At 35.3% G+C, this 144,179-nt stretch overlaps 1 pseudogene across 1 annotated transcript; it reads right to left on the bottom strand.

Moving 5' to 3' along the window:
• Positions 1 to 52,519: 52,519 nt before the first annotated feature.
• LOC143237368 (protein kinase C, brain isozyme-like) lies at positions 52,520 to 140,025 on the bottom strand (annotated as a pseudogene). Its single transcript, XR_013020039.1, has 16 exons — positions 139,741 to 140,025; positions 106,454 to 106,485; positions 104,727 to 104,809; positions 92,416 to 92,527; positions 85,472 to 85,600; positions 84,013 to 84,169; positions 82,155 to 82,383; positions 78,186 to 78,326; positions 71,297 to 71,469; positions 69,791 to 69,882; positions 67,512 to 67,574; positions 67,199 to 67,337; positions 66,155 to 66,235; positions 65,568 to 65,675; positions 65,209 to 65,349; positions 52,520 to 52,767 (listed from the first exon to the last, which is right to left on the bottom strand). The product of XR_013020039.1 is annotated as a protein kinase C, brain isozyme-like (transcript).
• Positions 140,026 to 144,179: the final 4,154 nt, after the last annotated feature.

Raw genomic sequence — 144,179 nt, 5'->3', positions numbered from 1 at the left:
ATATTATAATAGCTGATTGTTACTTCTAGCTAAACATAAATATTATAATAGCTGATTGTTACTTCTAGAAAAACATAAATATTATAATAGCTGATTGTTACTTCTAGCTAAACATAAATATTATAATAGCTGATTGTTACTTCTAGAAAAACATAAATATTATAATAGCTGATTGTTACTTCTAGAAAAACATAAATATTACAATAGCTGATTGTTACTTCTAGCTAAACATAAATATTATAATAGCTGATTGTTACTTCTAGCTAAACATAAATATTATAATAGCCGATTGTTACTTCTAGAAAAACATGAATATTATAATAGCTGATTGTTACTTCTAGCTAAACATAAATATTATAATAGCTGATTGTTACTTCTAGCTAAACATAAATATTATAATAGCTGATTGTTACTTCTAGAAAAACATAAATAAATCACAGCTTTGTCTCTGTGGTAGAGGTTTAGATTTTTGGAGTTGGAAGCCAGGTTTTAATCTGTGCGATACACCAAAATATTCCTCGCGCTTTAAGCTGTAAAAGCGTTATAGGAGAGACAATCAATCCGTTAGCGTGGATGGTGTGTGGTCGGGTGCTACAGACTGTCTGTCTTCTCTTGGACATTGTTAAAAAATTAGGGAGGGCAGCAGATAACATAGTAGCCTTGCTGTAAATGGAAAATTTCTCTATAAACTTTGAGAGACTTCATTAGAATGCTTTGACCTTTGAACCACAAGAAAAGAGGTGAAAGCAACAACATTTTAAGCTTTAAAAAAGAATGTTTGTATTACTTTTAGAAATGAGTAAGAGAACCGTTCATGTACGTTATTGGCTGAACGATTAATTGACCGATTCATGTGACATACTATTTTCAAGGAAATGTAATATATAATGTTACAGATACGGTCCTTTGTCTTTATTTTATCACATCTGTATCGTATTATTTTACCTTATCGTCAATCCGTGAACAATACCTTTTACCTTTACCTTTACCACTATGTAGACGCGAATAGTAGGTTTTCTCCATATAGAGTGTGTGTGGGTAAATAACCGGAAAAAATTCTAAAGCATCTCCATTTTTACAGATCAGTGACAAGTAATATTAAATTTACCTAAAGATTTGAATGTTAGTGGAACGTTTCACGTATTCCATGGCATTGCGACAAGTACTATAATTTATTCGAAAATCGAACTGTTCAAAATAATCACCTGTCTTGAAAACTCCAAGCTGTACAGTTTTATTCATTTAAGCCGAAATACGTTTCGTAAAAGTAAATTAACTTGATAACGATATCCTAATAAAGCTCCGACCCTTCAGTTAAATGAACTGTGAATCTGAGGGTCCATGGCTCGCGCCCCGTTGCCACAAATTCACCCTCCCTATATTTTAGACGGGTACGTTACAGGAGTTACAGTAAAATATCACTATTATTAGATTATAGTACCCCTGGAGTTGGCGGTGGGTGCTGTTGACTAGCTTCTTTCATTCTAGTCTAACAGACCAAATTGAAGGGCGAACAGTGTAGGTTACCCTAATGTAGTTTTGCTCAATTATCCGAAATAAAAAAAATAAATCTTCATCTACCAAGAAAGATATAAGCATTATGAACGACCGTTGCTAACCCCACTGTGGCGTTAAGCCTTTAGTATTCAACGTAATAGCAGGACACGTTTCAGACACACTGTGGATATGCACACACACACACACACACTCACTATTTTAGCACCTTATTACACCCCTATCTGGATAATGTATCTCATCATTTTAATCTATTCGGTGTTCGGGTGTAGATAGAATAAATTAATTTGCATTCTAATAGCGCGAGCTTTCGTCGGCGTTTTTATTATTGTTTCTATAACAGTCTCTCTCTTACACGGCTGTTTTAAGTAAAACAGTTCAGCAAGCAGGTGAAATCCAGTGGTGTTTCGTTCACGTGGACAAGATGCACAATAGGATACACTTGAAGCATACAATTATACACAACGAAAGGTAAGGTTAATTCAGTATACTAAACAATAGGAAGATACAGTAACACTCTACGGCACGAGGTTAAAAAAGTGAGATTACATTTACACGTGAAAAACCATACCCTACAGACTGCAGAAGGTTAATAACCATATTCTAACTAATAACCATGGTAATGTCTTCTACAGATTTGGCTTGTCAGTTACCAGGAGTGTGGAAGACAATAATGTATTGCGTGATTTAAATTTACTGAACAACAAGTAAACAAAGATGAAATATTGAATAATGTATACATATATACATATACGTATCCTAACAGTAACACTCAACATTTATAGAACAGTTATATATATACATATCCGTATCCTAACAGTAACAGTTGACATTTATAGAACAGTGTTGTATATATATATATCCGTATCCTAACAGTAACAGTTAACATTTATAGAATAGTGTTATATATATATATACATATCCGTATCCTAACAGTAACAGTTAACATTTATAGAAAAGTGTTATATATACATATCCGTATTTTCACAGTAACAGTCAACATTTATAAAAGAGTGTTATGTATATATATATACATATCCGTATCTTAACAGTAACAGTTAACATTTATAGAACAGTGTTATATATATATATGTATCCGTATCCTAACAGTAACAGTCAACATTTATAGAACAGTGTTGTATATATACATATACATATCCTAACAGTAATAGTCAACATTTATAGAACAGTGTTATATATATATACATATCCGTATCCTAACAGTAACACTCAACATTTATAGAACAGTGTTATATATATACATATCCGTATCCTAACAGTAACAGTTAACATTAATAGAACAGTGTTATATATATATATATATATATATATATATATATTCGTTACCTGACAGTAACAGTTAACATTTACAGAACAGTGTTATATATATATATACATATCCGTATCTTAACAGTAACAGTTAACATTAATAGAACAGTGTTTTATATATATATATATATATATTCGTTACCTGACAGCAACAGTTAACATTTATAGAACAGTGTTATATATACATATACATATCCGTATCCTAACAGTAACAGTTAACATTTATAGTACAGTGTTGTATATATACATATCCGTATCCTAATAGTAACAGTCAACATTTATAGAACAGTGTTATATATATATACATATCCGTATCCTAACAGTAACAGTTAACATTTATAGTACAGTGTTGTATATATACATATCCGTATCCTAACAGTAACAGTTAACATTAATAGAACAGTGTTATATATATACATATCCGTATCCTAACAGTAACAGTCAACATTTATAGAACAGTGTTATACATATATACATATCCGTATCCTAACAGTAACACTCAACATTTATAGAACAGTGTTATATATATACATATTCGTATCCTAACAGTAACAGTCAATATTTATAGAACAGTGTTATATATATCAGTATCCTAACAGTAACAGTCAATATTTATAGAACAGTGTTCTATATATATATATATATATCCGTTACCTGACAGTAACAGTTAATATTTATAGAAGTGTTATATATATATATATATTCGTAACCTGACAGTAACAGTCTATATTTATAGAACAGTGTTCTATATATATATACATATATATATTCGTAACCTGACAGTAACAGTCTATATTTATTGAACAATATATATATTTCTTTCCTAACAGCAACATTCAACATCTATACCAGAGTGTTACCTTCAGAGTCAAAGTGCATAAGTTAGCTAAACTAAAGCTAAATTTAATTCGTGTCCAAGGCTTGACAGGTCATCACCTTGTCAAACTTTTCATGTCACCAATTTTCCTTTTCCAACATTTCAGTCTGTTTCTTGTTGTTGTTAAACATTTGTTTTAATGAGGGCACAAAATGCTTGTGAACATAGTTGTATGAATTTTGTGTTCTCAGCCGTCACAGGTCACGACGTATTTAGAATAACAAGTAACAAAGAACCAGTTAAATCAAAGTTGTTTCAAATAAAGAGCATTCTTGTCCTGCATTCCATGCTACAGCTTGTCCAAACAAAACAAACTTTTAATTTTAACTATTTACTTAGCCCACGTAACAACGACAAGATGACGTAACTAATATAGACACTAGTAATAAGCATGGAAATAGGATTTCCTTGTGAGCAGCTTTACACAGTTTGTTTGTACTGAATTTCGCGCAAAGCTACATGAGAGCTATCTGCATTAACCGTCCCTAATGTAGCAGGGTAAGACTAGAGGGAAGGCAGCTAGTCGTCACCACCCACCGCCAACTCTCGAGCTATTCTTTTACCAACGAATAGTGAGACTGGTCGTCGCATTATAACGCCCCCACGGCTAAAAGGGCGAGTATGTTTGGTGTGACGGGGATGCGAACCCGCGACCCTCTGATTACCTGTGGAATGCCTTACCACCTGGCCATGCCGAGACTCTTTTGCATACAAACGATTCAGTTTACTCTGGTATAAGATAAAGTCGAACTCTATCAATGCGTTGAAATCGTTAGAAAGGCAGAAAAAGTTTCTAATGAAGAATAAAGAGTTATTGCACGTGATATTGCGTTGAATATACGTTTAATGTCAAAATATATTGTTGTACAGTTTTAGTAAATTTTCTCTGCGTTTTTGGAAGTCGCATTTTGTGATGCGAAAGATTGAAGGCAAGCGAATGTTTTTGATAAAAGTGATAGACATGTATTTCTTGAAAACTTGAAATGCTTGTTTTACAAAAGGAGAAAAAAGGCTTAGATTTCCATTAGTCAGTGTGTGTTTATGTGTTTTCGTATAGCAAAGAACCAATGAGCTATCTGCTGACTCCACCAATGGTAATCGAACCCCTGACGTTAGCGTTGTAAATCCATAGACTTACCGCTGTACTGTCTATTAATCAGAAAAACGAAATATTACTTGTATAAAATATGTTTTATGCTAAGCCTATTTTTTATTTACTTACGCAGCGAACGCGTTTTTACATCTCAATCTTACTGAACTTATGGATAAATATTATCATTTATATAATTATTAAACTACTAACTTGTTAGGCCCGGCATGACCAGGTGGTTAAGACACTCGACTCGTAATCCGAGAGTCGTGGGTTCGAATTCCCGTCGCACCAAACATGCTCGCCCTTTCAACCGTGAAGGCATTATAATGTTACGGTCAATCCCATTATTCGTTGGTAAAAAGAGTAGCCCAAGAGTTGGCGGTGGGTGGTGATGACTAGCTGCCTTCTCTCTAGTCTTACACCGCAAAATTAGGGACGGCTAGCGCAGATAGCCCTCGTATAGCTCTGCGCGAAATTCCAAACAGACCAAACCTAACTTGCTGTCTTCTGGCTTCTCGAGAAGCTTAAATTAATTTTAGAAAAATTCGCTGAAAATAAATCAGAAGAATAGCGGTTTTAGAAACTAGTAAAATAACATGTAATTTACGTGTTTATGAAAGACAGTGTTACAGATTATCATTGAAAGAAATACAAGCATGATAAAAGGTAAAAAAAATAAAACTCTGCGCATGCGTAGTGATTTTCGTTGTAAGTTTGTGTGTGTGTGTTTTAGAGCAAAGCCACACTGGACTATCTGCTGTGTCCACCACGGGAAATCGAACGCCGGATTCTAGCATTGTTAATTCGTAAAGTATCCGACCGTGAGACTGTTACAACTGATTGAATATTAACATATGAAAAGTTCTATTTTATGTAAAGTAATATGTAACAGGCCATTGTATTATTTCTTGAATAAATAATATTTCTCAATACGAGAGGGGAAGAACTGCCTGTATGAACAAAGTTAGGATAGATGTCTTGTTTTCAATTAAACCCATATCCTACTCTCCATCAAATTTACTTTAATTGTTAAACACATATGTACTTAGAACGCCAGGATAGTCTTTTGTTGTAGTGATAAAATTCACTCTAAAACTGCGTTTATTCATGTACCGTCTGGCGTAGCTATGATACACTTCCAAGTTTACAATTATTCATCACTCCAGCTTGTTTAGTTCTACTAATTACTTCACCAAGAAAACTAATTATTAGTTCATCGCTTCTTAGCTCATGTTTAAGTCACTGACCACAGTAAATAAGGTTATTTGTATATAAGTCGTAAGCAACTAATTAGCTCACACATAATCTATTATTTGTTCAGGCTTAATTTATTAACCTTAATTAATTAATATTATGACCAACGCACGCTACAATATAAATAGTATCGTAACCACAGATACTTTTGAAACTTCACTATTTCTTCCGCCATATTTAAGTTTATCATAAGAGTAATTTTTTTTAGGCTTATCAAATTATTTAGTGCACTATTTTAGTTCTTATATAAAGACGATTACTTTACAACGTGATTTCCACGCGCAGGAATAAACCGTGTATTACCTTTGAAGTTAAAAATTCTAGCATAACTTAAGCCTATTTTTTCAACTTACAATAATTATGGGCATCAGATGTAAATCTTTGTGACCAAAAGGGATATTAACTTCAGAAGATGAGTCGGAATAATTGACCTCGTAGATAACTATATTAATTGAAATTAAACATGAATTTAAGACGATTAGGTTAAAACAACATGCCAAAAGACGTAATTTATGCCGTCCTGAGAAATATTTTTAAATGTCAACAAGTGAAAATGCTACGCGTAAGAGACTTGTGTTGCGCGTGCATATATATTAGACACAGAAGAAGAAAGAAAAGCTTGAACACCTCAGGATACGACTAATATTTAGTTAACTTCATATTTAAGTCAACGCACGCTGGGTATTCACTAGAAGGTTTATGAGCTTGATAATTACTGGAGGCCTTTCCCTTATTTCAAAATATGCCGCATGCTCCGCCACAGAGACTTCAAAATTTATGGGAAGACAGATACAGTATTTAATCATTCATGTTATGTTATTTTTAAGGGAAGTCTGTTGGTCTTCTCTCTCTCTCTCTCTTGTATGAACTCCCAATATCTTCTACTAACAACATGCGTTCCCTTTGTAGACTCAATAAATTACAAGCACACATATCACCTTGTCAGACTGTACGAGTTTTTTATTAAGTTCAAACGGAAATATCTATGATATTTTAATATATTATAAACAGTTGTTCCTAGATTTTTTGGCATTTTATACTTAAAATATTATTCTAAAGATTAAACATGACAACTGTGTTTTCAACTTGACTGCTGCTTTAAACGATACAAGAGCTGAAAAACCACCAGCATTTTAGAGCTGGTAATGAGAAGGAAATCAATCAACAGCGCCCTCTCAGTTAAAGCAACAAATAAAATGAAATGTGATTTCTTAGATAATTTTTCCCGGCATGGGAAGTTCTCATTGGCCCTGCATGGCCAAGCGTGTTAAGGCGTTCGACTACTAATCCGAGGGTCGCGGGTTCAATTCTCGTTCGCACCAACCATGCTCGCTTTTTCACCCGTATGGGCGTTATAACGTGACGTGTCAATCTCACTATTCGTTGGTAAAAGAGTAGCCCAAAAGTTGGCGGTGGATGGTGATGACTAGCTGCCTTCCCTCTAGTCTTACACCGCTAAATTAGAAACGGCTAGCGGAGATAGCCCTCGAGTTGCTTTGCGCGAAATTCGAAAACAAACAAGATAATATTCAGACAAAATATTACGAGTACACAAAAGCTGAAAAATCTAGTACCCTCAATATTTTCTTATCTCCATTTAACACTAATTTTAATGTGTTATTAACTCCGAAATATTTTGTAACATGTTTTAAGACCATTTCAGTTGTTTTTTTTTTCAAAACGTTTCTACCGAACCGCTTAAAAACGTGTTTGACATCTAAAAGTCTTCGCTATTCAAATTTCTCGTAAACTTCTTTGTTTGTTTCTTTTGAATTTTGCGCAAAGCAACACATACGGGCTATCTGCACTATCCGATGATTATGTTGCTGGGTTCAGATTTTCACACAGAACTAAACAAAGGCTACCTGTGTATAGTTTGGTTTGGTTTGAATTTCGCGCAAAGCTACAAGAAGGCTGTCTGCTCTAGCCGTCCCCAGTTTAGCAGTGTAAGACTAGAGGGAAGGCAGCTAGTCATCACCACCCACCGCCAACTCTTGGGCTACTCTTTTACCAACGAATAGTGGGATTGACACGTCACGTTATAACGCTCACACAGCTGAAAGGGCGAGCATGTTTGCTGTGACGGGGATTCGAACCGCGACCCTCAGATTACGAATCCAGTATCTTAACCACCTGGACCTGCCGGGCCTTGTAAAAGTGTCAATTTAAGTTGAGAAATTTTTATATTGATCGGTTTTTTACGCGCACATGAGCAAGGTATATTTCACCGTAGTATTGTTGTACACAGTTTCAAGTTCTTTGTTTGGAAAGGTTTAAATTTAAGGTTTGTTTGAAGTCATGCACAAAGCAGCACAAGTGCTATCTGTGCTCTGCCCACCAGAATTCTAGGGTTGTAAGCCCGCATACATACCGCTGTGTCACTGTGGGGGCGCGAATTTTAAGGCAAAAATAAAAAAGAATACTTTTAGAGAAGTAAAGTAAGCATATAAAAGTTTGTGGTTTTTTTAAGTTCAAAGCAATATAATAGGCTATTTACATACTATCCACAGAGATTGAACCCTGGATTTTAGCATTGTGAAACCTTTAACTTAACGCTGCCCAACTAGCAGTTCTGGTATATACCATATTGAAATAGTTACAGATTGGTTCACCGTTTACTGAAGACTTATTGAAAGTGCGTGTGTGTGCTTATATGTGTGTTTTCTTTGTGCAAAATTACATCAGGCTATCTGTTGAGCCCACCGAGGGGACTCGAACCCTTGATTTTGGCGTTGTAAATCCAGATACATACCGCTGTATTAGCGGGGGGCTTACTAAAATGAACTATATTCTTGGACATCCATTAAAACTACCCGTATTTCATTTGCATTTTGCACGGGATTAAGTATTTGGTCATTCAAGTTATTTCTCTCTATGCGTCTACAGTGACATTGAAATTGATTTGTGAATGAAACATCTAACAAAAATTACTTATGTAAATCGTGAATCAAAAATTTTCTGGACCTTTGAAATATGGAAGTGAAATTTGAGAACAGAAGAAAGGGTGGATATTGTTTTGTATTAAGCATAAAGCTACAAAATGGGCTGTCTGTGCCCTGCCCATCATGGGTATCGAAACCGGGATTTTAGCGTTGTAAGTACGCAGACATGCCGCTTAGCTACTGGGGGGGGGGGCGAAAGGGTGAATATAACTCTAAAAGAAATATAAATATACCCTTAAAGTTATGGAAAAAGGACGCGAAGACGGACGTCTGTTGTTTTTGTTTTTCCGAAACGTTAAGAAGTTAATTATTTAGACCTCATGGTGATTCTCACCTACACCTGTATCTTCTAAATGTTTTCATCAAAATGTATTCTAAAGATAACTAATACGGGTATTAAAACTTTAATTAAAATAGAGTAAAATAGAGTTAAGAAATGCTTAACCTGAAGATGACCTAAGAAGGTCGAAACGTTGTTCTCTACTTCATTTTAATTAAAGTTTTAATACCCATACCAGCCGTCTTGAGACACATTTTTACTTCAAGTGGGTTTCTCATCATCGCGAATTTTCGTTAAAGATTTTCCGTTCGAAAATTGCGTAGCGGTTTGTAATGTGATAGAAAATGCGGTTTGTGTTTCTTACAATACAATAATCATTTTCAGCTTTCAGAAAGCCAATTGCCTAAAATATACGCTCTCCTCAGAACACCTAGAAAATACGTAAACCAGGCTGTTCGTCAGTAGTGGTACTTTCATTAATATTCGCAGCACGCCTTGGTTTAAGCACCTAATATTCAACGGGAGGGCACTGACTGGTCTTTATAACATGGGTAGGGCAAAAGTACTAGTTCTTCGTGGCGCCAAAAGGTGACCTCTTTACACCTTAACCCTACTTTCTCCCAGATATTTCGGCACTCAATAAGAATTATTTTTGTTGCGCATTTCTGTGGAAGAAGTGTAACAATAATTATAATTCATGCACTTTATGTGTTTTATTGTTTGTTTTTACAATTCTTTTATTGCTTCCAGATTAAATATTTTCTTAGGTACATCATTTAAGTTATTAAAAAAAATATATAAAATCGAAAACGATTTGTTCGTTCAAACTTACCACAAGACTAAACGAGAGCTACCTGCCCTCGAAGTGATAAACTATCGGGAAGGCAGCTAGTCAACATCACCAATCGCCAACACTCGTGCTAATTTGTACTAACAAAAAGTGGAATTTATCGTGACATTATGTCGACGCCATTACTGAAAGGGTGAGCATCTTTGGCGATAGAATTCGAACCCTCGACTCGCACATCACGTATCAGAACAACAAATAAACTGCAGTAAAGATTAATGTTTTGCCAGTACAAATGAAAAGATTGTTAAAAATCAGTAAAATGTTTCTAAATGTTAGAAAATCATAACCAATGCTTTCCTTAGTTTTTTGAAATGTATTTTTTCTTGTTAACTGTATAATTGTATTTATATTGGTTAAAATAAAGTTTTGGGATAATAAACTTTCTGGAAAACAAAAAGAAGCGTTTTGGAAAATAAAAGTATTGTTATAACTTAACTTCTGTTCCTTTTAATTAAGACATAAGGTCCCTCGCCCCCCTCCCAGTGGCAAAGCGGTATGTCTATAGACTTACAACGCTAGAATCCGGGTTTCGATACCCGTGGTGGGCAGAGCACATATAACCCATTGTGCTTAACCTGAAACAAACAAAGGCCCCTCAGTGGCACAATGGTATGTATGTCTGCGGACTTACACCGAGAGAAAACAGGCTTCGTTACCCTTGGTGGCCAGATAACAGATAACTAACTCTCTATTTAACTTCATATAAAACAAAGTTAGACAAATGTTGTATATATATATATATATATATAGTAAATGTTTCGTTAAGTAATTGTACTCTAGATTGTTCAATATATACGATTGTTTGTTGTTTTCAATTTTGCGCAAAGCTTCACGAGAGCTGTCTGCGCTAGCGGTCCCTAATTTAGCAGTGTAAGACTAGAGGGAAGACAGCTAGTCGTCACCACCCACCGCCAACTCTTGGCGTACTATTTTACCAACGAATAGTGGGATTGACTGTAACTTTATAACGGCTCCACGACTGAAAGGGTGAGAGCACAACGTAAGTAGCCCATTGCATAACTTTGTGCTTAACAACAAACAAACGACTAGAAATAATATTATTACATGACGTTATGTAAAATTAGATTGTTACGTTTCCGGAGAGAGACATATTGTTCTTCTTTTAATTTCTCGCTCTACCACGTATCGGTATTTATGTCTAGTTAAGGAGGGGGGGAGGAGGTCAGGTTCAAAAGACCCCTTCCTTCCTCGTGCACTTGATTAATATTTATGTAATTACTACAAGAGTTTAGTTAGTCCACGTGTTACCTCTGATCCCTTTCAGGACCATGTCCATGTATGAAGTTATATTAATGTTGCCTTGTTAAATATACTTTCACTTTATTCGATTGTGTTAAAGTCCACACTACACGAATAATTCCCAGTTTAATTTTTCATTTTTTTCAGTAATTCTATATTTCGGTAAGAGTGTTTACATATAAAGCTCTTTATGATGCTTTAATAGTAAAGTAATATTTTCGCTTCTTGATTTTAGAAACGCTTTTCAATCGACGACTATTATTTTACTTCTTGATGGTGGCCCGGCATGGCCAAGCGCGAAAGGCGTGCGACTCGTAATCCGAAGGTCGCGGGTTCGCGCCCGAGTCGCGCCAAACATGCTCGCCCTCCCAGCCGTGGGGGCGTTATAATGTACGGTCAATCCCACTACTCGTTGGTAAAAGAGTAGCCCAAGAGTTGGCGGTGGGTGGTGATGACTAGCTGCCTTTCTTCTAGTCTTACACTGCTAAATTAGGGACGGCTAGCACAGATAGCCCTCGAGTAGCTTTGTGCGAAATTCCAAAACAAACAAACTTTTTGATGGATTGATTTGAAATTCGATTTGGTTATACCTTGGTCCATTACGATTTGGTTATACTTTGGTCCATTATGGTTTGGTTATACCTTGGTCCATTACGATTTGGTTATACCTTGGTCCATTATAACTTGGTTATACATTGGTCCATTACAATTTGGTTATTCCTTCGTCCATTATGATTTGCTTATACCTTGGCCCATTACGATTTGGTTATACCTTGGTCCGTTACGATTTGATTTTTCTTGGTCCATTATAATTTGGTTATACATTGGTCCATTACAATTTGGTTATACATTGGTCCATTACGATTTGGTTTTCCTTTGTCCATTACGATTTGCTTATACCTTGGCCCATTACGATTTGGTTATACCTTGGTCCGTTACGATTTGGTTTTCCTTGGTCCGTTATGATTTGGTTATACCTTGGTCCATTACGATTTGGTTATACCTTGGTTCATTAGGATTTGGTTATACCTTGGTTCATTACGATTTGTTTTTCCTTGGTCCGGTTCATTACGATTTGTTTTTCCTTGGTCCATTACGATTTGGTTATACCTTGGTCCATTACGTCTAGATACTTTTTTAATTATTTTATTTTGGGCTTTCAAAATAATTTTATAAAGCGAAAAGTCAACTAACCCTAACCCTAACTAACTCTCCTGTGCAGTTATATTTACAACAATTAAAAAGGAAACGAGCACAGATATAAATTGTCAACACATTGAGTTAAAAAAAGTCGGATTTGCCACTTTTGAGTCTTTGTACAAGGGCAAAATTCACACACAAAAAACACACATACTTTTAGTGGTTTTCGTCAGTTACTTGGTTATATTATAACATAGGAACTGGCATAAAATCCCGAATAATGATATGGACAGTTTTGCAAGTGTCAAAATTGACCGTGTTGGGATTGCATAACGGGGTCATGTTGCATTCGCTCGCGCATGTTGGCCTTTTTAACTTTATTTAAAACTTTAAACAAGGAGTACCCAGTTTAACACCAAACTGGATAACACATTAACAACCAGAAGAGCGGGGAGGGTTCAACATAATTTTATTATCCCCCCCAAAAATAAAAAATAAAAGAAAAAAACAAGGCATATATGTTATAACGTTACGAATACTAATTATGATTTATTATCAAAATAAGAAAACACTGTTGTGTGTCTCACTTATAAAACTGGTTGACTGAACAAAGATTCAAATGTTCACTTTCTAATATTTTAATGTTAGTGTGAATTTTACATGAAGCAGAGAAACGGGTAACACATAAAATTTGTCTGTTCAAGACGTAACTTAAAAATATCAGTTTATTTACGTACGAAATTTTGAAGTCTTTAAAGATTGATGGAAACGATCTTATCTGACATTAATTTGTTTGTTTTGAATTTCGCGCAAAGCTACATAAAGGCTATCTACATTAGCTGTTTGTATCGTAATAATGTAAGACTAGTCATCACCATCCACCGCCAACCCTTGGGACACTCTTTTACCAACTAATAGTGTGATTGACTGTCACATTGTAACGCTCCCACGGCTGAAAGGGTGAGCATGTTTGGTTTGACAAGGATTCGAACCCAGGATCCTTAGATTGCGAGTCGAGAGCCATAACTACTCGGCCCACCAAGAGATTAAACATATTTCTTAATGGCAGTGTGTTAGAAAACATAAAACACATCTCTTATCAGAACCAATTTCTCGATGGAGAAATCAATAGGTCAAATAATTTAAATTTAAATGATTAATATTATAATGATCTAACCTGAATTAAGAACTAAACCCATTTTATTACGTCTCATTAGATTTGTATAACAAGCTCTTGCCGACAGGAAAACACAAATATCGAACATTTAGTTTGTTTCTTTTAGCGCAAAGCAACACCATAGGTTATTTGCTCTTTGTTCACCACCGGAAGTCGAACCACGAATGTTTGCGTTGTACATCCATAAATGTACAGCTGACCCACTAGAAGACAAAATCAAACAATTTAGTTTGGCTAAAACAATATCCTAACTGTTAAAAGTTTGATCGGGCAAATATACGTAGCTTTTAACATGTTTTCGCTTTTGTAATTACATAATGAAGTCAATTTTTGGCTGTTACATGTTTATACGTATATATCTTGTAACTTTTTAAATGTTTTCAATGTTTTTGTTCAAGTAGAATATAGTAAAAATTAACACATTCGCCATCATCCAATGCCCGAATTCACCTATTTTTTGCCCAAGACACTACATTGAATTCAATATTCCGTTAAACCTAACCTTAATCTTTTGGTCGCTAGTTCTTGTGAGAACCAAACAATTTCTTAACAAGTTGTAACATCATTTTAACAAAACCATACTTTGAAACCGCATAGCCAGTTTTGAAATCAAATGATGAAAATCCTCATAAGTAAGATAATGTGAATATCTGTTTTTAAAATGAACCGTAGATAACATTGAAGTATTAAAAAAATCACCTGTTCTTCATAGGTGACAGCACAGTATCTTACGTAATCGTTACAGAATGCTTGTAAACTCAGAAGGTGGAAATAAAGTTGTTAGATAGATAACATCGCTGGAGTAACATAATAATTACGGATACGATTCGTCTCCTGCACGAGTCAACATCAAATACGTTTATTCTTTGTTTGTTTTATTATTGTTTTTTTCTACTTAAATTAAAGAGACCCTCTAGATTTGAAACTAAATTACTAGAGGCAGGCACAGCAATTTTTCAAACTTTATTTTCCTATTCAGACAAAAGGATGTCAAATAACTCAGAATAACTCAGAAGTGATTTGCACACGTCACGCAACCATATCGTGAGGAAACGTTCCGGTGAAGAAGAAATTCAGTAAAAATGTCAGAATTTGATTAATAGCTTTAGCAGTAAGAACCGAAGTAACATTTAAACTTATGTTTAATTTGTCACGAAATCAGAGGCCAGAATACTTACCAGATTGCTTAACATGTTATCCAAAGCCAGTGGATGTTTTTTTTTTTTTTAAAGACCCGGAGTTTATTTTGCACAATTATTTTTTTATCGATTTATCTTGTTGGTTAGGGCTAAGTTTTGAATTCGTAATTCTATCAACCTAGATCTTAGAATAAGAAGGTTGAAAGGTCTTTCTAGACTTATATAATATATTATAATAAATATATACATCGGAATAATCTAAAACCTGTGTAACGTAAGATTGATTTGGAGTTTCTCCAACAAAACTTTGTTTAGCTTTCGCTGTTGTTATGTGCTGCAGACGACATGAGCGCCATCTACATTTTTGATAGAAAGGACACTTCGAATCATTTCACATGGATAAATATCAACTGTACTTCCAAATGATATTTCTATGAATATTTTGTCTTTTATAAACAGATTCGTGAACGAAATAGTTGTAATTATAAATTTGTAATTATCAAAATAACTTATATATGTCAATGAATAATAACAAGTTAACAACGAATAGCAATTCGCTAACTGTGTAAACCATGGTTATATTTATCTATCAATACTTTTCTTTGATTTAGCTTGTATGTCGAGCAAAACTACACGAGAGCTATCTGCGCTAGCTGTTCCTAATTTAACAGTGTAAGACTAGATGGAGGCAGCTAGTCATCTCCACCTTTCACCAACGCTTGGGCTACTCTTTTGCCAACGAATAATGAGATTGACAGTCATATTATAAAGCCCCACGGCTTATTAAGCGAGCACGTTTGGGAGAGGAAGATTCGAATCTGCGTCCCTCATATTGTGAGTCAAGCATCCTAACCACCTGGTGGCTAAAGCAGGCCCTATCGCTATTGGTCTTAATTCAAATTTGAAAAAAAAAAAGCATCGTATGTCATATTTTATGAACAAAATCTGCTTTCATCTGGAACTGTATGTTCGTAGGCTTTATATAAGACTTTATTCAGAATTTTAAACTCCTGACTAGAGGTATGGCAGTGAATCAGAAGCAACCACTGTCGCAAGAGTTTTAAGCGAAATAACGAGATTGGTTGTGAGTTTAATAGTGTGTTCGAACTCCGTACCGTTTGATCCTCAGCCTGACACGTTAACCACTAATCCACTTTCAACAAACTTTACGTTCTACTCTTTACACATACGACATTCGTTGAATGTTTTATTCACTAGTTTAGTTGTGTTGATTTTTTATCGTAAACCTTTAACTCTGAGTATAATGTCTCACCCTAACAAACTTGTTGCTGGTATCTTTATACAGTTTGCTTGAAATTTTGCTGTTGCAAACAATGCATATAAGCTATGTTAGGCAGGACCTAATAGAAACAATGTAAATAAGCACTGTTAGGCAGGACCTAATATAAACAATGTATATAAGCAATGTTAGGCAGGACCTAATATAAACAATGTATATAAGCAATGTTAGGCAGGACCTAATAGAAACAAATCTTTCATTATTTATTTTGTTAAACAAAGCATACTTTATATTATTCCAAACCGTCAGTCTTGTTTGTAGCAAGTTCGATGCAAACCTTGGTATCAACCTTTCTTTGAATCAGGTTTGATGTGAACCTTGATACCAAACTTTGTTTAGAGCAGGTTTGATATGAACCTTGATATCAACCTTTCTTTGGAGCAGGTTTGATGTGAACCTTAATATCAAACTTTGTTTAGAGCAGGTTTGATGTGAACCTTCATATGAACCTTTGTTTGGAGCAGGTTTGATATGAACCTTGATATTAAATATTGTTTGAAGCAACTTTGATGTGAATCTTGGTATCAACCTTTGTTTTAAGCAAGTTTGATTGAACTTCCACAAGTATACTTTAAAATGTATTTCACAACATCACAACCATGTAATAATATAGTGTATGTATATATAAAACCTAGCAGCACTTTCTACATTGTTCATTTCAAAATGTTCACGTAAAATTACACAAAATTATTCTTGTTTGATTCGGGCGTCACTTTCATTGCTGAGCACATTTACAAGGGAACAAGCCATGTAATCTGAGGGTCATTACACACAGTTACTCTTGTCTGATTCGGGCGTCACTTTCATTGCTGAGCACATTTACAAGGGAACATGTAATCTGAGGGTCATTACACAAAGTTACTCTTGTCTGATTCGGGCGTCACTTTCATTGCTGAGCACATTTACAAGGAAACAAGCCATGTAAACTGAGGGTCACGGTTTGAATCTCGGTCGCACCGAACATGCTCGCCCTTTCAGCCGTGGAAACGTTATAACGTTACGGTCACTCCCACTGTTCGTTGGTAAAAAAGTAATCCAAGAGTTGGCGGTGGGTGGTGATGAATAGTTGTCTTCCTTCTAGTATATCATTTTTAACATTATAGACGGCTAGCATGGACAGCTATCGAACAGCATTGCGCGAAACTGAACAAAGAAACATTTAACATGTCGTTCTTATTTAAAATGATTAGGATGTATAGATTAATCGGTTGGGTACCCTTGCTGGTACAGCTATATTTTGGACCACAATTTCTATAATATCTCACCAGATTCAACTAACTTTAAACATTTAGAGATCAAAGTTCAAATCTATTCTATGTCAAGATGGCACATAGGATCCAGTGCTGAATTCCGGATTAATTAGCACAAGCAGATGAGAACGCTGAGTTAGCTTAGTCTGATACTAAACTTACAGCTGCCTTCCTTCTAGTATGTCATTCTAAAACTTAGGATGGCTAACACGGACAGCCCTTCTGTAGCATTGTACGAAACTGAATAAACAAACAAAACTATTCATATAATCACAATATATAATGTTAAAAAGTTAAAACTATGATATTGTATACATAAGTATTCTAGCCCATGGGGTAAAGATGTAATACCTTTCAGAGGTTTGGGACAAGGTTTACACCATGGTTAAGTTTTTTGTTTTTTGTTCTTGTTTTTTCGTGCGTGATTGCGTTACTTGTAAAACATTAGCTTACTAAACTGCTTTATGCAAGTACCAAGGATGTGCTAACGTAATGATGTACGTATTGACAAGATATATTCAACTACTGCAAACACGAAATGGATGTGTGGCTCTCAATGTAAACATGAAATGGATGTGTGGCTCTCATTGTAAACATGAAATGGATGTGTGGCTCTCAATGTAAACATGAAATAGATGTGTGGCTCTCATTGTAAACATGAAATTGATGTGTGGCTCTCAATGTAAACATGAAATTGATGCGTGGCTCTCAATGTAAACACGAAATAGATGTGTGGCTCTCAATGTAAACATGAAATAGATGTGTGACTCTCAAGGTAAACATGAAATAGATGTCTGAATTCAGATTTCGATATAAACAACGCAGGATTTTCAATGATGTAATAAATTTGAATCAGAAAATTCACACTTAAGTCTCAACGTAGATGAATATTTATTTGCATTGTTCAATGACGTTACGTGTCTTCTTACGTTTATTTCCATTGTTCAATGACGTTACGTGTCTTCTTACGTTTATTTACATTGTTCAATGATGTTACGTGTCTTCTGACTTTGTTTACATTGTTCAATGATGTTATGTGTCTGCTGACTTTGTTTACATTGTTCAATGATGTTACGTGTCTTCTGACTTTGTTTACATTGTTCAATGATGTTACGTGTCTTCTGACTTTGTTTACATTGTTCAATGATGTTATGTGTCTTCTGACTTTGTTTACATTGTTCAATGATGTTACGTGTCTTCTTACGTTTATTTACATTGTTCAATGATGTTATGTGTCTTCTGACTTTGTTTACATTGTTCAATGATGTTATGTGTCTGCTGACTTTGTTTACATTGTTCAATGATGTTACGTGTCTTCTGACTTTGTTTACATTGTTCAATGATGTTACGTGTTTTCTGACGTTTATTTACATTGTTCAATGATGTTACGCGATCTATATTTTAATCGGCCACACGAATTAAAGAATAGGCTCAAGGTACTACTGAGGAAGAAAATACATATAATAGTATTACACGAATTTCTACAGCACAAAAAAACAAAACTCCAAATATTACAAACTTAGTTAAATTAATAGCAAATTCTACAGCTCATGAAAAACTCGCACGTTTGAAAGCTTATTTTTGGCTAGTTTCAAGATTTGAAATTTTATTGAAACAAGTACAATTTACGAATACTCTCAGTTAAAATGGTGGATAGTTATTACGCGAGTGTAGTGGAGGTAATAATTTATGACATATTTCTTTCACTATGTATGTATCAACTGAAAACATCAGCATGTCTGAGACGTGGTAATGTGACTGCATTGAAAATAAGAGTCTAGAATTTGAAGATAACAAATATTAATCTGTACTTTTATTGTGTGAACGCCTTTTCCTAGCTGCCGAAGCATGAATATAAATAATTATATGGTCGTATGACATTAGTTTTAGGCCTATTATATTTTTTACCACTACATTATTTATCTAGATTTTATACGGGTCATATGACATTAGTATTAGGCCTATTATACTCTTCAAAAAAAGAAACGCAAAAGGCAAAATTTGAGACATATTGTTAACAAGTTTATTCCGGGTAGTTCTGTATGACATGTGTGAAACTTTGCACATTCACTGCTGAACATCCAAAGTCTGCAAAGGCGAAGTCCACGCTCACTAGTTGAAGTTTAACGTCACTCAACGTCAATAACGAGTATGCCCCTCGTGAACATCAATAACTGCTTGGCATCTCCTGCCCATGGAAGCGATGAGATGACGAATCACATCTTGTGAAATGGCTGTCCACTCAGCCTGCAAAGCTGCTGCAAGCTGAGGTAGAGTCTGCGGTTGAGGTTGTCGCCGTCGCAGACGTCGGTCCAACTCGTCCCAAAGATGTTCGATGGGGTTTAAATCTGGTGATCTGGAGGGCCAGGGAAGAACGTTGATGTTGTGGTGTCTCAAGAAGACAGTGGTGAGTCGGGCTGTGTGAGGACGGGCGTTGTCATGTTGAAAAACGTCGTTGACGTTCACCATGATGGATTGCACATGGGGCCTAAGAATCTCGTCGACGGTTGCGTACGGTCTGATCGGAAATCCTACGCAGCCCTGGTATGGTTGAGGCAGTAAACGTCGCAGTGGTGGTCCTATCCCGAAGGTGACGTAACCGGATGTTGCAATCTTGTGCGGGCGTGGTCACACGAGGTCTGCCAGATCGTGGACGGTCACGAGTTGATCCATGTTGTTGGTGACGATTCCATAGCCTTGTGATGGTGCTTGGGTGGACATTCACAGCTCTGGCAACATCTGATCGAGATTCGCCTGCTTCCAAGCGACCAATGGCGTTGTTGCGTTATGCTTCAGTCAGTTTTGGTGTAACTGTATTGCGTGTCGGTGGCTTAACACTGAGCTATGGAAATCGAGAACCCCTCACTCTCATAGGGATTTTGCACATGTTGCACTTGCAGAACATGCAGATCTCTCAAACAAATTTATTGGACATGAATGCGTTTTGGCGAAAATTCCGATGTTTTCCTCCGTTTTCAAAGTGCACAACTTTTATTGTCATTTTTGTCTGACAATCAGTGCCTTAACACGTGTAACATCACATACTCTGAGCTTGTAACGTTATTTCATAAATTTCTCTTTAAAATAACAAAAATATCCCTTTTGCGTTTCTTTTTTTGAAGAGTATATATTTTTTTTAATACTACATTATTTATCTAGATTTTATACGGATCATATGACATTAGTATTAGGCCTATTATTTTTCTTTTAACACTACATTGTTTATCTAGTTTTTATACGGGTCATATGACATTAGTATTCGGTCTATTATATTTTTTAACACTACATTATTTATCTAGTTTTTATACGGGTCGTATGATATTAGTATTAGTCCTATTATATTTTTTAATACTACATTATTTATCTAGTTTTTATACGGGTCATATGACATTAGTGTTAGGCCTATTATATTTTTTAACACTACATTATTCATCTAGTTTTCATACGAGTCGTATGATCTTAGTTTTAAGCCTATTATATTTTTAATACTACATTATTTATCTAGTTTTTATACAGGTCATATGACATTAGTATTAGGCCTATTATATTTTTAACACTACATTATTTATGTAATTTAATAGGGATTTTGAAGTATTATAAGAATACATGTGCTTCGTAGGATATTTTGTGCGTGACGCTCCAGTCGCTGTGGTGTATCCGAAGTCATTCATATACATTTATATCGTTTAAATTTCAAGAACACAAAACACACGCTACCGAAAGTATAATACCTTAAATCTAATGCACATTTAGGGTACTTACTAATGATAATCAACCAATAACAACGCCCTCTGTGAAAATCTACATCAAAACAGGTGTGGTTTGGTTTCGTTTGAATTTCGAGCAGAGCTACACGAGAGTTATCTGTATTAGACGCTCCTAACTTAGAAGTGATAGAATAGAGGGAAAGACGCTCCTAACTTAGAAGTGATAGAATAGAGGGAAGGTAACTAGTTAACACCACCTGCAGTCAATTCTTGAGTTACACTTTTCCAACAAATAGTGGAATTGACCATTACATTATAACGCTTACATTCATAAAAAGACGAGATTCAAACCAGTGACACTCAGTTTCCGAGTCGAGCACCCAAATCACCAGGCCATGTCAGACATATATTGAAATAGAAGGAATAGATTTTTGCTCACATTCAGAAGAATGTTTATAAAGTGTAGGTCAGCTGTATTTTATTGTTAATAAAATGATTTTTCATCTGCTGATCTTTATTAGCATTGTTATATCTCATCTGGTGGTCTTTATTAGCATTGTTATATCTCATCTGGTGGACTTTATTAGTATTGTTATATCTCATCTGGTGGACTTTATTAGTATTGTTATATCTCATCTGGTTTTCTTTATTAGCATTGTTATATCTCATCTAGTGGTCTTTATTAGCATTGTTATTTCCCATATTGTGGTCTATATTAGCATTGTTATATCTCATCTGGTTTTCTTTATTAGCACTGTTATATCTCATCTGGTGGTCTATATTAGCATTGTTATATCTCATCTGGTTTTCTTTATTAGTATTGTTATATCTCCTCTGGTAATCTTTATTAGCATTGTTATATCTCATCTGGTGGTCTATATTAGCATTGTTATATTGTTAAACTAGTTTTATTGTTATCCCCCTACTTTTACGAATAATTCAACTCAAAAATAATTCTCAGGATGGCTGGTATGGGTATTTAAACTTTTACTAATACTGATATCAGTCATCCTGAGATTTGTTTTACTTCAAGTAGATTTCTCGTCATCACGAATTCAACTGAAAGTTTATAATTTAGGAGTAGCTTCACGACACATCAATAATTAGATTTCACCGAAATTCAATACGTATGTTTAGACTCAATAGTCCGATATTCAAACATATAACTTTGAAATGTCAGTTTTGAAATGAGAACCTCACTAATGTACACAACCCTAAATGACAGGTTTAGAAATTCGTTCGCTTTCATTGTCCACACTTAATCATAGCCTTTCGATTTTAACATTTCAAAAACAATAACATATGGCAATTACGTTTTAATTGCCTACTCCCCGTACAGCCGTCTCACCTATGAAAAGTAATATTCGCAGTCACCTGGTTACCCAGGAAACTTCCAACAAGTCAGTGACACCGACTTCCGGTCCACATCTGGCTTCCAACAGCATAGAAGCAGTAGTCCTCAATCTGGCGACTAGACTTGTCGAACATTAGATCAGTTGACGTGAATCAAACTATAAATCTTTTATTATTATTTGCTTCAACCAATCACCGGACTTTCTACACCGTGGAAAGGTAAATTTCAACGTGATAGCGGGATCATGAAATTTAATTTTATTAAGTATGTTTTTTTATACATATATTAGAGGGAGCCACCATACTATAAACCTAACGCCTATTACGTGAAGCAACGGGCGTGACAGCCTTTATTTATATTTACATTTTTATATCTTCAAGCTAGAATAAATTGGTATGCTCAGAATGCAAAGTAATTAGCTCCATAGGGTAAAGAGATGTTTTATTAATTATTTCGAAGAAGTAGAGACAATTTGACGAAACTAGATTTACAGTTAACACTGCCGAAGAGACCTTTCTTTCTTTTTTTTTCTAGTGGCCAAACCTTTTCCCCAGCTGAACAATGTTATGCGCGGCATGTGAAAAGCACACTACCGCCATATGTGGGGGGAATCTGGAAGCATTCCCCATTAGAAAATATTTGAGAATTTGATGTTACAAAGTAGAATCTTGACTCCTTTTAACTACAAATTCTGCATACACACGACGTAATGTATTGAAATAAAAGAAACAAATTTTAATACATAAGTTGCAGCTAAATATGCCATGGAAAATATTGTTAGGTCATGACCTGACTGACCTTACCGATTCTTACGCCCGTGGTTAACATCTTACTGTTGCTTTATCTTTTAACTGTCTGACGTGGCCTAGCAATTATCTTTGATAAAATGAAATAAGAGACGTAACTGTAAATATCCCTCAAAATAATATTGGTATTTCCAGTCTGGTTGGTGTCTGGACAATGATCTCCAGGGCTCAGAAATAGTTGTCCTTAATTTTGAATTAGTGACCAAAGGTAAGACATCTATTTACCAACACTTGAACTACAAGAGCTTTGAACCAAATAGTGGTATCGACTTTAACTCTTATAAAGCGCTATCGGGCCATAAACCTCGGATCTTTCTATCCTCAGCCCAATACACTAACTGCTAGACCAAGAAAAATAAAATGTTTCTGTTTTGAATTTCGCGCAAAGCTACTCGAGGGGTATCTGCGCTAGCCGTCCCTAATTTAGCAGTGTAATACTAGAGGGAAGGCAGCTAGCCATCACCATCCACTGCCAACTCTTGGGCTACTATTTTACCAACGAATAGTGGGATTGACCGAAACATTATGACGCCCCCACCGCTGAAAGGGTGAGTATGTTTGGTGTGACGGGGATTCGAACCCGAGACCCTCGAATTATGAGTCGAGTGCTTTAACAACCTGGCCATGCTGAGCCGAAAAATAAAATAACAGATAGCTTGGCCACAATAAGAGAGATTTCTATTGAAAATAAATAACGTGTGTAATTTAAATAATTAAATAGTATGAAACATGAAATAGTTTAAATGATAAGAAGGTAAAAAATCATGGTAATTTTTAGATAGTGACAGGAAAAAAATATAAAATGTTTGAAACATCAGAAGACATTGAAATAAAGAAATATGAATCCATAAATAAAGTGAACAACATGAAAACACACACAAAACAGAAAACGATTTCAGCCAAATAGCAGACTAATAAAATTAAAGTACAAAACTCGTTTTAAAGAGTAAAACTAACCTCAATATGTGAGCTGCCAACAAGAATAAAACTCGGAGATAGTTACAGCAGATAGGCTTAGAAATTAACTCCCAGTAAGTTCTCGCTTTATAAGCCCAAAGTCTATAAAGCTGTTGATATAATACTTACATAGTGTTGCGTCATTCACGAAATACATTTGCACCTACATGGATTAGAGACTTAAAAGATACAACGATACCTAATAAAGAGTCACAGAGCTGGATGATACGATAAATGTTTTCACCACGGTACATTTAGAGTGGATATAATCACTTTTTCCCATAAAATCACTTGCAATGATTTCTTTATATTTTAACGTCATTTGGAACGAGTAGTGTTTGTGTGTATGCCTTGTTTCTTACTGTGGCACAGCCGAATGTCTGCGGACTTACAACGCTATAAACTGGATTTCGATACCTGTAGGGGGCAGAGCACAAATAGCCTATTGTGCTTGATAACAAACAATAATTGTAAGTTACTGTCAATCCCTAAAGCTTAACTATAACAATTATGTTATCGTTCTGATGAAATACGAAAGAAAACCACTGGCGGCAAATGGGTGTGGGCGGGTTTCCTTATAGTAAAGCCTCATCTAGCTATCTGTTGAGTCTACCGAGGGGATTCGAACCCCTCATTTTGGCGTTTTAAATCCGTAGCCTAACCGCTATACCAGCGTGGGTCCCCTGGTGGTAAACGTAATTGTTGAATCTAAATGACGAATATAGCAGAGCTAAGATATCTGATTTCGATATGGCTCACTAGGATTGTCATTATGGAATGTAAATCAACAGTTTACTAGTTTTCCTACAGTGCAGTATTCACCATATGTTAACTGCTGTTCCAAATAACAATGTTGTTTTCAAGCCGTTATCAACAGTAGCAATATAAATATCTAAATATGTTTGTTTTACTATAATTATATTCAAACCAGCTTTTAAGTAGTTGAGACAACTGAATGAAGATTTTCACAGAGATCTTCAAGTTACCTCATTCTTAACTGATCTGGATTATGACGATTTCATCGTACTAATCTATCCACAAATACTGATCTGACTGTATTGTTATTTTACCGTTTACATATTAATGTTGAATTGTGATATTTTTATCGTGTCGTTAATAAGATTATCTTGCAACCTTCATATTATGTAACCAGCTAGTTTGGTAAGGCTGATCTGTAATATAAACATTATCACATCATTTGAAACACCGATTTATGACGTTCAGTTCTGCCCTCTTTTGTAGCACATAATTGTTATTGCTCATTTATGAGGTCAAATCCATTAAAATCACTTATGCTGATTAAGAGCTTTCTCTACCCAACAGATGAACAAAACGAATATTACATATACTTATAACATAGAAGTAATGCTTCAAAAATTACAACTAATTGTTTAATAACTAAATGTATCTACACGTGAAGATTTATCGTTTTCAACCTTCTTCCGATGACGTTTCTAAACTGAACATCAAACCATTTTTGACCTCATTGGTATTCAAGTGTTGTTTTCACCCTGTATCATCACATATAATATATGGCGCCATCTAGATTATAATACCTGTAGGAAAGTAAAAAGAAACAAATGCAAATTATATGTCAGAATAGGCTCAGACATTATTTTGAATCACACGTCCAAGAAGGATGGTTTAGATAAACAGAAAAGGATTTAATGAATAAGTCATATAAAACATTTTTCTATAGACTGACTAAGTTTGTGTTATGTGTTATATATATATAAATCAACAGTGCTCGTTAATTAGTTCAAAACAGAATCTTATAGCTCGCTGGTTGTGGTTGTTAGAGGGCTACAAAAAACAGAACAGCTGCTAACATTAATGCATAGTTGTAGTGAAAATGAAATAGGATACTGTAGCTCTGTATCTTGTGGTTTTAAACGATAACAATTACGTTGAAACTACGTTTAACGACCGAATTTGACCTATCGGCTATTTCACTTAGTTGTTTTTATGTGTTTAGACAAGATGTTGACAGTGGCTACGAAAAACAAGTTGTAACAATATAAAAAGCTTTCAATATTTCGAAATGAATGAATGCCGTTGACAGCCCGGTGACAGATAGGCCTCATACAGGGTAGTATTGTCTATTACCAGACTTATTTCTTAGTTAATAAAAATAATTCTACTTCGTAAGCACATAATAGCAGCAGTTTATTTTGCAATCAGCAAGATCCTAGCCAAGCCCTAACCGGGAATCCCCACCGTCGTCGCCACTGGATATTTCATGAAGTTCGGGTTATTAAGAGCACCAGTCACTAGTTGGAAGTTTCTATATAATTATCTCTTTTTCAACAGCGATTTCTTCCTGGTAATTATCAACCTGGGATATTCGAGTAATTTTAATGAGTCTTTTTGTCTTATTACTTGAAAGTATCTCTTAAAAGGAGGTTTAATATTCTCTTAATAGAGTTGGTTACTCAGAAGCTGTTGAAAACTCCCTTTATAGATAGAAATCTTCATAACGAAGAACCAGTCAGCCACGGGCTGATAGAAACTGTAAATTGTAGCGTGACAGTCAATGAGTATAAGGAAAAACACGGCTGAGAGCGTGTAGAAAGTGTAATCCATAATGTGACAGTCAAAGGAGAAAACACTCGGTTAAGAATTTGTATTAGGCTGTCCAGAAATAAATGTCAGTATTCTCACGATGACGCTTAGAAGCTGAATATTGAGTAACTTGTCGTTGGTTGGTTGGTGTAATCCAACGTGTGTCGCTAAAAAGGTGTCTTAATTGTCTGTTGTTTCAACTCTACTCAGAGTAAGTTTCACAGACCCCAAGGCAGCATGGACAAGAAGGACTTTCTGAGAATTGCAGGTTCGAATCTCCCACAACAAAGATGCTCGCCCTTTCAGCCGTGGGGGCGTTATAAAGTGACGGTCTATCCTACTATTCGTTGGTAAACAAATAGCCCAAGGTGGGTTGTGATGACTAGCTGCCTTCCCTCTAGTCTTACACTGCTAACTTAGAGATGGCTAACGCACATAGCCCTTCTGTAGATTTGAGCGAAAAAATTCAAAACAAACAAACAAGACAAGTGATAGATGTTTTAGAACGTGATTGTTCTAACCACTAAAAATAGGTCTATTTGATTTGAAATAACTATGAGATCGCACTTACATCTAGTTTTGACAGACTTATTTTCTACTTGATTAATACCTGAAACGATGTGGCGGCGGGTGTTTCCACGCTCCATCTCCTTATATTCCGTTCCATGGAATATTCAGAAGGCCTATATCTGTAATTTTTCTATCTGTACTTTGCAGTTTGCAGTAACGTGAACGACTGACGAGGGTTAGCAGTCATTATTAATCGTCGATGAGTTTCTAGTTTGTCTTATACCCTTATGTTTATGTTGTTTTTTGAACAGTAAATTTCATAAAATAAACCAAAGAAAGCGAATAATGTATGATGACAAAATAAAAGTTCACCCCTCCTAGATATATAAAATATCGGTTAGTATCCCTCTCACAACTCTGAATTAAAAAAAACAAAAACGATCTGCTAAGCCTAAGGGTGTATTAACTATATTAAAAGTTAACCAGAAGCCTCGCCGCGGTTAATAATAGGTTCCTCTTTACGTAGACTGTTATCTACTTGTAACCTTCATTCCTTTTTTTTCCCCCGCCACATTAACAAATAAAAGTTAACCCGAAGGGCTTAGTTTAAAATTAGTGTAAAAATGGCCAATTATCAGGTTTTACATCTGAATTTCTCTTTTATGAAATGCAATTCCTTTACTCAAGTTAAGTATTCATATCCAAAACTGAAAAAAAAATAAAAAAAATCGTAAATCTTCTTGCCGAGATAATTGTGAGAAATAATTATTATCTTTAATTTAAAAGTTTATCTTAATGATTTACCTTTTTTTCATACTCAAATTAAATACATATATGGTAAAAACACCCATTTTTTTTGTTTTCCTCAAAATGCACATGCGCATAAACTTCAACACGGGTAAACAAAACATCGATATAAATGTATTGTTGTAGACAGTTTATACAACATAATAAAAGATCATCAAAGGTTTTATAAATATCTAATGTTATGTCGTAGAATAACACCGTAAGTTTATCTATTGATAATACGGTAAAAATTTAGTCCCAACTAAACTATATAAAAAAAACGGACACAAGTTATAGTGTTAATTTATCTCGTTATCAAATTGGACTTAACACATTTCGATGTCTCCGATCAAAATTATTTTGTATTATTCTAGACATCTTATATTTAAAGAAGTAATGTTGCATCAGCCCTTCAGTAGCACAGTGACATGTATGCAAGCTTGTACTGCTAGAAACCGGGTTTCAATAGCTATGTGTGGTTTTATGTCATACCCACACCTAATATATCATCATATAAAGACGTACAACATTCATAGAATTTTTTTCTGTCTTATTCAACACTTTTGTTATTTGTCCATTCGAGATTCACAGATTATCACTGATTGGTGTATTCTTATTACACATTCCTAAGTGTAAACTATTTTACATACGAGATTCACAGATTATCACTGATTGGTGTATTCTTATTACACATTCCTAAGTGTAAACTATTTTACTATTTAATTCTAACTACCTCTTAGCCATCTAGCTAAAACCTTCATTTCGTATTTTCTGAGCTGTTTCTAACATGAATATCTGATACAAAACACAAAGTAATCAGTTACTTTTGTTTGTTTTCGGTGCCCTAAACCTCTCCCATTGTACCGTCTTTTTATCTCATTTACTTTGAAACTATAAGAAAGTATTTTTTACTAAATTTCTGAATTCATTTTATATTAATTCATTTACTAAATATTTTTTTACTTTCTTTACGACGTATTTAACTGAGTAACAACAGTGTTATTTTGATGTTACCTTAATTACTGGATTTTATAAACTAGGTTATTTTTACTGTTTTTGTAAAACTTTATTTCGGCTCGTCTTGTTTATGCCAATGATTTAACGTCATATCACGTTATTATTGCAATGTTTTATTTGGAATCTAGGTGTCAGTAGCCTATTGGTTAGCGCACGGGACTTGGAATAATAACAAAAAAGGTTTAAGGTTCAAAATTTTGCTGAACATTTTTCCACCTTCGAATGTGGGCGAGTTATAAGCAACAACAATAATATTCTAATGTTGCGCTGATGTTATAAACATGACAACAAAAATAATAACATTCTAATACAGCGCTGATGTTATAACCATGACAGCAACAATAACATTCTAATGTCGCGCTGATGTCGTAAACATGACAGCAACAACCATATTTTAATACAGCCTTAATGTTACAAACATGACACCGTATTCCGTACAAAATTCAACTTTCTAATATAATGCTGTTGTTATAAACATGACACCTTAATTTGTAACAACTTAAACTTCTTAATGTAACGCTGTTGTTATAAAAATAACACTTTATTTTGTAACAACTTTGAGTTCTTAATATAATGCTGTTGTTATAAACAACAACTTGAACCTTCTAATATATGACACTCTATTTTGTAACAACTTGAACTTTAACATATCCTGATAGTTCAGTCAACTAAACACGAATTACATCACAACGTTTGATTCATTCTAACGTTGGGCGGACAGTACGACAAGCTAACCACGGAAGACATCACAGCGCGTGATTTTTCTAATATATCAAAAAACCTACGGAGGAATCATAATTATGAGAATTGTATGAACCAGTAACGCAAGTATGCCCCTGTAATTGCGGGAAGACTGGGGCCAAAACGTGGCTGAAATTAGACATTGCCGACAGGGGGAGAGAGACATACAATATATTTTGTTTGATCTAAAAAAGGGCGGTTTCACTACTCTGTCAAGTTAATGGTTTCAATCAACCATAACAGTAACTATAATTATGAAGAAATAAACAGTGAGCCAATTTACATTTTATGCGAGGGGTGGCGCTATCTTTTGTACTTATGCCACTTACGTGGACTTCTATTTAATTATTACATTCCAGTTGTTGTAGTATAATAATTATCTTAACAAAACGATCCTCTCCCAATCTGTCTTTGGCCACAGAAGAAATAAAGTGACAGTACTCATTAAGACTGTATCCACGTCACGTCAATTATCAGTTTTTGTTTGTTTATTTTGAAAGCAAACACACACTTGGCTGTCTGTTGACTCACAATTAGAGCAGCTACTCGGTAGGCACAGCGACGAATTTGGACCTCGTGCACATTTTTATCACGTGAACACTTAGCTTCAAGTGTCAGTAATAACCTGGTGATATCGGTTCGTTTAACAGTAACACGAAACCTGTAAAATACGAAGAGGCCGGTTCATTAAAGAAACGTTGTCAATTTCATACGAAGTTTCCTAACACGTGTAGTTCACAAAATGAGCGAGGTGACAATTCAGTGTGTTATGTAAGCTGAAGAACGCGCGCACGAGAGGAAGAAACGAAGAGGGATTATTGTAGCTCGTCTTTTATTACCATCACTTACTAAACTAATAATAACATTTATATTACTAGCACAGTTAGCGATTCACAACTTACGTACTTGGACAATTTAACTATCTCTTAAGTTGTTGCTCATTTAAAATGTTGGGTTTAAGAAAAGTTTTAATTTATTTTCGTCTTTGATCAATGTTTCATTTCTTTCTCATTAATGTTATTTACTCACATTTCACTTTTTTCTTTATTTGATGTTAACATCCGGGTTCTGAATATTTAATACGTTGTAATAAGTTTTATTATTGCCCAGGTACTTCTGGCATGCTCAACAAAATTTTATTCCTATTTTAATTTCCTTTGTTCATGTAATGAACATTCGTTGACAGACCTAATTTCACAAATAATCTACTTCTATAACAAACGTTCCAGTTGTATAGTTCCATAAGTATATATTTATTTTATACCACAGATAACTATTGTTTTGGTGTTTGAGCCTTTTACAGGCTGGCCAAGAATAATTATAATTAACTTTGTGACAAGACATTATTATTAATGTTACGTTTTTATATTCTTTATCTCGTTTCTTAGAGATTTTCAAGAATTAGAGCATTGACAAACGATGTTTCACTCACACAACATTCGACAGTTGACGACGCATTTCGCTCAAGTCGACAAAGATGTTCAGGTTGACACGGATACAACGAACACAGTAGTGGGCGAAACAATAACGTATATAGCGTTCATACACTTTTATAATTCTTGAAAGATCCTGAGCGGCAAAATATAGAACGTATGTTTAAAAATGTAATAGGTCTAATACTAATAATATCTTATGACAAGTATAATTATTTCCCTATCAAAACCCAAACACCAATCTTGTGATGGATTATTCTGTTTGGCGGATTGTTTTAGATTAATTTACTTGTTTGTTTGTTGTAGTTTTTTTTTTTAATTTTGCGCATAGCTACACAAGGGCTATCTGCGCTAGCCGTCCTTAATTTAGCAGTGTAAGACTAGAGGGAAGGCAGCTAGTCATTACCACCCACTATTAACTCTTGGACTACTCTTTTATCAACGAATAGTGGGATTGACCGTCACATTATAATGCCCACATGGCTGAAAGGGTGAGCATGTTTGGTGCGACAACAGATGTCGTTCAGATTAAGAGTCGAGCGCCTTAACCACCTGGCCATGCCGGGCGGATTAATCTGCAAAAAGATTAAAAAATTGAAAAACTAGAATGGGACTTGTTTAATAATCTTCATAAATAGAAACACCACAGTTACTGAAACATGGAAAAGCTAGAGTGGGACTTGTTTAATAATCTTCATAAATAAAAACACCACAGTTACTGAAACATGGGAAAGCTAGAGTGGGACTTGTTTAATAATCTTCATAAATAAAAACACCACAGTTACTGAAACATGGGAAAGCTAGAGTGGGACTTGTTTAATAATCTTCATAAATAAAAACACCACAGTTACTGAAACATGGGAAAGCTAGAGTGGGACTTGTTTAATAATCTTCATAAATAGAAACACCACAGTTACTGAAACATGGGAAAGCTAGAGTAGGACTTGTTTAATAATCTTCATAAATAGAAACACCACAGTTACTGAAATATGGGAAAACTAGAGTAGGACTTGTTTAATAATCTTCATAAATAGAAACACCACAGTTACTGAAATATGGGAAAACTAGAGTGGGACTTGTTTAATAATCTTCATAAATAGAAACACCACAGTTACTGAAACATGGGAAAGCTAGAGTGGGACTTGTTTAATAATCTTCATAAATAGAAACACCACAGTTACTGAAATATGGGAAAACTAGAGTGGGACTTGTTTAATAATCTTCATAAATAGAAACACCACAGTTACTGAAACATGGGAAAGCTAGAGTGGGACTTGTTTAATAATCTTCATAAATAGAAACACCACAGTTACTGAAACATGGGAAAACTAGAGTGGGACTTGTTTAATAATCTTCATAAATAAAACCACCACAGTTACTGAAACATGGGAAAGCTACAGTGGGACTTGTTTAATAATCTTCATAAATAGAAACACCACAGTTACTGAAACATGGGAAAGCTAGAGTGGGACTTGTTTAATAATCTTCATAAATAGAAACACCACAGTTACTGAAACATGGGAAAACTACAGTGGGACTTGTTTAATAATCTTCATAAATAGAAACATCACAGTTACTGAAACATGGGAAAACTACAGTGGGACTTGTTTACTGCTCCATATCGTCTATTCGTCAAATCTGTTTGGAGATTTTTTATGGCGCGAAGATAAAATCATTTATTTTCCTTTATTATTTTGTTACAAGGCGGGGGAAGGTTTTTCAGAGAGGTGGTCGAGCGTGTCCATTTGTGATTTCACTCAATGTGTTACATACAGAAGTCTCCAACTTTCTAGAAGTGTTCTACGCTAAAGAGTTGGTCGGTCATTCTTGCGCCGTATTTAATCCAAAGACTATTGTAATAGATAACTTTTTGCCCGAGCTGTTTGTCCTTTTGGACTCTATAAACCACACAACATTGTTTATATAACATATATGGTCCTTCACAAATATGCTTAATTTTGGATATAGTCCACTTTTACGATGTGGACTGCATACAGCTACAACATGTCGTCACAGTCAGATTCATTGTTATAACCATTAACATTACAGCAACTATTGAGCACTGGTATCTATCAACTGGATTCGTCGGCAGCGGTGTGCGGTATACCATGTGCGTAGTCGATGAACACTTATATTTATTTTAATAGAAACCCGTAGAGTCAGTATACGAAGGAAGGTTTGTTTTTAAATGGTGAGACAGCGGTAGTTTTACAACACTTGAAATCTAGGGTTAGCTTTCCCGCAGCGTGTCATCACATAGCTCTGTGTGGTTTGGATACAAAACAACTAAACAAACAATATTATTGTAATGAAATGTCACATGTTCAGTCGATCTATATATATCTCTCACCGTTTTCTTTAAAAATGTCAAGGCCCGGTATGGCCAGGTGGTTAGGGCGCCCAACTAGTAATCTGAGGGTCGCGAGTTCGAATTCCCGTCGCACTAAACATATCCTTTCAGCCGTGGGGGTGTTATAATGTCACGCTCAATCTCACTATTCGTTAGTGAAAGAATAGCCCAAAAGTTGGCGGTGGGTGGTGATAACTAGCTGCCTTCCCTCTGGTCTTACACTGTTAAATTAGAGACGGCTAGCGCAGATAACTCTAGTGTTGCTTTGCGCGAAATTAAAAAAAAAACAAAACAAAAAAGGTGTCAATCCGAAACTGATATATATATATTTTAATTTGTCAGAAGATAAGATAACAATATGTTATTTACAAATAATTCGTTTCTAGTGACACAATTGTAATGGGAACAGCGGTGAATTGGGTCGTGATGACAGCAACGAATTCTGGTTATTAATTATTACACATTTCGTCAAGAACCGCCCCCCAGTGGCTCAGCGGTATGTCTGCGGACTTACAACGCTAAAAACCGGGTTTCGATACCCGTGGTGGGCAGAGCACAGATAGCCCATTGTGTAGCTTTGTTATTTCAAAACAACAACAACAACACCGTCAAGAACCAGTATCAGTCAAACATCGTCGACTAAGAATCGCAAATTCGAACGTTTTGTTTGTTTGTTTGTTTTGGAATTTCGCACAAAGCTACTCGAGGGCTATCTGTGCTAGCCGTCACTAATTTAGCAGTGTAAGACTAGAGGGAAGGCAGCTAGTCATCACCACCCACCGCCAACTCTTGGGCTACTCTTTTACCAACGAATAGTGGGATTGACCGTCACATTATACACCCCCACGGCTGAGAGGGCGAGCATGTTTAGCGCGACGCGGGCGCGAACCCGCGACCCTCGTATCACGAGTCGCACGCCTTACGCGCTTGGCCATGCCGGGCACGAATTCGAACGAAATGCGAAAGGAAGTCCACGAGATACATTACATTTCATATTACTGTGCAGTTAAATCATGTTTTCCAGTTTCAATAACGTTATTGTTTTTAATCGAATTACTTGAGGTATACAATATGCACGAGGAACTATTAAGATGTTTGAAAAAAACAACTATCCAATAACTGAATGTAAATCGACACAATATTGTTTTTTAACTCTGATCTTCTATTTATAGGGACAAAACAAGGTGAACACGTACATTATTAGTATTACTAAACCCAACTTTCAGTATCTAAGCCTAAAATAAAGAGGTTTTATTTTAAGCAGTTGATAAAAAGCACTGAAGGTGAGATAGAAAATGAAGTTTTATAAAAAGGACCCTTTAACATTGGCTGCTATGTAAACTTACTATATGATTTAATATGATACTAAAACTTTAATATCGAATCATAAATAAAAGAAAGGAGTCGTTAATTTTAAAGATCGTCCACGTATTGTAACAAAATATATCATTTTCTACAGTTATTATTACTCGTTTATGGCCTCATGAATAAAGATTATGAGAGCTAATTTAAAGCGAGTGTCAGTTTGAAAAATACTAATTGACTTATAAAACCACGTGAGTAATAATAAAAAAAAAATACTTGTCGGGATGAAAAATGCATACCAGTTTATATAAATTTGTGATTTAATAAAATTACGCTAGGGTGCGTGTAGTATATATATTTTATTGTGTGTGTACACACACAAACAAATAAAAATATTTAAGTACATATTATACATTTCAAATATTTTTGTAACACTAATTTTGAAACCTTTTTTTATGTCTTAAAACTTTATAATTCTACCCTGGTGGCTCAGCGATAAGTCTGAGTAATTATAATGCAAGAAATTGGGTTACGATACAGCACAGAGAGTCCATTGTGCAATTTTGTGCTTTAAAAACAAGCACACAAAATACATTCAGAACTGGTTGTAAGGAATGTGTGTGTGTGTGTGCTTTTTCTTATAGCAAAGCCACATCAGGTTATATATATATCTGCTGAGTCCACCGAAGGGAATCTAACCCCTGATCTTAACGTTGTAAATTCGTAGACTTACCGCTGTACCAGTGGGGGACGGATTGTAAGGAATTTTCAGTGTTGTGTTAAATAAGCTGCATAATTGTACAATTTACTCATGCGTATGATTCAACTGAGTTTTGAGATAAGAAAAGAAATCCAGAAATGTATTAGTTCTCTGAAGGGGGCCCAAGACCGCCTGGACGAATCACCTGTTTAAACCACTCCCACTAACGTACAGCAGGGTGTTGTTTGTCAGTAGACACGAAAATGACGTCACATAATGGATTCTTAACGTTGCAATTTATACTGTTGCGACGTCACTAAAACATGCGCATGCTATGAATTATGAGAAAAATATGCACTATAATGCCTACAACACAGTATGACGTATGAACTTCAAAAGTAAGAAATAAAAATATTTGTTACTCTTATTTTGGCAGGCCCCGGCATGGCCAGGTGGTTAGGAACGCTTGATTCGTAATTTGGGAGTTGCAATTTTGAATTTCCATATCACCAAACATGCTGGCCTCTTCAGGCAGGGAGGAGCATTATAAACTTACGGTCAATCTCACTATTCATTGGTAACAGAGTAGTCCAAGAGTCGGCGGTGGGTAGTGGCCACCAGTTGCCTTTCCCCTAGACTTACATTGCTAACTTAGGGACGGCTAGAGCAGATAGCCTTCGTGTAGCTTTGCGTGAAATTCAAACAAACAACAAATTTATTTTTGGTTTCATTTACTACGGAAAGAGAACACTTCCGAGAATCCTATGTAAGTATGTCCAGTTTGTGCTACTGAGTGGCGCATCTAGTTTGTAAATTTTGATATACGCAAAATATTAAATAAATATTTCTAGCGTCGTACGTACGTCACTACAGTGAAGTCCTTATTTAACTAATCACATGTAAAGCATATTTACTCTATAAAACAAAATGAGTTTTCCTCCTAAAGCTTAGGGTTAAATATTACTATACCAATGTACACAAATATGAAAGTACATTATACTAATATAATAGTAAGTTGTCACACAACGTATAATTCAATGATTTTATTTTGGGGAACATATTACTTGTTTTGACAGAACATTAAAACCACTTCGTTCCTCAGTTACAAACTGGTTAATCTCACCCACCGATCATGACATTATAACGTCCCAATGTTGGAAAGGCATGAATGATTGGCAACGGAGATTTGAACCCTCTGTTCGCAGATTACATGTCGTGTTCCTTAACCGCTAGTCCTGAAGTACATGCAGTTTAATTGAAATAAAAAAAAATTTATTTGTGATACATTTAACTGTAGATCTTGTCGGACGGTGTTTTAATATAAATATATTTACTCAACAGATCCCGTTTTAATATAAATATATTTACTCAACAGATCTCGTTTTAATATAAATGTATTTACTCAACAGATCCCGTTTTAATATAAATATATTTACTCAACAGATCCCGTTTTAATATAAGTATATTTACTCAACAGATCCCGTTTTAATATAAATGTATTTACTCAACAGATCCCGTTTTAATATAAATGTATTTACTCAACAGATCCCGTTTTAATATAAATATATTTACTCAACAGATCCCGTTTTAATAAAAATGTATTTACTCAACAAATCCCGTTTTAATATAAATGTATTTACTCAACAGATCCCGTTTTAATATAAATGTATTTACTCAACAGATCCCGTTTTAATATAAATATATTTACTCAACAGACTGTGTTTTAATACAAATGTATTTGGCCCGGCATGGCAAGGTGGATAAGGTACTCGACTCGTAATCTGAGGGTCGCGGGTTCGAATCCCCGTCGCACCAAACATGCTCGCCCTTTCAGCCGTTTGGGCGTTATAATGTGACAGTCAATCCCACTACTCGTTGGTAGAAGAGTAGCCCAAGATTTGGCGGTAGGTGGTGATGACTAGCTGCCTTCCCTCTCGTCTTACGCTGCTAAATTAGGGACGGCTGGCACAGATAGCCCTCGTGTAGCTTTGCGCAAAATTAAAACGAAACAAAACAAACCATCCGTTCTTCTATCACTTTCATCCGTACGTCAAAGTGTATATGTATACGTCTATTAATTCGTCCACCTGGATGCTTCTATTTCCAAGTCTCAGATCTTCATTTATTTACCAATCAATCAATCGATTCAAGTAAACACTTAATGATATAACCCTAACTCTGACATCGCTTATTCGATAATCATGCGGATGAAATATTAACGTGACGGCATAAACTTTGCATGTCCTTGTCGTGTTCATTGACATGATTAAAGGCCATTTGTGTTTATTATCACAATGAATCCCAAAACATGTTACCTTTCACTAACGTAGAGTTGTCGTCTCGTGATGAAGTACAACAGAATTAACCTTTTAATATAACGAGTTAACCCGAAGCTAGCAGAAACTATAAATTTGTGTTTAGTCAAGCGACGAAGTTAGATATCGGTGTTAGTTTCTATAGAAAACCTTTGTTTAACTTAAATGGAAATGCTATAGATTTATTTACATTTCTTAGTTACATAAGGCTACAGGTGACAGCTTGCAATATTCATTTATCGTCTTCTTTTAAACAAAAGATAGCGTAGCTATTAGTCTATTACAAACAAATGGTTGATTCATTTGAGATTGGACACAACAATATTCACCTAGTTTCATGTCACGGCAGAACTTAAATAATATTGACTGATTTTAATGGCTTTACTTCCAAAAACCCCCTTCTTTGTCCTCAAACAGCTAGCTACACAATGAGCTATCTCTGTTCTCCATGGGTACCAAAATACTATTTTTAGCGTAAGTCTTTGAAGATGCTTGCATTTAAAATATTGAATCATGGGGGACATCCTCGTAGAACAGAAAGAAAAAAAAACAGATTCTGAATCTGAATTATGAGAACATTATTCTGTAAGTAGATTTCAAGAGGTTCCCTTGCTAATGTTTTACGTATAAAGAGTTGCTTTTAATAGCACTTGTTGTGAAAACAGACAGCCCATCTATGACACCATAAGAACTATATTCTTCCCCGAATGAAACGATTTTATAATAATCTTGTTAATTTCCTTAATAGCCATACGTCTTGGATTAAGAAAGTGACAGTTTTGACAAGTAAAGGAGACTAAAATGTCAAACTCAATAATATGAAAAGTTAGGATACCTCGTGACTCGAATACTGATTAGCTGTATACTTAGTAGAGCTCACGAAATTATTTTCAGTTCCTAGGTAGTCGAGTTAGTTTGTTATTAGTTTAAACATCATTAGTTTGCTATCAGTTTAAGCATCATTAGTTTGCTATTAGTTTAAGCATCATTAGTTTGCTACCAGTTAAGCATCATAAGTTTACTTGTCAGAAAAACCCACAGACAATTAGGCTTGTTGTGTCAAAAAACAGACGACTAGGCTAATAATAGCGTAAAAACACAGAGACGATTAGGCCTAAGCTGTAACAACTGCATTTTATTGTTATTTTTACGCTAACGTGACAAACTTAAACGGATTTTTGAAATAATTAGACGTTAAATACGTGTTAGCGACACTGCGCAAAGATCTTTATCAATATGAAAAAATAATTTTTATATTTTAAAACCAGAAAACATCATTGATTCAAAGGTGCATATCTTTGATCGGCCTATCTTACTCATACGATTAACACTATAGAAACCAGTTCAACTCAGGGAACATTTTTAACTTTATCAGTGATTTAAACAGTTGTTCTGTTGACGTTTTTGTAACAGAAGCGCCCTCGGCACAGAGGAAACGTGTAAGTATTCGAGAAACGACTGTGGTTAAGAGAACAGATCTTCATCTCGACTGAGCTCTAGTTTGAACTCATAATACACAAGCCTAACTTTGGTGACCATTTCAGATAAGGACAACATTTCGTCAAAACCCGAAACCAAACCCGCACGGGAGCTACAAAGATTCTGGTGTATTCTTCTTTGAAAAGTTGTACTATTAGAGTCGTAATTTGGACCAATTCTGTTGTAGTGGGGCCAAGCAATCACGGAAATCAGGGGGGAAGGACATTGTTTTGTTGTTGTTTTTGGAATTTCGCACAAAGCTACTCGAGGGCTATCTGTGCTAGCCGTCCCTAATTTAGCAGTGTAAGACTAGAGGGAAGGCAGCTAGTCATCACCACCCACCGCCAACTCTTGGGCTACTCTTTTACCAACGAATAGTGGGATTGACCGTCACATTATAACGCCCCCACGGCTGGGAGGGCGAGCATGTTTGGCACGACTCGGGCGCGAACCCGCGACCCTCAGGTTACGAAGCGCACGCCTTAACGCGCTAGGCCATGCCAGGCCCTGGGGGAAAACAACAGCAAAAAAAACAACAACAAGCAAACTGCTCGATCTTCCATTATTTGTTCCCCTAACATTTTATTCCCCCGTCTCGTCTCTCTTTATTTTTAACTACTAGTGCTTAAAACAGGAAAGAAAATTACCGGTGGTCGACGTTTGTGTGCAGGGTGTGTGTGGTGTGGACAACGGTGCGTTAGTTAATCTATGTTCACAGTATTCTAATCGTTTCTGGAAAATACAGTAAAGATGTATTGCATTAACAGAGATGTTAAAACATTTATAACTACATCCTGAAAATAATTACATCATTTATAAATACATCCTGTAAATAATTACATCATTTATAAATACACCCTGAAAACAATTAAAACATTAGCAAGTACATCCTTTAGCTCCTCGCTAGTACAGCGGTATGTCTACGGATTTAAAACGCTAAAATCAGGGATTCGATTCTCCTTCGTGGGCTCATCAGATAGTCCGATGTGGCTTTGCTATAGGAAAAACACACACACAGTACATCCTTTAAATAATTACATCATTTATAAATACTGGTTATTTAATATCAGTGTTGGTTAACGTGTATCCAATGGACTGGTTGTTTAATATCAGTGTTGGTTAACGTGTATCCAAGAGACTGGTTGTTTAATATCAATGTTAGTTAACGTGTACTTAAATTATATTTTATTGATCTGGAAATAGATATTTATTTAAGATATGTCGGTGTGTGGTCAGTAGTTCATCACACTTTTATTGGCTAGTGTGTTAATTATTTAAGATATGTCAGTGTGTGGTCAGTAGTTCATCACATTTTTATTGGTTAGTGTGTTAATTATTTAAGATATGTCGGTGTGTGGTCAGTAGTTCATCACACTTTTATTGGTTTGTGTGTTAATTATTTAAGATATGTCAGTGTGTGGTCAGTAGTTCATCACACTTTTATTGGTTAGTGTGTTAATTATTTAAGATATGTCGGTGTGTGGTCAGTAGTTCATCACACTTTTATTGGTTAGTGTGTTAATTATTTAAGATATGTCGGTGTGTGGTCAGTAGTTCATCACACTTTTATTTGTTTGTGTGTTAATTATTTAAGATATGTCAGTGTGTGGTCAGTAGTTCATCACACTTTTATTGGTTAGTGTGTTAATTATTTAAGATATGTCGGTGTGTGGTCAGTAGTTCATCACACTTTTATTGGTTAGTATGTTAATTATTTAAGATATGTCGGTGTGTGGTCAGTAGTTCATCACACTTTTATTGGTTTGTGTGTTAATTATTTAAGATATGTCAGTGTGTGGTCAGTAGTTCATCACACTTTTATTGGTTAGTGTGTTAATTATTTAAGATATGTCGGTGTGTGGTCAGTAGTTCATCACACTTTTATTTGTTTGTGTGTTAATTATTTAAGATATGTCAGTGTGTGGTTAGTAGTTCATCACACTTTTATTGGTTAGTGTGTTAATTATTTAAGATATGTCGGTGTGTGGTCAGTAGTTCATCACACTTTTATTTGTTTGTGTGTTAATTATTTAAGATATGTCAGTGTGTGGTCAGTAGTTCATCACACTTTTATTGGTTAGTGTGTTAATTATTTAAGATATGTCGGTGTGTGGTCAGTAGTTCATCACACTTTTATTGGTTAGTATGTTAATTATTTAAGATATGTCGGTGTGTGGTCAGTAGTTCATCACACTTTTATTGGTTTGTGTGTTAATTATTTAAGATATGTCAGTGTGTGGTCAGTAGTTCATCACACTTTTATTGGTTAGTGTGTTAATTATTTAAGATATGTCGGTGTGTGGTCAGTAGTTCATCACACTTTTATTGGTTTGTGTGTTAATTATTTAAGATATGTCAGTGTGTGGTTAGTAGTTCATCACACTTTTATTGGTTAGTGTGTCAATTATTTAAGATATGTCGGTGTGTGGTCAGTAGTCTATCACACTTATATTGGTTAGTGTGTTAATTATTTAAGATATGTCGGTGTGTGGTCAGTAGTTCATCACACTTTTATTGGTTTGTGTGTTAATTATTTAAGATATGTCAGTGTGTGGTCAGTAGTTCATCACACTTTTATTGGTTAGTGTGTTAATTATTTAAGATATGTCAGTGTGTGGTCAGTAGTTCATCACACTTTTATTGGTTTGTGTGTTAATTATTTAAGATATGTCAGTGTGTGGTTAGTAGTTCATCACACTTTTATTGGTTAGTATGTTAATTATTTAAGATATGTCGGTGTGTGGTCAGTAGTTCATCACACTTTTATTGGTTAGTATGTTAATTATTTAAGATATGTCGGTGTGTGGTCAGTAGTCTATCACACTTATATTGGTTAGTGTGTTAATTATTTAAGATATGTCGGTGTGTGGTCAGTAGTTCATCACACTTTTATTGGTTTGTGTGTTAATTATTTAAGATATGTCAGTGTGTGGTCAGTAGTTCATCACACTTTTATTGGTTAGTGTGTTAATTATTTAAGATATGTCGGTGTGTGGTCAGTAGTTCATCACACTTTTATTGGTTAGTGTGTTAATTATTTAAGATATGTCAGTGTGTGGTTAGTAGTTCATCACACTTTTATTGGTTAGTGTGTTAATTATTTAAGATATGTCGGTGTGTGGTCAGTAGTTCATCACACTTTTATTTGTTTGTGTGTTAATTATTTAAGATATGTCAGTGTGTGGTCAGTAGTTCATCACACTTTTATTGGTTAGTGTGTTAATTATTTAAGATATGTCGGTGTGTGGTCAGTAGTTCATCACACTTTTATTGGTTAGTATGTTAATTATTTAAGATATGTCGGTGTGTGGTCAGTAGTTCATCACACTTTTATTGGTTTGTGTGTTAATTATTTAAGATATGTCAGTGTGTGGTCAGTAGTTCATCACACTTTTATTGGTTAGTGTGTTAATTATTTAAGATATGTCGGTGTGTGGTCAGTAGTTCATCACACTTTTATTGGTTTGTGTGTTAATTATTTAAGATATGTCAGTGTGTGGTTAGTAGTTCATCACACTTTTATTGGTTAGTGTGTCAATTATTTAAGATATGTCGGTGTGTGGTCAGTAGTCTATCACACTTATATTGGTTAGTGTGTTAATTATTTAAGATATGTCGGTGTGTGGTCAGTAGTTCATCACACTTTTATTGGTTTGTGTGTTAATTATTTAAGATATGTCAGTGTGTGGTCAGTAGTTCATCACACTTTTATTGGTTAGTGTGTTAATTATTTAAGATATGTCAGTGTGTGGTCAGTAGTTCATCACACTTTTATTGGTTTGTGTGTTAATTATTTAAGATATGTCAGTGTGTGGTTAGTAGTTCATCACACTTTTATTGGTTAGTGTGTTAATTATTTAAGATATGTCGGTGTGTGGTCAGTAGTCTATCACACTTATATTGGTTAGTGTGTTAATTATTTAAGATATGTCGGTGTGTGGTCAGTAGTTCATCACACTTTTATTGGTTTGTGTGTTAATTATTTAAGATATGTCAGTGTGTGGTCAGTAGTTCATCACACTTTTATTGGTTAGTGTGTTAATTATTTAAGATATGTCGGTGTGTGGTCAGTAGTTCATCACACTTTTATTGGTTAGTGTGTTAATTATTTAAGATATGTCAGTGTGTGGTTAGTAGTTCATCACACTTTTATTGGTTAGTGTGTTAATTATTTAAGATATGTCGGTGTGTGGTCAGTAGTCTATCACACTTATATTGGTTAGTGTGTTAATTATTTAAAATATGTCGGTGTGTAGTCTATCACACTTATATTGGTTAGTGTGTTAATTAATGTATAATCAATGTTCTATCTTTATTGTTGATCTTGTCTAAATTTGTTTCAAACTTAATTTTCTCAGAACAAATGGACATCAATGTCCATAAAACCCACATCTGAATCCAGTTGCCACCACATATATAACTTTGAATTTTTCACGCCGGTGTAACCACGGTTCTTTCTTTGGAGGATATTAACGTTATAACTGTTTACATTCTAATCGCTCTATCGATTTAAACTGAGATAATCCAGTCTCCAGATAACAGTTATAAGTCTTGCTATAGTTTCATTTTGAATTACAAAGTAGTCATATATGTCACTTGTGGAGCCAGTCGTGTTGTAGATTCGCTGCGGTGAACAAAGCGTAGTGTAGAAACTTGTCCGACCGAATATCTATATTCTTCCTTTGGTATATCGCCCCTCCCCCAGTGGCACAGCGGTATGTCTGCGAACTTACAACACTAGAATCCAGGTTTCGATACCCTTGGTCAGATTGCCCGTTGTGTAGCTTTATGCTTAATTAGAAACAACAAACCTTTGAGATAATGATACGAACCAAAACAATCCTCATGAACACAGAAAACATACTTAAATAATACACTCTTACTATTTATAATGTATCTCTTACGTCATTGTGTGAAATACGTCGTTTTGTGAAAATCGTGAAGACGTGATTCTGTGATATAAATTAACAAAGTTTCAAGTTCTTCTTATGTAATTTCCAAAATTTTCAAGAAAAAGATAACCTCATACGCACCCCACCTGTTAAGGCGTGCGACTCTTAATCTGAGGGTAGCGGGTTCGCATCTCCGTCGCGCCAAACATACTCGCCCTTTTAGCCGTGAGGGCGTTATATTGTCACGGTCAATCCAACTATTCGTGGGTGAAAAGAGTAGCCCAAGAGATGGCGGTGGGTGGTGATGACTAGCTGCCTTCCCTCTAATCTTACACTGCAAAATTATTAACGACTAGTGCAGATAGCCCTCATGTAGCTTTACACGACATCAAACAAACAAACATCCTAACCTTTGCCTTCTCTCTTCTTCCACAGTCGACATCGCTAAAGATATTGGTCCATAAGCAACTAAACTTCTCTACTTGTTGGAGCTTTAATACTTTAATACTGCGCTGACATACAACCCCGCAGGCAGTTCTTTTTTCTTTTTTTTTTCATTTCTGACAGATGTTCCTTTGAGGCGTCTCGTTTTTTACCTGTCTCCAAATTACTTCGTTCAGGTTTAAAGAAGAGACGTTACTTATTACTGAACTACAGGGAAATCCCCTCACCTAGCCTTGGGGAATAACTATCGGGTAAGAAACACTAATGATATATACAAATGACCTGCTGGAACAATCAACTTCTAAGTTGGATGTTTCGAAATCTATTCGTCTGTAATACTAGCCTTGTCAAGATGACTAAACACAAAACAATACAGTAGTTCTCAATACAAATAAGACAAATGAAAACAAGTTATTCATTATATTATTGAAATATCTCAACCATTAATGGATAATACTTTATCACACATCAAGCCCGACTAGCTTTGTCCTCAATAGGTTTAATAAATGAAGAGGGTATCGCCATCTCTGGGTCTTAACAATAACTACAACCACGAACAGTTATCGTTATTAAAATAGAACCAGCTATCTGTGAGCGTCAGCTTGCCCAGTTTTCTTTTGCAACGAGGAAAACAAATACCGTACTCGAAATAAAAAGAGATAGTTCTCTGAAAACCAAATATTAAAGTAGAGAGTACGTACGGCCAAGTTACTTTCAGCAAATAACGTCTCAAACCTCCTCGTGTGGTTTTAAATTTCATACATTTAGCGATAATTATTTGTTTATTTTATGTTTAACATGTACTCGTATCGAGATTTTTAATTAAGAGAAAACTAGGGTAAATTTGAACAAAAAAGGTAGCATAAACATTTAAATGAAAAGTTGAAGTAATAAGTAAGCGATTAATGAAGACATCAAACCTCGGCCCCGTGGTTCCGTGGTTCGAGTCCCTTACCGCCAAAAGTAATACATAAGCTATGTTCCGCAATTTGGGCCCGTTTCAAGATAGAGGGTTAAATCCCACCAATCGATTTGACAAGAGTAGCCCAACAGTTGGCAGTGGGTAGTGTTATAGACCAGGTCAGCTGCTGTTTCCCTGACCTACCACTAACAAATTGAGGACTGCAAAAGAAACCAAATTAAACTAAACATTTTATATAGCAATTACAGACGACATAGTCTACATGTACCAAATACAATCGACAATCGAACGTAGTAGCGTCAACACTCCCTCAGTGGCAAAGCGACGTGTCTGCGGACTTAGAACGCTATAAATGAGGTTTCGATACCCGTGGTGAGAGGACCACAGAAAGATCGCTGTTGTAGATTTGAGCTTAACTTTACAACTGCAACAACAATTCATCAAACTATGATTGGTAAAATATTTTATCTTCCCACTGAAAAGAACGTTAAATGCAGCTGAGAACGGGATTAAACATAAAACACAACAAATGTCAAAAGGTCTTGATAAAAAATGTTTATTCTGAACTGACCTCCCAAGGCTTCTTAATCTCTCTCGGGATTTGGGTGATCTTATGTACCCTGGAGGGTCAGATACCCTTTAAACTCTTCCTCCTTCTTTGATAGACTGTTTGGGCAGAGTACTTATGATGAAACTTTGTAGAATGAACGGCAACTGTCTATTGTGGAGACACAAGTGTTGAGGACGACGTTTCGAAAGTCTTCCGCCTTTCGTCTTTAGGTCAGTGTGTGTGTAGGTGTTGTCGGTCTTTTATAGTGTCTTGGTGGATTGTGGAGAGCATGTTGACATATAAGACTTTGCTCTATCAGTAGGAAGTCTAGTTTGATGGTGGCCTTTTTGTCTCCTCTCTTTCTATATTTATTACTTTTTTTTCTCCAGTGATTTATTTTTGTGTTTAAAATATATGTTGATTTGGGAGAGATGTTTAGGACTATCTTCATCATGTATGCGGTACCTGTCTCGTTCGCATAATAATTCATTTTCCGCTTAATTTTTATCAAAATAAGTTATTGTGCTATGTAGGAGTCTATCTGGTATGGTTGGTACGTTAGAAGGTTTTTTGTATGAATTCTGATGATGTGGTTCTGGGAACTCTGTATGTTGTTGTCAGTAGTGTGTTTTGTATTGTTTACAGCTTGCTTTTGATTATTTTGTCACTTACAGTAATCCAAGCCGGAGCTGCGTGGTCAGTTACTGGTCTAATATATGTTTTGTAAATTTTTAATATATTGTCTATTGATGCTCCACTATTCTTGCCAGTTAGACTCCTAGTAAAGTTGGTTCTTTGCTAGACTTTACTTTTAATTTCATGTAAGTGGTTAATCCATGTTAATTTTGAGTCATAGGTTAGACCTAGAAATATTGCCGATGTGGCAGTCTGAAGTAATGTTCCATTCATATATATTTCCGGCTGTATTTTTTGTGTACCTTGTCAGCTTGGTAAATGTGACTAGTTGTGTTTATTTTGATTCTATATTTTTGCCAGTATTCACTTATTCTATTTAGTTGTGGTTGTATGTTTGGGGATGTTATCGCTGGCGTTGGGGCACTTTTCCACACTGCCACGTCATCATCGAATTGTGAGGAAAACCCATGATTAGGATCCTTCAGTGGCATATTGTTTATATACATGATGAAGAGTATAGGGCTAACCAGCCCTCCCTGAAACCGCCTGCTTCTGGAGTAAAGTACTCAGGAAGGGTTCCTTCAACATCTTTTGTTTTCCAAAAAGTTAGATAACCACCAAATAATACCACGCAGTAGTTCCATTTCATGGATACGAAACCGTAGACCATTGTGCCATTGAAGAAATAATAGATAGCTTTAACAAAATACAATGCACTGTGTCCTGCTTTCTTAACATTCAGAACACAGTGCATTGTATTTTGTTAAAGCTATCTATTATTTCTTCAATTAGTCTGACTAAGTGGTCAGTTGTTTGTCTAAATTTCCTGAAACCACAACACATTCTGAAGTCGTTTCAGTTTGTTTTTAAATTTCGCGCAAAGCAACACGGGAGCTATCTGCACTAGCCCTCCATAATTTAGTAGGGATAGACCAGAGGAAAGTCAGCTGGTCAAAAACACCCACCTCCAATTCTTAGGCTATTCTTTTACCAACGAATAGTAGGCTTGAGTGCCACGTTATAACGTACCCATAGATGAAAAGATAAGTGTGTTCGGTGGGAGGAGGATTCGAACCCATGACCCACAGCTTTCTGAAAGCTATATACGATGTTCCAACCATAAAAATATTCGAAAATTCGCTTTTCATATTTTTATTTAGGGCCAAAGGAAAGGCATCGATTAAAAAAAGGAACAAGACACAAAATGATCGCTTCACTATTTCAAATATTTTACTATTTTCTTTGCATGTTAAAAACGGGTTTCGATACTCGTGGTGGGCACAGCACAGATAGCCCATGAACAAAAACCAAAAGCTTGTTTTACAGGATCTAATTGTGCACATAAACCTTTCTAACTTTCAAAGGATAGGGTGAAGACAGGCAGCCAAATATAGGTCTTGTCCCGTCTCATCTTGTAATGGGATTTGACCATCACACTTATAACGCATTCAAGGATTCCTAGGTGCGCAGCATGTTTTGATAAAATGTTTTCGTAAATAAACGTTTTCATTCGGTTTTCCTTTGTATATTTAAATCTGTCTGTCAACAATTTGAATTTTGATCTAAGCCTAATACATCCAAAGGAACTTACAGTACAAAAGAGCAAATATATTGATAATTATTCACATTACTTAGATATGGATACTAATTCTGTAGAAGGCAGAGTACAGTTGGCTCTTTTCTTTTTTTATTTTAAAGAAAGGAATTTCGTTTTCCCGTCTTCGAGCCCTCTAGCGGCACAGCGGCATGGTTGCGGACTTACAACACTAGAAACCGGGTTTTGATACTGGTGATGGGCAGAGCACAGATAGCCCATTGTATTACTCTGTGCTAAATTTCAAACGAACAAACCCATTTTCGGTTTACCCATCCCTAACAGTGTTGTTCCAGCTATATTGTTAAAACATGGATATCAAAACACGGTTTCCAGCAGTACAAGTCCGTATACATGCTGCTGTGCCACTCGGATGCGTATACTAAAGTCTCGTAACATTTGGTTTCTTCTCAGCATACTTTTGATGACATGTAAACTGTATGGTTTGTTAATTAGTGATAAGACTATAGGTTAAAAATAACAATCACTACCTGTTGAAAATGGAAGAAAAATTAACACAGAGTTAAATACATATCTGATTTCTTATTATTTGACAACAATAAAGTTTCTGTACAGAGACAAGAGTAAGTAATACAAATTTTAAAATATTATCGATCGTCTAGACAGAACAAAAGTATTGTCTGTTGTTCTTTATGTAATATATATTTTTTCTAAATACGAGGGTGGCGGAGTTTATGTTTGTACGTTTAATAGTTTCAAGCCAGATCCAATTTATTTTAAAGATCAATAGCGCCACCTACAATTTATTTTCTGTGTTTATCTATAAATGCTGCAAACATAACGTCTCGGGAATGGTTGTAATTTCGCGTAAAGTTATACGAGGGTCATCTGCCCCTAATGTAGAAGTATAAGGCAGCTAGTCATTAACATCCACCGCCAACTCTTGGGCTATTCTTTAACCACCGAATAGTGGGACTAGCCGTCCCGTATAACATCCTCGCGGCTTAAAAGGTGGGGATATTTAGTGTAACGGGGATTCGAACCCGAAACCCTCAGATCTCGAGTCGAGTTCCTTAGCCACCAGGATACGACGGACCTTTCTCGGGATTGCTACAGATTATTTATGTTGTAGCTAAATAATAAAATTGTGGTTTTGTATTTTCTCTGTTTCATTTCTTATCCTGATTTCACTTACAACCAAAACAGTTATGTTCAATAAAAAGACAGTGATATAATTCGATAATGTAATTTTTTATTAAGAGTGAAAGAATATGTTAATAATAATTATTATTATATATTTATACTGTTAAAAGAACACTGATAACTATTTCTTAAGTATTTCTTAACTAAAATAATACATACATAAGATTTCAGCTGAGACTGATTAACCACTAATTTAAATCCGCGTAACAAATAAGTGTATAGTTGTTTTATTTGTTTGAACAAACACCTGAACAAGTTTCTAAAGTACAACGAATGCAGCAGAATGTTAATAGTGTGACTCATTCTTAATATTTTTACTCGTATATTTCACAGCAATCTATTTTAATACTACATGTCCATGTAGCGACATCTAGTGTCTGCTTTAAATTATTGTCACGGTTCACTTAAATTGCATGAGGAAAATCGTTTCCACAGTTTCCAAACGAATTGTTCTTCGGCGCAAATTAAAGTTGGTCGACTTCGAAAGTCGTGAAATATTGAGATTTAATAATTTACTGGTAGTACAATTTATTATTCGTAATTTTTGATAACAAAATTTAAAGAAAGAAATATCAAACGGTCGACGAGAAAACGTTCTTGAAAAAAAACAAAACAAAACGTTTACTTGTACAGCAACGTACGTTTCTTCCTATACGTTTGACTCAAAGAACCAAAATAAGTATTATGATGGCTAATATCTTAAAGATATCGATATAATATTTCAACTCAGTGGCGGGCACCAATCGATTATTTTACTTTCTGTGATCTTTGTTTAAACTGTAACTGTTTTATTTGTTTACCATCCAGTTTAAAATGTACATTTATAAAAAGACCTGTTAACCAAACCGTTAAAAGTATATCTGTTCTACTGAGAAAACTGAACTGTACATTTATGAATATTATTTCAAAGGGTTCTCAAAACAAACAACTAACTTTGTGGATTTTGAAAATAAACACTTGTTTGATTGGTTACTAATATGTATAAAGGTCTTCAGAAAGCTTAAATTAATATACATATTTTTACTAGAATCACGTTGAACACTACAATATTAAGAGTCATGCCCGAAAACGTGCACGTAAACACAGCGATTATAGGCTTAAAAACGTTAAAAATAACTATAGAAATATTCAGTAAACTTCACACTTTAATATCTGTTTCTGAAACATACGACTGAGACACTACGAAAGCAAATAGCTTGAGAAATATTTAGTTGGATTTTGAATCCATTTTATAATATAAGCACCTAAAACATTACAAGCATCTTCAGATTCATTAAAGCTCAATTGTCAGTAATGATTGGATGATTAACTAGTATCTTTCGAATACCAGAATTTGATTTTTTTTTAATATGCCAGAACGTGGCAGACGAAATAAAAATCGTACATGAAAAAGCGACATCCAACTCTTGTTCTCTGTGAATACCTCACGTTAAATTAGAAATACATTGTCAAAAAATTACCTTTCATTAGAAAGGTATTAACAGAAAAAAAAATTCATTAATTTCAAATGATACACAAAGATATCGTGAGGGTAAAAAAATACATCGAAGCGTACTAGATATTGAAGCAATAATCTCTTTAATCGAATAAATATTTAGAAAATAAAAAAATATACAAAATACAGTTAGAAAAAGTGGGGGTTTATAATTACAAAAGTGGGTTGAGATTCTATAGCAAATGTTGCACGATCATAAACATACTGTAAACAATAAAAATGACGATAAACGAGTCGGTTAGAAACTCGCTGTTTCAATGGGAGAATGTACATCACTTAATATATTATAATAATATGATTTTATGGCATTAATGCATGGATAAACTGATGAAATAAATATGTATAGACTTTATTATTAAATTGCGTTGTTTTTATTTCTCAGTGATACTTAAAACGTTATGAGTAATAGTAAACTTATTGTTCATAGAATATGGATTTAGTGACATATTACGGTTTTCGTTTAAACAAGACTTTACAAGAGGTAATAATAAACACGAATTTTGAATCAACATTAAATATAATCTGATTTTCAGAATTTTTAAAGTTCGTATCTCGAAAACACGATAATTGTTACTACCTTTAAATATTCCAGCAAAACATGAATGTTACAATTATATTAATAAAAGCATTGCTGTTTTAAAAACTATATTCTTGGTCGATATTTAATGCTGTTCTCCCTGTGCCCTAATAACGTTACAATAACCATAAGCGCCCCTCTAACTGTGTACAGGATTATATATAACAAAATCCGACTGAAATTCGTCTAATGAATCGCACATATTTGTCGAATGTTATTTAAGACACTAATTGGTAAGCATTCAATAACATGGGACGACGAACTGAGGGTTAGTGTTTAAGCCTAATTCTGGAATGCATGGTTAAAGTTTTTAAAACAAGCTTAAAACTTTTGATGAATATTTTGATTTGGGGGAGGTGAAATAACAGTAGATGAAGGTTAACTTAGTATTTGTATAAGAGGCGTGTAATGTGCACTCGTCACTGGTCAGTCACGAAGTTTGAATTCTAAATAGAGTTAGAGAGTTGTTGACGTTTTCGATAGTCGTTGACAGCGTAAACGCAGTTGATGCTTTTAATATTTTAAATTGATAATAAATGACGCTATTAAATCAACGTGATCGTTACACGAATTAACACGATAGACCATATTTTACAGGAGGGGAACAATTATCAAAAATCCAATACATAACACGTGAGATCTATTTGGGAAAAAGCATTTTTTTTTAAATTGAAATATGGCTTGTTAAGCGTTTAGAATACAATAATAAACACGAAGAACAATATATTTAAATTCTTAGAAGGATTTTAGGTTACCATTGGCGAATTTAAATGTATTATATAGATGACCACAATGTATTAAGCATCGGAAAAAAAAAAAAAGAGAATTATAGCTTTATTAACCCTGGTCAGCAAATTGTCGTTAGGTATAAAAGTAGGATTGACTCATTTAAATAATAGTCGTTGAACATCGTTATACGTGTTGGACAAACTCTGGATTAAGAAAGGAGAATCCGAAAAACTCCGTCTGATCAAGGTTCATCATAAACAGCTTGTCGGTCGGCGTGAGATCCGTTTTCTCACTCGTGAACTGCTTGTCAAAGTTGCTAACATCCTTGCGATATTTCTGTAAAAACATAAAATCAAACATAATTTTCGTGTGGAGATGTTATCACGGCTAGGAGTCCTCGCCTATTATAATCGTATCTTTTATCGACCCCAACCATCATATTAAGGTTAATATTGAAAGGGAAAGTTCAGGAACCTTATCAGTTGAACATTTGAAATATAATTACGATTACAAATATATTTAAAAATTTAATTACAATTGAACGTAACAAATGACCTTTGCTGCTATCCAAGCTAGTAAACCAAAAAAGCACGTTAGGCCAATGAGCGGCCTTGTTCTTCGTGACGAAATAATTTCAAAACACTAAAAAGAGGTCACCCTCAAATCTGTTCATGTAGAAAGCCTACCTTATTTCAAGCGTTATTAAAAAAGCTTGGATAGCTTTTAAACTAAAATAAAAGCAAAAAGCAAAGTAGGGTGTGTGTGATATACTAATGTGCGTTTGTTTTGAAGTTCGCACAAAGCTACACGACGGCTATCTGCCCTAAGTTTGTATTGTAAGACTAGAGGAAGGCAGCTAATTATCACCACCCACCGCCAACTCTTGGGCTACTTTCTTACCAACGAATAACGGGATTCATTGTAACATTATATCGCCCCCACAGCTGAAAGGGTGAGCGACGTTTGGTGCGACGGGGATTCAATCCATCTACACTAATATTACGAATTAAGTACCCTAACAACCTGGCCGTGTGGGCCCAAATATTAGTGTAAATCAATAATTTTATTTATGTTAGATTATAATACCAGAAACGTTTTTTTTTTATATAACGTGTAACAGATTGGCGAAATTATTTTCATATGAACAACATAGACTTTCAATTTTATTTTTTTTTTGTATTTTATTTGACGACTGATGTGGCACAGAATATTTAAAAGCTGAATATGTAGACGCCTATCTCACCATACCCAATTGTGACCTTTCTTTGAGTCATGTGATAAAGACAGAAACTCCTGACATCTTCTATTTGTCAAACATCTTTCTAATCATTCTTTCATACAAACCGTTCATTCACTTCCGGAAAAACCTACACAATAAGAAAATATTACGTTCTCTTGATAACTATTTCATATATATGAGTATAAACATCTCTCACCCATTAATATGTAATAAGTACAGCAGTCAACCACCTACTGCTAAATATACCTAACGTATCATTTGTATAATACCAGAGATGCCAACTATTTCAAATGACTGAGCGTAATGATTGTAGACAGAGCCCTTTATCATTTGCAGTTACTAGGCCTGACTAATGTCTCTAAACTGTTTATTATTATTATTATATCTATTATAATTTATTACTGCTATAGATTGCTCATTTATGACTATATTTTTTCGCTATATCAGACTCTTGGAACATTTTTATGAATAGATGCCCTGCATGATTGGCTACAGCTGGGGGTAAATTATGAACAATGACGAATTGCGTGAACATCACTTCTGCATTTATGGTTTCATATTCTGAATTCTTACTCATAAATGTTATCTGCATGGTTTTTGTCTTCGCCTCAGCCTTTTGTTGGTGAGATGCAGGTTTTGTATGTCTGGAACAATCGTTTATCCCGCCATGCGCCACAGAAAAATTTATGTGACAAACTGTATAAAACACATGACTGTCACTGACTCGTGATGCAATGACCGGATATTTTGCACTATACTCTTTCCTAAATTTTTGATTCACAGTTTTAGTCCTTTTAGATTTGCCAGAAACAAGACAATCTGGTGAACAAGGCCTACTTTTTTTCCAACTTGTGAACTATCGCATTGGTGTTTCTATGCCGCTTAGAAATACCCATCTACGCGAGCGCCGATTGCCTGACAAGCAGTGATGACGTAACTATGTATTCCCCTACGTACCCAATATGGAGAAGCACCGCACTCAAACTATTGGTAGACGTCGAAGATACAATTTTTTTTTTAATTATTATTTCAAGCACAAATATGATTATCGCAAGTAGACATTTGGACTGTCTTTTATTTATCATCAAAATTTATTTGTATCTCACTAGAACCTTTCTTTTCACCCATTTCAAGCCATGGGGGAACAATTTATCACTATTGTATAGGCCTATATAATATATAATAATTTGGGAGTTGCAACAAGTCGTAATATTTATCTGTAGGAGTGTATAGTCGTAATGTATACACCAAAATCGTAATGGTTGACATCTCTGTAACACACGTTATGTATTAAGAAGAGTTTTATTAAGTCACTATATACCAGATTCATTACAGAACGAGTACGTGTCGGACTGTACGGGACTATTTGCGATATTGGAGAACTGCAAACATACCAAAAAATGAAGCAAAATTTAAATCAGTCCAAATTCCAAACTTTGCACATAAACAGTTTGTTTTGCTTGTTAATTTCGTGCAAAGCTACACAAGAGATACCTGTGCTAGTCATCCCTAATTCAGTAGTGTAAGACTAGAGGGAATGCAGCTAGTCATCACTACCCACCGCCAACTCTTGGGCTACTCTTTGACCGACGAATAGTGGGATTGACCATCAGATTATAACGCTCCCACGGCTGAAAGGGCAAGCAAGTTTGATGCGACGAGGATTCGAACCCACGACCTTCAGATTACGAATCGAGTGCATTAACCACCTGGCCATGCCGGGTCCCCATGTGGGAATAAACGATTTCTGGTGGGGCACAAATGATAAGGCAAGTCAAGAGTGAAACAATGTAATATTACACGTTCTAATATATTTATGTTGTTTATTAATGGCAATAAATAATTACTACAACACATATTCAATGTTTATCTGTATTTATATGACGTCATTTAAATCCCCTCTTAAAGGGGTGAAAGGGCAAATACGACAAAAGTTTGGGAAACGCTGCGCTATACAAAAGGCATATATACATATACACAAAAACTAACCACTTTATATTATATATATTCCAGAGCTTTGACCATACCACATCAAAATTAATTTCTTTTAACGACCACAATCGTCTTTGATTTTTACCGAGTAATTGAAGTATTATGAATGTCATGGATAGATATTATATTTATCTAAATTGGGCCAGTATAGACGTTTGTAAAGTGTATGAAAAAAGTGTACACATCAGAACACAACATAAAACTGTCGCATAAACAATATTTATTCCATATTCTGAACACAACGACGTACTGCTTACAAGATAAGATAAAGTTATTTATATATAGTATGCCGATAGAGGGCGACGTTAAACACACATCAAAACTTTAAAATCTAGTTTATATTAAATGAACCACACTGACGTACGTACGTCCATTAACCCTTAAACAGTGGGAATGTTGTAGACAGCAGTATCAATTGACGATGGCCGCCATTTAAGGGTTAACGTGCATTTCCCACGATCAAGTCAGACCAAAAATCTTAAAACATCGTTTCCTCTTAATAAAACAGTAATATGCTCGTGTAGACCTGACATTATAGAACCCTGAACTATTCTTAATATATTAAAAATACGTAGTGTGTAACATTTATAATGCTAAAATATGTTTCACACGCACAGAGGTAGATATAATAATATATTAACAACAGTATTTGAAATCATTAAAAGCATTGAGTTCAACATTTTATGAGATGAGGACAAGTATTTAATAACACTGAGATGGTCTCATACGAAAGTGCTGCCACAACACAAACCAATAGATCCACTGATAAAAGGTAACTATGTGAGCACGTGAACTACGCACGTACGCACTTTCCCTTTTCTAGTTTCTAAATAGTTTATATATCATGATTGACAAAATACCAACTTCTCTAAATGTTATCACACAATGTATCATGAAGTGTACGGTAACCCAGATCGAAGTTGAAAATGTGAGAAATCGGTCCTAAAACATAAGCGAGTTACAGTGATCTACATCATTAGAAGATGACTGGAGTGAGTCACCACACTTCTACATTCAGGTGGTATGGAGACTGTAACTCCGTCCCTATAGTTATGAAACGTTACAATCCAACACGTGCAAAATCGAAAAGAGGCCAGTTTAGCAAAGATTCGAGAAAGAAATAAAAAGGGCAGGAATTCAACGAAAAAAAAACAACAGAAAATGTGAAAGAGAACGAATAAACTGAAAGAGGTGAATAAAGAAAGTGCAATGATGCCAGTAAGAAGCGAAACCTATATCTAAATATGTATATTACTGATAATCAGTACCAAACAAGCCAATTCCTGATAGGAATAAGGTTAGGAACTGAAAGTGGTGGACATACGAAACAAGGTCAAAGTGTAAGTAGAGAATGATCACAATGTAAAGCGATTGAATAACCTAACATGGTTTATCTTTAGACCCCAAGAGAAATTGCCACATTAAAAACTCCTTAATATATTGACCAAACAAAGTCTGGGCATACAATACATATAATCTTTTTATTCGTCTTAATATTAAAGTAATTTTTTTTAATTGCAAAAATAGTGTTATCTTATGAAAATTTGTTTTAAGCAAACACAAATTGTCAAATATATAATTCACAAATTAAGTAACCAAAATTATAAATAAAAATTAAAACTGTTAATCATAATATGGTTTCTTTTACTCACTTTTAAACAGATTTGCTATATTTTCATTTTTGCCCTGGTTAAATATTTATGTTCATTTGACACAACAGACTGGTTTATCATTTTGCGTTTGGTGCAAGAACCAGTTTTTATACAACACCCAACTTTTGTTTTCCCCTATTCAACTACAAAATGGTGTAACTTCTCCCAATCCAACTTTCGTTTTCCCCTTAAAAGTGAACTAATAATTCCTTAGAAAGCAGTCACACTTTTGTTCCTGGTGTTACTCACTTCTGTTAAGAGTATTGAACATCAAACCTAAAGTTTCACTCACCTACTTTTAAGACAGTTGGACAAAAAACATTTATTTCTTTTTAAGCTTCAGTATAGATACCAACAAGTCTAGAGGTTGATCAAAGTATGGCTCTTAGTAGCCTCTAAAACACATTAAACTACGTGTTAACTGTATAGTAGTGCCCTAGGTAGATAATATTTCATAGCTCTAGAGGTAATCTTAACACTTGCAGAATAGGAAAGCTAGTTTAGAATCATTTTTAACTAAACTCTTCTATGTTTTACAATCAAGATATTTTTTGAGAACGAACAAATGGCATTTTCAAATATTTATCCTAGAAGAGTATAAAACTTAGAACATTTCAAAATAATAATGACAAATTATTTTCCACTCAAGTTACAAACCTTAATCCTCCATTAATTCTAAGGGCAACCATTTTCTAAGGTATTACCAACAAACACGTAACTGGATTTACATCTATTTCCATGAAATCAACTCAACATCTGTTTCCGAATAAGTATTCCTCTTACCACTAAGTGAATAAATAAAAAGTTACTTTAAAACAAGTAGAGCAGTGAAACAAAAAACACTAAAAACTGAAATCTTCAACAAACTATAATTATCAACTTTTCTTCCTCACACAATAAATAAATCTTCAAAACTTGGATCTCCCAAAACAGACACGCTAGTTTACAATAGAAGTCATACAACAGAGTTTAGAATAATTAATAACAATTTTACTCAATAACCTAGTTAAGCAATACTTAAATTAAAAACTTTCAGAAAATATACTTTAGAGAAACAAACGTTTAGTGCAAAACAAAGAGAATGACGTCTTGTGGTTATTTACATTCATTAACCCTAAAACTCTAAAAGATCAGTAAATCTGTTATCTAAAAATAATTCATAAGGCATATAACATATATTCACATGAGCTACGGCAAAATCTGTACCATTTTCTTTGTTCACAAGTAACATTACCAGCAATTAAAAAGCTGCATTTAACAATGTAATCTTTGGAATAACCACTAAGACTAGCAAAGAGTAACAGAATCTAATCAGATTAAGAACTTTACATAAAAACGTTCCAGCTAGGTGTTACATAGTTAAATATTAATCTAAATGATGAATTCTTTCAATGTAAAAACAGAAGAATAAAAGAGATTTACCGACTAAGTAAACCTTAGTACAATAATGAAAAACTAAATATAAGAAAAATTCAACAAGAATTACACTTACTTCAGTCGATTCACATTCACTCCTTCACTACAAGAAGACAAACTTGGTACTTTGATAGTGAACTAACAATTCATTCAAATCTTTATAAACAAGGAGACAAGAAACTTGTATTCCATTAGCTCTACTCATTAGTGGTTTGATTTAATCTAATTAAGTAGTTTACCTTGATGGGTTTACCTTGAAATCTTTTGTATATTTCTCTCATTTTCTCAGGTACTGGGAGTAAAGTATTTGGTCATGAAAGGGTTAAATAAGATAATTATAAAGATACAGATAATGAATGGTCATAATTGTGCCTTGTTTTGTTTGTTTGTTTTAAAACAAAATATACAAATAAAATTATTATAATGGTTAATACAATAATATACACACACTGCATAACAGATAAAACTAGAATGGTCCCACACGAGAATAAACAACACCACTAAAATATGGATTTACAGATATGAAAGAGTAGTCCTCTGCTGGTACAGCAGTAAGTTGAGAATAAAAAACACCACTAAAATATGGATTTACGGATACGACAAAGTAGTCCCCTGCTGGTACAGCAGTAAGTCCAGAATAAATAACACCACTAAAATATGGATTTACAGATATAAAAAAGTAGTCCCAAGCTGGTACAGCAGTAAGTCAAGAATAAACAACACCGCTAAAATATGGATTTACAGATACGAAAAAGTAGTCCCCCGCTGGTACAGCAGCAAGTCGAGAATAAACAACACCACTAAAATATGGATTTACAGATATGAAAGAGTAGTCCCCCACTGATACAGCAGTAAGTCTACAGATTTACAACACTAAAATCAGGGGTTTGATTCCCCTTGATGGACTCAACAGATAGCCCAATGTGACTTTGCTGTAAGGAACACATACACACACAAAGAAGGAGAGATAGAAAGATAAAACAAAAAAACAGAACAATATCTCAATAAATAAATAAATGTTCATTGTATGAGAATAATTAGAAATGGTTTGAATAAAACTCAAGTTACCTTTGTAGTCGTGGAACAGGACAGTAACAATTTTCATGTTAAATTTAATAATTCAAAGAAAGCTTATTAAATATTTGTAGCAGCAGTAGTTCATCAGGTGAAATGCTACCTCACACAGAAATGTCGTCTCTGTGTTCCTAACATAAACACTAAAACCAAACATTGTCATCTCTGTGTTCCTAATATAAACACTAAAACCAAACATTGTCGTCTCTGTGTTCCTAATATAAACACTAAAACCAAACATTGTCATCTCTGTGTTCCTAATATAAACACTAAAACACTTTTTTTTTTATCATTACTTAACTTTTAATTGCAAGAATCTAGTAATGAAACGCTGATCAACTACTACCATGATTCAGTCAGAACTTCATATTTCTCCATACAAAATGGTTACTGCATTCAAACAAAGAACACCTGGCATACTATAACAGGTTGTTGCCATGCTTCTAGGAGAACTTAACTTAGGCAAGCTACAGATTACCTAATGAGGAAGTTAGAAATTGACAGAAAGGTCAACAGCTATCACCACTTCATTAGAGTTTTTATTAGTGCGTTACTGTGCATCAGCCATCACAACTTCATTAGTTTATATTAGTGCATTACTGTGCATCAGCCATCACCACTTCATGAGTTTTTATTAGTGCGTTACTGTGCATCAGCCATCACCACTTCATGAGTTTTATCAGTCGTTACTGTGCATCAGCCATCACCACTTCATGAGTTTTTATCAGTGCGTTACTGTGCATCAGCCATCACCACTTCATGAGTTTTTATCAGTGCGTTACTGTGCATCAGCCATCACCACTTCATGAGTTTTTATCAGTGCGTTACTGTGCATCAGCCATCACCACTTCACGAGTTTTTATCAGTGCGTTACTGTGCATCAGCCATCACCACTTCACGAGTTTTTATTAGTGCGTTACTGTGCATCAGCCATCACCACTTCACAAGTTTTTATTAGTGCATTACTGTACATCAGCCATCACCACTTCACAAGTTTTTATTAGTGCATTACTGTACATCAGCCATCACCACTTCACAAGTTTTTATTAGTGCATTACTGTACATCAGCCATCACCACTTCACAAGTTTTTATTAGTGCATCACTGTACATCAGCCATCACCACTTCACGAGTTTTTATAAGTGCGTTACTGTACATCAGCCATCACCACTTCACGAGTTTTTATTAGTGCGTTACTGTACATCAGCCATCACCACTTCACGAGTTTTTATTAGTGCATTACTGTGCATCAGCCATCACCATTTCAGTTTTTATTAATGCAAGAAACTGCATTTTATCATGACATAAAACATTGTATTCAAGTTTGACACATGTTCACTTCTAAAAAATAAAACTATTGCTCTACAAGTTCTTATATTATTTAGTGGATTAACAATGAAACAATGAAAAAGGTGTTAGCAAAGCAGCTGTGCATTGTTATTTAACACCAGAAAACATTTATAACTATATATGAAAACTATGAAACTTGCGTCTCTCTTAACTGGATCCTCTAGTAAAAATAAATGGAGACAAGTTTTTGTAAAGTGTTGTAAGCTGAAAAGTAAGTCACGACAATCACTCATGTCTTTGAATTATATTCAGTCACAGTGGAGCGCCATTAAGCCGCGGACCAGTAAACCGCGAAATAGCTTAAGCCGCTGTAGCAAGTCTTGTCCCAAAATTTTTGATGTATTAAATCTACTACCTGGCTTTTTAAAGTTTCTCACCCTCTCCTTGTCTTTATAACTTCTAGGGGATATTTAAAAAGGATTTGCTTTAATTTGGGAAATAAATAAAATATATTACAATAGAAATCGACCGTTAATCTACCTTATCCGCTCTCTATGTCAGCTTTATGGAGGCCGCCATTGTCACCGAATCATACCTCTCATTACATTAAAGTTAATCCGCGATAAATCCGTGAAAAAAGTGATCAATAATTAAAGTATTATTTTTAATTCGATAATCTGATATATTTATGAAATTGTATAAATATTGGCCACAAACCCAATAGAAATCAGTTCAGTTTCTGAATTAATAGTGAGCATACCATATTGACATGGCGGCCCGCATGTAACAAGGGAAGACGAAATTTTACAGGGAAAAGCAAACCATCGCAATGCATTGGTCGTTTGTGTTAAAATGGCACTTGTCAATTGTATCTGAATAGTCTATACATTAATATTATAATGATCACGCAATGGTCCGGATGAGGCTCCTCGGCAGAGCTGTTGGCGACTTCGGCTTTTCAGTCACAAAGGTTTAAGCCGCGGACCACTTAAGCCGCGTTAATCAGGTTGACCCCCCAAATACCGCGGCTTAACGGTGCTCCACTGTATTTTTCACAGATGCATACTTAAAGCTAACCAATTATTCACTTTATTGGACAGATAACAAGGTTAATCCATAAATAGATGTTGTTCATTTCACCATTAGACACCAAGCTATTTTTGGTCTAAAATATAGCACAATCTTTAGGTTTTGATCGACAATGTTGCTTCAAAACAGAAACAAGCTTTTCCAATCTAGTGTGAAAACAATATTATGTACACTTTTGAGACATCTCAGTATCACCATTATGATTCAGCCACCACAGCTCAACATCACTCATATAATTTCTTGCATTTGTTTTACATTTAAATTTGGCACTTTAGTTATAAGAAATAGAAACTGCTTTACTGGTTCTTGTACAAGACACTTTGTTGCCATACATGCCTCTCCAATTAATATCCTTCTGTTGCAAAGTTAAACTTGTGATTATAATAAAAATCAGTTATCCAATGGTTGCTGAAGTGAACAACGTATAAGCTGTTTGCACACATATCCTTATACACCAATATTAAACACTTTAATGCCCACATAACAGCTGACAAATAGACACAAAACTACAAAGAAAAGATAAATTTCTCATAATGCTTATAATGAACAATATTTTCCTAAGCCTTGTATGGATTCCAACACACATAACACAGTGTGCAAATAGTCTGAAAAAATTATTTTTGAGCTTCAATACCAGAATTTCCGACTGTGTTTATACCTTCTCGACATCAACGAGACAGTTTTATAACACAGACACAACACAAGGCGATCTACTGCAGGATATATTTGAGAATTTAAGAGCATACTAAGTATGAAATATGACAAGCAAAATATACAGAATACAAGACAAGAGTATTAATAGGAAATAAATAAAAAAGCTATAAGAAAAACTCCAATGAAGTAAAAACTTGTATTATAATAAAACATTTTTTGAGTTCTTTCTTATCACATTATCAAGCAGATTGATAACTTGAACTCGGAAGACCACTGACAATAATAAAAAAAAACATCCTTCCAGGCTCACATATATTACAACATAACATTAGCAGAGAAAATGACCTCTTTTTTTATATATATATTACAAAGTCTTAAAATATTCTAGGCATTTATCATTAAATGCCATATTTTTTCTACATAACACAACCATATTAGAAAATTTTAGAAAAAAAGCTACCCAATATTAAACTTTTATCCTTAATAAGATTAAGCTATTAATATTCTGAAATTTAAGTCAGATCTTTCTTTCTGGAATATACTTTCAATAACAATCGTAGATAAATGAAATATGGAATGTATAGTTTGTTGTTTTTTACCTCATGACTTTACTTGTGAATTTAAAAATGGTTTTGCTTTTCAACATACAATATTCAAGCTCAAAAAATTAATATTCAAATATTTAAATAATGTTCCAAGGTTTTAAAGTAACATTTTGTAGAAACACGTACAAGTTATAAACTGACATTCCAAAGTCCACAAACCCTCAAAACTTTCTAGAAACAGAAGTTTAAAAATTTAAAAGCAAATGATTAACTACTTGAAATAGGTTTTAATACATTAACTTGTTACTTTACTTTATATAGCGACTGAAAAACAAAGTAAAGATGGTTTAGCTTTATATATTTAAAAGACACTGGCTACGAGTAGAAGGAAAAAAAAAAATATTCACAAGAATACAGTTTTCACTTCCATTACCAGCCTCTTATGGATAAAACCTAACCCCCGATAACCATCTATAGGGTTTTTCACATTGACCTACAAATTGTTGGGGTTACAAAAGGAAACGAAACCTTGCAGAGTCTACACACACACACATGCATCATACTACATATATGTTGTTAGACCACCAAAGCAGGGGTTGACAAACGTGAAGTCACCAAATTCACTTCCGGTTAAGTTATTAATTACCACGCTATCAGTAGGTGTAAGATTTGTCTTGGAGTTGGTGAAGATGGGGTCAAAGTTTTCACCCGTCTTGGGATTTTTCTGTGAGGGAAAAAAAAAAAGAGAAAGAAAAAAGAAAAAAGTAAACAAAACAAAAAGAATCTACGAGATTAAGTAAAACACAGGTCTAGTTGAAACTACAAACAAAATAAAGCAAGAGCTGGAACAAAAAACATAGCATGTTATTCTGTGCTAAGTACAAGGAACTGTCCAATGGTATTAATTTAATGTTTCCTCATGTTTAATGTTGACCAACTTGCTGCATAATATTTGTCCAACGAAGTCTCATAAAGTCAAACTTGCCGTTTCCTCACTCTCAAAATTAGTTTCATCAACAAGTCCATTGTTATAATAATCAATGCAAGTATGTTTCTAGAAGTGTACAAAATTCATAAAATGTATTAAAGATTACACGTAATTCTATAAAATAAAACAAAATAGACGAGATCATATTCCTTAAAACATCAATAAACAATAACACTACCTGTGTGATAAATAAAGATGAACCAAATATTCCAAAGCTGAGTAAGATACTTCTAACATGATTGTCTGAAGTACATAACTGGTTGTTTTCACAAATACATAAAAGAAAGAGAACTTTTTCTGTTCTCATTTAAAGACAAAAAGTGAGATTTAGTTCTGATTAAAACTGCATTATATTCGACTCAATTTTAGTTCTATATTAAAAATATACAAAGCATCAGATTCTAAAAAAACTAAAACTTTTTTTATTCCTTCACATTTTCAGATCTATAATTCTCTCCTGAGTAAATATAATGTACCAATAGGGGGAGAAAACAGATACAATTTTAATCTGTGTGTGTGATTCAGTACTTACAATCTATAGATGCAAAACTGTCGCAGAATAATAATAAACTATGAAGTATTGTGGTTTTCATTACTCACCACAAGTTGTTCATTAATAAGTGTAAACTGCAGGCATCAAAACCTAATTTTTAGCATCAGAAGCCCTCGGATTTACAGCCAAGTTACGAAAAACATGAGTTTTAGCTTGTCACTCAACATTTCTGTCTGTCTGTGTGTGCATGCGAGTCCGAGAGAGAGCACGCACACATTATCATTTAAGTAAAACAATATATATATGTTTATAATTTTCTATAACAGTATCAATGAAAACACTTACAATTTTGGGCTTAAATGGAGGCTGAACTTCTTTGTTTTCAATCCTCTCCCAGTCTATTCTTCTGAAGAAGGGATGACTCCTAACATCAACTTCTCCAGTACTGTTACAACCAAGTCTTTTGGATGGATTCTTTGTTAAAAACTTGAAGAGATACGACAACAAAAATTATAAAAACTGTAAAGTAATACCAACTTGAAATTTATTAAACACCACAGAACCAACCGTGGGCCGTTATCTAGTCTGCCCGTAGAACCACAATAAGCATCATTTTAATTACTTAAACAAATGATGGTTTCAAATGTTATTGTTATTTAAGAAAGAAAAAATTAAAGATTGAATGTTCCAGAAAAAGACCTTACTCCTTTGCACACGTCCTTAGCTTCCTTTGAGAGAGACTTCGGGTAAGAGACGTTGTGGTCAGTTATAGAGGCAAACAGATCTTCTTCGTCTTCTCCATCAAAAGGTGGCTGTCGGTGTAAAAGTCGCATATCAATAACTCACTGGTTACTTCATTAACCTAATCATGTAGCTTAGTCAGAGAGAGTTAGACCAAAAGATACAACTTTTTGATTGTACTGATAAACTATACATGATTATTTTAGTTAACTTATCTCTGCTGGCAATGATTCTTTATCATGCTGTACATAGAATCATATAACGAGCCTCCAAATGGAAACACTAGAGTTCACAATGGTATAATATTTATCACTACAGTTGTATGGTTTACTTAGCCTTACAAACATTAAGAAATCAATAAACACATCTTTTCTAGTTATTATAAATTACAAAATTTTACTTGCAGTTTATAATGATTTAGTAATGAAGGTAATTACTTCAACATGATATCTGAACTACAGTTGGTAGTAATACATCAATGTGGTCATAACATCCACATATTGACATCTCTTTAATCACTACACAGTTATTAAATAAATAAAAAGATTACCTGTCCAACTAACATTTCATACAAGAGGACACCATAGGCCCACCAGTCTACTGACTTTCCATATGGCTGATACAGAATAATCTACAAAAATCATTAGTGACAAAAACTCCCTGAGAAATAAAACACAATGATATTTAAAGATAACACATTACCACTCAAGTTAATTAAGAAAAGTTGAAATTCTTGCATATTCTAGTATTAAATAATAATATTTTCTATTCCTTAATATACTGATTTCTAGAGATCCACTAATGACAGTGTTTTTCTTTATTATTCCACACACACAAGTGGAAATATGACCAATTATGACATCCATAATATCAGAGTCTTGAATCAGTTCTATATACTGCTTTAGTGACTTTTATATAAATTCACATTATAAAAGAACATCTTGTAGGTTATAAAGTCACTAAGTTGTATTACAACTTAATCAAGTTCAGAGTAGAGATAAGTTTGACACTGCTACTATTATCCAAGTCCCAACTAATATCCAAATTATTAATCATCCTAAAGCAGTGGTTCTTAACCTGGGTTCACTGAAACCCCAGGGGTTCTGTGGAGGCCAAGACACACACACTGTGTGTGTGTCCGTTTCGTTAACCCCACTTGTGACGTCATGTTCCACTTGGCCATCACTTGGCCTTAATATCTGTGCTGCAGGAAACTTTGTGCGCTTAGCAGTCGACTTGTGACTGTAGTAATCATTCGTCATTTGTGATTTTTTTTCCTAATCTTTCAATCCATTTATACTAACTATGTTGAGCAAAAACAGAAAGTGGTCGGATGAACACATACAATATCGATTCACATGTATAACAGAACATGATGGGAGTCATATTTTATTTTTTCCAATTACAAAGCGTTTAGAGAATGCAAGTATGAAACTTCTGGGGTTCAGTACCTCCAACAAGGTTAAGAACCACTGTCTTAAAGTTATTGTTATGGGAACATTCAGTTCAATAAATAACCTTTAACACACATATTTTTTAAGTTTTTTCTCACCACAGATATAACAGTTCTAAATAATTATTCTAGCAAGCTAACCTCAGGTGCAATATAGTCTGGCGTACCACAGAATGTTTTAGTAGTTTTGTCTTCCTTTATACCTTCTTTACACATGCCAAAATCTGCAATTTTGATGTGACCATCTTGGTCGAGAAGGACATTGTCTAGCTTTAGGTCTCTGAAGAGAAAGAAGTGAAACTGATCAGTTTTTGTAGCTATTTACTCACATATTGCAACTAACAATTTGGTTTTATCACACCTCAAACAGATAAAGATTACAACTGAAATGCACACGTGACAATAATTCAACTCTAGTTTTTACCATAATGCTTTATATGTTATCAATACTTACCTATACACAACTCCTCGACTGTGAAGGAAGAACAATCCTATTGCAATTTCTGAAGCATAGAATCTGAAACAAAAAACCACGTATTTAGAGCTTCGTCATTCAATTTATAAATCTCCCAAGCAAGTACAGTTAGACCAGAACCACATAATAATTATGTACACCTTACAGCAACTTACAAAAGTTAAAAACATGTATACTGACATCACACATTGTAGGGTTTTCAATCTACATTCATGCTGGTAAAAATTATACCATGATGACAGACCATGAACTAAATGTTTAAATACATTATATATATATTCACTATTCTAAGTTATTACTTAAACTGTGTGCTGCTTAAAAAATATAACTTTTTTTTTTTTCTTATTGAATAGTTATCCATTTGTTTACCATAGTGGGGGGACTTATCAAGTCCACTGTTTCTGTTCCTAGGGTCAATGTTAGTGAGTACTTAACATGTCCCTGCCACATATAAACATACAACATTCTTAGCTTCTCACAATTTAGTCTGTCATGTTCCTGCATTGTATCCAACTTATATAACTATATACTCATTCACCAGAGGGCAGTACAAGATGGGTAGTATTACAAATGGTTGAGATTAGCTTTTTGTTGAAGCTGGAATTTTTCCTTTAAATTACCTGTGTGGCAAAAACTGCTATTTGATTCATAAGAGTAAATACAGGTGGAAATATACATTGATAAACAACAGAACAAATAAAGGTACCTCAGTCATATCATAAATGATGATCAATCAGAAAACAAAAACTCAGGTGATACCTTGAATGTTCAGATATAGACAACAAATCTAGTGAATTATCATCGTAAAACAACCTAGAATGAATCCAAAATAAAAGTGTAAAAGGATGCACACATAATAAGATGTTTTGGTAACCACATCTCTAATCTACTCTATCTGTAAACCAACGTTTGCCTCTGAAGAAGAAAGGTCCACCTTTCAAAAGCACTTGGGTAATACAGGTTTTATTTAATTTCTATCAAGACTTCTTGAATCTACACGTTTTTCTACCATGAATGGAAACTAATGTTACGATGGCATTTCCACACTGAACTCAATGACATATAGTTTCCATAAATGTTCAAGTAAATATATAGTAAATCAACCAAATATAAAACTTTGGATATTTCATAACATTTTCCACTATCTTCTGGTTCCTCAAAATATGTGATAACTGGTTGGAGAAAGAAGCAGTGTCTGTCTGGTTGAAGAAAGCAAATGGTTTTTACAAATGGAGTTCACTCAAACTGGATTGATGTCTAAAGTAAGTACCTCAGGGCTCAATCTTAGGGCCTTTGTTATCTTTTATTTACATCAACGACACAGATGAAGGAATAACCAATAAATTATGAAGATGATATTGATGTCTTGGGTGTTTCTGAATGTGAAGAATTGGTTGCAGATTTACAAAATGATTTAGATCATTTAGTGAGTCAGGCAAATAAATGGCATATGGGTTTTAATTATAATAAATAATAATACATGTGGGTTATAATTTGGATAAGAATAATCTTTACAGGGATAAGGAAGGAGGAGATCTTAGGGTAATGGTTGTTCAATCTCTAATGTCATCCAAACTGTTTGCTAATGGTAGGATTTTAGTGCATCTACAGAAATACTGAATACAAGTCTATACATAGTACAGACTGATTAATGCTGTTTTCAGTATTGGACTTTTTACCTTAAGAAAAACATTGAAAAACATCAGAGGAGGGTCACGAGAATGGTACACCTAGGGTAGAGTTCTCATGTAAGGAGAGATTAAAATTTTTTTTTTTTAAAAAAAGAACAATTCGATGGGATCTGATTGAAGTTTTTAATAGTGTTAATGCATCAAGAACAGTAGGACTAAAGGACACAAATATAAATTTTGATGGTTAGCCTTTGGAATGGGTTGCCTTCAGAAGTTGTGAAGGCAGTAAGGTTAAGTGAATTTAAAAGAAAGCTTGATAACTATGTGAATGATACAGACTGGCTTCAAAATTATATTTACTTTATAAACCTGTTAGTTTAATTTAGAGGATGGGACAGGCTAGATGAAACAACACGTCCTATGTTGTCCTTAAGTACCATGATAACTTTCCAACACAAAAAGTCTGTAAACTCCACTGTTATTTTTCAACAAACGTGTTATACACGTCAGTGGCTCAGCAATAAGTGAGCTAAACTGTAAGGTTCCAACCCCCATAGTAACCAGACAACCAAATGCTGTGTAGAAAGAATATATTATATAATAAATGATAAAGCTACATGTACTTACACTGCTACAGGTTCTTTAAACTTTCCACACTGTTGAATCTGAAACATAAGGTCACCTCCATTCACATATTCCATGACAAAATAGAGTCGGTCCTGTAATGTGAACAAATATTTATCCTGATACAGGAAAAAACAGTACAGTAACATTTTTAACAAGTGATTTAACATCTTCTTAACTAATATTTATAAAGTACTTATTCTCCTTGTGACTTGAGTCAAACATAAGAATAAAATACACTAGTTACAGTTTCAATAATAAATATTTTTAACAGTTTCTAAACATATTTCTGAACATACAGAAACTTTTATTAAGATTAATTTTAAATTTGACAGAAAGTTGGGTACAACTGTGCATGAAATAAAAGTTACAAAAGCGAGTTGGATTTACAGTTAATTGTCCAAAACATAACAATTCAAACAACTCAACTTAAAACTAGAATATTATACATATTTGTGTGGCCAAATTTAAAATATTCTTTAGTGTTCAGTTAAGACTTGGATAAAAGTTGACAACCAACAAAAAATGTGTACAAATATTTTCAATAAATTCACTTATTGATAGCTATGAAATAAAATCACTTGAGTATTTTCTCAAAAAACAAAATTAAATTTTATCTCAAACACGAGTGCACTTTTATAAATGCTTGATAAAATTCTACACTAGCAACTGAAAATTAAAAGGTCACAGCTTTGTTTAGAAGTAAATATGTTTGGCATCTTTCAAGTAATAACTCTGAATATTGTATCAGACATTTTTTAAACAGCCTTCCGCAGCTTCAGTAGCAGCTGTGACCCTTGTTGGTAAAGGGTAAAAACCCTAAAATATTGGAATTAAAAGTTAAATGCTTATCCTCATCTGGATCTAAAGGTAAGTTATTCTTGGTACAAAAATATTTCTTTTTACAATATTGCCTCTCAATGTAAGAGCAACATGTCTAAGTACTAGCACGGCTAGAAACCAGGTTTCCATACCCGTGGCGGGCAGAGTATAGATAGCTAATTGTGTAGCTTTGTGCTCAGTTCCAAACAAAGAAGCTTATGGTATTATCTGCATTTATAATTCAAAACTTATAAAACGTTTTAAAGAAATGAAGCTAATGAAACTGATCATAATAACTAACATTACCTTGATACCAATATGAACAAGCTTTGAAACTTTCAGTAGTTTTCTCACCAAATGTAATTAATTTAATAAAAGCAGCTTTTACAATAGGAAAAATTCAAATTTCAATTAATATAATAATAATAGTTTATGTTTATATTGTTTAAAATAATTAGAAAACCATGAACTTCCAACTGGTTAGTCACAGACAGTTTTTAATAAAGTTATGGTGAATGACTAAATATGTTAATTAAAAGTTATATATACTCTTAAAATTAAAGAGGGATTGTAGACTAATGTAAGCAGTTCAGGGTAAACATTATTACTATTATTAGATATATTATTTAAATACAGCTGAAAAGTTCAACCAACTATCGTGTAAAAACCACACACTTTGGAGCTTACCATAGTCTGAAAGCAAGAATGTAATTGCACAAGGAAAGTTGGTTTGTTAGCTAAAGCAAGAACTCTCTTTTCCACCATGGCACATTCAATATCATCATCTTGAATAATGATGTCTTTTTGAGTATCTTGATGGCATACAACTCATCTGTTCCTTTTCTTTCAGCCAGCATAACCTATGTCAATAACAAGGCTTAACTATGAATGTAACCACTTTAATACCATACACATATACATATCAGTAGAAAGATTCTCTATGTATATATCTTAGTTAGGATATACCAAGACTTGAGTTTGAACAGGATATCAAAAGAATAAATAAATCTAAGAATGAACAGGATATCAAAAAGCAAAATCTAGTCACTTAAGTATAAAAAAATCCTGTTCCTTGGAAAAGAACATAAGGCCTACATCAGAAGACGTCTTAATTTTAACCTACACAGCCTCATTCTTTCATTATAACAACAAATTAGTAAATTTCACATGCAAATCGCAAAGTACAATGATATGACAGCTAATAAGGTTAACTAAAATAACAATATTCAAAATTTAACAACATGGTAGCAGTTAACTAAAAATAGAAATCTGAGACAGAATTCAGTTATGTTATAACACAAAGGTTTGAAGTCAAATATTTAGAATGCATTTCAATCAGTCTTTCTAGAACTTCATGATTAAGAAAAACAGTCATTAGGAAGTTAAGCACACCTGCTCTTTATGACAGGCATGCCAGTGACATTTATGAAAAAAAGAGGAAAAGGTATATAGCCTGGTGCCAGAGTCGCCACAGCACGGCACAGCCGCGCCTGACTACTGGGATCCGGGGGCATGACACCCCGGGAAATTTATAAAAAATGGATGCTATTTAGTGTGATTTGGTGCAATCTGGGACATAATTTCTTTATGTTTTTTGACATTGCAATGTTGGAAAAGTACACAATATATATCATATAAAATAACAAAAAGAAATTAAAAGACTAAATCAAACTAATAAAAACTATAACTTTCATTTACAGTTTTTAGCAGATTGATTTATTCTTTTAATTTGCATTCATTTTTTAGAAGATATATCAAAATATCTAAAATTAACAAATAAAATAAAAAGTAAATAAATGAAATTTAAGATTGTTTATTTGCTATTTATTCAGTTTAATTTTTTCTAAATCAAAATATATTAGTAATATGAGTTAATAAAGCCAAAATAACTCAGTAAATATTTCAAATACAAATCATTTCATTATTATCCTTTTGTCATCAATAACATCATCATCATCAACTACTGGTATGCTGCCAATTAAATGTTTTACAGTCATTGCCAATAACTACTTCTCTGCTGCATATATTCCATACAATTTTCAAATCACATAAAATTACTCTTTTGACTAATCATGACTACCTACAGTTCAAATTGTTCATCTATGCAATCTTGTCATTATACTACTGGTACCTTAATGTCAGTGAATTTTCCATTCTTTCACAAATTGACAATACAAACTAAAACAGCATATGAAGGAAAGCTATGACATTGCTTAAAAATTCAACTACTGATATGGTTCAATATTAAACTACTGATATCAGTGATATGCCTCAGAAATTAAATTTTGTACAGTCACTGACATCAACAACTACTGCTCTGCTGCATGTATTCCATTAAAATTTCAAATTACTTAAAATTACTCTACATGACTACCTACAGTAAAACTTGTTCATCTATACAATCTTGTCAGTAAATTACTGGTACCTCAATATCAGTATATTTTTCATTCTTTCACAATACAAACTGAAACAGCAAATCAAGAAAAGCTTTGACATTGCTTTGAAATAAAATTAATGATATGCTTTAAAATAAACCACTGGCACTGTATGCTGCAGATAATAATAAAATGTTTTTCAGTCACTGATATCAACTTCTGCTCTGCTGCATAAATTACAGTCAAATTTCAAATCACTTAATTTCCTTTAATCAATCTTGGCTACTTTCCTCTTTTTTTGAGACAAGGGTTTCCAGTGCTCTCTTCCGAGCTTTTTTCTCTCCTTCTCTGAATGGGCAGCTCTCTGTGCCTCTCGCGGCTTTCTGGACTTTTTTTCTTTAGCCAAGGTGACTGGGCCAGATTTCACAGAACCATAGGCCTCAAGCCTTTCTGCCCTTTTCTTCTGATTCTCCCTCAGCTTTGAGGTATACTTTGAAGCTGGTGATCTAATGTCCTTACACATTCTCTTGTCTACAGGATCAAAATGAACATCTTTCCTTTTAAACATTTCAATCGCTGTTGTTTCTTTGGAGCGTAGAGAATATTTTATCGTCTGGTATGCACACAATACGAGACCACGAGACCATAGCGAGGCAAGCGAGACTGCCTCCAAGATGGCGGTCAAATTTTTTTTCTGCAATAAACATTGAAAAAATACGATTTCTCCTCAAAACCACCTACCCAGCCCCCAAATCGCTCATATTTTCTCCTCAAATTTACACGAATCTCGTGGGTGATCGTTGTCCGTTTGAAAACCGCGGAAATCCGTGTTTCAGCGGAAAAATGGCACGCATGTTATCAGCATGGAGCGTACGGAACGACAGCGTCAATAATCTGAGCACACCCGCTCCTTATCAGCATGGAACGTACGGAACGACAGTGTCGATAATCTGAGCACACCCGCTCCCTATCAGCATGGAACGTGCGGGCGACAGTGTCGATAATCTGAGCACACCCGCTCCCTATCAGCATGGAACGACGGGCGACAGTGTCGATAATCTGAGCACACCCACTCCCTATCAGCATGGGCGTATGGAGCGACAGTGTCGATAATCTGAGCACACCCGTTCCCTATCAGCATGGAGCGTGCGGGCGACAGTGTCGATAATCTGAGCACACCCACTCCCTATCAGCATGGAGCGTGCGAACGACAGTGTCGATAATCTGAGCACACCCGCTCCCTATCAGCATGGAACGTACGGAACGACAGTGTCGATAATCTGAGCACACCCTCTCCTTGGGCGTACAGAAAACAGTGTTGAGAAGCTAAGCACACCCGCTCCTTATCAGCATGGAGCGTGCGGGCGACGGTGTCGATAATCTGAGCACACCCGCTCCTTATCAGCATGGAACGCACGGGCGACAGTGTCGATAATCTGAGCACACCCACTCCCTATCAGCATGGAACGTGCGGGCGACAGTGTCGATAATCTGAGCACACCCGCTCCCTATCAGCATGGGCGTGCGGGCGACAGTGTCGATAATCTGAGCACACCCTCTCCTTGGAACGTACAGAAAAACAGTGTTGAGAAGCTAAGCACACCCGCTCCTTATCAGCATGGAACGTACGGAACGACAGTGTCGATAATCTGAGCACACCCGCTCCCTATCAGCATGGAACGTACGGAACGACAGTGTCGATAATCTGAGCACACTCGCTCCCTATCAGCATGGAAGCGTGCGGGCGACAGTGTCGATAATCTGAGCACACCCGCCCCTATCAGCATGGAACGTGCGGAACGACAGTGTCGATAATCTGAGCACACCCGCTCCCTATCAGCATGGAACGCACGGGCGACAGTGTCGATAATCTGAGCACACCCGCTCCCTATCAGCATGGAGCGTGCGAACGACAGTGTCGATAATCTGAGCACACCCGCTCCTTATCAGCATGGAACGCACGGAACGACAGTGTCGATAATCTGAGCACACCCGCTCCTTATCAGCATGGAACGTGCGGGCGACGGTGTCGATAATCTGAGCACACCCGCCCCTATCAGCATGGAACGACGCGAACGACAGTGTCGATAATCTGAGCACACCCGCTCCCTATCAGCATGGAGCGTCACGGAACGACGTGTGTCGATAATCTGAGCACACCCGCTCCCTATCAGCATGGAGCGCACGGAACGACAGTGTCGATAATCTGAGCACACCCGCTCCTATCAGCATGGAGCGTGCGGGCGACAGTGTCGATAATCTGAGCACACCCGCTCCCTATCAGCATGGGCGTGCGGGCGACAGTGTCGATAATCTGAGCACACCCGCTCCCTATCAGCATGGAGCGTGCGGGCGACGGTGTCGATAATCTGAGCACACCCGCTCCCTATCAGCATGGAGCGTGCGGGCGACAGTGTCGATAATCTGAGCACACCCGCTCCCTATCAGCATGGAACGTCACGGGCGACAGTGTCGATAATCTGAGCACACCCGCTCCCTATCAGCATGGAACGTACGGAACGACAGTGTCGATAATCTGAGCACACCCGCTCCCTATCAGCATGGAACGTACGGAACGACAGTGTCGATAATCTGAGCACACCCGCTCCCTATCAGCATGGAGCGTCACGGGAACGACGGTGTCGATAATCTGAGCACACCCGCTCCTTATCAGCATGGAGCGTGCGGGCGACAGTGTCGATAATCTGAGCACACCGCTCCCTATCAGCATGGAGCGTGCGGGCGACGGTGTCGATAATCTGAGCACACCCGCTCCTATCAGCATGGAAGCGTGCGGAACGACAGTGTCGATAATCTGAGCACACCCGCTCCCTATCAGCATGGAGCGTGCGGGCGACAGTGTCGATAATCTGAGCACACCCGCTCCTTATCAGCATGGAGCGTCACGGGCGACAGTGTCGATAATCTGAGCACACCCGCTCCCTATCAGCATGGAACGTGCGGAACGACGGTGTCGATAATCTGAGCACACCCGTTCCCTATCAGCATGGAACGTGCGGGCGACGGTGTCGATAATCTGAGCACACCCGCCCTTATCAGCATGGAACGTGACGGGCGACAGTGTCGATAATCTGAGCACACCGCTCCCTATCAGCATGGAACGCGTGCGGAACGACAGTGTCGATAATCTGAGCACACCCTCTCCTTATCAGCATGGAACGTACGGAACGACAGTGTCGATAATCTGAGCACACCCTCTCCTTATCAGCATGGAACGTACGGAACGACAGTGTCGATAATCTGAGCACACCCGCTCCCTATCAGCATGGAACGTACGGAACGACAGTGTCGATAATCTGAGCACACCCGCTCCTTATCAGCATGGAACGTACGGAACGACAGTGTCGATAATCTGAGCACACCCGCTCCTTATCAGCATGGAACGACGAACGACAGTGTCGATAATCTGAGCACACCCGCTCCTTATCAGCATGGAGCGTGCGGGCGACAGTGTCGATAATCTGAGCACACCCGCTCCCTATCAGCATGGAACGCACGGGCGACAGTGTCGATAATCTGAGCACACCCGTTCCCTATCAGCATGGAACGTACGGAACGACAGTGTCGATAATCTGAGCACACCCGGCTCCTTATCAGCATGGAACGTGCGGGCGACAGTGTCGATAATCTGAGCACACCCGCTCCCTATCAGCATGGAACGTACGGAACGACAGTGTCGATAATCTGAGCACACCCTCTCCTTATCAGCATGGAACGTACGGAACGACAGTGTCGATAATCTGAGCACACCCTCTCCTTATCAGCATGGAACGTACGGAGCGACAGTGTCGATAATCTGAGCACACCCGCTCCTTATCAGCATGGAACGTGCGGGCGACAGTGTCGATAATCTGAGCACACCCGCTCCTTATCAGCATGGAACGTGCGGGCGACAGTGTCGATAATCTGAGCACACCCTCTCCTTATCAGCATGGAACGTGCGGGGCGACGGTGTCGATAATCTGAGCACACCCTCTCCTTATCAGCATGGAACGTACGGAACGACAGTGTCGATAATCTGAGCACACCCGCTCCTTATCAGCATGGAACGTACGGAACGACAGTGTCGATAATCTGAGCACACCCGCTCCTTATCAGCATGGAACGTACGGAGCGACAGTGTCGATAATCTGAGCACACCCGCTCCCTATCAACATGGAACATGTGGTACAACAGTTACAACTTCTTTTCCATTTGTGTTATATATTACAGAGAAGACGTATCTGTATGTTTATATATTACAGAGAAGACGTATCTGTATGTTTATATATTACAGAGAAGACGTATCTGTATGTTTATATATTACAGAGAAGACGTATCTGTATGTTTATATATTACAGAGAAGACGTATCTGTATGTTTATATATTACAGAGAAGACGTATCTGTATGTTTATATATTACAGAGAAGGCGTATCTGTATGTTTATATATTACAGAGAAGACGTATCTGTATGTTTATATATTACAGAGAAGACGTATCTGTATGTTTATATATTACAGAGAAGACGTATCTGTATGTTTATATATTACAGAGAAGACGTATCTGTATGTTTATATATTACAGAGAAGACGATATCTGTATGTTTATATATTACAGAGAAGACGTATCTGTATGTTTAAGTTACAAGTTACAGTAAATATTACAACAACAACACCTACAAATCTGAGTAATTTAATCATGTTTTAAGGGAAACAAGCTATGTGTACACTTTGTTTATCAATCTACTCAGAAAGAAAGAAAAAGAAAATATAGAATTTTCGTTATTATACCTTTTAACACATATATACAAGTTAACTGATTCTATAAAATAGGTGAAATATTTACATTTTTTAAAAACATTAAACTGATACAGTTTATTATTATATATTGGCATGTTATTATGTAGTTACTGTCATGGCTTACTTTATATTTATAGCTTATTAATTTAACATTTGGGTTAATCTGTATCCAGAAGTACACATAATCAAATGTAGCATACAAGTTTTACGCACGTAACGAATGCAAAACTATACAATGCCCAAATAATATTGCATTAAAAAAGTAATATTAATAAATAAAAAACAAATTTTATTGAACAAGAAAAGATGGACCAGTTATGGTCCAGGACTATTGGTTTTGTAAAATATACATATAGCCTAGTTACTCAATATGAACTAATGTTCTCAGCTTCATCACTTACCTTTCCAAAGCTTCCTTTTCCAAGTACCATAATAAAGTTGAAATCCGAAGCCCTGATGAGGTCCTGTTTCCCCATATTATGTGGAATATCTGTTAGGTCTGATAATCGATCCGGTTTCTTGGTGGCCAGAGACATCCTATTCTGGAAGGAAAGTATTAATAATAATAAATCATAAAAACAACCAGAAAATTCAAAGAAAGAAAGAACAGAAATGAAGAATCAGTTCTAAAACCAGCCAAAAGAGAGAACAGAAATGAAGAATCAGTTCTAAAACCAGCCAAAAGAAAGAACAGAAATGAAGAATCAGTTCTAAAACCAGCCAAAAGAGAGAACAGAAATGAAGAATCAGTTCTAAAACCAGCCAAAAGAGAGAACAGAAATGAAGAATCAGTTCTAAAACCAGCCAAAAGAGAGAACAGAAATGAAGAATCAGTTCTAAAAACAGCCAAAAGAAAGAACAGAAATGAAGAATCAGTTCTAAAAACAGCCAAAAGAAAGAACAGAAATGAAGAATCAGTTCTAAAAGCAGCCAAAAAAAAGAACAGAAATGAAGAATCAGTTCTAAAACCAGCCAAGTTTGGTTTAAAATAATCTCTTTAGCAATGATATAAAAGCACAAGATTTTTGCACTTTTAAATTTCTCAACAAGTTACATTTTTAACTTATCTTGTATCTAAACTGATCTTCAAAATGAAATTAAATCATAAATGAAGCCTTACAACATAATGTTACTAATGTTAACTTGTTTTCATGTTAAACATTTTTTTAAGATTTTAAAATTAAATTGAGTATTATCATTTCTTGAATTGAGTAAAATATATATAAAATATACCTAAGTTTTTTTGTTTGGTTTACGACTTAAATTCACTTTTGGAAAATGTTTTCATAATTTGTTACACTTCTGAATTGAATTGCACAAGAAAGAAAGAAGTTATCCAAGTTGCCATAAAACATTCCAGTATATTAATAAAATTATCAGGTCATCCTTCCAGTAATGTCAGATTTTAGGTTTGGAAAAGAGAAAGGATTTTAATGTTATTTAATCAATAATGTATATTCCATTATTATTAATTACTTCCTGCCAATGATTCACAAGCTTCTGAATGTCACTTCTATAAAAGTATTGGGGTTTGAAGGAAAAGAATGTAGAGAGGGTAGTTTTGACATCTTCATGAGTTTCAAGCTCTTTTCTGTTAAGATAGTTCTGCAAACTTCAGAATAGATGATAATCAGATGTGACAAGGTCTGGAGAATAAGGAGGATGTGGACGTTTCTCCCAGTCCAGTTCTTCAATCTTTGCAGATGTGATCCTTGATATATGGAGCTGTGCATTATCCTGCTGTAACACGACACCTATACTACTGATCAAAGCAGGCCTCATTTCTTTCAGTGCAACATTCAGGCACTCTAACTGTTCACAATAGAAGTCAATGAAGACACCAACAATATCCTACCAAACGCTCAACAAGACTTTCCCTAGGGTGGAGGTCCATTTTGGGCTGTGCTTTAGCCAGTTTACCTGCACTGAGCCATTGTCAGTGGTGCTTAACATTTTTATAAAATATCCATTTTTCATCTCCAGTCACTAACCTGTCCAAAAGGTGAGTTACGTTTCACGAGAGTGCAGAGAAGTGTAAATGTCTTCTCTTGCTCTCAGGTTGGTTCTATCAAATCATGGGCAACCCGTTTTCCATGTTTTTACACCTTTCCACACTATTCTAAATGATGGTGAACTGTTGAATTGGTTCAATTAAACTTCTGTGCTAGTTCTTCAACTGTTACAGCACAATCTTCATCAAGTGCAACCAGCAGCAAGTCATTATTAAACTTAACAAGACGACCTGAACGTGACGCATCACTTAAGCTGTAGTCACCTGATCTGAACTTCTGAAACTACCTTCAACATTTTCTTTCATTGAGAGACTCCACACCATAAACACCTTGAATGTTTCATGTAGTTTCTGCTGCACTATTGTCTTTTTTTTCAACTCATAAAGCATTATGTACCTAATGTGCTCCTCAGGCACATCAGTCTTCATGAGGGTTTATTTGATTAATGATCTGAAACAGTGGAGTTAGGTTGCTTTGTTTTATTTGTCTGAACATTTTTATACACATCGTACTACATATTTTAGTCATTAAAGCTTTCTACAAAGATAAAATTGTGATCCACTGTCTGTATTAAATTTTTGGACCCTCCTTATGGGATGTCCTAATATTTTGACTAAAGAGCTGAATGAACCTTTTGAATACCTTGGGTAGTCACTATGTTGATACTAACGCCATCTATTATTCAAGTTAATGATTACATAAAATAAAGTTTTAATCATTGTTGAAATAAAAAAACGTCATCAGACCATTACCAACATGTTAATTAATATTATTAAATTTATATTTGAATTATGAGTTCCAAATTACAAGACGTTATTCACTAACAAGTATATCAGTTTAAAAAGGGTCAATTCAAGGTAAAATAAGTTAACTTTATACAACCACACAAGTTAAATGAATTACATATAATTACTTTGCATATCTCATGTTCCAAACCCATAAAAGTAAATTTATTTAGAAAAAAAGACAGTAAGAAAAACATACAAACGAAATTAATTTATTGAGTCACTATTTAAATGACTCAAAGGTATATTCTGTGGTGCTACTGAATGAAGTTATTGGTCTTTAAAGAAAGACAAAAACCACTACGTTTATGGTTTAATTCTGTATGTGTGTGTTAACGTTTGTTACCATTGAAAACTGACAAGCATCATTTTACTGATTTTCAATGAAATCAACAAGGACATATCAAAATACACAGACAGCTAATTGAAAATATGGAGTCATATTAATATTAAACTACTTGTTTTCCAATTATTTGAACTCTCTACATACTATTTGTTAGATTTTTTATCCAAACCATGAAACAGACAAAAGTTATTTCAGTCATACTAAGATATTAACCCTTAAACAGCAAGACTGTTGTAGGTAGCAGCATCAACTAATGATGGCTGCCATTTAAGGGTTAAGAAACAATCAAATTTTAAGAGAAAGGATTATTATTTAATTTTGATGAAAAGAAGACAGGGCATTATTAACCACAAAGGAATCATTACTGACCATCAAAAGATTATTACAGACCAAGGTGACATCACTACTGACCATCAAGACATTGTTACAGACTATAGTGACATCATTACTCACCACTGTCATTGCTAATAATTTAATTCATTACTTAAAATCAGTTCTTACTGGCCATGAAGACATCATTATTAAATACCAGGAAAAAAGCTACATCAGTAATACCCACAGAGAAACACTATTAAATGTCAAGACAGGACAATCACTTGATTAATCATTACTGGACAAAACAACATTGTGAATTTCAAGATATTAAAGGCCATATAATTACCAACTGCCATGGCATTTTACTGGTCATTATAAATGTCAAGTGATTAGATGGTCCCTGTACAGATAGGCCTAGTTGTCGTATGTGAAGCTATACTAATGCCTGCATAATTTCATAACTGGAGTAGGACTGATACTATAGTGAAATAATATAAAACTAGTTCATGCACATTTACCGTCAGTTATAACTAATTTCCTGCAATCAACATTTTTTAATTAAATACCAATTTATTCTAGATACACTAATACTGTGTGTTGATGCTGTCTTAAAAAAATGCACACTCATAAAAGACACGCCTAAAACCATTCTTAGACGAATGTGATAATAGCTATATTATAGAAATGATATATGGTGAAAATTAAAAAAAATAAATAAATAAATAGATAAAATGATGATTTAGAAAGCACTTCTGAAAAAAGTACTCAGTGGTTCGGGTTTCAATAGGCAGTTTCATTCTACTCCCCCCACATAAGTTTGTTTATTAGCAGCATTCTACATATTTTCTCTCACAGATAAGCTCATTAGATCTGATTAAAAGTAAAGGTTTACAAACAATAATAATAAAGTACCTTTATTTGGGTTCTCAGGCTTGCAATGTTGCCAATTTCTGCTGGTACAGGTACATTGTAGAATTCACCCTCCTCGGCAGTCAACAATTTGTACCATCCTTCGACGGGGTTCTTGATAACCTCAGAGATGCCGAACGACAGAGAACCCATGAAGTCATTTCTAGAAGTTCTATCCCAATCCCACATCTCTATCAAGAGTCGACGGTCTTTATCTTCAGGTTTGAGATCACTATAATAATGCAATCACATTTCAAACACAATAAAAGTTTGGAAAATCATGCATTTTTAGGTAAATTTATTAAATCATGAGTAATCACAAAAGTAATACTTTCATTTCTGTGTAACACCTTAATATTATCTTATCTTGTGCTACACCTTTGTATTATAATAATGCAACAAGTTCTTTTGTAAAAAAAAGCATAACAACAAGTAACAATTCACATTATTTTCCAAACCATTGTTTTTAAAACTGGCTTCACAGATTAATTTCTTGAACTGAATAATCAATCCTTCAGAAACCAAAATATTTTACACCTCAAAACTTTACCATTCTGCACATGAAACAATGCTACTGGAAGCTAAGTAAGGTTGTAAGATGTTGAATAAAAATATCTTGAAATAACAAACTATGGCTTCTGAAGAAAGACCTCATAATGTTTATCAATATGAGTGTTCAAAATATATATGAAGTACAGGAAAATGGCACGAGAGTTTCCACTTTTGTTTTCAGCAGGTTAGTGTTACGTTTACAGATTTGCAATGAGGTTCAGACTATGAATAGACAGGCTATTACATAGCTTTATACCAAAATAACCAAAACCTTTTACAAAACTACACTGTCAAAGCACTGCTATGTTCAAGATGGAAAAATAAGAAAAATAGGTTTCCCTTGATGGTTAATAGGTGTGACAGTAAAATCTGACAACTGAAACTTTGTCATTCTTTAAGTTTCCAAGAAGAAAAAATCACATACAGAATTTTTACATTTCAAAACAAACTGACTATAGCTGCTACAAAATACTGTAAGTTATTTAACCTTGCTTGGCTTCACATGCCCACTTCTTCAAGTAGAATAAACCCAAGATACATAAACACAAATATCTATTTATTAAAGCAAAATTTTTTGAAACGTTAAACAGTTTATTGTACCCAAATCCATAAATATTGAAACAGACTGGATTTAACCAAACTAAATATGTCATACTTGTTGATTCAGCATATTCTAAACATAAAGTACGTCTCACACAAGTAACTACATCCTATCAATAAGATATTAATCATGTCTGAGGTTAACCCCACTTTACAAATGAAATCCATGCACCCTCACACACTTTATAAATTTATACACCGAGCTGAGTGAGTATCCATAACTTTGCTAACTAAAGAGTATGAATAAATATTTTATTCACTTCACAATTTCATATAAAACTTTGCTCCCAGAAAATTTACATGGGCACCCATGTGAGCTCTAATATAAAACAACTTCAAACTCAATGAATATCTATACACTTCTTACAAAATTACAAGTTTAACTAGAATATGAACTAGTGTGTGTTTTCTTATAGCAAAGCCACATCAGGCTATTTGCTGAGCCCACCAAGGGAAATGAAACCCCTGATTTTAGCATTGTAAATCCATAGATTTACCGCTGTACTAGCACGGGGCGTACACAAACTAAATATGATCGTAACAAGACTAATTATCAAAATCATTTACCTAATGTTAATCAAACAAAATTATCAACTTAAAAGCACTGATTTTACTATCTTTGTCAATGTACAAAAAACACACCATATTTAGATAAATTTTCATGTACAACACTATTACAAGCATTAGTGCTACAACAGCATTTACTTACAAAGTTAAAGTTTCCATCCATTCAGGGTTTAAATTAGCTCTAATTGTTTTGGTCTTTTTCTTCATACTATCGCCCATGTCAGGAATAAGTTTTAGCTTCACATATGGATCTGACAATCCATTCGGATCCATCGGAATGAGATTTTTAGCTTGACGAACTTAGAAAAAAATTATGAGAAAAGTTCATTACAATAATTATCATTCTTTGTTTTGCTGTTTTGTACACATCTTCTGAGGAACTACTACTATAAACTTAGTATGAAAAATTCTAATAAACAGACAGAACTAATCAAAGAGTGGTCAGTTAGTTAAGGAGAATAATATCTGACTGGACAGTTAAGAGTTAATCAGGATGAATTAAATAACCTTTAAAAATGAATCGAGGTGCAGGGTTTCAAGACAGCTGCTTAACAATGAACCTTTAAAATCAATTTTAAATTTTTAATTTTCAAGCATATAACTTTAGTTATGAAATTAATTACAAGGTATTTTGCTTTGTCCCCTATCAGAACAGCCTGCTAATTTAAAACTTATATTTTTAGCATTGAGAAGCATACATTTACTAAACACAACATTATAATTAACTAACTTTACAAAACAATTCAGTTTTTGTATTTCATTATTTACTATTTCCCTCCTAGTGTCATTACACTGAACTCTTTTAAAGAATATAATACACTTAAAAACAGAAATATGACTTTAAATATCTTTGCACAATTCCTTTACAATCACTTTCTAAAGAAATAAAAATTTATGCAAGATGGCTGAAGATCATGGAAAGTAAACTGAAACATTAAACTCTAATATTTCCTTTTTTATTATTATTATTAACTTACATTGTCTTCTCAAAACTAATACTTCAAGAAAGCAGGGTAAATCACCAGTAATAAATTATTTTAAAACTTCCATTGTTTCACCATATTAGGGTCATTTAACATTTCTCAAACACAGACTAACAATCATGAAACATAGTTGAAAATACGAGTCTTGTGACATCACATTAGCTACAAGAATGGTGTAGGGCTCAGTATATATTATTTCTACATTACTTAATCCTTCAACAAATAATTTACTATTTTGTTCATGTTTTCTACAAGTTAGAGCCACAAAAATTACCATAATACTTATCACAAATGTATTAATTTGAATAAAACATCATTCATTACTTCTGGGGAAGAGACAAGCATTCACTTAAACCCTAGTTTTTTTAAAAAAAAGCTACAACTCTCACAAAAACATTCTAAAGATTTCTTGTAGTTCGCCTGTAAGAACATACAAACATACATAACAAGAAACAACTTCTCAGATCATTTATTTTAACAATACAAACAATTTTTTCATAAACATAACATTCCTGAAAGGAAAAGGTTGTTGTCATTACGGTAAAACAAATCTGTACTTTATTGAATGACAAAGATAGGTTTATAAATTACTGGTTAAAGATTACATTCACTACAAACCTTCTACTGTTAACTTGTTGTTACTGAAAGCTACCTTCAACTCTATCCTCCCACGTCTCTCGGTGTGATCACACCCGCACAGGTTTGGAATACTCTCTTGACAGCGGTTGTGGACGTTCATGTCACACGCTACAAGAACAAATGTTGCTACACGTTACACCAACAAAGGGAAGTAACTTTCAATGTACAAGTTCTAGATTACACAAACTGTATGCATCTTGTGTTGTATCTATCACCAACAATATTATCCATTAACAAGACAACAAACAAAATAGTTTGGGAAATTTGATACAAATTTCAGAAATCAGGGTCCTAAGACCACAGTTTAACAGATTCTTAAGATGTGTATGACATTCACAAAATTAGAAAACCAAGAAAGTGTTTGTTTTGTTTATAAATGTACAACCACACAATAGGCTACCTTTGTTTTCTCCACCATCTATATCAAAATCTAGTTTTTAGTGTCAGAAGCCTTTAGACTTACCACTGAGGCACACTGCTATCATTGCTAAGGGGCAAAGAAAACGTTCATGTAGTCCCCCAAAAAAGGAAATTCATTAACTCCTCAAATGAGGTATTTTGCTTTGTCCCCTATCAGAACAACCTGCTAATTTAAAACTTATATTTTTAGCATTGAAGAGCATATTATGAGTTTACATAATAAGTGATTGTATACTACAAGTACATTAGTTGCAGTGTTAACAACAATGCAGTTATAAACGTAAAGAGCAGATCTTCTCAGTTTGATATAAACAACTTATTTTCTGTGATTTTAGTACGTGTCACAAATTACAAGAGACGCACATACAAGAAAAACACTGTCAGTCAAACAAGATTTAATATTCTGGATATCAGAATTTAAATGTGTTCACACAAACCTCTTGAACGATGGTATTTCTTTCATCACTGAAGTGTACACCTGTGCACTGTCACCAGGTTTCTTTGAGTGTGCATTTTACAAAACCAGACATAAGCACAAATAAAGCACCTTTAAACGGAAACTTTATCAAACTTTCAAATACTCATTACAGCTATTAGTTTGAAGTTAAGCACAAAACTACACAATAGACTATCTATACTCTGACTACCACAGGTATCAAAACATGGTTTCTAGCACTGCAAGTCCTCAGACATATTTCTGTGCCACTGAGGGCTACTTATTACAAGCTAAAAAACCTTTTGAAAGAATAACTCCAGTTTAAATATTTTTGCCTTATGTGAAGGATGCAGTAATAGACAAAAGGGTTATCACTACAACATTGGAATGAATTTTACTTGATATCATTTTATTAATGTAATACTTTAAAAGACAAAACAACAAAAACATTACACTAAATACATTTACATTATAATAACTCACATTAAAAACATATTCAGGACCTTCCACAAATAATCTCAATATTAAAACATTAAGATAATTTAATTAACAGGAACTACAGATTCACAATAACAGAGCTGAAAGTCAACATTAGGTAAGTAACAAGAAAAACAGCAAAACTACAGAAAGCCATGAGTTTTGTACAACATGAATGGATCAATTATATTAAAATAAATGCAACTAAGTCATATAGAAATGGAAATAAATGATTTCATCTTGATGTTAAGACCTTGTAATATGAGGTTATTTGTGACGACTAGCATATGATGTATTGATTGAAGATACAGTAAACCTATTATTCTTATTACTACTTGGGAGAGAATGTTTTAATTTCAACAACTAAATATTTGACAGGTAGTGAATTTTCATGGAAGGATAAAGTAATGGAAATAATCTGTGATGATGAGAAAATCCACTTGTAGAACAAATTATATATTTAAAAACGGATGGTATGGATAGAGAAAGCACAATGTAGAGGAGCGAACCTTCTTCGGTCATCGTCAGGTTCACAAAGAAAGAAACAGTTACTGACCGGTAGCTGACCACATGTTTCAAGATGGTTGTGTAATTGAGTGTAGGAATTTAGAGGGCATGCTTAGATGTTTAATTATATTTATTAATGTAGGTATAAAGGTGTTCCTTTGTATTGGTTTATTTTGGGCTTGAGTTGTTGTATAAGTAAGGCTTCTTTAATTAAAATTACTTATAAGATGCAATGTGATAAGTGCCACGAACACTATATTGGAGAAACAAGTAGAAAAATGGAAACCAGATTCAAAGAACACAAAAAGTCACCTTCACATGTTTTTGAACACTGCAAGTCAAATAAACACAACATAACCATAGAAAACACTCAAATACTAAATAAACAAACAAACATAAACACAAAATTAAAAATGGAAATCTTTTATGTTTTTGGTTTCATTTAATAATTTCAGTTTCAAGAAAGTTAAGGTGTAGATAAATAAACAGTTGAATGGGGAAACTGGGATATTTATGTTTCAATCAGATCTTTCTAGGAAGCACTAATTTCTCATTGTTGAAAGTAGAATATTTCTTATACATATGCAAATTAACTAACTTCATTCCACGTATTTGAGTGAAACGTACACGATTTCTTTGAACTGAATACTTCTGTAAACACCCATGTCAGGATGTATTTAACAGCATATTGTGAGCGTGATCTTAGGACCTTCCAATTCACAGCCCAGAAAGCTAACCATGAAATCAAAGTGTTCTTATTTGTGTTGATTTTATTATGTAATAACTATTACTTTCTGCCATAACAAAACAGTACGATGCTCACAAGACATTTTCAAAGACAGTGCTGGGAGTTTATATTATACACACTATTAAAACTAGATCTCTCTCCAGAAATATTGCAGATTTCTCCAAGCCCATTCCCTTGGCTGTGGTTATGCTAGATAGTAGATAGGGACCATCTACTTAATCTCTTAAAGGTAGTTTTCATATCCAAGTAATGACTAACTGGTAAATTATGAACTTTCAATATACACAGTTAGCTGACCTTTTGAACAAGTGGAATTCATCCAATATTCTTTTTCAGTCAAGACTTTTCTTATCAAAGATTAACGTCTTGATCAATTTGGCTATCTTGTTTTTAACAAGTCAGGAGTATTTGTTTTTTATATTGTGTGCCAAGGACACCCACCCATGACTGAATAGCCATAGAAGAAGGTTCTCATAATGAACAGATATTTCTGGAATACTCTCACATTTAAGACCCACTCCCAAAGCTGGATCTGCTATTTATTCAGCAGAACCATAAATGAGGAAGTTTTGCTTGACAGTGCACTTGATGTATGAAACCTTGCCATATCACTTATTGTGCTAGCCCTCAGGTCCCTAGTAGCCAGGCAGTTCCCATCAATCATGAATTAGCCAGAGAAAGCCCAGCCAAGGTAAGATGCATCATAACATTATTTACTTCTAATTGTTCATTAATTCTATGTATGTGCAGATTTCACTTAACATGTTTTTGTTCTTTTGTTGTCTTGAGTGGATAATAATGTTCCACCCAAAGTAAGCACTGTTGCAACGCTGCACACTGTGCAAGGAAGGCAACAACAGTGCCCTTCAATGGTCATTTAGATGGTATCTATAGGTTACTGACTTCCCTATGTTGGAATAAGAATTCATGAACCGTGGTAATTCAAACTAACATTTTCAGTGGATGTGCTCTACTGGGCTCTTACTTGCCATACAAAATTTCAAGGCAATCCATTTCAATGATTTTTATTACTATTATAAGAAATACTAGCCACAAAAGTTAGGCTTCAAAGTTATTTTTTTTTCTTTTGATGGTTGAAATGGGAATTTGAAAAGTGAAAGAAACTTAACTGTCATGTTGAGTTTAGTATAACAATTAAATAACATGAGGTATCAGGTTTTGAAATAAACTGCTATGAAAAACGTTATGTGCTGTACAAGTGTACATCAAAAACACAAAATGTCGTTATATTGAATGCATAACTTCATGCTTTTACTATTAGTATAGGTCTTACAGGTTATCCACAGTTCGATAACAATATGTCTCAGTTTGGACATCGAAAGTAACAGATGTTCCAATTTTAATTTTACTAGGTGACCCCATATTTGCCTAAATATTAAATAGTTTTATTTAAAAATCAAAATCTGCTTTATGCCTATTATTGTAGTAACTGGAAACGAACAATGGCAGGGTTATCAACATTAAACTTAATTTACTTTTGTGAAGAATGTAAACAACGTTCTGATACAGCGACATTACCAATCACATGAGCAGCGAAAGATTTAATGTTCACAGACATTACCACCATTTACGTTGAACATTAAACTATTAGGCCTAAACTCAACTGGTACGTCGCGACACTTAAAAGGTGTCCCGGTTTGACCTTTAACCTTGACCCAGTGACAAAATATGGCGAACAAACAGTACAAGGAAAAACACGGGGGGGGGGAGTTAGTTCAGTCAAATATACTAATGTCAGTGTATTGATGATATCATAGATGGAAACAGGCACCTACTACAACAATTAATTTGTTCTGAATTTCGCGGAACGCTACTTGAGGGCTATCTGCGCTAGCTATCCCTAATTTAGCAGTGTAAGACTAGAGAGAAGGCAGCTAGTCATCATCAACAACCGCCGACTCTTGACCTAATCTTTTACCAATGAATGACCGTGCGAATGGGATTCGAACCCATGACCCTTAGATTACGAGTCGAGTGCCCTAACCACCTTGCCATGCAGGGCCTAGTTACTAATTAACAAAATTAAATTTTCAGAATAATAATAAATAAACATGGACAGTTCAATTTCTATCTTTTTTGTAATCCATCCTCCTATATATACGAAATCTTAAACATGTGGAATGAAGGTAGTTAATTTGCATATATAAGATATATTCTACTTTCGATAACGAGAAATTAGTGCTTCCTAGAAAGATTTGATTGAAACTTAAATATCCCAGTTTTCCCATTCAACTATTTATTTATCTATACCTTAACTTTCTTGAAACCGAAATTATTAAATGAGACCAAAAACAAAAGACTTCCGTTTAGTGAAATAAATTTCGAAATATTCTGCTGTTGGTAGTTTGTTTGTCTGGGATGCAAGGGTCCAACTCTCTCGAAAATTAACATTACACTTAATTCTTTTAAATAATTTTCTCAAAATTACACAAAAAATACATATTTCACTTGACGTAGACCGATCATATTAAAGTAGAAACAAAGGTTTATATTTAAATAACGGTTTCAAAACCTTAAAATCCTTAATATCTTATACAATATATCATGAGAACAATTATGCAAAGTTCAACGTATGATGTGGAGACTTGTAGCATGGCTTAGTCCAAATTTTACAGTCGAGAATTCCGCGCAGTGGCGACATCTGTCAATAATCTTGTCCACTATCTATCTACAAAGATATAAGGGATGGTACTTAAAAACAAAGAAATACATAACTACGATATATATTTTTTTTTTCCCAGAAATATAATGGGATTGCATACTCCTACTAATAAGAAAGTGAAACGTTTATGATTTCTTTGAACTGAATACTTCTGTAAACGCCCGTATCGAGATGTATTTAATAGCATGTCGTGAGCGTGATCTTAGGACCTAATTTGCAGCCCGGAAAGCTAACCACGAAATCAAAGTATTCTTATTTGTGTTAATTTTATTACGTAATAACTATTATTTTCTACCATAACGAAACAGTGTGACGCTAAATCAGTGATGTCGAGAGAACCCACTTGTAGAGAAATATATATGCAAAAACGGCTCGTTTGGGTTGAGAAAATATTTTACATGGAGGAGTGAACAACGTTTTGACCTTCTTCAGTCATCGTCAGGTTCACAAAGAAGGTCGAAACGTTGTTCGCTCTTCTATCATAAACGTTTCACTTTCTTATTAGTAGGAGTATGCAACCCCATTATATTTCTGGGAAAAAGGTTATATGAAAGTTATACTGCAAGAATGTTCTTCGTGTGGTTTATATGATATATAATACCGAACAATTCGAGAAATATAAATTAGAAAATCTACACAGACTGTTTTTATCTAGTGCTCGTGCATCACTGTATTACGTTTATCACATTACTTCTTTTAAAATACTGGAACATAGAAGGTCATGAAATGAATCTCCCTAAATGCATGCCTTAACTCGTCATTCTCTAACAAGACTGGCATGACTCACGTTGTCCAGCAGTGCACATCAGACGACGCTGATGTCGTAAATGAACATCCACAAACCATGCTTATATATACGTTTAACTTAGCTACACGTAATGCACTCATCAGTGATTTTGGCTGGAAGTCATAAACGTGGCAAACTTTGCTACATAATTCACTGGTTTAAAGTTGTTTAACGCTGTTAGATCTCTGAAATCGAAAGGGTAATCTTTGGCTCACAATCTTCGAAACTTACTTTTATAAAACATGCAACGTTTCCATTAAACTCAGTACAATTCACATTTTCCAGGTTTAGTTTTAACACGAGAGTAAACGAGAACTGATCAAATGGATAATAATTCTTATGGCGAGATAATGGTAAGAAAATGATCAAAACGCAAAGATAAAAAAAAAAATAATAAACTCTCGTTTTTGTTAGAAACCAGCTGGCGTACAGAGGCCCTCAGGGCGTTGGTATGTGGGAGAAGGGGAGGTCACAATCTAAAATAATGGTACACAACGCTGTTTCAACTCTACAGAAGAGTTTCACCTATGGAGCGTCAACTTTTACAGTTCCTTATGAAAAATTAGTTATCGCAACACTCAGAATTATGAAAACACTAACCCTATTAGTAACTATTTGTTATAAGTTTTATCGACTGTATCTGAAACTCTTTCCCTTAAACTATTGAATAGCAAATACATTAAAAACTAAAAAGGTACTAACATTAAAAACTAAAAAGGTTACCTCATGTCATTTCAGTAGATTTTTTTCTAGTGCATATGAATAGGTTATTTTACCACTTCCTGTCTTTACTTTCATTAAAGACATGTTTGAAACTTGAATTACCGGTTTGTCAGTCAGTGACTAAGATATTAATAACACTTACCTTTACATTTTAGTCCTTGGTGAATTATTCCATAAAGAAGGGAGCCACAGTGATCGCAAAATGTAGGACTAGTGTAAGTGTGGATCTCGAACTGGTGTTTGGTTCGGACATCCTATAAGAACGCATATAAAATCGTGTTTTATCGAACTGAAATTCCTTTTCTCAAACGATTTAAAAAAAACCCAAGTACATCCACTTTACACATACGCCTAAATCCCAACTACAGAAACATCAATTTACATTAGCGCACATAAACAATAAATCACGAATATACTTTTCTTAAAGTGGCCAAGAAACGCGATGTGCTCCACAAGTGTTCACAGTTTAACACAGTCTTAATGACCAATACACAGCTAAAGATGTTAATATAGACAAAAAAAACTCAACTAGATGTAGGACAATGGTAGGTGTTTAGATAATAAACAAGGGGTGGTTGGATGTCATTTCTGTTCGCTCCGCTCATGGATGTAATAGGAGACTTGATTGATGGCTAACACGTTTTTAGTGCTCGAGATAAAAAGATTATATTGTTAAATAGACTTCTGCTATAAAGAATTTTGTAATGGTTTAATAGTTTGTTCATACGAATTTGTGACAAGTAAATAACAGCTCCGTTCACAATGCTAATAAAAACGAATATTACCAATTTATTAATTTTCCAATAAGAGCCTGGTCACTACCATACCGGCGAAGTTTGACAACTCCCAAACAGTTTAGGTAGATTTTGTGCTTAATACTAGAGAAGTAATAAAACTATGTCTACTTCCACACAAGGCTGCATAAAAATACGTTCTTCAGTATACAGTGAAGATACTTCGACAAAAAAAAAAGCATTTTCATTTATTCACGCAAAACCTCAATGTGCTCAGACTTCAAAGAATTGGGCTAAATATTTCTTTTGTTTTTTGAATTGAGCACAAAGCTACACAATGGGCTATCTGTGCTCTGCCCACCACGGGTATCGAAAACCGGTTTTTAGCGTTGTAAGTCAGCAGACGTAGCGCTGAGCCACTTGGGGGCGCTAAATATTTGAAATAGTGAAATTATTTCTTACAATTACAAAAATTGTCGGGATCCCAGAATAGAGAACAGACTTCAAGATCGAAAAGTTACGCACTTGTTGTTAAAGAAAAATGGCTCCAAATTAAACGGACACATTCAACGGTCGTGGGAGGTCGATACTGGAAAATAAATTATTATTTATTCAATTGACAATTTTCCTATGAAAATTTAACGGACACCCATGACAATGGATATTGATAATTAGAACCTTTTATTGTGAATTTAAAAAAAACGTAATTTCCTATTGTGCAGTAGATATCCACAATATCGATGTCAGAGCGTCATTTGAAGTGTTAAAACAGGTAGTCTTAAGGATTTAGTTACACACGAACAAAGGATCTTTCTACAAAGGAAGGACTGAACAAGTTTGTTAATCATTGTGCAACGTTTGCGCATCTTCTGGTTTGGTTACAAACTTCGCGCAATATTACACGAGTACTACCTGCGCTAGCCGTCTCTAGTTGATCGGTGACAGACTGGAGAGAAGGCAGCTAGTCATCACCGCCCACCACAAACTCTTGAGCTATTCTTTTACCAACGAATAACGGGATTGACTGTGACATTATAACAATCCCACGGCTGAAAGGGCGAGCATGTTTGGTATGACGAGGATTCGAACCCGCGACCTTCAGATTAAGAGTCAAACGCCTCGACCACCTGGCCATACCGGACCGCGTCTCAATTGTACCTTTTCCACGTACAATTGAAAACTAAGCAATCATTCGTCAGTATATATATATATATATTTAATATACACAACGTATTTCTCACGGTGATGTTCCTTTATTCGTGAAGCAGAGAATTTCGAACTGTATTTTGAAAACATAATTTTAATTTATATACAATATAAGCCTACTTATTCTGGCGTGAGAAAGTACAATTTATATGTAAAACGAAAATTCGTCTTCACGAGAATTGTCATCTACGTATTCTAAGCTCATTTATTTTAATAACCTATATAAAATGAACTCATTCCTGTAATAATAGCGTTCAAAACACGTGTATCACGATTGAGTTCCTGTAAAACATTTTTCAGAAGTAAAAATATTCACAAACAACATCAAAATTTCACACAGAGACGACAGAGTTCTGATTACACACGGTCTAAAGAATCCAAGTAAAACCCTCTTTAGAGCCGCACACAAGAAACCAATGTCCTAGAAACATCGTGTAGGAAGGAAAATTCGATCAGGTTTATTGGGTTTCCTATCTGGTGTTAACATATTGTATAAACGTATCGAGGAACGTTAATGTCGAACATAAAAATCCTAATTTGTTTTTTCTAAACTACATTGTATTTTCATTAGTTTCTTTTATGTTGTTGTTGTTTTAAGAAAATATTGTATGCATAGCAAGTCCGATTTTTTCGAACTTTGAAACCCATATTTTAAAGGGTACGCTAATTGCACGTGACGAGTTTTGGTCAGATCTTTTTTATGGCAGTAACATATGATGGTAAAAATTTTAGTTCATTTTGTTTGTAAATGTACTTCAAAATACCATTCTGGTACAATAACAGTTTGGTATTTATGAGTGGAATGTTTTTCTAGAAGTTCCAGAGGGTTAGATTCTCCAATAACAGTAGATTCGACAGGAATGGTGTTGAGTACAATAGTTAGATAATTAACGGAGATAGTGTATGCGAAATAAGATGACTGGATACGTGATATGAATGAACAAAGTTTTAACTCAACGATAAAATAACAACAAAGAAGAAAACACAGTGTGTACCTGCGCAGACTTATCACAGTCGATACTTCTACAATACTTTGTTCAGTTCCTCACTCTCACGAATTTGTTTGCGTTTAGAATTTTGCGCAAAGCTACACGAGAGCTATCTGCTATAGCCGTCCCTAATTTAGCAGTTCAAGACTAGAGGGAAAGTATCTAGTTATCACCATACATCACCAACTCTTGGGCTACTCTTTTATTAACGAATAGCAGGATTGACCGTAACATTATAACGCCCACGTGGTTGAAAGAACAACCATATTTGGTGAAACAAGGATTAAAACCTGTGACCCTCAAATTAAGAATCAAGCGCCCTAAATTTCTAGACATTAAACTCTAGAGAATTAAAAACACGATAACTTCCAAATAATCTTCACCTGATGATCTCGTAGTAGAACTAAACTAAGAAAGCAAGCCTCAATTCTACAGGTAAAGTTGGTTTCTTTATCAACAGTGTTACCTTAGACTCATTGTCCTTTCATAACACTGCGAAACTGTAACACACACGAACAGTTTGTCAATTCGGCCAACGAAGACTATTACAGTCACCGACTTCTTCAAAACTGATGGTATCTTACTGCAATACCTCCTTCAGCCTAAATAAGCTATCGACTACAAAGAGAAAGCAACTAGACCAACACAATTTCAATTACTTTCTGCACGAAATTTATAGAAACTCATTAAACGAAAAATTTGAAAAATATATTATAAAACTAACAGCGCGTAAAAACGCAATATGTTCAAATATCACAACAGTAGTTGCATATTAATACCAATAGGCCTAGCGAACTTTCGTTTAATTATTCTTCCTTTTTATACTTTATTATCTTATGATGGAGTACTTTTTACCCTGAGTGTCAAAAGATATATATATGTACAACGAGCTCCTTAATAAAACCCATTATAGAGCATTTAATGGCTATCAAAGTCTTGCAAATATGACCTGATGTCGAATTTATTACACAGTTGTATATACATACGATTACAGTAAATACGATATCCCAGTCGCATGCTCGACTTGTATTTTTTAACTTCTTAAGCAGGCCCGGCATGGCCAGGTGGATTAAGACGTTCGACTCGTAATATGTGGGTCGCAGGTTCGAATCCCGATTGCACCAAACATGCTCGCCCTTTCAGCGATGGGGGCGTTATAATGTGATGGTCAATCCCACTATTCGTTGGTAAAAGAGTAGCCCAATAGTTGTTGGTGGGTAGTGATGATTAGTCGTCGTCTTCTAGCATTACAATGCTAAATTAGGAGCGGCTAGCGCAGATAGCCCTCGAGTAGCTTTGCGCAAAATTCAAAAAACAAACAAACTTCTTAAGCATTGTTTCAGGGAACAAGAATGCGTCGTGTCTTCTATTAAATGAGCTATCTACGCACTGCCCACCACGGTTATCGAAACCCATTTTTTAGTTATAATCCTTCACATTTGAGTTGGGCGGTCACGCTTTAGTGTAACTTACAGTGTGAATTATTTTTCTCGTGATTTATTGCATGTGCACGTTTAACTGGCGTCATGACAGTACAAATTGTGACGTTAAAGCTCCCTTATATGAGGTCATTTTAGTTTCGACTGTAGTGTTAAAACTAGGTGACCTCTCCACAAAACAATTAGGTCCCTCTTCGGGGAAATCGCAAATTAAAGATGTGACTACATCTACCTTTAGATGAAATAGCATCCGAAGTAGGTATAAAACAATAATTCCGTTCGGTACATAATCTAAAAATCGCATATAGTTTGAAAGTAAACTTCTTTGCCATCTCCTGCTGTGTAGTGTGAAAACAAACACGCGGAAGGGCCTTTGACGTTGGATTTTTTTCCACTTTCCATATTCTAAGAATGCAAATTACATCCTAAATTTATGCTGACGACACTAAACGAGTAACTAAATTCTGAGGCATTTCAGTATATGCTTATGTAACCTAGTACTTATAAAAAATATATAATTGTTGTATAGTCCACAGTGTGGCAATAAGCCTCACTTACACAAGTGGCTTTGGCCTCGTATCACTGTTTATGGCGGCGAGTTAGATGGAGATGAATATTATGATTACGCCAATAACGGTCCATCAATAAGTACGACTACCGGCAGAAAATATAATTTATCGTTTACAACCGCCTCGAATACAGTACGTAGCTGATGTTACTAAGAAGATATTTATTTGACAAATTAGCAAAGGTTCCATTCTCCTGAAGGTCTGTGCATACTTATGTGCCATTTGCTGGCCGAATTTCGCACAAAACCACTGAAGGGTGGTTGGTATTGAGGCAAAGAAACTCCAAGTTTGAAACGACATAATGGAGGGCAGTCAGTCGACACTGTCCACCGCACATTCTTAAACAAAACAACGACGAAAGTGGCTATCACACAATAACGCCCCCCCGCGTCCCCACAGCTGAAAAAACGAGCATGTTCGGAGATGAATTTCGATCCCGTAACCCACAGATCGTGAGTCGAGCGACCTAACCAGCAGATTAAAACCAGGTTGTTGATTGTTAGCGCTAATAAAACCCATTAATTTCTGTGTTCCTTCTATATGTTATGTTGGCAGTAATTCGTGATGTTTTAATTCATTTTAAATCGATCCGTTAAAATTGTAGTTTTGGTTTGTTTTGAATTTCGCGCAAAGCTACTTCAGGGCTATCTGCGCTAGCCGTCCCTAATTTAGTAGTGTAAGACTAGAGGGAAGTCATCACCATCCACCGCCAACTCTTGAGCTACTCTTTTACCAACGAGTAGTGAGATTGATCATAACATTTTAACGCCCCCACGGCTGAAAGGGCGGGCATGTTTGATGCGACGGGAATGCGAACTCAAACCCTCGGATTACGAGTCGAACACCTCGAACACCTTAACCAGCTGACCATGCCATGCTAGGGGTGAAAAAAAAAGAGAGAGAGAGAGAAAGAGATTGTGTTAAGTGCGCATGCGCACCAAAACAAATGCAAATAATCATACAATGATTAAAACAACAAGTTACTGTACGTGTCATAACTAATTTTCTTGCAAGAGGTTTGTTTGTGGTTTCTTTAGATATGGCATAAAGTTACACAAGGGCTAACCTAATTTTGAACCGACAGACTAAAGAATAAAGCTTGTCAACATGAGCCCTTGCTAACTTATGGGCTACTCTAATCGAATAGTTAGATGACAGTTTCTACTATAATGCATCCACAGCTTGGTGCTTGTTACAAACGGAGACTGTACACTTTGTTTGCATTATATACATAAATTAAATCAAAGAAGTGATTATTCAACACTATTAAACAAACTAACATTTGACAACTACAAAAATCTTAGTTTTCTCACATGAGCTTTGTATGCTCCCCCTTTAATAAACATTGTTTCGTGTGCACCAATTTTTCTTAATGAATAAAAGATCAAGTGACGTGTCATAATACACAGACACACATTAAAACGCGCTGCATATTGTAGTAATTCGCCATCACCACTAATGATCCCACCCTCATCGTTGGCACCCTCCCAAAGAGGCCCGGCATGGCCACGTGGTTAAGGCATTCGACTCATAACGTGAGGGTCGCAGGTTCGAATCCCCGTCACACCAAACATGCACTGCCATATTAGAGACGGCTAGTGCAAATAGCCTTCGTGTAAGATTGCGTGAAATTTAAAACAAACAAACGTCAAACCAAGCCCTCCCAAAAAGATAAATTGCGATCCATTCTGGGGAAAATATTGGTTTAAGGAATGAACATCTGTCGTAGACATCTTAAGATAGAGATCTGCCATTCTATAATTATATCTCCGATTGTTAAAAAAAAAATATATTATACATATGGACCGCACGTGCGATTAAGCATTGTTTTATTTATTTATGTTTTGATTTTGGTATTATTCAAACACCTATTTATTCTAGCAATCATAAAAAAACAAAAGCATCCACATCCAAGTCAGAAGTTTTCAAAAACAAACTTTGCCTTTCACAGAATTCCAGGTCCGTTGTACACCAGTACTTAATACAACCATAATTAGGAAAGAAAAAAAAAATGTACTATACCACGGTCTCTTATACCAATACCGAACATAAAAATACCACAGTAGAAGCGGTGTCAAAGAGATAAAAAAATGTTGAAAATAATCAGTCTGTCTGCGTCTGATATGCATAACAAATTTGGTTGAGCATGAGACCAACTGATGCATGGTCAGGTTCACATCATTCATGGTGAAATGAATACGCGTGGGATTACAAAATTAATAAAAACATTCTTGGTTTTCGGATTCTTTGATCGCATTCAAGATATTTAATAACTGAATAAACGACGCGTGATAACGTTCTCCCTCCATGTTTTCGAAATTAGAAGCGGGAGTGGAGTTTCTTTCCATATACAAGTTGTAAATGATCAAGTTTTCAACGTTTCGGGACGCGAAACCGTTCCTCAAGCGCATTCAGCAATGTCCACTGAGCAAAAGGTTGACACCCAACCACGAGGGCTTATATAACAAAGGCACGTGCAACTTCCTTAATCGAAGGAGCTGGATAGCTAGTTTTAAATGTACTTGCGGGCCACACTGTATAAAGCAAAGGTCAAATGTAATTTAAAAAAAGAAACTGCGATTTACTTAGCAAAAATTCTTATTACCAAACAAAATGATACAAATGAAGTAACAGTAGAAAACACATTTGAATAACAATGTATCTCAGAACGGTTGATATAGGTATTAACACTTATTGATAAGCAGAGCCAAACGTTTCGACCTCTTTGTTAACCTGAAGATGACCTAGGAAGGTCGAAACGTTCTTCTCTGCTTATCAATGAAAGTGTTAATACCCATAACAGCCGTTCTGAGATGAAATTTTTATTTCAAGTAGGTTTCTCGTCATCAAGAAGGGCACTTTAGTAACACTCTCAGTCACTAAGTTATGAAAAAGCAAATGTTTTAAATCATTTACCGAAACAAAAAGTGTATCAGATGCATTCGTAGCTAATACTCCATATTTTAATGTTACACGTGTTAAGTTTTTAAATTTATGGGGCAAAACGTTTTTATAAATTCCAATTTTTTCTTAGTAACAGAAGCATGTAGTTTTTATTTTTCTCAACTAATCCCTTCTTCTCTACCTTGTGCACCACCCCTTTAATGAATACGAAATTTAACTTAAATTATTCAAAATAATATTGTTATCTTTCAAACCAAGCATAATTTTTCTAGCCTTCAATTTTGTTTTGTTGCAAAGCTATCAATATAGAATATCAGACCCTTTTGCCACACCTACCTGTCACACCATTTCTCTCAGGATTTGTTAATAGTTCTCACTTACATTTAATATATTATTTATAACCAATAGAAAGCCAAGGTTTTCATCTATCAAATGACGCGTTATATTACGTAGTTTTCTTTGCAGTGAATTGTTTAATTATTTTAATTAAAGCTTTGTTCCCACGAGAAAGACATCGACCAGCTTCGATAAATATGTCATGGCTTTCGTCAAACAATTAATCTACAATAGCGGTAATTACCCTTATACATACAACAATAGAATAACTTACGTGAACATAAGCTCATTATATTTTACTTGTTAAGAGTAATTTCATTTCAGAATTTTAAAAGTTTGTGGACACTCGTAATATTATCTTTTTCTTTGATTAATTACCGAAAAAATGAAAAACAAGGAGTTCGTGGATGGCTCGCGGGCAGTGCGTTGCAACCTAATCCACCATGTGGTATTGAGGTTTACCGATGTCCAACAGACATGATTCAGGAAACGTACTTCAAGTAATAATTTCTACCTCTCATAGAAAACAAGAAATTAATTTATTTTTAAATTCGTAGAGTTAAAATGTTTTGTTGAGAATTTCCGTTACGACTTCGCTTGGGTAAAGACAAGTTTTACACATAATAAAATGATAGAAATTAATCACTTTTACTGACAAAATGTTAAATATCTATCTTTAAATTGGTCGTGAAAGGATGAAATTGATGACTTTAGGTCCGTTTAATACCATTTTCTTACATTCCACCTATGAGACCAAACTTTGTTCTACTAAAGTTAGGTCCGTCATGACAAGGTAGGTGGGTGGTGGGGGCGCTCGACTCGCAATCTGAAGGTCGCTAGTTCGCATCGCCGTCACACTGAACATGCTCGCTCATTCAACAGTGGCGGCGTTATAATGTGACAATCAATCCCGCTATTCGTTGGTAAAAGAGTAGCCAAAAAATTGACGGTGAGTTGTAACGATTAGCTCTAGCTGCCTTAGAAGTGCTAAGTTAGAGATGCATTGAACCCACGTGTAGCTTTGAGCAAAATTTTAAAAGAAACAAACCACCAAAGTTTGAAACCAGTAGAGTCCTGGCCCGAAACGGCACGAACATTAACAGAAACCACCATTTATAAATTACATTTAATTTGTGTGTGTTACACCCCACCCCGAAGTGCCATTCGTGCTTTCAGTACTTTCACAAAAGCAGTCGTATAAAAATATTATTTTCTTTCAGTGTACAATACGTACATACACGAACTTAAAACGTGTAAAAATACCCTTCCTTAGTCCTATGTACACAAACGTAGTGTGTTGAGATATCTGTCCCCACCCCCTTGTATGATCCACAGAGTCTATCAAAGGCGAAATTTATACAGGCACTATCTTCAACAGATTGACCCATTAAGTAAGCGTGTTCAGTTTTACGCTCAAAAGAAAAAAAAAAATCATCCGTAGGGGTGTTCCACTCAGTTCAAGAATATAAACTATACAGTGCTCGTGATTACTGTTATATCTCCTGCATACCACGCTATGTACCTAAACTAATAAGACTGTTTAAAGTAACCAATGGTAGCATAGCAAGCTTAATCCACGAGTCACAAGAAGACGAAGTTAAAACACGCGTTTCGTTTTAATTAGTCATAATATTGAACTTCCAACTTTAAAAAGTATGTGCTGGTGAAACAATTACATTTACAACTGGACTATCGTCTGACAATAAGACAGCCTCGTCACACACCGAGATGTGAAACGAAATCTAATTTCACCTCAACACGACATACAACAGAAGCAAAGTCACAGATGAGTTTTCTCAGTTTTTAACGTTATAATCCACGGAGTATAATTATGAAGCAGATTGTCTCGACTAGAAATGTTCACTAATAACTAGTGGCACACAAAGCAGGTCGAATTAATTCTGTATAATGGTGTAACATTCGAGGAAGGGAGTGTCTATATATAACTCTTCTATTACAGTTTTCACCAAGTACCTCGAGGTAGAACAGCCACAAGTCATGAGAACAGAAGCACGTGACGAGGAGGGGCCACACCTACAGTCAGACATAACACTGGAACGAACGAAAATTGGACCAAATCTTATTAAGTCTAATGTTACGACTGTTTCTGTTTTAATGTAATTCGAATTATTTATTTATTTATTGTTTAAGAGCAAAGCATAGTCCTCTTCGGGGAATCGAGTCCAGGATTTTAGTGTTGTAAGTCCGTAGGCTGACTGCTTTCCCACATGGGGCCATAATTCGTAAGAGAAGTATCCTGTATGATGAAGAGGATTTCTACTTCTGTACATATTGTTTGGAAATAACTTGTAGCTAAGAAGTAGAACACTGTGTTCTAAAGACACAAAAATCACAATACCCTAACGACATCGTGTTTTAAAAATACAAAAAGCATTGTACCCTAATGACACCTATTTTAGATAGGCCGTTGCGTCTTCACTGTAAACACACATTAGTTTTTTGAAGAGAGCAATGTTGTTCGCCTTCCGTTTATTTTTTGTCTCAATTTCTTCTACCGTGTAACAAAAACTGTTCAGAATTTTCATAACGTCCTCTATCGGAAGTTTATTCTGACTCATGACAATATTGTATTATATAAATAATTTCATCGTGTATACGGTCAACGAAAAGTCTTTATATATCAAAGTAAATTTTTAAATTTCCAAAATTCAACCTTATTTACGGATTTCTTTTCCTCAAGAAGGGAAGAAAATATGACGTCAAGGTCTAATTCATTCTCCGATTCACTATTATCGATAGAGCGTGAAAATTTCGCGAAAGTAGAAAATCAGATTGTAGGCCTCACAGCCATTTAAACACATACTGAAATTGACATGCGAGCGAGAAAGAAAATGGTATGGTTTGTTTTGAATTTCGCGCAAAGCTACACGAGGGCTATTTAGGTCGTCCCTAATTTCGCAGTGTAAGACGAGAAGGAAGACAACTAGTCATCACCACCTACCGCCAATTCTTGGGCTACTATTTTACCAATGAATAGTGGGATTGACCGTAACTTATAACGCCCCCACGGCTGATAGGGTAAGCATGTTTGGCGTGAAGGGGAAAGAAAACGAAAATAAATATTAAATACTATAATTAACCGGTTAGTCCCCCGAATAACAGATAATCAATTACTAAGGCATGTTGCACGTTGTCTAAACATTCAAAGTATTTTACGTTCTTAGTGGTGAGTGAAGAGCAAAGGGTTATACGTAAACACCCAGTTGAGCTATCCAGTTTATCTTACAGAAATCACATTTCTATACGTGAACCAGTTTCACTTTAAAGTCTGTCAATATTATGAAAGAGAAAGAATGATACAATTCGGGTCTAGCTTCCACCTGTACGGTTCCACGCGCACGTAGACCCACGTGAGAGACCAGCTTAACTCTTGAGGGATAATTTAGACATTAATTATTGACTTTGTTTCAACATGTTATTTCTTTAGCCTTGTTTTAGTTGGCCCTACGTCTACCGGCTGCAACTTCGTTTCTCTGTCTCCTCTCTCATCACCAAATTATGAATAATTGACAAAAAAAAAAAAATGAGGAAAAGCACCGTTATTCTTTCTTTCCCAACTTACCCATTCTACAAGCTGTTCCCGTTCAACAGGACGTACGCACGCGAGGGTTTACCCACGGCTTCAAAGTGTGAAGGGCGCTGTGGTTCTTGCATCAGAAACGGGACGCGAACCATGGACCTTCAGATTCACAAATGGAAGACATTACCTACTTAGGCTACGATCGGTTCATGAGCATTAAGACGAAATTAATATGGTGGGTTACGAACACGAAAAATCAAAATATTTAATGTACTCGGTGAAAATTATATTTATTGGTTAAGCAAAATATATATATATATGTAGTGTTAAATACATATTTCTCCACTATAGGATAGCTTACGAGTTATTACGAAAATAATAAAAGTGGTAACAGGTTCTAATATGCGGTAACAAACTCCTCTTATCATAAAACATTATGACTACAAAAGTTTACCTACAGAGTGTCCGAAAAGTCTGGAACCATGCCAGATTTGTAGATTTTCTTAATTTGAAACACGCGATCGATTATGGCGCTGTCAAAACACAAAGTGAAGTTGAATCCGTTGTTAATCGAAACCTGTTTCGAATTATGAGTACAGAACGTGGAAAACATTTTGTAAAGTTCGCTGAAGTGCTCACTTCCAGATTTTTCGGGCACTCTGTATCGCAGCAGTATGATTAGATTTCATGTACGGTGGTTGAAAGATTTTCGGTCAGAAAATATACACAACTTACATCCGAGTCCACGCCCTTGTCCGCACCAGGGCATTTGAAAGTGACGAACTCGTGACATCGCTTGTGAACCACAAAACTGCAAACTGCGAAAAATAAAAATGAATACACACACACACACACACATATATATATATATATATATATATAAATATACACACACGAATTGGTAAACTAAGATAAAGTTGTCGGTTGGCAGTTAAATTAGAAAATGTTTTCAAATATAAGGCTGCCATATGTCAAGTCAATACAGAGACTTGTTTGTCAGCAGATATTTACAAGTCCTTCCACCAGGTGTCTCTCCGTTTGAAACAAAATTCAGTGTAGTAAAATATATTAAACGTCGAACATACGTTAACGGAACAAATTAAATCATTCAAATTTAACATTTTCTTCACATTTCATTCCATTCTACTCCATATTTTACTGAAGAAACGCCAGTTATTTAATATCAGTCCTGAACTAAGCCTAATATCAATTTTTACATATGCTGTAATTTTTATTCTAATCAGTCAAGTCTGTAAATTTAAACTGTTTAATCTGTGCTATCATCTTTACTCAAGAGAAACATTTAATGAAAGGCATTTTATGATCCAATTTCCCTAAACCTTCAAAACACAAAAATGTGCGATTTATGGTCGAATATTTTGTTTGCGTTTATTTACGAAAATAAGTTTATTACATACATGTTCTTATATCAGAATCAAATGTTTAAAGTTTTATTTCGCAGTCGTATTTTACGTATTAATTTTGAATTTCACATAATCTAAACAAAAGTATGTGATGTAGTCCTAGCTTGGAAAATCGGGTAACACATACTGCAACAAGTAAAACAAAGATACGAGATGGATTTAAAAATAAACTACATTTTATGAAACACACACAGCAGTTGGTGTGTTTCCTAGAGACTGACGTTTATTAAACTTTTTTAATAAACCGAAATTAAAATATTTCGTTTTCGACACAACATTGGTAATTTTTAAGTTTAGATAGTCCTAATAACCCATCATGGACAGGAAATACGCGTGCTACAGCTTTAATAAATATTTAATACATGTGGCCTCGCATCCGAAGAAGTGGGAGTTTGTGGCATTCGAGAGGTTAGTAAACGAACGTGCCCACACGTGCAGAATTTTGGTTCAAATTCCACCCGGCTTGTTTTTTTCAATCCGTCTGTATGTAAACACACTGACACGTTATATAAAATATATTCAATGCAACTGACGTTAATACACTGAAAAATTATTTGTTTAACAGACACATTTAATACGACTCATATTAAATCATGTTGGTATTAGTCAAGACAATGGGAATCATCAATAGCCGCGACACTTGAAATTCTTTTAGGCAGGATTATAATAAATTAATCCGGGACCTATTTTTTTCTTATTATTAGTTATATTTTTGTGTGCCGGTAATACCAAGCCTTGGGAGTGCGTATAGTCGATTCAATTGTATTAGACATTACGAATTCGATTAGCCTACTCTCAAATTAAAATCATTTTAAGCAAAATTAGAGTAAAAGTAATCTGCGGGACCTTTGGTTAAATAATTAATCAAAAAGGTTTAATCTGTCGAGTCCAAAACTATAATCAGATCTCAAATCGGTCAAGAGATGACGGAGTTATGAACTATAAAATGTTTGTACTTGAGGGAAAAAAAAACAACTCAGAGCCGTTCTATGAGCCACTGTGCCGCGGCTAAAAAATACAGAAAGATACGAAACTTACTTTGACATTGATATCCTTGTTTTCCGAAACCCCTAGAAAACAAAAATACAAGTTAGTTCACAAACCACTAATATTGCAAAATCACTTAATTCTTAAACGTATTTTAAAGTTTTCACAGTCAGGAAGAATATTTAGAACAACGTTTCGATCAGTGGTGCCAGAATTCTGAAATAAACTAACTACAAGCAGCAATAGTTTCACTCGTGTAATTTTATGTTCTTTTAGCCTAACGTCCACTTTCCTATCTTAGTCTTACGTCACTATTTATAAGCCTAACCTGATTACAAAGTATCGAAAAGCAGCAACTAGGATAAAACTACAAGCAGCCATCTAAAATCTAAGGAACGTGTACACCTTTAATCTCCTTTATGCAAAGTTATAGTGTAATTTCCGCATCAAAAATCCTATAGAAGCCAGTTAAGCCTAATGTTACCATTAAACAACACAAGCCTTACCAAAAGAATCCACCTGTTATGGAGAAGTAAGAAAGAATATTTTATTACAAAAAAAATGGAAAGGTAAAACAATAAAATTGGAAATGTGATTTTAATCTTAACTTTCTAAAATATTTATAGGAAGGTTTACACAGACCTTCCTAACACTAAAACTGTGCCTCTTAGTTCAACCCAAAAATCAGAAGTAACACAGAAAACGCTCGAATGATATTTTAAAAAATATGCATTTTTCCTTTTTTTAGAAAACTGAATTTTTTTCTTCAAAAATTAAATCGCTCGTTTAACTACCCGTGAAGATTAAAACTGACTTTCAACACTAACACAAATAACTAATTTATTTAAAAGTTACCTAAGTATCAAACGATACAAAGACAGAAAGCTCAAAAAACGTCATCTGTCAAAACAATCCTAAAAAAAACACCAGAAACTGTAAAAAACAATATATTTAACCTAAAAAACTTTCAGCTCGCCGAATCTCAATCAACAGTCCTAAATAATCATGTAAACTACTCAACAACTTCTTCCAGCAACCTAGTATTTGATTTTAAAACTAGCTTTGAAGACCTTAGCAAGAAAGTAACAAAACGAATTAAATCGCAAATCCATCAACACCAACTGAAATCGCAAGTCAAAGATCACAAGAAAAATCCGCGTTTAATTGATGTCAGAACAAGGAATCAGAAATATTTAACATTTAAAAAAATCGAAAACAGCGTAATGAGCAATTTTGTCTTCCAAACCAAAAGGAAGTCCACTAAAAACTTCAAAAAATATTAAATAGCAAGAAGCTTATAAAACAAAATTTGACATCGGCAGAAAGAAAAGGACTAAAACTACTTACAAACAAGGAAGACGTTGTCATCCAGAGAGCCGAAAGGAACCTATAGTTCTTATATCAAGCAAACGGTACGATTTCATAATGATAAATACTTTGCACGATACATCTAAATTTACAATGAACAATTGACCTTAACCCAACGTAGAATAACAATATTAAACTAGCTACCCAAAATATGTTTAAAAAAAAACATTACTTTTAACCTTTTTTTTTCATACAAACCAACCAAGAACGAAAAAACAATCTGTGACGAAACACCAGAAAAACCCAATACACATACGAGTTAAAACTAGATCGCACCGATAACCGAAACGTTGTTTCTGTTCTAAACAGTATTTGTCCTTAACGTAAAAGTTGCAACTTGTAATAAAATAATACTCATAATCAAGTAATTAAACTCAAAACTATTAATTCATGAATATGAATTATTGAAACATAACATGAAATATAACCAAACTGAAATCAAAGAATGAACTATTAAAACACCGATCATATTTTCAGTTCTACTTTTGATAACAAGCAATCTACAATACTATCATTAAATAGTTGGTCAGCTATATAAGATCAAATAATATATTAGGCGCAATGATACAATATTCGCACACATAAGTTAATTCAGGTTACTATGTGACGAATTACTAAAATATTTAAAAAACACATCAAACACTTTATACACAACACCGTTACAAGAACCCTAACTCCATTAGGTTACTTTCCTAACGAGTCTTGATAAAGACGAAACTGAAGTCCACAGTTGAAACTGCTCCCTATAAAACGCTCCTGTATAACGGCCCAACGACTGAAAAGCTTGACCAAGCATATTTGGCATGACGGAGGTTCGAACCCGCGACCCTCAAATTACGAGCCGAACGCCGTAATAACCTGTCCATGCTAGGCCACACAGATAATTATAACAGTATGTCTGTGATGCAATTTTTATATTTGTTGCTCATTTTAATTTTTATTGGTTAAATGGATTATTTAATCATTCATTCGAAAAGAACTACAATTTAGATAAAGTCTCCGACATCCAGTATTATCCGTTTGTGGCATCCCCTGTTCTGTTTTGTAATTCTCAACAACACTAATAAAGATCTGGATGTGACGAACGTGTTCAGATATTCTATAATGTACAGGTCGGCATGTTTCTCCAGATAGTCACCATAGCAAATTACTCTATAAACAACGTTCTTACTTTGACACTTATCATGTTTTCTACATTTGGCAAGTTTCTCCTTGTAATAGCTTTTGTATACAGTCTAACGATTCTTAGACAGTAGGTGTGCGACTTGCTGGCGATAAATTTTAAAAATAAATAAACAGCACATAATCCACTTGTTTTAAAACAACAACTCAGTATTTATAGTATAGGATATCACAGTTGTACATAATGGTCAAATTAATTCTCTTTTCTTGACAGAAGTCCATTGAGCTGGTTAAATTACTTTACAATCCAACTGGCAGGACGAACTGACCTTCTTTGCTCCTCGTCCTACTGTGCAATCAACGATAAATCTAATTACGCTACTTCGTGGGTTACCACAGTTTTATCTCGAACTTTAAATAATTATCTCTTTTTCGTCAAAATTCACAGATTTTGGTTCAGTTACTTTAGAACATGACAAATAATTCTTCTTATCTCTGCTAACTGCAAAACTCACTTTAAAATATCGCTGGTTTAGCTTTTCGATTGTTAGCTCAGCCATAACTTCACTTTCATATTTTTTTTTATGTAACTTAACTTGTTGGTACCACAGTTGTATCTGAAGCTTTAAGTAGTTCTATCTCTTTTTTTTTTACATTAAAAGTCCAGACAAGTTAGTTAAGTTACTTTGTAATCCAACTAACAAGCCATTTTTCTGCCCCTTTTGTGAAACACGCTACAGAAATAACCAGTTAAGGTTAATCACACGCATGCCTGATAACTTCACGTTCAACTCTTTTGTATCTTAACTTGCGCTCACTTGATCATATATATATATATATATACCCTGCCCAACTGAAGCCTAGGACTTTCTACAAACCATGCTTGCTATAATGTGACAGTCAATCCCACTATTCGTTGGTAAAAAGAGTAGCCCAAGAATTGGCGGTGGGTTGTGATGACTAGCTGCCTTCCCTCTAGTCTTACACTGCTAAATTAGGGACGGCTAGCGCAGATAGTCCTAATGTAGCCTTGCGCGAAATTCCAAAACAAACAATCGAGTAAGATAACGTCAACAACAATAGAACAATTGAACTACATACACAACGTACGATTCGCACCGAGTTACGTAACGGAATCTCACACTGGGGATATAAAAAAAAACAATCATTAAATATTAAGTCACAAAATAAATTAAGTAATAACGCTTGAACTAAATAGTCTTGAAATCTAACACTTCATATGTAATCGATACTTCAAGTTTATCCTATATACTTCCATACCAAGTTACTCCATAAACAACGTTCTTCACTGATCATGCAGCCCACATTCAATGATTTTACAGTTTGTTTGTTTTTACATTATGTCTATTTTTTATGTGGTTAACTTGTTATTAATGGCTTAAGATTAATACCTGTTTTTATACCATTTTAACAGCTAATTCTTAAGTACTAATTATTATATCCATTTTAGGGCGATTTTACCACTTATATGTGGTAACACTAGTTTGGTTTGGTTTGTTGTTGTTTTTTAATTTCGCGCAAAGCTACTCGAGGGTTATCTGCGCTAGCCGTCCCTAAATTAGCAGTGTAAGACTAGAGGGGCAGCAGCTAGTCATCACACCCACCGCCAACTCTTGGGCTACTTTTTTTTTAACCAACAAATACTAGGATTGACGGACCAACACATTATAACGCCCCCACGGCTGAAAGAATGGTCATTTTTAGTGTGAAGGGGATTCGAACCCGCGACCCTCAAATTACGAGTCGAGTGCCTTAACCCCCATGGCCATGCCGGCCATAATACCCAAGTAACCCGAGCTTTAGATGTACGTTATTAAATTTCCACATCAATAAAACTCATCCGTTTTGTTTTCAATCATCAATTTTTTTTTATTATCTTATGGATAAGTAGTTTATCCTGAAACAGACAAGTTTTCCCTAAGAGCCTCCCACATTTTATCTATGCTATGGAGATAAACAATAGCTACACCTCTCTCAGTAAAAACATTTTTAGCTCATACGTCCGTCATATCTTAACCAATAAGAAACAATTACAGTTTTGTGTTCAGAAGGTCAAACCCTTTTGATTGATGAGTTTGACCACGTCCAACATCTCATAGATACATTTATTCTAATTCTGCCGAAGGGTAGGTTGGTAGATATCTTCATGAGTAATAAAAACGAATCCGCGCGCATAAATATAAGCTTATTAAAAAAATAGATTAACTTACTCTAATCCTACCCAAAAGATTTAAGTGTCGCGACCATTGAAGATTCATTCTTTTTTTGTTGTTTTTCTGATATTGGTTTCTAATATTTATCATAAGAACTTCGTTCTCCACTGGATGTATCAGCTGCAAATACTGACGTTTTCTTCAGTAAAAAATAATAGTTAATAAGTGATACAGTTATAGTGAAATCACATCAACAGCATTAGAATTACGTACCATTTACAACCTTGGAAGTGACTCATAATACTGACCGTCGGTGATAAAAAGACTATTAGGCACTAACGTACACATTACTGCCAGAACCCAGGTTTTGATACTCGTGACAGACAGAGAACAGATAACCCTTTGTGTAGCTTTGCACTTAAATACAAAACAAAGTACACAATCGAACAACAGTTTATCCGAAACACGAGAACATAGCACCAACAAGGTATCTGGGTATTATGGATAACTTGTCAAATAAACTGTGCGTTTTCCTTGCGTATTTACACGAATATTATCATCTTATAGGTAGTTATTTTGTCAATCGTGGACGCAACTATATGACTGGTCGCTTTTCTATCTTGAAAAACATAGACAGTTGAAAACACATTCTATCATAATAAACTTTTAGGGTGGGGGTGACTTTAATAATTAGATTCGGCAAACGATAGATACACGAAAATAAAGTTGTTTCTTGTTAAAACGCAAACCTACACGATGTGTTCCGCTTTACCGAGAGTATCGAAGCATGTAATCTTACAAATGCCATCAGACTTATCAAGGAAATGAAGTACTCCACTTGTTATATTATTGAAAAAAATTTGTACGACGTCACTTTCGAATGCTCCAATATACGACGAAGTCAAGTTTCACTTTGACACAGAAGCAAGACGTTTTGTTTGAAAAATATCAAACTTACACACAAAAAAAAACACTCCCAGTCAAAGTAACAGTATCTATGATTGAATTGAAGATTCACACACACACACACACACACAGATATTATTTTCAGGTATTCGTGTACAGTTACTCAAGAGTTATCTTCGCCACCATCTGTATTTAATATGCGGGGGAACAAAAAGGTTTGGTGTTATGCACCCATTTATGAACATGCATTTTGCTGCACCTGCCCCATAACTGTCCCACGTTAAATGTTGTGACCATACTACTTGATAGTATTAATACTAGTATTCTAGTTTAAATCTTCCTTGTATTTCGTATTTTCAGATATAAACTTGTGTACACCTATAGTCACAGTTACACCACCCTTGGGGCACAGTACTAGAGAAAACAGCTAGAAACTAACACCCATCACCAGTTCTAACCCTTGATTGGCCTACTCTCGTGTGACCGAACAGCGGTATTTGACAGCCACACTTATAACGCGCCAATGCTTCTGAAGTGCAGAGCGCATTTTTTGGCGCTAACGAGAAGCGAACGTGTATCCGAAAATTACAGTATTGTCAATAACATAGTTAAAGTTCCTATTAACAGGGTACCTTTTCTTTAATAATAATAATTTCATGAATGTTTTCAAAAGGGCGACTTTCATTAACAGTTTGAACTTTAGAAAACAACATAGACTACCACGGTTTATATTCTGGTTGCTTAAGGTTTCTTGCGATTTGCGTAGCTGAATAAAATACAGGTGTCAGTTAGTTGACTTTTTGCTTAGTTTGTTTTAAAATTCTGAAGATAAACTAATGTCCAAAGCATATTTCTCTAGGCCTGAAGAGTTTTTTCTGCCTTTACACATGCATTGTGTAACTATACATATCTTACTATTGCGTGGCCTACTATTTAGCGTGACGAGCCATAAATCAACGGCTTTAATATTCGCGACCTATTACCGAATAAAATGAAGCTTTGTTGTTGTTGTTTTTTTTTAAAGTACTTGAACGGCGTTCCGCACTTTTGGGCTGTAAGTGCGTTATAAGAGTGACGGTCAAATCCAACCGTTTGCTTAAACAAAAAGAGATGGCAGTGTATGCTGTTAACCTGCTATCATTCCTTTAGTATTTCACTTCAAAATTGGAGACGGTTAGTACAGTAACCTCGAAATTAACCTTGCGCGAATATCCGAAAACCAACGTAGAAAGAATCCTACTAGGATTGCTTTATTTTCTAGTTAGAAATTTTCGCAATTAATCGTGAATATCAAACGTTTCACGCTATTCGCAAATGTTCTGATGACACCTCCTGGTGCTTGAAGCCTTAACTACAACGAACAATCACGTATTTTGACCACCTTGTGTCGCGTGCAAATGCGGAATATAAGTAACACTGATTATCAAGTCAAGTCATTTGTAGCACGGTTGCCATAGTTTCTCTTTAAAGAGGTTGGTACTTGTCTGAACACTCAGTAATTAATTACACCGAATTCACATTGCGAAACAATCATTCTCGTGCGTCATTCTGAAGCCCACCAATCAGTGCTTCTGAAATTTTGCTTTAACTGGCAAATATAAATTGATGGTTCGGTGTTAGATCGCTCGTGGTGGGTGAATATTTCGACTTATGAACCTTGTAAAAATATGCTTGGGTTTATCGCAAAGAGTACCATCTTGGGAAAAGATTGGAGAGGTTTGGTAATGTTTAGTTCCGTTTCGGTGCAACTATGAGTAACAAGTTGGTGTACTGTGTGTCCCACGTGCATCGAATACGGAATTATAAGCTCTCAAGCTTGCCGCCAATAGTAGATAAATAGAAATGGTGAGTTACAGTGGAACAAGTCCAGAATGATTTAGACAATGAACCGATACTCTGGTATATTAATATAAAACCCTGAAAAAATAATCCAAAACCAAGACGATTTGGACAAAAGGATTCTGTTGGAAGGAATTAAAAGAGAAACAAGACCTGGGAGGAAGAATATTAGACAGATTAGTTACACAGAAGATAAACAAACAGACTTCCCAAAGAATTTTAAACAAGAACCTTGTTTGTTTGTTTTGGAATTTCGCACAAAGCAACTCGAGAGCTATCTGTGCTAGCCGTCCCTAATTTAGCAGTGTAAGACTAGAGGGAATGCAGCTAGTCATCACCACCCACCGCCAATTCTTGGGCTACTCTTTTACCAACGAATAGTGGGATTGACTGTCACATTATAACGCCCCCACAGCTAAGAGGGCGAGCATGTTTGGCGCGACTCGGGCGCGAACCCGCGACCCTCAGATTACGGAGCGCACGCCTTAACGCGCTAGGCCTTGCCAGACCCAAACAAGAACCTAATATCAACAGTACCGGCTATCCATAGCTATGACAATCTCATGATATTTGATAGCCACCTTTTCAAACAGTACGGAAACAGAACGCAATGGCTGAAGAACTAAAAGGGAGAGATGTGCCATACCGGAACCTGTATATCGGTAGTAGTAATGTAACAAAGTGGGCTATCTAACTTCTGGACATTGCGAGCTCCGAGGCTATCTAACTTCTGGTCATTGGGAGCCCCGAATGTTAGCGTTATAAGTCATCAGATTTATCGCTAAGCTGCAGATTCGTTTCGAATATATAATAGAAAAAGTCACCTTCACACGTTTTCGACCACTGCAAGTCAAATAAACACAACATAACCATAGAAAACACCCAAATACTAAACAAACGCAAAATTAAAGAAACCTTACTTATACAACAACTTAAGCCCAAAATAAATCAATACAAAGGAGCACCTTTATACCTATATTAAAAATAATCAAATAAGTAATATAAAATTAAATATTCAAACATCTAAGCACGCCCACTACATTCCGACACTCAGTTACACAACCCCTTTCAAACAAGTGGTCAGCTTCCGGTCAGTTACCTCTTTCTTTCTTTGTGAACCTGACGATGACGGAAGAAGGTCGAAATGTTGTTCGCTCCTCTACGTAAAATATTTTCTCAACCCAAACAAGCCGTTTTTACATATATAGAAGAAAAAAGTGTTGAACCATAGTATCAAAACTTTCACTATTATACTAAATCACTAATTATTTAACTACATTTACGAGTTTTTCTACTATATCCGATAGAAAAATAATTTAAAAACTAAACGTTTTTTTTTTAAATCGAACTAAATCTCATTGCTACACGAATTTTACTTACTATCCCTGAAAAGCTACGTTACATTTTCCGACAAGAACTAATAATTTTGTTACTTATCAAAACGAAAATATTTGCGAAACGATAAAGAAATTTCAAATATGTCAAATTCAATCTAGATATTTATGAACGGATATTACGTACGTGCGTGTAGAACATGAATGAAAATATTCGAAACATAAAGGAATACGTGGAATTTGTCGTGTTTCCAGAAATGTAAACGTTACAGTGAGATTTGTGTTAAATTGTTTATATTGTGGTGGTTCATTCTGAAATATGAATGTTAAAAATTCACTCGTTCTTCTGTAGAACTGTTTGCCCTCCCCCTTTTGGGGCACAAGGCACAGTAGGTAAATTTGTTTTAGTATTATGTTTTTGTTTAATTTTACAATAATTTGAATATCTCAAGATTTTGTCACGAAAATATTGTTGGCGTTGAAAAAATAAATTAAAAGTTAATCATCACGTAAGACTAACATTATTTTAAACGCATGAAGACTACTTGCCAGAATTACAAGTAGAAAATTGCATTTTAATAAAACATCAGGTTGGTTGGCTTGTTGTTTTCTTAATATTATTTGTTTAAATAGAAACGAATCTGTCGTAGGTATTATCACTTGCGAGATATATTTGACACAGTTATTCAGTTAATGTTTTCATATTTAAAAGGGCCGGGCGTGTTAAGACATGCGACTCGTAATCTGAGGTTCGCGGGTTCGCATCCCCGTCGCGCCAAACATGTTCGCCCTTTCAGCCGTGGGGGCGTGATAATGTACGATTAATCCCACTATTCGTTGGTAGAAGAGTAGCCCAAAAGTTGGCGGTGGGTGGTGATGACTAGCTGCCTTCCCTGTAGTCTTACACTACTAAATTAAGGACGGCTAGCACAGATAGCCCTCTAGTAGCTTTGTGCAAAAAACATATTTAAAAGGATTATATACAGAGCCGGTGTAAATGTTACCCTCCTCATTGGAGGAAAAACAATTCCACGTTGGAGGCGCTAAATATCCTGCACACGAAAGCCAAGCCCGAGTCTCACGAAAGCTCACGTGTCTCGAGCGAGGAAGTTAAGCCTCCTAAAATTGTGACGTCTCGCTGGAACACTTTTTCAGAGAAGCTACTAAACCTCCGTACCACTTATAGGTATGATACAAAAATCGCTTAAAGCATATTGCAGTTAAACAAACAAACATTATCACAATTTTTCTAACAGTTTTAAATCATTTATTTACTTTAACAGACGTGTTTACATAAAGTTATGTCTGTTAAAAGGAAGGCCAAACTTGTTTCTAAAATAAATGTCCTATACAAACACCTTTAAATTCCCCACCCTAGGGTAAGTAACATGTCACTAAATACAAAAGCAAATTGTGTGGCATATATAAAACTTTTTTTTAATGAGTATACAAATACAATAATTAGTGTATTTTACTAAATCACTACAAGGAATTATATCGTACAAACAGGATTATCTTTGTATATATATTACAGATACGTGGGATCGTGTAAACAGAGATATCAGCCCGTAAAACAACGTTGCGAGAAAAGACAAATGTTAGATTACATTTACAGACAGCACTAAAATGAATCGAACAATATACACAGTGGGAAAGCACACTGAAACTAAGACCAACCCCAATGTGAAACATCCGACACGCTGACTCTCGGGGAAAAAAAAAACAAAAAAAAAACCTTGGAGACAAACCGGAGCAATTCGGGACTGATAGAAATTGTCCGAAGGATTTAGCTTTCCAAACCAAATTTAAAATACAAGTTTAACGCATCCAGTATCAAAGCACAAGGTAAAAGTTCACAAATGAACTATCGAGGGAGGAAAGAGGTGGAAAAATCACTTCACCTTCCCACGTCCAACAAAATCGTACCTGAATTAACATCTCACGAAACGTCGTGTGTGGAAGCATAATCACAGTCCTAGTGGTATACGAATTGAGCCAGTAGAGACTTGAACTGTCAAATATCCACGCTGCTCTTACGCGTCAACATTGCACTATTCAAAAAGTTATTGGCAATGGTTACCCACAGCAAAAACAATACAAGTGTGCGCGCGCGCGAATTCCGGACATATTCACATTACGGAAATAACAGCTTCACTTAGACTTTCGTTTATGGGTAACTTTTAGCGGAATCGGTGCATAAACGTCACTTCCTGTTTCCTGTATCTAACTCACGAATTCAGGTGGCACGCATGTATTGCAACTATACCAATCACACCAGTGAATATTTTAAACGTACACAAGTGTAGCCACCCGATATATTACAGCTACATAACTGGTTGTATCCAAGAATTAAATTAATATCTCGACTGCTGTTCGTTAATAGTGTTTGTGGCACTTTTATTATAAATAACATTAAGAAATCTTACACTTTCAAACTATAGTAATATTTGGTGAAAAATATGACCGCCAACGAACCATTCCTTTCGAACAAAGGAAAAGTGCAGTGTAAGAAATGTTTTTTGTTTGTTGTTGGGAATCAATATTTCGCTAGGGTTTGTTTTTTTCATATACAAAATTTTAAGAGAGAGATAAAATTCAGACTATTTTTCATACCACTAGAACGATTATGGGCCATTCCAATCTCTTTCGAATACCAACACATCACAACCAAACCATCACGTCATCAGCACCGTTCACAACCTTATTAAATAAGCACTACATCAACAAGGAATTCGACCACGTTTTATTTAATGATTTTCGTAAATTAATTTACAGAAACTTAATAAATTCATCTCTTTTGATCTACGCCGTAAGTTTCAACATAAACCATTTACAAAATATCGCTTATGTGTGTCGAAGTTAAAAAAATACTAACTTTGTTGATTACATAAAAAGCAGGTAGTTCAACTTACCACCACAGTGCACGAATATTAGAGATGAAAGCTGTACAGATTTTTATTGTTACTAACTAGGGTAGCTCAACACATGGTTGTTTGATTGTTGTTGTTGAGCGCAAAGGTACATCATGGGCTGTCCGTGCTCTGCCCATCATCGAGAATCGAATCGCAGATGTTAATGTGGGCAATCTTACTGTCCACCCACTGGGTGACTTATCAGATATACAAGTTTTGTTGTTTTTCCTGTCCGTTTACTAATTCCCACCCCAAAAATTTCACATTAAATGAACAATACTGGCTGGATCCGTCTTAAAATACATTTAAAATGTACTATAAGGACTACAGTAATTCTTCACGATTTTCACCACATACGTTATTGCGCATGCTCTCCGAGTAGCGACTAGCCAATGAGGGAGCCAGATGACGCGCACGCCCTCTGAATAATAGTCAATGTTTAATTATCAGCAGATAACATAATAACCGCGTTAAAACAAATAAGTAATTACAAAAATAAGAACGTCGTCTGCGCACCACCTAAAATATTCTCGTTCACCACCAGAAGTACGTGACCCACACTTTGGGGAACACTGGATCTTACATTTAGAACAGCACAGGATATCACGTAAAACTTATATTTCGCAATTTTCCTTTTTACAGTCAACGAAAAAGGTCAAATACACAAACCCGATCAATAATATACATTTATTTGGTGCTATGTAAGATATCCAATAGATTGAACAAAGTTCTTCCTATACAAAATTGGCTCCAGAAAAGATATTTCTAGTCACGAATATAGAACCCAAGATATCAGGGAAGAATTAGAAGTCTACAGTTCAATTTTTGAATTAGTATTTATTTTGTCGATAAGTCAGAAACGAATACATCACCAGCTACGGCAAAATTATCAACTATAAACAGAAGGAACCCAATGACAAGACAATGATGAGTAATACGAACCTCTTTAAACCTGTATCACAAAAAGAAGTCCCACAAGATAAGAGTTTGTTCGGATAAAAAAATTGTATCATTACCAATTCAGAAGAATGCTTACGACATATTGAACAAAAGTAAAGTGCAAAAAATGACAAAAACAGAAAGCTAAAAACTCAATAATATGTTTTAATTAGGCTACAAATACTATTTAACTACGACCTAAACCAATCATAGTTCTGTACCTGGACGAAAGGTGGGGAATAAATTAGAATAGAGTGAAAAAAACAATTGAAATTATCATATATAACGTTGACGGACGACAAACCAAGAAAACTGGGTAAATAAAATCAGTTATATGTTATCAAATGTGCTAATACTTCGGCAAAGGTTTGTTTTCAACTGCACCAACAAGTGATAAACGATTATAAGAAAAAAACGAAAAAAAACACGCAATGTTTTATTTATAAAATTAAACTGCAAGAAGCTGCGCTCGTGTGGCACAGTCACGTATTGATCTTGTGCTAAAGGTCGATATTCCAAGTCTACCTGAACTCTCACTCAAGGAATATTGCTCTGAATTAAACGAGGTATTCTTAGATGTCGTGAGAATTGTTAAGTTACGTATTATTTGGACTAACGGAGAACTCTGTGCTGATGCAAACACACAAACGAATCTGCATACTCTACACAAGTTTAACTTGGCATGGAAGCTGTCTAATTAGATTCAACAGGCTGTATTCTATACTAATCGTTGTTTTATTTGGTTGTCCACAAATAAATGTCGGAATTCTCAGGATGATATTTAAAAGCTGAATACCGAGTAATTTATCGTTGCTTTGTTGGTTGGTGTAATCCAATGCTTGTCGCTAACAGGGTGGCTTAATTGTCTACTGTTTCAACTCTACTCAGAGCAAGTTTTGCAACCACCAAGGCAGCATGGACAAGAAGGACTTTCGTCTGATTTTCTTCTACGAGTTCAAACTTGAACGAAAAGTTACTGAAACTACACCGAACATCAACAAGGCATTCAGCCATGGATATGTTACTGAGCGTTGGTTCCAAAGGTTTCGACATAGAGATGGAAGCCTTGAAGACCAGGAAGGTCGTGGAAGAAAACCATCCTTAGATGAAAACACGTTAAGGAAAGCAGTTGAGACAGGCCCTCGCACAACAGCACGTGAGCTTGCAGAAAAGCTAGGCATAAGCAAACAAAGTATTGTCAACCACCTAAGTACAATTGGAAAGACGAAAAAGTTGGATAAGTGGGTTCCGCATGAGCTGACTGAAGATCAACAAAATTGGTGTTATGAGACCTGTCAAGGATGACGCTCCAAAAATTGGACGCATTGGGAATCGAGGTTCTGCCTCATCCACCTTATTCCTCCCATCTTTCCCCTACAGATTTTCATTTTTTATGCACTTTGACAACTTTTTGAACAATAAACACTTTCAAAACCAGGCAGCTGCAGAAGAAGCTTTCAGGGAGTTCATTGACCATAAAAGCTTTGATTTCTACAGCAGGGGCATAAACAGCATCGTTACACGTTGGCAAAAGTATGTTGAAGCAAATGGTGCTTACTTTAATTAAAGCATGTTTTACAACACTGGTTTATACTTTTTCAAACTTTGCAGTTCAAAAACATTTATTTGTGGACAATTTAATCATTTTTCTTTTGCACCATATCTCAACTTACACACAAGTCTTTTAATAGAGAAAATAGGAGCATGTTAGAGCGAGGTCTTACCGCTACCAGTTACACTCAATACATTAACGTTACTGTGTTTATTCCGTAAATAATTTCTTTTATTTCACGTCATCTTCAAAGAATTCCGATTGTATTTAGTTGTATTTTTGCTGTATTAACTTTAAAAATTCTTTAAAGTTAACATTTTCTTACACAAATTTTTCAATTCACTGGAACATTAGCAATGTGGTAGAAGTTGACGTACTTCTTGTTACGACTAATTACGACAAAGGGTAATTAGCCATCAATAAATAGCCTTATTTGTATGTTGTATAAACTTGTTAAACAAGCTACATGTACGAAGTGTTTACTACAGGCACAACGTTGTTTTAGGAATTACCTTCACTCCAAGAATACTTGGGCAGTGACGTTTCGCAACGCACCAGTTTTAACGCTTTTAAGTCTTCATAACAATGTGTTTGAAAAGCTTGCTAGATTCTATGACTTCTTTATATAATTATTAATATTCTTCCACCCCCAACCCCTCACAGGCATATCTTAGATGTGAAAGGGAATGAGTCATCAGATTAAATATATCCCTAAAGCCAAACCAGTGCATAAATGACTCATGACAGGGGTGACTTCCAACTGACAAGAGATTGAAGTCACAAGACCACCTCCTATAAACTTGTAATACACTTCATCTTCAGGTTGGCAAATCTCAAAGATTCAAATATAAACACTGGGAAAAAAAAATCAAACAATTTTGCATTTCAAAACTTGTGCTACATACAATATGGCGACGGAAATTCTCTTTTCACTCCCGACAGTAGACATTTATTTTTATATTTTAAACAACTCGTTTCAAGAAAAATTGTACACGGTTCACTGTGGTAAGTAAATAACAACCTACTCTACCATACACTCAACCACCACACAAAGTATAGTCTGGTTCTTTCAATTTACCTTTGTAAACTACCAGAAATCAGTATACAACAGTGACAAGTTTTCGGAAAATAGAATGAAAGATTAGGTTTCACGTTTGTATCAAGTATCTTTACTCCAATACTGCATTATCCCCCACACTCTCAAGTGATATACCACTGGAAAGTGTGGCAGGATTCATATTTACAAATCTTCGAAGTCTTCCTTAAATTTTAAATCGGTAGACCAATGAGAAGCCAGGTAGCCAGCCAGTCAACAGCATCAAATGCCAACTCTCGGGGTACTCTTTCTGACCAATTACATGGAATTTGACTAACACTTTTCTTACTTGAGAGTTGTGTGTGCGCAGTAAAAGCGTATCCCCTCAAAAAAAAAAAAAAACTACTACACAAGTGATAACAGCTTGGTTAGGTTTTATAGATATAAATACATTTATTTTTAAATAAGTGGTACAACATTTATCGTAAGTCGTATTTTGAAAAAACAGAGAAGATATCAGGTTAAATAAACACTGCTTAACAAGTTTGTTTTGGTATTTCGCGCCAAGCTACACGAAGGCTATCTGCGCTAGCCGTCCTTAATTTAGCAGTGTAAGACCAGAGGGAAGACAGCTAGTCATCACCACCCACCACCAACTCTTGGGTTACTTTTTTTTTACCAACAAACAGTGGAACTGACCGCACATTACAACGCCCACACGGCTGAAAGGGCGAACATATTTGGTGTGACGGAGATTCGAAACCTAACAAATTCCAGAAAATTTTGCGAACAAAACAAAGACAATGTGCGACAGAAAAACACTTGAAACTTGTTTTACTGCATGTTCTAAATCTTGTAAAAATGCTAAAAATTTGTTTCACCATTTACTTTAAGATCAACCATTTAAACTTCAAGTGTAAAAAGGAAAAATTAGATGTGTGCGCGTGCGCGTTCTCCAATGACTTTTCTCGGCAAATTAATATCTAAACCATTTATTCAAATTATTTCTAAACAAGTTATACAAAACTCATATTGTTTCAAACTTAAAAGAAACAACCAACGTTAACAAAAAATTTGGGTACGTCTAGATCAGTGGTTCTTAACCTGGGTTCAATCGAGCCCCAGGGGTTCGGCGGAGGTCAAGACACACACACTGTGTGTGTGTGTCCCCGTTCCGTTCACCCCACTCATATGATTCTTGACGTCATGCTCCACTTGGCCATCATTGGCTGCGGATGATCACGTCACATCACTTGGCCTTTATATCTGTGCTGCAGGGAACTTCGTGCGCTTAGCAGTCGACTTGTGACTGTAGTAATCGTGTGTCATTTGTGATTTTTTCCCTAATCTTTCAATCCCTTCATACTAACTATGTCGAGCAAAAACAGAAAGTGGTCGGACGAATACGTACAATATGGATTCACGTGTATAACGGAACATGATGGGAGTCAGCGTCCTCAATGCATGATTTGCAATGCCAAGTTGAGCAATTCTAGTCTAGCACCGGCAAAACTAAGAACACTCCCTAAAGCTGCATGGAGATGGGAAATACAAGAACACAACGCTTGCTGAATTCAAGGTAAAGAGAGCTAGGTTCGATGAAAAGGCTACTTTGCCTGTTTCCGTTTTTGTATCCATCGACAAACTGATCCTCACAGCATCGTACGAAGTTGCGTACTTGATCGCAAAGCAGGGCAAACCCACACCATTGGTGAAGCACTTGTAAAACCAGCTGCGTTGAAGATGGCGAATATCATGCTGGGAAAAGCTGCTGAAAATAAATTATACCAAATTCCTTTTTCAAATGACACCATCAGCAGCAGAATGGATGACATGAGCAACGACATCTTGGCTCAAGTAGTTGCAGATCTGATTTCAAGCCCAGCAAAATTCAGCCTTCAACTCGACGAGACCACCGACGTTTCCAATCTAAGCCAGCTTGTTGTATTCGTGCGCTATGTGAAGAACGACGAAATAAAAAGTTTTTTTTTTATTTTGAAAGTCTCTTACAACAACAACTAAGGCAGCCGACGAGAAGAAACTTGTGGATGACTTCTTCAGAGACAACGATCTTTCGTGGGATATGGTTTCTGCAGTTTGTTCGGACGGAGCTTCAGTCATGCTGGGACGAAACTCTGGTTCTGGTGCGCTAATGAAAGCCGATGCACCACACATCATTGTAACGCACTGTGTTTTACACAGGCATGCGTTGCCAACAAAATCCTTGCCTTCAAAACTGGCAGAAGTATTAAAAATTGTAGTGGAATGTGTGAACTTTGTGCGAAATAGTGCCCTGAAGCATCTTCAAAGAGCTGTGTAATGAAATGGGCTCTGAAAGCAAGGTACTTCTGTACCATTCTAACGTTCGGTGGTTATCCCGGGGAAAGGTGCTGAATCGTGTTTTTGTCATGCGTGTGGAATTAGCCCTGTTTGTGCGAGAGCAACAACATTCTCATGCAGATTGCTTCGAAAAATCCGAGTTCATTATCATTTTGGCGTACATGGCCGATATCTTCAATCATCTCAATCAACAGATGCAGGGCGGTAGAGTCAACATCATCAAAGCTGAAGAAAACCTGAAGGCTTTTCAATAAAAGCTACCGTTATTACAAACGACGAACAGAGAATGATAACTTCGCAAACTTTCCCCTGCTGGACGACTGTGTAAGTAAGATCAAAGTTGTGTCTGGAATTGGAGACATTTCTCTACCCGAGGAACTGAAGCAAGCAATTGCCATGCACTTAGATGAGCTCGCAAAGTCTCTCGACGGATACTTCCCCACCAGAGAATCATATCCAGCATGGTGAGACGGCCGTTCACGTTTAATGTTGCGACAGCCGATGTCAATGATGAATATCTCGATGAAATCATTGAACTTCAGCAGAGCCAGGTTCAACAGCAACTTTTCAGAACATCAACGCTCTCAACGTTTTGGTGTCACCAAATCGTAGCGTACCCTCTTATTGCTAAGAAAGCCCTTGAGATACTCATACCGTTTGTTACAACGTATCTTTGCGAGCAATCCTTTTCGAGGATGGTAGACATAAAAACAAAGAAAAGGAACAGATTTTGTTGGGAAAATGATGTGAGAGTAGCACTTGCCAAGGTGAAGCCGCGCATTTCTGAACTTGCCTCTGAAAGGCAACAGCAAAAGTCACATTGATTTGCAGTAAATATTCATCGAGTTGTGTTTTTGTTTTTGTTGAAATTCATGTTTTGTTGGTTTTGTTCTTTGAACACAGCGATATTGTGTGCAACTGATGCATGGTTCATTTTCTGCACTAATAAAGTATCTACTTATGTGCTGAATTTGAAAAAAAATCATATATTATTCTTTCAGTTACGAAGGGTTCAGTGAATGCAAGTACGAAACTTCCGGGGTTCAGTACCTGCAACAAGGTCAAGAACCACTGGTATACATTCATTGTCTGCTACAGCTTAACGGTCCAAATCACGTTCGACTGGGGGCCAAAGCATTAACTTACAGACGTTTCGAGCCCACCAATTTAGTTGGGGGTCTTGTGTTACAGTTAATTCGGTATGACTAGAAATGTCTCACTACCATTTGCCCCCCTTTCAAGTTTGGGAGTAACTGCCCCTGCTAAGGGGAGGGTCATTTTTTTTTAATATATATTAACTGTGAGAACTGCTCGGAACTACGCTCCACTGGTCTTTACATATTAACTGTGAGGACTGCTCGGAACTACGCTCCACTGGTCTTTACATATTAAATGTGAGAACTGCTCGGAACTACGCTCCACTGGTCTTTACATATTAACTGTGAGGACTGCTCGGAACTACGTTCCACTGGTCTTTACATATTAACTGTGAGGACTGCTCGGAACTACGTTCCACTGGTTTTTACATATTAACTGTGAGGACTACTCGGAACTACGTTCCACTGGTCTTTCTTTACGTAACTTTTATTTATCACCGACGTTACGTATGTTGTTTATTTTACATTATCATATTAATCGCTAGTTAAATTTAAAAGCGCCTACCAGGCATTATTATTGATTATCTGCTATGAACAAAATACAAGAAAAACGGTCTTCACCAATAACTCGTTTTGATGTATGAACACAGTAAAACAAAGTTCCTTCAAGCAGAACTATATGGCTTCCTATAGTAACAACATGAAGTCTTTCAACCCTCACAGAACCGTACTTCCGATAAGTTTCTCAGCTGTAAAAATCATCTCAGCCTAGCTTTAAACGTTTCTCATTATTTCCTGGGCTAGTGGTGGCCCACAGTTTAGGCCTTAACACACAACAAAAGAACGCTCTCATCTTTGGGGCTACAAAAGCGCTATAAGAGTGATTGTCAAATCTCGCTATTCGCCCGCACAGAAGTAATCCAATAGTTGGCAGAGAATGCCATTCAGTAACTACCTTTACTTTAGAATATCAGTTCCATATAAGTTAACGGCCTCGTGTAGTTAACTCTTTCTGAAGTTTTACACGAAATCCTAAAACGCAATTATAAAACCTTCGAACTTGTGCCTAGAAAACTATGCATATTAAGCGTCTATGGACGAAGTTGACAAGACGAGACGGTATATTATTCAATTTTCTAATAGAGTGACTGATCTAGTGACAAAAAGTATCCCTAAATTAGTGCCCGGCATGGTCAGGTGGTTAGGTCGCTCGACTCGTAATCCGAAGGTCGCGGGTTCGAATCCCGGTCGCACCAAACATGATCGCCCTCTCAGCCGTGGGGGCGTTATAATGTCACGGTCAATCCCACTATTAGTTAGTAAAAAAGTAGCCCAAGAGCTAGCGGTGGGTGGTGATGATTAGCTGCTTTCCCTCTGGTCTTACATTTCAAAATTAGAGACGGCTAGCGCAGATAGCCCTCGTGTAGCTTTGCGCAAAAACAAACAAACCCTTAAACTATAACTATGGTGTTTAAGTCGCATTTTCTTTCCACGTATTAGACAATAATGTGTTTAAAAACATGTGAAGTAAGTAGTTCATTCCGAGATAGAGAACGGGTAGTACATGAGTAGATATATACAGGACGACAGGGAGCTATGTTAACAAACACGTTTTTGTTTTGTTTTTTTGCGGGGGAGGGGTTTCCCAGGAATGTTAGGGTTTCCCAGGAAACTAGTTAATAATTTCAGTTTGGTAGTTTAATAGGCAAGTTGTTCCCGGCTTTTTTTATGCCACAGTTCAGAATCCCCGAGCCAGCAGCTTAACCCTGACGCATTGAATTTATTGAAAAGACAACAACTTCAGAGTAGTTTGTATTCACAGAAAAGGAACATGAAAGGACATAATTAAAGCGAGTCGGCAACACGAACGTTGAGTGTTGATTGACTGGAAAGGAATATAAGAATAATTGCCTTCCAAATTTAAGGAGTGGGGTCCATTTTCTTTTTACCGATTTCAAGAGGTTCTGTATTCACACAGATATATCTATACGAAAGATAAAGGTTAAATATCGTATACAATATTTTGGAAAAAAACGAATGTTTATACACCGCAATTGTACTAAGCGAGATATTTTTTTCTTCACTGTCAGCTCCACATGGTTTTGTCAAAGGTACGTTCATCCGATTGGTTTAAACATGCTAAAAATGCACGTGTTGAGAATGTTATTCGCAATAATTATTTGTAACAATTTACTTATTTGATGTTCCTGAAGTATGGATATTGACATGAAATACAACTCTACATATTTTATCAAATTTTAACACGTTCTAATTGCATAACAACATAACTTGGAACAATGATTGCCTGTAAGTCAAATACATATGAATAGAAAGAACAATACAATGCCAAACTGACCTACTAATCTCCTGCCACACTTGACTATATCAATAATAAAATGCCAAACTGACCTGCCAGTCTCCTGCCACACTTGACTACATCAATAATAAAATGCCAAACTGGCCTGCCAATCTCCTGCCACACTTGACTACATCAATAATAAAATGCCAAAACTGACCTGCCAGTCTCCTGCCACACTTGACTACATCAATAATAAAATGCCAAAACTGACCTGCCAGTCTCCTGCCACACTTGACTACATCAACAATAAAATGCCAAAACTGACCTGCCAGTCTCCTGCCACACTTGACTACATCAATAATAAAATGCCAAAACTGACCTGCCAGTCTCCTGCCACACTTGACTACATCAATAATAAAATGCCAAAACTGACCTGCCAGTCTCCCACCAGACTCGATTATTTCAACACCAAACTCACAACCAATCTCATGATAAACATATCTCACAAGGATAGTTCGATCGTAGTTAAGTACAAAGCCAAACAACAAGCTATGTCGCGCCCACAGCGGGTATCGATTTTTTTTAGCGTTAGAAATTCTATGAATCTATTCCTACGAAGTAAAGAAATGCAAGCTCAACACAGACTATACGATAAATGAATAAACGTGAACATTCACAGTAAAAAAAAAAAAATGGAAGCATGGTTTTACAGTGATACTTGTTTTTCTCTTCCGTTGTAATATTCATTTAAAAAAACATAGCGCGGAAATAACAAAGCGATCCACAGAAAACGATCGAAATAAAATAATCCACAGATGAAGGGTTAATCAATAAATAAAACAAGTTTCAAAAATACTAAAACAAGAAGTTACAGCAAGCAGTAAAATACAAACTGCCTCATTTGAATTCCTCTGTTCGAATAGATTGTATATATACAAATACATATGTATACACACACTAGTACTATAATAAATGCGTTTCGTTTTAGTACGTTTGCTGGCCATATGGTTGACCAACTAGCAACAGGTGTAGCACACATTCATGTAGCAGTTGTTTTTTCATGAGGACTTCTAGTTAGTAAGAGCACATGCACGACGTAAAAGTTTTAGGTTACGAGTTAAAAGTGACAATTAACAGGTATTCATTATTGTAAACTGTGTGTGTGTGTTTTCATCATTGTAAAACTTTAAACACAATGGATATATGTTAGCACACTAAAACAACAGCCTGGCCTCAGAACAGGCGGAATTATGTGAAAGTGTTAATGTAGCATATTGTACTTATAAAATCGTAACATTCAGATATGGTTAGAAAGAAAGAAAAAAAATCCCGAGAAACCAAATCCTTTAACAAACAAAAAAGGGAATAAACAAAATCAAACTTTGTGTTGAAACACGTTCAACAAAACATCACAGTAACAAAAATGACGTCAGAAAAGAAATTGGAAGACTGTGTTGTTTTTAAACTGTTGAAAATGAAAGAAAAACAGAGATTTTTTAGAATATAAAAGTTGGTTACAAGTGGCTTAAAATTCATTTAATTTTAAATGGTTCCATCCAATCAAGTAAAAAAAAACAAACACATTTTTTAGCATTCCAGGGCTATGTGCGCTAGCCGTCCCCAGTTTAGCTGCGTGAGACTAGAAGCAAGACAGCTAGTCATCACCACCAACCGCTAACTCTTGGGATACTCTTTTACCAACGAATAATGGGATTGATCAAAACATTATAACGCTCCCACGACTGAAAGGGCTCCTTTTTTTTTTATAACACTTCCTAATTTTTAGCTTTCCTCCATTTTCTTTATTATAAATTATCTTTATAAAAACCCAGTCATTTTTCATGACCTTAGTCTAATACTATTGAAATTAATTACCAATCTATTGATATTTGGCCTGGCATGGCCAAGCGCGTGAGGCGTGCGACTCGTAATCCGAGGGTCGCGGGTTCGTGCCCGCGTCGCGCCAAACATGCTCGCCCTCCCAGCTGTGGGGGCGTTATAATGTTACGGTCAATCCCACTATTCGTTGGTAAAAGAGTAGCCCAAGAGTTGGCGGTGGGTGGTGATGACTAGCTGCCTTCCCTCTAGTCTTACACTGCTAAATTAGGGACGGCTCGGTGCAGTGGGCTAACAACCTACTCACTTAAATACTTGTTGAAGAATCCGCAAGCGATTGCGGCCCTATGTTCCTAGATGGAATCTAATGGTGATAACTAACTAACTATTGATATTTAGGTCTGACGCAAACCACTAATAAACGTGTGTATATTATACAGTGCATGTAAAGAAAACCAGCCAAGAACTGTGTGGATTTACACAGAAAAAAAATACAATTAAAGAAGTCAGACAAACATGCTCCCCCCATAAGTAGCATAGCGGTATGTCTGTGGACTTGCACGCAAGAAACCGGTTTTCGATACCCGTGGTGAGCAGAGCACAGACAGCCCACTGCGTGTTTAATTTCAAACAAACAGAAAAACATAACGAACGCAAGACAGACATTTTATACAAGTTTAAAAATCTGTAACAGGTTCATTTTTATAGCTATTGAAATCACACTCAGAGCTGTTTATTAACTACACAGCAGAAAAAGTCTTAGTTCTAAAATTTATTTTTTTTATTAACGTCAGTAATGACGCATCTTACGCACGCGCGCACACACACTGGTTGATTATTACACCATCCCTGAACTACAGAATTCAATTATTTCAACAAGTAAAAACGCTGACAGCTAACATAGTAACTTTAGACGTTATGGTATATTAAAATCATTTCGGGCATGCGTACAATAAGTTTAAAAAAACAAACAATATTCAAATATTAAGTTATCCTGCAAATGTGTTCTTTCTTACACGACCGAAAGGAATAAATGTACACTATTATTATATCAAAATTATCGATTCAGCCAAGCGAGTTATAGCACGACCATTAACGTTTAATTTTTTTTGGACTTCGTAACATTTTCATGAAAGAAATGAATTATTCGCTGTATAACAAATGAAACCCATCACGTGATCGTAATGCGTTTGTTTAGGCGGTCATCTACATCGGTACATCGCTACCCCCCTCTCTCTATATCTTTATAATATATGCTTCTGATCAGAGTATACTGTGCACTGTACTTATAACAAAATTACAAAAAAACTAGACATCCGTGCAACTATTTAAATATATCTTTCCCTTACGTATCTGCTAATAAAAATCAGAATGCATTGTTTCATCAGTTGTGTGTACTCGTTGCTAACAATACTTCTGGCCATAAATCCAATAATGTCTCAAAAGGTTCGACCAGCTTAGGAGGTTTAAGTCAGTCTTAAAAACAAATTATAAAGATGAGAATCCAAATCAATCTTTATAATAAAAGTACAATACTAAAAAAGAAAGTATAGTAAAAATATAACGACCCGAGGTTGAGTTAATGGTACAATTAATTATGTAAACGCAATAAAACACGAATAAAGAGAAAAAAAAGACATTACTCAGGGAATCTAAAAACACTAGTGCTGGACCATAGGTGGCGCTTGGTTAGCGAGTTTTAACAATTTTATATTGCTTGTTTCAGGGCAAAGCTTTGTTTGTTTTGAATTTCGCGCAAAGCTATACGAGGGCTATCTGCGCTAGCCGTCCCTAATTTAGCAGTGTAAGACTAGAGAGAAGGCAGCTAGTCATCACTACCCAACGCCAACTCTTTGACTACTATTTTACCAACGAATAGTGGGATTGACCGTCACATTATAACGCCCCCACGGCTGAAAGGGCGAGCATGTTTGGTGCGACGGGAATTCAAACCCGCGACCCTCAGATTACGAGCAGAGTGCCTTAACTACGTGGCCATGCCGGGCCTAGGGCAAAGCTACACTGGGCTTTCTGCTGTATCCACTGAGGGGGAATCAAACCTTAGATTTTAGCGTTGTAAAATCGTATGTTTATAGCCGTCCCATCGGAGGGTAAATTGTATACCGATTTCATTAATTGTAACTTACGATACATCGATACAAAGGTTAAAACTATCCATTTCTTTCCACATGCGCGCGCACACACACACACACTGATGTAAATTTTCGTGACAGGAAACGGTTTGTTAAGCATAAGAGTGGGTTAACACGCTATTGTACTGAACGATTTACAATCAAGTTCACTGCAACTTCTAATACGTACCCACATTAATAACGACGTTGTTCAGCAGCAAAAATAAAATTAATATTAATGAAGTTAACGCAACAACGGCACGTGCGCGCTTTGAAAGAATGACAAAAGAACTACGAGCTTACGACCTGCAAGAGTTGAGAATTCTCGAAACGGAATGTGTGAAAGATAGTATTAATAATTCAGTGTCTAATCTAAATACCCTAACATTTAATATTGTTATTATTATTACTATTACAAGTTTCATTTCGTTTGACAATAAACTTAAATATTACAACGTTTTTTTATGAAAACAGTGAAAAGACACTAAAAATTTCAAACATGGCGAATACGACAAATTTCTTCCATTGTACAAAGTTTCTCTATCATTCCTAAATAAAAAAAAAATTCCTACCAAATACCAAAACGTATTGGATAAGGAAGTATCAGTACACTTGTGTACTTCAGAATGACCGAATCGGTGATCGAAACCGTCGTAAGTGATTCAGAAATATTTGTTCTTACTGTTAAGAATGTAACTTGTAATAAAATAACACTTGTAACTGGTTAGTGAACTCAAGTCGAAACTATAAATTTATTCCGATTGTCTATAATACAGGATAAGAGAAGCTCGAAAACGGGAGCGATTGGCGTGTTTCTCACAAATCTTACAACGAAAGTTGTTTGTTTCGAATGTTTGCGCAAAGCTACACGAGGGCTATCTGCGTTAGCCATCCCTAATTTAGCAGTAAAAGACCAGATGGTTGGTTGTTTAGAATTGAGCACAAAGCTAAACAAAGGGCTATATGGGCTAAGATTAGAGAGAAAGCAACTAGTTATCACCACCTACCGCTAACTCTTGTACTACACTTTTACCAACGAACAGTGGGATTGACCGTAACATAATAACGCCCCCATGGCTGAAAGGGCGGGTATTTTTGGTGCGATGGAGATTCGAACCTGCAACACTCGGATTACGAGTCAAGCGTCCTAACCACCTGGCCATGCTACCGAAAGACGTTAGCAAATAATTTATTAGAGTTAATAATAGGTCCTGGTTCAAAATGGTCAGTATGCTAGCGTTTAGCGAGAAATTATTTAAGAGCATGACCAACCATTTCGCATTTAAATAACATCAAAATAAAATGATGATAAATCTTAGAGACATCGATGGACTACACGCCTGTTACTTTTCAACCGATATAACCTTAAAGCGGCTTTATTACTTAGAAGAATGTTGCAGACAAGGAAAATGTCACGTTACCACGTATAACATTGAAAATACAGAAAAAAAAAAGATGAAAACCTTTATAAGATGTAACCCTTCTTGGCACAGTCTGTTATCCCCCACCTCCCCAAAGACCTCAGGAATAGGTCATGATATAGGTATGATAAATATGTGGGCAATGAGAAAGGATGAAATGTATTCCTAAAGCCCTAACATCAAAGCCAAACTTGGAATGATAACTAGGGGTTGGGGATGTTGGATGTGACACGCGACATGTGACTACGGTATTAATTATTTGCACGTGTTTGAAAATTGTTCAATTAGAATTTTTCTTATAAGTTTGACATACTTGCATGATTTACAGACGATAATCGTGAAAATATAAAACTAATATTTACGAAGTAAACAATTTCTAATTATTTATTCACAATCGATAAATGCGCACTCGTCTAGTAGCTCTTTGTGTATAGCTAGTAAGTTTGGTGCATGCAAGTGTAGAGATTGCACGGACGGTTTAGCACGTTATGCTAAACAAATTTTAGATCTTCGTGTCATTACAATCCACTTCCCCACGTCTGGTCATGCTCTAGATCATGGTTCGGCAACCTACGACCCTCAGTCCCCAAATGAAATATCACATCTACTTGGCCCATGGTGATCCTAGAAAAGAATTCAAGTTTGTAACTTAATGTGGCCTTCCATCTGCTCACAGACATAGCCTCTGGCCCCTGTGCGGAAAGAGGTTGCCAACCCCTGCTCTGGATGATGACTGTGCATACTGACAACAGGACTACAGCGTGGTCTCTATTGCAATGGGCTCTGTTGTAAGATTGTCAAGTCCCATTTAACTACTTCTCCTCACACACTTTCTATAATTTACCTAGTGTACAAGAGTGACAATTTACCCTTGTTAATTTCAACAATGGTCGCAGATAAATCCATTCAAGCTAAATCCAGCAATTTAAATAGACTGTCTTTGTATAATATAATATGAATACCCCTTTCACTTTCCATGGCACTACAAGTGGAAATTTTATCTTTATGTACCTATACCCTGTAGACCTCATTTCCAAAAGGAGACCCTTCAGTTGATACTGTGGGCTGTTGTCAAGTGTTCATGTATTCTCAACTGTTACAAGATGTCACACTTTGCTCACCATGGGTATACTGTAATTTGTTGCAGGTCTCTTTTTGGATGGTCTTAGTACCCCAAACTGATCCATCTTCATTTGTTTTCTAATACTATTTACTACAAGGGATATTTTCCTCTTAGAAATCTTAAATCTTCAATAATAACAAATCTTTATGATCCAAAATGTATGGGTTTTTAAAGTAAAAAACATTAACATTCCATTCTCAAAACAGAGCAATTTTCAGTGGCATAACACTATCTAAAAACATCAAGTCAGCATCAAGATGTAATTCTGATACCAATACACCCAATTCCACCACAACTTTAATGAGACATGTTGATTTACACATTTGGGTGTGTGTATGTGTGCGTACTTTTGTTTTATGTCATTAAGCCACAGTCTTGAGTCCACACACACACAAATAATAATAAGCTGGATATTACAAAATATTTCCAAACACTACAGTCACAATCTGTTTTCACCATAAAGATCACCACCCCAGGTTATGTATAGTCTTTCACACTCCAATGCCTATTCAACAAATGTATTAATATAACTTAACCAACTACCTATCAGTAGGTATGCTACTTTAAGTTTTTCACAATGAAAATTTATCAAAGCCATGTATGCATATATAGAACATCCATTTTTTATACCGGTCACTCCTCCTTGTGCAGTATTCCACAAAACTTACCACTTCACCAGTTACATGCATTTGGTGCTTAAAGACAAAGACAAATCATACCTTCTCCACTTCTTCCACACCTGTCTTTTAGTATCATACTAACAGTTGTTATTTGCTGTATTTCCATCATATCAGTTTTATACCAAGGGCCATCATAAAAAGCCTCACCTGATATGTTAAACTTTTAACAACACCTTTTCTCTCATACAAGTGAAGAATTCCTTTTACCACTTCTCAGTGTAACACTTAATAAATTCATGACCAATTGCCAAGACTAACTTCTTATGAATCAATTGACAAATGCATGTACGTATAAGTCCAATATGGATAACTTGCTGCCAAAATAGGTATCCATCTCCTTAAGATAAATAATATATATATACCAAAAAATCCAAATCAGACTTTAGAAAGACCATAGTAGAAACATTCTTCTAATCAAAGTAATGCCAAGAAGTCCATTTTTAACAAGTTTTAAGTTTTCACCAATCTCATAAAAATACAGTTTTTACACTTAATGTTTTGTATGAAGAAATATCAAGCAAGATACACTTGTTAAAAATAAATTGTAATGTTATTTATTACCACGTTTCTACCTCTACGTAACACTCAAATTCCACAAAGTTTAAGGATAAATCACATTTGGGTATGAAATAAAGATGGATTCCTAAAACTTCCAACCAAATTAATTCTACTGACAGAAACTAAACATGCAAGTAAAATCTCAACATTTCTTACAACAAAAAGGTAATTCTCGGCAAATGCTTCTTTTATCCACAGAACTTTTCCAATTAGAGTTTCCTAAAAGGTCAAACATTGACACTTCTTCATTTTTGAACTTACGTGCATGTAAAAACTATTTGGTTCAAACTCCAATCATAGTTCTGACATTTAAGCCTCACAAATGTTTTCTGTTGTTGTTGTTTTTTAACCATTGGAATCTCTCCTGAACAACATTTCATATTGTGAACTTGACATTACTGTACCAAGTCTTCTGATTTATCTTGCCACTGTCCCCCCCATCAAAAATTAGAAAAGTTACATCTTTTATAAACACTAAATGTAAAGACAAACTTGCTAAAACCCAATGGTTCTTATACAACAGCAATACTAATATCCTGTTCTGTGGTACAAGTAAAATAAAAAAAATAACATTCTAAAGTGACACATCAGAAATTCCCTAGGCTTGCATGACAAAGAATAATTATCCCATTCAATTTTCAAAATGAAAGTTCTAACAAACAAGTTTCTACGAGCATTATGACTTATAGCATGTATGTTCCCTCATCTATAATTGACATAATAATAAAATTATTAAACACCAATAGATTTTTCAATGAAAATCAATAAGATTGATTCTCGAGGCATTTTATTGGTTATTTTTCCTGCTCCACCTATTGAGCAAATACTCATTAAACAAATGTGTATACAATACTATAAAAACAATGCTTCATTTCTTTTATCAATGTACACCATTTTTTAGGTAGTTAATCCAAATTAATATGTGGCTGTTGAGAAAAAAACTATATATTTCAATTTCCATTTTATATCACAATGGAACATTTCACATAATTACAAAACTAGAATGAATAAGTCTACACTTAATGTTAACAGCATAATTCTTGTAACTGAAAAATGCATTTTAACATATTTTACAAAGTAACAAAATACAACCAACTCAATACTGTACAATGTAATCTCTAAATTAAGCCTTGTCAACGGTTCAGGTCAGAAATATAGTGAGACTGTATTTCAAAACGTTAATTACAGCCACAGCTGCCTCTCCCCCCAACTAGTATTCATTGCACTGTGAAAAGCATTTCTGCATTATATATATATATTATTTGCAGATTATCTGTCAGAAAAGATAATATATATTTGTTGTTTTCAACTTGAAAGGAAGTAAAGAGGAAGTACTCCAGAGAGATGTTGAATAAATAAATAATTATGTTTCTCATTTTGCAGAGGGTTCACAATACATGCAATTTTTAGTTTATGCATGACAGGAAAATATATCTTCACAAAACTATACACTAAACACAAGACTTGTCAAATTATGCGTAAATAAGCTCACCTCAGCAAGTTTTTTTTGTTGTTGTTTATTCTCTCCTTTACCTTACATTACTACCTTTCAACACTAAAAAAAACACATACAACAGTAAGCTAGTTTACTACTGCCTTCAGCTGCTACATATGTTACTTTTTCTGTGAAGTATTTTCCCAAAACCTTTCACATTTCTGCACTGAAAGTTGGAATTATGGTTAGCCACTAGTTTTCAGTAGGCTAGGACAAAATGTTTTAAAGGTAAAGACGAACAAATTAGTTTGTGGCAGTGAATGTTAACACATGACTAGAACTAATTCATCTTCTCTAAGAAATTCAACAGATGTTGATAATGTTGCCAAACACAAACTTACACAGATATTCTTGACACCTATCAGCAATTGCATTACGAAGTCTTGGTTAAATAAACATTTACAAGGTGCCATCAAGAAACTTGAAAATCTTTCTTAATGACTATTAAAATAGAAAGAAGGAAATATTTATTCACAAAAATAACTTATGACCTTTCACAAAGTTAGTACCAGAGACTGAAATCTGGCACTCAATACTCGTGACTGGTCTTTTCACATATTTTACTTTAAATGGCAATGGTACATATATCCCACTAGATGTACTTATATTTATTTTAAAAGTACCTTTGAAAAGATACTGCATATTTGTTCCTTGTTAATCTATACTTGGAATTTGAGGAAAGATTCAGAGCATAATGATATTAAAAATGGCAAAAATAGAGAACAGAAGGAGGGTAACAAATAAAGTTTTGTTTTTTGAAGGATATAAATAGAAAGGTTCTTGGAATAAAACCATTTAAAAAAAAATTAATCAATTATAACTACTAGAGCAGTAGTAGCATTTTCAGTGATAGTACAATAACAGGAAATAATATTTTTATTACTATTATTTAAATTTAAAATACCTCAATATCTGCAGTAAAAGTTCCAGTTCCCAGGGGACAACTGTAAATCTTAAAATGTCAATTTTTATTGGTAAACATGTGTCTTAGAGAAAGAAAAAAATTTAATGGATCAATGACGTAGTCTTGGTTATACACTTGAGAATAGAAAGCCGTTTCTATACCTAAGATATCCATTAGGGTATTCTATGAAGAAAGAAAATATTATTCTATCCTTAAAAAGATGTAGGGGAAGAATATCTCCCACATATCCCTGTAAAAATTACTTCTAAGTGCAAGATTACCAATTAAAAGGGGAAGGGACAAAAGTAAAACCCCTAATGACAAGGTCAACTGTGGTTAAAAATGACCAACTTTGGGTTTTACATCTACAAATTCCAAGTTTTTTTTGTTGTTGGTAATAACAATTGTTTTTTCAACTTTGTGTTATAATGTGGCAGAATCTCAGTTTGAAGGATGTACGAAGATGTAATTATGAATTACGAGGAAGACATGAAGGTTATGACATGAAGACATGAAGTAAAAAATACTAAAAAATTTCATTCTTCTAGTTCAAGATTTTAGCTGTGAGAGAAACAGCTTAAACGTGTTTTCTCTCAAGTCTTGAAGAGCCGAAAGTGGCTCAATTTAGGCATTCAAGTCCTGAAAACCTCAATTTCAATTGAAATTTCAATATTAGGTTGACATTTGTCGAGTAGTTTGTTAGGGAGAAAGCTCACATACAGATTTATACAACATTACATTTATTTGTAGCATTTTATTAAGAAATAACCTTCAGAGGCTTCACATTTTGGTCCTCTTAGTTGGAAGGTGGAGTCAACTCACTAAGAACCAGACTTGTACATAAATAGGCAACCATATATATATATATATACACATTTAGCCCCCCACTGGTACATTGGTAAGTCTATGGTACTACAATGCTAGAATCAGGGGTTCAATTCCCCTTAGTGAGCTCAGCAGACTGTCCAATGTGGCTTTGCTATAGAAAAACACAAACACACATTTAGGACATTTTTAAGTAGGAAAAAAACCAAGATTCAAAATTATTGCAGAAAAAAAGAAAATCTTAGAATAGGTGTTATGGAAAGTTTAACAAATATAAACAGACAAAACTTATTAATTCTCAATTATTTATATAATAGCAAAGAAGTAAAAGTAGAGACTTCAATGACAGTACAAAATCTACTACAGTATGAAAAAAATAAAACCAGTTACAAAAGGCTTGATAAAATTGCAAAAATATTTATAAGTTTTAGAAACAGTCAGGTCATGGAACACAAACACTAAACAAATTAATGAACAAGAATGGGTTTCAACAGGATGTCATGAACCCAAATCCTTAACACATCTTATCACTTGTGACATGTACAACCTGGAGATAATAATGTACCCAAATTTCTTGAACATGTTTCAAACTTACTGTTGAGATACCAAGGGTCTGGAGGGGGAGAATTTTTCCACTGCATCTACCTGTTTACATAGCAGACTAAATACAACCAATAATAAAGCACAATGGCCTTACATTTCAATACCAAATTATTTTCATGAATATATTTCTCAAAATCACATTTACTTATAATTAACTTAACATACAATTTGAAAAAAATCGTTACTTGATATTTTTCCAATGAAGTGTTAAAATAGAAAAACATGTGTGCCAGCCAATCAAAATCAAATATAGATATTGGTCTGTTTAAACCGTTAAATTGTATACACTTCTCAATACCGTTAACTAAAGTAATAGTTCATTTTTTCTCCACAGGATAAGATCAAAATACCAGTTTTACTCTATCACTCAGTATCACATTCTAGAATGGTGACCAAACTATTTACCCAGTTTTTATTTACTAAATGACAAACTAAGTGTGATGTAAAATAAATTTAAAAAAGGACATTATAATTCCGTTCGACACCCACTGTTTATCTCACATCGTTTCTTTACACAGGACTACGCTCTGAAGTAATAGCTATTCTTTGCAAAAAGTTTCCACATAACAACTCATATAGTACAGTATTTATATAGTCTATTCTTGATTCCAGACTTAAAAAAATAATTTTTTACTCATCAAATTAAACGTACGGCAAGTATAATATTGAAAATTTTAGAAATGTTAACCTCACATTTATCGAACCAACTTTTATATTTCAATATTATTAATATTTGACTACCATAATTTAACTTCAGTATAACCATAAACCCACGCCTTGTTACTATTAACCTGTTACGCAAACTTAAGAAATACGAAAGACGTAAACCAGTAATCGACTCACCAAATGAAGTCTTTACAATGGCTACAGAAAGTCGGCTGTTTGAAGAACCTTGGAATGAACTTATGATCTTTAATAACGTACACATTTTTCTTTTTTAGAGCACCTTTTCTCCCTCGTAATTTAAACGGGCTTTTTATAAGCACCAAATCCGCCTCATCATAAGTGTCGTCAGCCATGTTTCCAGCCTCTTAATCCCAGTAACCCCGTCCTTTACCGGTGGTTTTATAACAGGACGCGCACGCGCTAAGCTACATCGTACTGAACTGCCATAATTTCACCGTCTACTCAAAACTAACGTGATAAAATACAGCAACATGTCACGGTATGCAGAGAATGATATATAAAACGTAAACTGAAGTAAAATGCCCACGCGTTCTTCGAGGATCTACTCGCGCAAAACAAGCCTTCAAATAATTTCTGAAAATTTTTCAACAGTTTGTATTTTCTTTAATTTACAACCTTGCGTTCATTTAGATTAACAATGAGAATAACAAGTTATACGTCTTTCCCTCCAATGGTACTATGGTATGTCTGCAGACTTAGACTGCTAAATACCGGGTTTCGATATCTTTGGTGGGCAGAGCACAAACAGCCCTTTGCGCATAATAACAGACAAGATTATAACTCAAGTTGGTTCGTTTTAAACGTAAGGTAGTAATTATTGCATATAGTTCAAGGCAAATAGCATCAACACAAATAGTAAAATTTTTAAAATATGATTCGAAATATACAAAACAAAAGGAGGATGGTAAACTTTCAATATTTTACATTTAGTTGATGTTTAATCACTACTTGAACGCAGGCATAAGTCATAAACAAATTCATAACTCTGTGATGTATACACAATCAACATTAAATTCAGACCACTGCAAGCTACTTACTTAGAGGCCTGGCATGGCCTAGCGCGTTAAGGCGTGCGCTTCGTAATCTGAGGGTCGCGGGTTCGCGCCCGAGTCGCGCCAAACATGCTCGCCCTCCCAGCCGTGGGGGCGTTATAATGTGACGGTCAATCCCACTATTCATTGGTAAAAGAGTAGCCCAAGAGTTGGCGGTGGGTGGTGATGACTAGCTGCCTTCCCTCTAGTCTTACACTGCTAAATTAGGGACGGCTAGCACAGATAGCCCTCGAGTAGCTTTGTGCGAAATTCAAAAACAAACAAAACTTACTTTGAATAAAACTAATAACAGTAGCTAATTAAATAAGCCTCTTAACGTTCTTCAGAGAAGAAGCTACACATTCGCACACGGGGACAGCTCCTAGATTCTATTTAACAGTATCCCAAATCCCTAGATAGTGTCTTTAAAATTTAAAATATAAAACCATGATCGATATCATACTTACACGCTTAAATTCCCACCGCTTACGAACTGGAGACAAGAAACTTAAAGTTACACTAGCGACACCTCTGAAGTTCTTTCTATGAAGATTAGGGTGCATTGTTTCATCTTGTTCACAATGCCTCAGGCTGGAAACCCAAAAATATTTCACTAAGTTTATCCAGCTAGAATTAGGGTCTTAAACACACATTTAAGCTAAAAATGCAAAGCAGTAGCTAAAATATAAAAAAAATAAGTGTGAGGCCTAATATATCCCTCGATCTAACACTTTTTAGACGGTTATGTTGCTTACGGGGAATTCCACACATATTCAGTCACGAACAAAATAAATTAACGTATAACTATGCTTCATATAGTGGTGGAGTATATATTATGTATATAATGTTTTAGAATGTAATGAATTCAACAGTAATTCTTAATTTATACAAATAATTCTAGAATACACAACATTTATTCTACTGATTTATTCTCGTAAATTATTCAAATAGACAAGTTATTTGAACAACCAAACAATAAATGAGACCTAATCTATCATTCGATTTGTCACGTTTCAAGTTATATCGAAAGCAATAAACGTATATAATAAAAATTAAAAATAATAAAACTGGGTATTGACGGAAGTAAAGATAAGGTACACCTGACTTATGAAGCACACAATTACTGGCTGTTGGCTTCAAGTACTGTCGTATTAACGTTCACGAAGTACCCATCATCCTCCTTAAGCAAAATCCGACAGTGTAACTTCGGAGAGCATAATACCTGACATAAGTTGTTACAAAACACGTTTAGGTGGAAATTAACTAGCAAGACATTACTAAAAGCACAGTCAAAAACTAATGTTTATAAAGATATAAAATAATAAACTTAATGAACACTTAAATTGTTCAATAAATATCTAAAATATTGGCTTTGTTATTAAAATATAAATGTTAAATGTAATACAATTAAAATGAAAAACTGTACTGCCATCCATAAAATATACTTGTGGGGATATAGGTGTTTAAAGTACTTAATTTTAAGGGTATACAAGGGGGACTGTCCACAAAATGTTTCAAAAGTGGGGTTCTCATTTGTGAGATAAAAATCCAACACATATTGTGCGAAGTAAGATCAACATGTAAAGTATGCTAACACTATAAGGAGGTCTGGGGATAACTATACGAACATAATCTTAATACATCACAAAATTAGGAGTTCAGGTGTATACCCTTCCCCAGATCCCTGCGTACGGAACGGAAGTAGAAAAAGTACTCTCCCACACAGGTTGTCATTTATAAGAAGGTGGACCTTGATATTATTTCCTGACTTGAGACACTGGAAGCTAGAGAGCGTCTTGACTCTCATTTTATTTTTTTTTTTTTTTTAGTGTGGATCAGTGGTACGACGAAAAATATAAAAAAACGACTGGTTTGGGTTGAACACAACCCCTTCAAACATGGTGTCAGCTGTCGGTCAGTTACCTCTTTCTTTCTTTGTGAATCTGACGATGACCAAAGAAGGTCAAAATGTTGTTCGATCCTCTACATAAAAATTTTCTCAACCCAAACCAGCCGTTTTTGCATACAAATTTTTGTCTACAAGTTGTTGTTTTTTTTCGTCATTACTGAGTGGTACGACGAACTGGTATAAATTTTAGTGCCTGCATGATGAACCGTCAAATCGTTTTCTCAAGGTCGTTTTATTATTCGACTTTTACACCGGTATTGTCGGATGTCATGTTACATTGTTATACAAAATATTTTGCCTCAGACTCTACTACCATTCAGGTGCGATGACATAGTAGATGATCATCATGGTAACTGCTTCGGGATCAATCTGTAACTTTCGGCTATTCCACAAAGGTAACTATCGCACCAGTACAGCGGTAGGTCTACGAATTTACAATGATAAATTAAGGGTTCGATTCCCCTCGGTGACTCAGCAGATAGCCCGATATGGCTTTGCTATATCAGGAAACATACACACACACACAGAGAGAGAGAGAAACACATCCGTACAGGTAAGAAATTAATAAGTAACTTTCACCGCTAGGTGAGAATCCAAACAATACCTCTTTTCACAGCGTATTTGATACTTTCGGGCTCATTTTAAGTTAACATTCACGATTTTGCAAGACAGCGCTAAATATACATGATAGTACATAAATTTTGGATAGGACTACGTGCACCTGATCCAGATCTCCCAAATTTATATAAAATCTCCATTTGTTTTTTTTTTCTTTTTAATCGCATTTGGTTTGAAATGTATAATAAAGTAAACCATATAAGGTATAGATTTTTTCATGCTAGTTTTGATGCTAAAAATTACGCTACACAATTCTCATACAGTTTGTAATTCAAATGTTTAACCGTCATGGAACCTGTTATAAAATAACATTAAAAGTTTGCAAACAAACACAGTTTGACTAAATCAATACTGTAGATGACTTGTGCGACTCTATAGGCCTGACGTCAATGCTATATATTTTATTTAAGCTAACGAGTAATCCGACTTACTTTTCGAAAAGGTACTTTAACGTCTTTGATCATGTTACGTTCCTCCTGGCCTTGCAATTTATGACGTTTGCATAATATATTTAATGACGTCAGTGAATAGACACAACGAAATGTCAAGCGAAACAAACCTTATTTCTTCTATGTCTGTTTCATTTTTTTTTTGTGAGCCTAATCCCCAAGTTTAGTAATCTTTCAGAACAAATTTCCTGAACCGTTATTTTAGAATTAACTTACGTCAGCTTATAATATCACAATAAAACTAATAATGACTCAAATCAAATCATTCTTTACTGGCCAGCTTTACTGTGATATCACGCTGAGGTGCAATATATTTCAGATCTCTTTCTGGATGGTCTTGGTGTCTCATCTTGATCCATCTTTCTTTGTTTCCCAATGCCATTTTATTGAAAATTTTAAATCTTTAATCTGAATACATCTCTATGAACCGAGTATGAATAATTTACATCGGAAAGGATTGTTAATATCTATCCGAAAATCACCAATTTTTGATTGTATCATACTATTAACGTAACCCTAAGTAATATAAAAAAGTATGTTTGATACATTTTGTTCCATCACGACATTACATCGGCTGTGATTGTCACA

The sequence above is a fragment of the Tachypleus tridentatus genome, chromosome 13 (assembly GCF_004210375.1).
Source record: "Tachypleus tridentatus isolate NWPU-2018 chromosome 13, ASM421037v1, whole genome shotgun sequence".
Taxonomy (NCBI): domain Eukaryota; kingdom Metazoa; phylum Arthropoda; class Merostomata; order Xiphosura; family Limulidae; genus Tachypleus; species Tachypleus tridentatus.
Note: the sequence above shows the minus strand (reverse complement) of the source record. Positions and strands in the feature narration are given on the sequence as shown.